The 144,179-nt window shown below is 45.0% G+C and overlaps 1 protein-coding gene across 1 annotated transcript; it reads left to right on the top strand.

Moving 5' to 3' along the window:
- Nucleotides 1-31,745: 31,745 nt before the first annotated feature.
- On the top strand, nucleotides 31,746-116,614 carry LOC141154038 (SLAM family member 5-like). The gene is made up of 9 exons (XM_073639431.1): nucleotides 31,746-31,907; nucleotides 87,239-87,562; nucleotides 95,053-95,310; nucleotides 97,869-97,976; nucleotides 100,919-100,959; nucleotides 101,289-101,384; nucleotides 104,411-104,491; nucleotides 108,341-108,409; nucleotides 111,957-116,614. Exons 1-9 carry the CDS (start codon nucleotides 31,868-31,870, stop codon nucleotides 111,960-111,962), a joined length of 1,023 nt encoding a protein of 340 aa, XP_073495532.1. The 5' UTR covers nucleotides 31,746-31,867; the 3' UTR covers nucleotides 111,963-116,614.
- Nucleotides 116,615-144,179: the final 27,565 nt, after the last annotated feature.

Genomic DNA, 144,179 nt, shown 5'->3' with positions numbered 1-144,179 from the left:
TGCTTTTTTTTAGATACCAAAGGCCCAAAACTGGATAGTACAGCGATTTGACCCATGGAACTGCGAAACCACACTGGGATGTTGGGCCTACACAAGACTATTTTCAACAGATAGATTTTTGTGTCACAACAGTCAGGAGACACTACTGTTTTTCTTTACGGAAAAAACTACCAAAAGCTGAATAATAGAGATTTTTTACCGTGGGATGGCAAAACCACAGTTATTGTTTACTGGGGAATACCACACTTTTTTAAATAGAGATATTTGCGGCTGAACAGTGAGCGACACACTCAAACTGCTTTTTTTTTAGATACCAAAGGCCCAAAACTGGATAGTACAGCGATTTGACCCGTGGAACTGCGAAACCACACTGGGATGTCGGGCCTACACAAGACTATTTTCAACAGATATATTTTTGTGTCACAACAGTCAGGAGACACTACTGTTTTTCTTTACGGAAAAAACTACCAAAAGCTGAATAATAAAGATTTTTTACCGTGGGATGGCTAAACCACAGTTATTGTTTACTGGGGTATACCACACTTTTTTAAATAGAGATATTTGCGGCTGAACAGTGAGCGACACACTCAAACTGCTTTTTTTTTAGATACCAAAGGCCCAAAACTGGATAGTACAGCGATTTGACCCGTGGAACTGCGAAACCACACTGGGATGTCGGGCCTACACAAGACTATTTTCAACAGATAGATTTTTGTGTCACAACAGTCAGGAGACACTACTGTTTTTCTTAACCGGAAAAAACTACCAAAAGCTGAATAATAGAGATTTTTTACCGTGGGATGGCAAAACCACAGTTATTGTTTACAGGGGTATACCACACTTTTTTAAATAGAGATATTTGCGGCTGAACAGTGAGCGACACACTCAAACTGCTTTTTTTTAGATACCAAAGGCCCAAAACTGGATAGTACAGCGATTTGACCCGTGGAACTGTGAAACCACACTGGGATGTTGGGCCTACACAATACTATTTTCAACAGATATATTTTTGTGTCACAACAGTCAGGAGATACTACTGTTTTTCTTTACGGAAAAAACTACCAAAAGCTGAATAATAGAGATTTTTTACCGTGGGATGGCAAAACCACAGTTATTGTTTACTGGGGTATACCACACTTTTTTAAATAGAGATATTTGCGGCTGAACAGAGAGCGACACACTCAAACTGCTTTTTTTTTAGATACCAAAGGCCCAAAACTGGATAGTACAGCGATTTGACCCGTGAAACTGCGAAACCACACTGGGATGTCGGGCCTACACAAGACTATTTTCAACAGATATATTTTTGTGTCACAACAGTCAGGAGACACTACTCTTTTTCTTTACGGAAAAAACTACCAAAAGCTGAATAATAGAGATTTTTTAACGTGGGATGGCAAAACCACAGTTATTGTTTACTGGGGTATACCACACTTTTTTAAATAGAGATATTTGCGGCTGAACAGTGAGCGACACACTCAAACTGCTTTTTTTTAAGATACCAAAGGCCCAAAACTGGAGAGTACAGCGATTTAACCCGTGGAACTGCGAAACCACACTGGGATGTCGGGCCTATGCAAGACTATTTTCAACAGATATATTTTTGTGTCACAACAATCAGGAGACACTACTGTTTCTCTTTACGGAAAAAACTACCAAAAGCTGAATAATAGAGATTTTTTAACGTGGGATTGCAAAACCACAGTTATTGTTTACTGGGGTATACCACACTTTTTTAAACAGAGATATTTGCGGCTGAACAGTGAGCGACACACTCAAACTACTTTTTTTTTAGATACCAAAGGCCCAAAACTGGATAGTACAGCGATTTGACCCGTGGAACTGCGAAACCACACTGGGATGTCGGGACTACACAAGACTATTTTCAACAGATATATTTTTGTGTCACAACAGTCAGGAGACACTACTGTTTTTCTTTACGGAAAATATACCAAAACCTGAATAATAGAGATGTTTTACCATGGGATGGCAAAACCACAGTTATTGTTTACTGGGGTATACCACACTTTTTTAAATAGAGATATTTGCGGCTGAACAGTAAGCGACACACTCAAACTGCTTTTTTTTTAGATACCAAAGGCCCAAAACTGAATAGTACAGCGATTTGACCCGTGGAACTGCAAAACCACACTGGGATGTCGGGCCTCCACAAGACTATTTTCAACAGATATATTTTTGTGTCACAGCAGTCAGGAGACACTACTGTTTTCCTTTACGGAAAATATACCAAAACCTGAATAATAGAGATTTTTTACCGTGGGATGGCAAAACCACAGTTATTGTTTACTGGGGTATACCACACTTTTTTAAATAGAGATATTTGCGGCTGAACAGTGAGCGACACACTCAAACTGCTTTTTTTTTAAATACCAAAGGCCCAAAACTGGAGAGTACAGCGATTTGACCCGTGGAACTGCGAAACCACACTGGGATGTCGGGACTACACAAGACTATTTTCAACAGATAGATTTTTGTGTCACAACAGTCAGGAGACACTACTGTTTTTCTTAACCGGAAAAAACTAAGAAAAGCTGAATAATAGAGATTTTTTACCGTGGGATGGCAAAACCACAGTTATTGTTTACAGGGGTATACCACACTTTTTTAAATAGAGATATTTGCGGCTGAACAGTGAGCGACACACTCAAACTGCTTTTTTTTAAGATACCAAAGGCCCAAAACTGGAGAGTACAGCGATTTAACCCGTGGAACTGCGAAACCACACTGGGATGTCGGGCCTACACAAGACTATTTTCAACAGATACATTTTTGTGTCACAACAATCAGGAGACACTACTGTTTCTCTTTACGGAAAAAACTACCAAAAGATGAATAATAGAGATTTTTTAACGTGGGATTGCAAAACCACAGTTATTGTTTACTGGGGTATACCACACTTTTTTAAACAGAGATATTTGCGGCTGAACAGTGAGCGACACACTCAAACTACTTTTTTTTTAGATACCAAAGGCCCAAAACTGGATAGTACAGCGATTTGACCCGTGGAACTGCGAAACCACACTGGGATGTCGGGACTACACAAGACTATTTTCAACAGATATATTTTTGTGTCACAACAGTCAGGAGACACTACTGTTTTTCTTTACGGAAAATATACCAAAACCTGAATAATAGAGATGTTTTACCATGGGATGGCAAAACCACAGTTATTGTTTACTGGGGTATACCACACTTTTTTAAATAGAGATATTTGCGGCTGAACAGTGAGCGACACACTCAAACTGCTTTTTTTTTAGATACCAAAGGCCCAAAACTGGATAGTACAGCGATTTGACCCGTGGAACTGCGAAACCACACTGGGATGTCGGGCCTACACAAGACTATTTTCAACAGATATATTTTTGTGTCACAACAGTCAGGAGACACTACTGTTTTTCTTTACGGAAAAAACTACCAAAAGCTGAATAATAGAGATTTTTTACTGTGGGATGGCAAAACCACAGTTATTGTTTACTGGGGTATACCACACTTTTTTAAATAGAGATATTTGCGGCTGAACAGTAAGCGACACACTCAAACTGCTTTTTTTTTAGATACCAAAGGCCCAAAACTGAATAGTACAGCGATTTGACCCGTGGAACTGCAAAACCACACTGGGATGTCGGGCCTCCACAAGACTATTTTCAACAGATATATTTTTGTGTCACAGCAGTCAGGAGACACTACTGTTTTCCTTTACGGAAAATATACCAAAACCTGAATAATAGAGATTTTTTACCGTGGGATGGCAAAACCACAGTTATTGTTTACTGGGGTATACCACACTTTTTTAAATAGAGATATTTGCGGCTGAACAGTGAGCGACACACTCAAACTGCTTTTTTTTTAGATACCAAAGGCCCAAAACTGGATAGTACAGCGATTTGACCCGTGGAACTGCGAAACCACACTGGGATATCGGGCCTACAGAAGACTATTTTCAACAGATTTATTTTTGTGTCACAACGGTCAGGAGACACTACTGTTTTTCTTTACGGAAAAAACTACCAAAAGCTGAATAATAGAGATTTTTTAACGTGGGATGGCAAAACCACAGTTATTGTTTACTGGGGTATACCACACTTTTTTAAATAGAGATATTTGCGGCTGAACAGTGAGCGACACACTCAAACTGCTTTTTTTTTAAATACCAAAGGCCCAAAACTGGAAAGTACAGCGATTTGACCCGTGGAACTGCGAAACCACACTGGGATGTCGGGCCTACACAAGACTATTTTCAACAGATATATTTTTGTGTCACAACAGTCAGGAGACACTACTGTTTTTCTTTACGGAAAATATACCAAAACCTGAATAATAGAGATTTTTTACTGTGTGATGGCAAAACCACAGTTATTGTTTACTGGGGTATACCACACTTTTTTAAATAGAGATATTTGCGGCTGAACAGTAAGCGACACACTCAAACTGCTTTTTTTTTTAGATACCAAAGGCCCAAAACTGAATAGTACAGCGATTTGACCCGTGGAACTGCGAAACCACACTGGGATGTCGGGCCTACACAAGACTATTTTCAACAGATATATTTTTGTGTCACAACAGTCAGGAGACACTACTGTTTTTCTTTACGGAAAATATACCAAAACCTGAATAATAGTGATTTTTTACCGTGGGATGGGAAAATCACAGTTATTGTTTACTGGGGTATACCACACTATTTTAAATAGAGATATTTGCGGCTGAACAGTGAGCGACAAACTCAAACTACTTTTTTTTAGATACCAAAGGCCCAAAACTGGATAGTACAGCGATTTGACCCGTGGAACTGCGAAACCACACTGGGATGTCGGGCCTCCACAAGACTATTTTCAACAGATATATTTTTGTGTCACAACAGTCAGGAGACACTACTGTTTTTATTTACGGAAAAAACTACCAAAAGCTGAATAATAGAGATTTTTTAACGTGGGATGGCAAAACCACAGTTATTGTTTACTGGGGTATACCACACTTTTTTAAATAGAGATATTTGCGGCTGAACAGTGAGCGACACACTCAAACTGCTTTTTTTTTTAGATACCAAAGGCCCAAAACTGGATAGTACAGCGATTTGACCCGTGGAACTGCGAAACCACACTGGGATGTCGGGCCTACACAAGACTATTTTCAACAGATTTATTTTTGTGTCACAACGGTCAGGAGACACTACTGTTTTTCTTTACGGAAAAAATTACCAAAAGCTGAATAATAGAGATTTTTTAACGTGGGATGGCAAAACCACAGTTATTGTTTACTGGGGTATACCACACTTTTTTAAATAGAGATATTTGCGGCTGAACAGTGAGCGACACACTCAAACTGCTTTTTTTTTAAATACCAAAGGCCCAAAACTGGAGAGTACAGCGATTTGACCCTTGGAACTGCGAAACCACACTGGGATGTCGGGCCTACACAAGACTATTTTCAACAGATATATTTTTGTGTCACAACAGTCAGGAGACACTACTGTTTTTCTTTACGGAAAATATACCAAAACCTGAATAATAGAGATTTTTTACTGTGTGATGGGAAAACCACAGTTATTGTTTACTGGGGTATACCACACTTTTTTAAATAGAGATATTTGCGGCTGAACAGTAAGCGACACACTCAAACTGCTTTTTTTTTTAGATACCAAAGGCCCAAAACTGAATAGTACAGCGATTTGACCCGTGGAACTGCGAAACCACACTGGGATGTCGGGCCTACACAAGACTATTTTCAACAGATATATTTTTGTGTCACAACAGTCAGGAGACACTACTGTTTTTATTTACGGAAAAAACTACCAAAAGCTGAATAATAGAGATTTTTTAACGTGGGATGGCAAAACCACAGTTATTGTTTACTGGGGTATACCACACTTTTTTAAATAGAGATATTTGCGGCTGAACAGTGAGCGACACACTCAAACTGCTTTTTTTTTTAGATACCAAAGGCCCAAAACTGGATAGTACAGCGATTTGACCCGTGGAACTGCGAAACCACACTGGGATGTCGGGCCTACACAAGACTATTTTCAACAGATATATTTTTGTGTCACAACAGTCAGGAGACACTACTGTTTTCCTTTACGGAAAATATACCAAAACCTGAATAATAGAGATTTTTTACCGTGGGATGGCAAAACCACAGTTATTGTTTACTGGGGTATACCACACTTTTTGAAATAGAGATATTTACAGCTGAACAGTGAGCGACACACTCAAACTGCTTTTTTTTTTAGATACCAAAGGCCCAAAACTGGATAGTACAGCGATTTGACCCGTGGAACTGCGAAACCACACTGGGATGTCGGGCCTCCACAAGACTATTTTCAACAGATATATTTTTGTGTCACAACAGTCAGGAGACACTACTGTTTTTCTTTACGGAAAAAACTACCAAAAGCTGAATAATAGAGATTTTTTAACGTGGGATTGCAAAACCACAGTTATTGTTTACTGGGGTATACCACACTTTTTTAAACAGAGATATTTGCGGCTGAACAGTGAGCGACACACTCAAACTACTTTTTTTTTAGATACCAAAGGCCCAAAACTGGATAGTACAGCGATTTGACCCGTGGAACTGCGAAACCACACTGGGATGTCGGGACTACACAAGACTATTTTCAACAGATATATTTTTGTGTCACAACAGTCAGGAGACACTACTGTTTTTCTTTACGGAAAATATACCAAAACCTGAATAATAGAGATGTTTTACCATGGGATGGCAAAACCACAGTTATTGTTTACTGGGGTATACCACACTTTTTTAAATAGAGATATTTGCGGCTGAACAGTAAGCGACACACTCAAACTGCTTTTTTTTTAGATACCAAAGGCCCAAAACTGAATAGTACAGCGATTTGACAAGTGGAACTGCAAAACCACACTGGGATGTCGGGCCTCCACAAGACTATTTTCAACAGATATATTTTTGTGTCACAGCAGTCAGGAGACACTACTGTTTTCCTTTACGGAAAATATACCAAAACCTGAATAATAGAGATTTTTTACCGTGGGATGGCAAAACCACAGTTATTGTTTACTGGGGTATACCACACTTTTTTAAATAGAGATATTTGCGGCTGAACAGTGAGCGACACACTCAAACTGCTTTTTTTTTAAATACCAAAGGCCCAAAACTGGAGAGTACAGCGATTTGACCCGTGGAACTGCGAAACCACACTGGGATGTCGGGACTACACAAGACTATTTTCAACAGATAGATTTTTGTGTCACAACAGTCAGGAGACACTACTGTTTTTCTTAACCGGAAAAAACTAAGAAAAGCTGAATAATAGAGATTTTTTACCGTGGGATGGCAAAACCACAGTTATTGTTTACAGGGGTATACCACACTTTTTTAAATAGAGATATTTGCGGCTGAACAGTGAGCGACACACTCAAACTGCTTTTTTTTAAGATACCAAAGGCCCAAAACTGGAGAGTACAGCGATTTAACCCGTGGAACTGCGAAACCACACTGGGATGTCGGGCCTACACAAGACTATTTTCAACAGATATATTTTTGTGTCACAACAATCAGGAGACACTACTGTTTCTCTTTACGGAAAAAACTACCAAAAGATGAATAATAGAGATTTTTTAACGTGGGATTGCAAAACCACAGTTATTGTTTACTGGGGTATACCACACTTTTTTAAACAGAGATATTTGCGGCTGAACAGTGAGCGACACACTCAAACTACTTTTTTTTTAGATACCAAAGGCCCAAAACTGGATAGTACAGCGATTTGACCCGTGGAACTGCGAAACCACACTGGGATGTCGGGACTACACAAGACTATTTTCAACAGATATATTTTTGTGTCACAACAGTCAGGAGACACTACTGTTTTTCTTTACGGAAAATATACCAAAACCTGAATAATAGAGATGTTTTACCATGGGATGGCAAAACCACAGTTATTGTTTACTGGGGTATACCACACTTTTTTAAATAGAGATATTTGCGGCTGAACAGTGAGCGACACACTCAAACTGCTTTTTTTTTAGATACCAAAGGCCCAAAACTGGATAGTACAGCGATTTGACCCGTGGAACTGCGAAACCACACTGGGATGTCGGGCCTACACAAGACTATTTTCAACAGATATATTTTTGTGTCACAACAGTCAGGAGACACTACTGTTTTTCTTTACGGAAAAAACTACCAAAAGCTGAATAATAGACATTTTTTACTGTGGGATGGCAAAACCACAGTTATTGTTTACTGGGGTATACCACACTTTTTTAAATAGAGATATTTGCGGCTGAACAGTAAGCGACACACTCAAACTGCTTTTTTTTTAGATACCAAAGGCCCAAAACTGAATAGTACAGCGATTTGACCCGTGGAACTGCAAAACCACACTGGGATGTCGGGCCTCCACAAGACTATTTTCAACAGATATATTTTTGTGTCACAGCAGTCAGGAGACACTACTGTTTTCCTTTACGGAAAATATACCAAAACCTGAATAATAGAGATTTTTTACCGTGGGATGGCAAAACCACAGTTATTGTTTACTGGGGTATACCACACTTTTTTAAATAGAGATATTTGCGGCTGAACAGTGAGCGACACACTCAAACTGCTTTTTTTTTAGATACCAAAGGCCCAAAACTGGATAGTACAGCGATTTGACCCGTGGAACTGCGAAACCACACTGGGATATCGGGCCTACACAAGACTATTTTCAACAGATTTATTTTTGTGTCACAACGGTCAGGAGACACTACTGTTTTTCTTTACGGAAAAAACTACCAAAAGCTGAATAATAGAGATTTTTTAACGTGGGATGGCAAAACCACAGTTATTGTTTACTGGGGTATACCACACTTTTTTAAATAGAGATATTTGCGGCTGAACAGTGAGTGACACACTCAAACTGCTTTTTTTTTAGATACCAAAGGCCCAAAACTGGATAGTACAGCGATTTGACCCGTGGAACTGCGAAACCACACTGGGATGTCGGGCCTACACAAGACTATTTTCAACAGATATATTTTTGTGTCACAACAGTCAGGAGACACTACTGTTTTTCTTTACGGAAAAAACTACCAAAAGCTGAATAATAGACATTTTTTACTGTGGGATGGCAAAACCACAGTTATTGTTTACTGGGGTATACCACACTTTTTTAAATAGAGATATTTGCGGCTGAACAGTAAGCGACACACTCAAACTGCTTTTTTTTTAGATACCAAAGGCCCAAAACTGAATAGTACAGCGATTTGACCCGTGGAACTGCAAAACCACACTGGGATGTCGGGCCTCCACAAGACTATTTTCAACAGATATATTTTTGTGTCACAGCAGTCAGGAGACACTACTGTTTTCCTTTACGGAAAATATACCAAAACCTGAATAATAGAGATTTTTTACCGTGGGATGGCAAAACCACAGTTATTGTTTACTGGGGTATACCACACTTTTTTAAATAGAGATATTTGCGGCTGAACAGTGAGCGACACACTCAAACTGCTTTTTTTTTAGATACCAAAGGCCCAAAACTGGATAGTACAGCGATTTGACCCGTGGAACTGCGAAACCACACTGGGATATCGGGCCTACACAAGACTATTTTCAACAGATTTATTTTTGTGTCACAACGGTCAGGAGACACTACTGTTTTTCTTTACGGAAAAAACTACCAAAAGCTGAATAATAGAGATTTTTTAACGTGGGATGGCAAAACCACAGTTATTGTTTACTGGGGTATACCACACTTTTTTAAATAGAGATATTTGCGGCTGAACAGTGAGTGACACACTCAAACTGCTTTTTTTTTAAATACCAAAGGCCCAAAACTGGAAAGTACAGCGATTTGACCCGTGGAACTGCGAAACCACACTGGGATGTCGGGCCTACACAAGACTATTTTCAACAGATATATTTTTGTGTCACAACAGTCAGGAGACACTACTGTTTTTCTTTACGGAAAATATACCAAAACCTGAATAATAGAGATTTTTTACTGTGTGATGGCAAAACCACAGTTATTGTTTACTGGGGTATACCACACTTTTTTAAATAGAGATATTTGCGGCTGAACAGTAAGCGACACACTCAAACTGCTTTTTTTTTTAGATACCAAAGGCCCAAAACTGAATAGTACAGCGATTTGACCCGTGGAACTGCGAAACCACACTGGGATGTCGGGCCTACACAAGACTATTTTCAACAGATATATTTTTGTGTCACAACAGTCAGGAGACACTACTGTTTTTCTTTACGGAAAATATACCAAAACCTGAATAATAGTGATTTTTTACCGTGGGATGGGAAAACCACAGTTATTGTTTACTGGGGTATACCACACTATTTTAAATAGAGATATTTGCGGCTGAACAGTGAGCGACAAACTCAAACTACTTTTTTTTAGATACCAAAGGCCCAAAACTGGATAGTACAGCGATTTGACCCGTGGAACTGCGAAACCACACTGGGATGTCGGGCCTCCACAAGACTATTTTCAACAGATATATTTTTGTGTCACAACAGTCAGGAGACACTACTGTTTTTATTTACGGAAAAAACTACCAAAAGCTGAATAATAGAGATTTTTTAACGTGGGATGGCAAAACCACAGTTATTGTTTACTGGGGTATACCACACTTTTTTAAATAGAGATATTTGCGGCTGAACAGTGAGCGACACACTCAAACTGCTTTTTTTTTTAGATACCAAAGGCCCAAAACTGGATAGTACAGCGATTTGACCCGTGGAACTGCGAAACCACACTGGGATGTCGGGCCTACACAAGACTATTTTCAACAGATTTATTTTTGTGTCACAACGGTCAGGAGACACTACTGTTTTTCTTTACGGAAAAAACTACCAAAAGCTGAATAATAGAGATTTTTTAACGTGGGATGGCAAAACCACAGTTATTGTTTACTGGGGTATACCACACTTTTTTAAATAGAGATATTTGCGGCTGAACAGTGAGCGACACACTCAAACTGCTTTTTTTTTAAATACCAAAGGCCCAAAACTGGAGAGTACAGCGATTTGACCCTTGGAACTGCGAAACCACACTGGGATGTCGGGCCTACACAAGACTATTTTCAACAGATATATTTTTGTGTCACAACAGTCAGGAGACACTACTGTTTTTCTTTACGGAAAATATACCAAAACCTGAATAATAGAGATTTTTTACTGTGTGATGGCAAAACCACAGTTATTGTTTACTGGGGTATACCACACTTTTTTAAATAGAGATATTTGCGGCTGAACAGTAAGCGACACACTCAAACTGCTTTTTTTTTTAGATACCAAAGGCCCAAAACTGAATAGTACAGCGATTTGACCCGTGGAACTGCGAAACCACACTGGGATGTCGGGCCTACACAAGACTATTTTCAACAGATATATTTTTGTGTCACAACAGTCAGGAGACACTACTGTTTTTATTTACGGAAAAAACTACCAAAAGCTGAATAATAGAGATTTTTTAACGTGGGATGGCAAAACCACAGTTATTGTTTACTGGGGTATACCACACTTTTTTAAATAGAGATATTTGCGGCTGAACAGTGAGCGACACACTCAAACTGCTTTTTTTTTTAGATACCAAAGGCCCAAAACTGGATAGTACAGCGATTTGACCCGTGGAACTGCGAAACCACACTGGGATGTCGGGCCTACACAAGACTATTTTCAACAGATATATTTTTGTGTCACAACAGTCAGGAGACACTACTGTTTTCCTTTACGGAAAATATACCAAAACCTGAATAATAGAGATTTTTTACCGTGGGATGGCAAAACCACAGTTATTGTTTACTGGGGTATACCACACTTTTTGAAATAGAGATATTTACAGCTGAACAGTGAGCGACACACTCAAACTGCTTTTTTTTTTAGATACCAAAGGCCCAAAACTGGATAGTACAGCGATTTGACCCGTGGAACTGCGAAACCACACTGGGATGTCGGGCCTCCACAAGACTATTTTCAACAGATATATTTTTGTGTCACAACAGTCAGGAGACACTACTGTTTTTCTTTACGGAAAAAACTACCAAAAGCTGAATAATAGAGATTTTTTAACGTGGGATGGCAAAACCACAGTTATTGTTTACTGGGGTATACTACACTTTTTTAAATAGAGATATTTGCGGCTGAACAGTGAGCGACACACTCAAACTGCTTTTTTTTAAGATACCAAAGGCCCAAAACTGGATAGCACAGCGATTTGACCCGTGGAACTGCGAAACCACACTGGGATGTCGGGCCTACACAAGACTATTTTCAACAGATATATTTTTGTGTCACAACAGTCAGGAGACACTACTGTTTTTCTTTACGGAAAATATACCTAAACCTGAATAATAGAGATTTTTTACCATGGGATGGCAAAAACACAGTTATTGTTTACTGGGGTATACCACACTTTTTTAAATAGAGATATTTACAGCTGAACAGTGAGCGACACACTCAAACTGCTTTTATTTTAGATACCAAAGGCCCAAAACTGGATAGTACAGCGATTTGACCCGTGGAACTGCGAAACCACACTGGGATGTCGGGCCTCCACAATACTATTTTCAACAGATATATTTTTGTGTCACAACAGTCAGGAGACACTACTGTTTTTCTTTACGGAAAAAACTACAAAAAGCTGAATAATAGAGATTTTTTAACGTGGGATGGCAAAACCACAGTTATTGTTTACTGGGGTATACCACACTTTTTTAAATAGAGATATTTGCGGCTGAACAGTGAGCGACACACTCAAACTGCTTTTTTTTAAGATACCAAAGGCCCAAAACTGGATAGCACAGCGATTTGACCCGTGGAACTGCGAAACCACACTGGGATGTCGGGCCTACACAAGACTATTTTCAACAGATATATTTTTGTGTCACAACAGTCAGGAGACACTACTGTTTTTCTTTACGGAAAATATACCAAAACCTGAATAATAGAGATTTTTTACCGTGGGATGGCAAAACCACAGTTATTGTTTACTGGGGTATACCACACTTTTTTAAATAGAGATATTTGCGGCTGAACAGTGAGCGACACACTCAAACTGCTTTTTTTTTAGATACCAAAGGCCCAAAACTGGATAGTACAGCGATTTGACCCGTGGAACTGCGAAACCACACTGGGATGTCGGGCCTACACAAGACTATTTTCAACAGATTTATTTTTGTGTCACAACGGTCAGGAGACACTACTGTTTTTCTTTATGGAAAAAACTACCAAAAGCTGAATAATAGAGATTTTTTAACGTGGGATTGCAAAACCACAGTTATTGTTTACTGGGGTATACCACACTTTTTTAAACAGAGATATTTGCGGCTGAACAGTGAGCGACACACTCAAACTACTTTTTTTTTAGATACCAAAGGCCCAAAACTGGATAGTACAGCGATTTGACCCGTGGAACTGCGAAACCACACTGGGATGTCGGGACTACACAAGACTATTTTCAACAGATATATTTTTGTATCACAACAGTCAGGAGACACTACTGTTTTTCTTTACGGAAAATATACCAAAACCTGAATAATAGAGATGTTTTACCATGGGATGGCAAAACCACAGTTATTGTTTACTGGGGTATACCACACTTTTTTAAATAGAGATATTTGCGGCTGAACAGTGAGCGACACACTCAAACTGCTTTTTTTTTAGATACCAAAGGCCCAAAACTGGATAGTACAGCGATTTGACCCGTGGAACTGCGAAACCACACTGGGATGTCGGGCCTACACAAGACTATTTTCAACAGATATATTTTTGTGTCACAACAGTCAGGAGACACTACTGTTTTTCTTTACGGAAAAAACTACCAAAAGCTGAATAATAGAGATTTTTTACTGTGGGATGGCAAAACCACAGTTATTGTTTACTGGGGTATACCACACTTTTTTAAATAGAGATATTTGCGGCTGAACAGTAAGCGACACACTCAAACTGCTTTTTTTTTAGATACCAAAGGCCCAAAACTGAATAGTACAGCGATTTGACCCGTGGAACTGCAAAACCACACTGGGATGTCGGGCCTCCACAAGACTATTTTCAACAGATATATTTTTGTGTCACAGCAGTCAGGAGACACTACTGTTTTCCTTTACGGAAAATATACCAAAACCTGAATAATAGAGATTTTTTACCGTGGGATGGCAAAACCACAGTTATTGTTTACTGGGGTATACCACACTTTTTTAAATAGAGATATTTGCGGCTGAACAGTGAGCGACACACTCAAACTGCTTTTTTTTTAGATACCAAAGGCCCAAAACTGGATAGTACAGCGATTTGACCCGTGGAACTGCGAAACCACACTGGGATATCGGGCCTACACAAGACTATTTTCAACAGATTTATTTTTGTGTCACAACGGTCAGGAGACACTACTGTTTTTCTTTACGGAAAAAACTACCAAAAGCTGAATAATAGAGATTTTTTAACGTGGGATGGCAAAACCACAGTTATTGTTTACTGGGGTATACCACACTTTTTTAAATAGAGATATTTGCGGCTGAACAGTGAGCGACACACTCAAACTGCTTTTTTTTTAAATACCAAAGGCCCAAAACTGGAAAGTACAGCGATTTGACCCGTGGAACTGCGAAACCACACTGGGATGTCGGGCCTACACAAGACTATTTTCAACAGATATATTTTTGTGTCACAACAGTCAGGAGACACTACTGTTTTTCTTTACGGAAAATATACCAAAACCTGAATAATAGAGATTTTTTACTGTGTGATGGCAAAACCACAGTTATTGTTTACTGGGGTATACCACACTTTTTTAAATAGAGATATTTGCGGCTGAACAGTAAGCGACACACTCAAACTGCTTTTTTTTTTAGATACCAAAGGCCCAAAACTGAATAGTACAGCGATTTGACCCGTGGAACTGCGAAACCACACTGGGATGTCGGGCCTACACAAGACTATTTTCAACAGATATATTTTTGTGTCACAACAGTCAGGAGACACTACTGTTTTTCTTTACGGAAAATATACCAAAACCTGAATAATAGTGATTTTTTACCGTGGGATGGGAAAACCACAGTTATTGTTTACTGGGGTATACCACACTATTTTAAATAGAGATATTTGCGGCTGAACAGTGAGCGACAAACTCAAACTACTTTTTTTTAGATACCAAAGGCCCAAAACTGAATAGTACAGCGATTTGACCCGTGGAACTGCGAAACCACACTGGGATGTCGGGCCTCCACAAGACTATTTTCAACAGATATATTTTTGTGTCACAACAGTCAGGAGACACTACTGTTTTTATTTACGGAAAAAACTACCAAAAGCTGAATAATAGAGATTTTTTAACGTGGGATGGCAAAACCACAGTTATTGTTTACTGGGGTATACCACACTTTTTTAAATAGAGATATTTGCGGCTGAACAGTGAGCGACACACTCAAACTGCTTTTTTTTTTAGATACCAAAGGCCCAAAACTGGATAGTACAGCGATTTGACCCGTGGAACTGCGAAACCACACTGGGATGTCGGGCCTACACAAGACTATTTTCAACAGATTTATTTTTGTGTCACAACGGTCAGGAGACACTACTGTTTTTCTTTACGGAAAAAACTACCAAAAGCTGAATAATAGAGATTTTTTAACGTGGGATGGCAAAACCACAGTTATTGTTTACTGGGGTATACCACACTTTTTTAAATAGAGATATTTGCGGCTGAACAGTGAGCGACACACTCAAACTGCTTTTTTTTTAAATACCAAAGGCCCAAAACTGGAGAGTACAGCGATTTGACCCTTGGAACTGCGAAACCACACTGGGATGTCGGGCCTACACAAGACTATTTTCAACAGATATATTTTTGTGTCACAACAGTCAGGAGACACTACTGTTTTTCTTTACGGAAAATATACCAAAACCTGAATAATAGAGATTTTTTACTGTGTGATGGCAAAACCACAGTTATTGTTTACTGGGGTATACCACACTTTTTTAAATAGAGATATTTGCGGCTGAACAGTAAGCGACACACTCAAACTGCTTTTTTTTTTAGATACCAAAGGCCCAAAACTGAATAGTACAGCGATTTGACCCGTGGAACTGCGAAACCACACTGGGATGTCGGGCCTACACAAGACTATTTTCAACAGATATATTTTTGTGTCACAACAGTCAGGAGACACTACTGTTTTTATTTACGGAAAAAACTACCAAAAGCTGAATAATAGAGATTTTTTAACGTGGGATGGCAAAACCACAGTTATTGTTTACTGGTGTATACCACACTTTTTTAAATAGAGATATTTGCGGCTGAACAGTGAGCGACACACTCAAACTGCTTTTTTTTTTAGATACCAAAGGCCCAAAACTGGATAGTACAGCGATTTGACCCGTGGAACTGCGAAACCACACTGGGATGTCGGGCCTACACAAGACTATTTTCAACAGATATATTTTTGTGTCACAACAGTCAGGAGACACTACTGTTTTCCTTTACGGAAAATATACCAAAACCTGAATAATAGAGATTTTTTACCGTGGGATGGCAAAACCACAGTTATTGTTTACTGGGGTATACCACACTTTTTGAAATAGAGATATTTACAGCTGAACAGTGAGCGACACACTCAAACTGCTTTTTTTTTTAGATACCAAAGACCCAAAACTGGATAGTACAGCGATTTGACCCGTGGAACTGCGAAACCACACTGGGATGTCGGGCCTCCACAAGACTATTTTCAACAGATATATTTTTGTGTCACAACAGTCAGGAGACACTACTGTTTTTCTTTACGGAAAAAACTACCAAAAGCTGAATAATAGAGATTTTTTAACGTGGGATGGCAAAACCACAGTTATTGTTTACTGGGGTATACTACACTTTTTTAAATAGAGATATTTGCGGCTGAACAGTGAGCGACACACTCAAACTGCTTTTTTTTAAGATACCAAAGGCCCAAAACTGGATAGCACAGCGATTTGACCCGTGGAACTGCGAAACCACACTGGGATGTCGGGCCTACACAAGACTATTTTCAACAGATATATTTTTGTGTCACAACAGTCAGGAGACACTACTGTTTTTCTTTACGGAAAATATACCAAAACCTGAATAATAGAGATTTTTTACCATGGGATGGCAAAAACACAGTTATTGTTTACTGGGGTATACCACACTTTTTTAAATAGAGATATTTACAGCTGAACAGTGAGCGACACACTCAAACTGCTTTTATTTTAGATACCAAAGGCCCAAAACTGGATAGTACAGCGATTTGACCCGTGGAACTGCGAAACCACACTGGGATGTCGGGCCTCCACAATACTATTTTCAACAGATATATTTTTGTGTCACAACAGTCAGGAGACACTACTGTTTTTCTTTACGGAAAAAACTACAAAAAGCTGAATAATAGAGATTTTTTAACGTGGGATGGCAAAACCACAGTTATTGTTTACTGGGGTATACCACACTTTTTTAAATAGAGATATTTGCGGCTGAACAGTGAGCGACACACTCAAACTGCTTTTTTTTAAGATACCAAAGGCCCAAAACTGGATAGCACAGCGATTTGACCCGTGGAACTGCGAAACCACACTGGGATGTCGGGCCTACACAAGACTATTTTCAACAGATATATTTTTGTGTCACAACAGTCAGGAGACACTACTGTTTTTCTTTACGGAAAATATACCAAAACCTGAATAATAGAGATTTTTTACCGTGGGATGGCAAAACCACAGTTATTGTTTACTGGGGTATACCACACTTTTTTAAATAGAGATATTTGCGGCTGAACAGTGAGCGACACACTCAAACTGCTTTTTTTTTAGATACCAAAGGCCCAAAACTGGATAGTACAGCGATTTGACCCGTGGAACTGCGAAACCACACTGGGATGTCGGGCCTACACAAGACTATTTTCAACAGATTTATTTTTGTGTCACAGCGGTCAGGAGACACTACTGTTTTTCTTTACGGAAAAAACTACTAAAAGCTGAATAATAGAGATTTTTTAACGTGGGATGGCAAAACCACAGTTATTGTTTACTGGGGTATACCACACTTTTTTAAATAGAGATATTTGCGGCTGAACAGTGAGCGACACACTCAAACTGCTTTTTTTTTAAATACCAAAGGCCCAAAACTGGAGAGTACAGCGATTTGACCCGTGGAACTGCGAAACCACACTGGGATGTCGGGCCTACACAAGACTATTTTCAACAGATATATTTTTGTGTCACAACAGTCAGGAGACACTACTGTTTTTCTTTACGGAAAATATACCAAAACCTGAATAATAGTGATTTTTTACCGTGGGATGGGAAAACCACAGTTATTGTTTACTGGGGTATACCACACTATTTTAAATAGAGATATTTGCGGCTGAACAGTGAGCGACACACTCAAACTGCTTTTTTTTAGATACCAAAGGCCCAAAACTGGATAGTACAGCGATTTGACCCGTGGAACTGCGAAACCACACTGGGATGTCGGGCCTCCACAAGACTATTTTCAACAGATATATTTTTGTGTCACAACAGTCAGGAGACACTACTGTTTTTATTTACGGAAAAAACTACCAAAAGCTGAATAATAGAGATTTTTTAACGTGGGATGGCAAAACCACAGTTATTGTTTACTGGGGTATACCACACTTTTTTAAATAGAGATATTTGCGGCTGAACAGTGAGCGACACACTCAAACTGCTTTTTTTTTAGATACCAAAGGCCCAAAACTGGATAGTACAGCGATTTGACCCGTGGAACTGCGAAACCACACTGGGATATCGGGCCTACACAAGACTATTTTCAACAGATTTATTTTTGTGTCACAACGGTCAGGAGACACTACTGTTTTTCTTTACGGAAAAAACTACCAAAAGCTGAATAATAGAGATTTTTTAACGTGGGATGGCAAAACCACAGTTATTGTTTACTGGGGTATACCACACTTTTTTAAATAGAGATATTTGCGGCTGAACAGTGAGCGACACACTCAAACTGCTTTTTTTTTAAATACCAAAGGCCCAAAACTGGAAAGTACAGCGATTTGACCCGTGGAACTGCGAAACCACACTGGGATGTCGGGCCTACACAAGACTATTTTCAACAGATATATTTTTGTGTCACAACAGTCAGGAGACACTACTGTTTTTCTTTACGGAAAATATACCAAAACCTGAATAATAGAGATTTTTTACTGTGTGATGGCAAAACCACAGTTATTGTTTACTGGGGTATACCACACTTTTTTAAATAGAGATATTTGCGGCTGAACAGTAAGCGACACACTCAAACTGCTTTTTTTTTTAGATACCAAAGGCCCAAAACTGAATAGTACAGCGATTTGACCCGTGGAACTGCGAAACCACACTGGGATGTCGGGCCTACACAAGACTATTTTCAACAGATATATTTTTGTGTCACAACAGTCAGGAGACACTACTGTTTTTCTTTACGGAAAATATACCAAAACCTGAATAATAGTGATTTTTTACCGTGGGATGGGAAAACCACAGTTATTGTTTACTGGGGTATACCACACTATTTTAAATAGAGATATTTGCGGCTGAACAGTGAGCGACAAACTCAAACTACTTTTTTTTAGATACCAAAGGCCCAAAACTGGATAGTACAGCGATTTGACCCGTGGAACTGCGAAACCACACTGGGATGTCGGGCCTCCACAAGACTATTTTCAACAGATATATTTTTGTGTCACAACAGTCAGGAGACACTACTGTTTTTATTTACGGAAAAAACTACCAAAAGCTGAATAATAGAGATTTTTTAACGTGGGATGGCAAAACCACAGTTATTGTTTACTGGGGTATACCACACTTTTTTAAATAGAGATATTTGCGGCTGAACAGTGAGCGACACACTCAAACTGCTTTTTTTTTTAGATACCAAAGGCCCAAAACTGGATAGTACAGCGATTTGACCCGTGGAACTGCGAAACCACACTGGGATGTCGGGCCTACACAAGACTATTTTCAACAGATTTATTTTTGTGTCACAACGGTCAGGAGACACTACTGTTTTTCTTTACGGAAAAAACTACCAAAAGCTGAATAATAGAGATTTTTTAACGTGGGATGGCAAAACCACAGTTATTGTTTACTGGGGTATACCACACTTTTTTAAATAGAGATATTTGCGGCTGAACAGTGAGCGACACACTCAAACTGCTTTTTTTTTAAATACCAAAGGCCCAAAACTGGAGAGTACAGCGATTTGACCCTTGGAACTGCGAAACCACACTGGGATGTCGGGCCTACACAAGACTATTTTCAACAGATATATTTTTGTGTCACAACAGTCAGGAGACACTACTGTTTTTCTTTACGGAAAATATACCAAAACCTGAATAATAGAGATTTTTTACTGTGTGATGGCAAAACCACAGTTATTGTTTACTGGGGTATACCACACTTTTTTAAATAGAGATATTTGCGGCTGAACAGTAAGCGACACACTCAAACTGCTTTTTTTTTTAGATACCAAAGGCCCAAAACTGAATAGTACAGCGATTTGACCCGTGGAACTGCGAAACCACACTGGGATGTCGGGCCTACACAAGACTATTTTCAACAGATATATTTTTGTGTCACAACAGTCAGGAGACACTACTGTTTTTATTTACGGAAAAAACTACCAAAAGCTGAATAATAGAGATTTTTTAACGTGGGATGGCAAAACCACAGTTATTGTTTACTGGTGTATACCACACTTTTTTAAATAGAGATATTTGCGGCTGAACAGTGAGCGACACACTCAAACTGCTTTTTTTTTTAGATACCAAAGGCCCAAAACTGGATAGTACAGCGATTTGACCCGTGGAACTGCGAAACCACACTGGGATGTCGGGCCTACACAAGACTATTTTCAACAGATATATTTTTGTGTCACAACAGTCAGGAGACACTACTGTTTTCCTTTACGGAAAATATACCAAAAGCTGAATAATAGAGATTTTTTACCGTGGGATGGCAAAACCACAGTTATTGTTTACTGGGGTATACCACACTTTTTTAAATAGAGATATTTGCGGCTGAACAGTAAGCGACACACTCAAACTGCTTTTTTTTTAGATACCAAAGGCCCAAAACTGAATAGTACAGCGATTTGACCCGTGGAACTGCGAAACCACACTGGGATGTCGGGCCTACACAAGACTATTTTCAACAGATATATTTTTGTGTCACAACAGTCAGGAGACACTACTGTTTTTCTTTACGGAAAATATACCAAAACCTGAACAATAGTGATTTTTTACCGTGGGATGGCAAAACCACAGTTATTGTTTACTGGGGTATACCACACTTTTTTAAATAGAGATATTTGCGGCTGAACAGTGAGCGACACACTCAAACTGCTTTTTTTTTAGATACCAAAGGCCCAAAACTGGATAGTACAGCGATTTGACCCGTGGAACTGCGAAACCACACTGGGATGTCGGGCCTCCACAAGACTATTTTCAACAGATATATTTTTGTGTCACAACAGTCAGGAGACACTACTGTTTTTATTTACGTAAAAAACTACCAAAAGCTGAATAATAGAGATTTTTTAACGTGGGATGGCAAAACCACAGTTATTGTTTACTGGGGTATACCACACTTTTTTAAATAGAGATATTTGCAGCTGAACAGTGAGCGACACACTCAAACTGCTTTTTTTTTAGATACCAAAGGCCCAAAACTGGATAGTACAGCGATTTGACCCATGGAACTGCGAAACCACACTGGGATGTCGGGCCTACACAAGACTATTTTCAGCAGATATATTTTTGTGTCACAACAGTCAGGAGACACTACTGTTTTCCTTTACGGAAAATATACCAAAACCTGAATAATAGAGATTTTTTACCGTGGGATGGCAAAACCACAGTTATTGTTTACTGGGGTATACCACACTTTTTTAAATAGAGATATTTACAGCTGAACAGTGAGCAACACACTCAAACTGCTTTTTTTTTAGATACCAAAGGCCCAAAACTGGATAGTACAGCGATTTGACCCGTGGAACTGCGAAACCACACTGGGATGTCGGGCCTCCACAAGACTATTTTCAACAGATATATTTTTGTGTCACAACAGTCAGGAGACACTACTGTTTTTCTTTACGGAAAAAACTACCAAAAGCTGAATAATAGAGATTTTTTAACGTGAGATGGCAAAACCACAGTTATTGTTTACTGGGGTATCCCACACTTTTTTTAAATAGAGATATTTGCGGCTGAACAGAGAGCGACACACTCAAACTGCTTTTTTTTTAGATACCAAAGGCCCAAAACTTGATAGTACAGCGATTTGACCCGTGGAACTGCGAAACCACACTGGGATGTCGGGCCTCCACAAGACTATTTTCAACAGATATATTTTTGTGTCACAACAGTCAGGAGACACTACTGTTTTTCTTTACGGAAAAAACTACCAAAAGCTGAATAATAGAGATTTTTACCGTGGGATGGCAAAACCACAGTTATTGTTTACTGGGGTATACCACACTTTTTTAAATAGAGATATTTGCGGTTGAACAGTGAGCGACACACTCAAACTGCTTTTTTTTTTAGATACCAAAGGCCCAAAACTGGATAGTACAGCGATTTGACCCGTGGAACTGCGAAACCAGACTGGGATGTCGGGCCTTCACAAGACTATTTTCAACAGATATATTTTTGTGTCACAACAGTCAGGAGACACTACTGTTTTTCTTTACGGAAAAAACTACCAAAACCTGAATAATAGAGATATTTTACCGTGGGATGGCAAAACCACAGTTATTGTTTACTGGGGTATACCAGACTTTTTTAAATATATAGATTTGCGGCTGAACAGTGAGTGACACACTCAAACTGTTTTTTTTTTGGATACAAATGGCCCAAAACAACACTTCTGTTTCTCTAGCCTACACCAGACTATTTTCAACAGTTATATTTGTGTCTGAAAAATCAGAGACACGCTTTTTTTTGGGTGGGGGTGGGGGGACACACCAAAAGGTTAATAAGATGGGTATTTGTACAGTGTGAAGGAGGAAAAAAAAAGGAGGATTTAGATGAAAAAAAAAGGATTTTTCCTGGCCCCCGACACCTGGTGCTAAGTCCAGCAATTTCAGCAACAGGAGCACACAGGACTGTAATGCAGCGTTTGCTGGTATAACCACTGTGTCTCCTATACAGCCTGCCTGCCTGGTATCTGGGATGGATATTAGTCCTGAAAAGGACTGTTTGTTTGTTCTGGCAGCCTTTACAGACCCTACACTAACTATTTCGCAGTTTATATCTCTCCCTAAATCAGCAGCGCTGTCCCTACACTGTCTAATCCGGAGCGACTGTGTCCAAGATGGCGGCACCTGGTTTTAAATACTCGAGGTGACACTGTGCAGCCAGCCAATCACTGTAATGCCCACAACCAACATGGCTGCAGCATTACAGTGACTGGCTGGCAATCCCTGAATGTTCATTGGCTCTGTAAAAAGCGCCAAACATTCAGGGCGGAGACCCGAGATCCCGCCCGAGTAACCCGGAAATGCTCGGTGCTCGCCGAACATCCCGAGTAGCTTGATGCTCGGGCGAGTACCGAGCAGTGTCGAGCATGTTCGCTCAACACTAGTACTGACATATGCTTAGTGCGCTTTTTTGGGTACACGCATAACTCCCAAATGTCCCTGATTAAGAGAGACAGTTTCAAATATTGAGAGCCATCCTGGGAGGTCGGGGGCATGTCCTGACTTCAACCGTATCTGTGTGGGATGATGCGAGTGAATCTACAGTGGCGGAATCATACTGTGTCGGTGTGTCATCATATTACGTGTGGGGCAATGTACTGTAGGGACATCCTACTGTGTGTGGGGGCATCCTACTGTTTGTTGGGGCATCATACTGTGTGTTGGAGATTATTGAAAAGGTACAATGCCTTTTGGTTATGTGCACTCCTTCAGTATTTGAAGCAGAAAAATCTGTTGCAAATAACGATGTGTTAGCAGGAAAAACATAGCATAAACTACATGTGTTTTTGATGCGTTTTTCCCACTCATTAATATGGGTGAAATGTGCTGCAAAAAATGCTGAAAGAATTGAAATTTAAATCTGCAAGGAAAAACTAAGCAACATGTGCATGAGACCTCAGGAATCTCATTCATTTTGCTGGTACTAGGAAATCCTTCAGGTTTTGTGACAAAACTGCACCAAGAAAAAGTAACAAAACTGCAACGTGTGCACAGACCATAATAGGCCTCACTAGGAGTAATAGTTCTGGGTGGACACATATAGAGGACGGTGCGAGGTTATGGAAGTGGTTTACAGTAAACCTAAAATTACCGCGTCACAATATGTGTCCCTCGTTCTTTGCTTGTAAGGGCAAGAGGATGGGGGGTATGTGAGATGCAGGTGAACGGTGACACTGACATCAGAACTTCATTTGCTTTTAACACAGATTAAAGAAGTTGGCCACAACTTTTTATTATGCCCCCAATGTATCCCCCCGGGGCCCATAGGTGTCTTTGTAAATACCTTCTGTTGCAGGCTCAGCCTGTGAGTGGCGCTATCACTGGCCGCTCACAGGCATCATGTGACCCCGCGCTGACGTCACGACAAGTGAGGCGTGACCCAGCGCTGGGGTCTCCGCGGTGACTGCTGGGTTGTGGGCGGGGTTTCCCCGCGCGTCACACCCAGCATCCACTGCGCGCTTTGCCGAAGAATGAGGAGAGGCAGAGTGCGCGATGGATGTCGGGTGTGACGCACGGTGAAACCCCGCCCACAACCCAGCAGCCACCGTGAGACGCGGAAGAGGGATGCTCAGTTGAAGCCTGGACTTATCGTGACGTCAGTGGATGTCAGAGCTGGCTGCAGCTGGGGGTCACGTGCTGCCTGTGAGCGGCCAGTGATAGCGCCCCTCACAGGCATTATGTGCAACAGAAGGTATTTACAAAAACACTTATGGGCCTCGGGGGGATACATTGGGGAGAGGATAATAAGTAGTGGACAACCCCAGTGAAAACTGCAGTAATCATAGGCAATAAGGAAATAACAAGTGTAAGATCAATGTTGCTATAACTGGACGGGTTCTCATCAGGGGCAACGGGCCACAATGGCAGTCACATATGGTGGCCCCCGGGACTTGAAACTATGGTGTCTGATAGAGCCACCATCTTGTCCTGCACTGCAGTTTGCTCTCTTTATGGGGAAGGTCCTGGTGCCGGATTCACGTTGTCCTGTGCTGTCTCATTCTGCACCATTCACTATCATGCAGCCAGCGCCTCTCTCTGTCCACCTCCTGCCTCTACAGCTCTGTACTGCCATCCCCACCAGTCACTATCATGCAGCCAGTGCCTTTCTCTGTCCACCTCCTGCCTCTACAGCTCTGTACAGCCATCCCCACCAGTCACTATCATGCAGCCAGTGCCTCTCTCTGTCCATCTCCTGCCTCTACACCTCTGTACTGCTGTCCCCACCAGTCACTATAATGCAGCCAGCGCCTCTCTCTGTCCATCTCCTGCCTCTACAGCTCGGTACTGCCATCCCCACCAGTCACTATCATGCAGCCAGTGCCTCTCTCTGTCCATCTCCTGCCTCTACACCTCTGTACTGCTGTCCCCACCAGTCACTATCATGCAGCCAGCGCCTCTCTCTGTCCATCTCCTGCCTCTACACCTCTGTACTGCTGTCCCCACCAGTCACTATCATTCAGCCAGCACTGCTCTCTGTCCATCTCCTGCCTCTACAGCTCTGTACAGCCATCCCCACCAGTCACTATCATGCAGCCAGTGCCTTTCTCTGTCCACCTCCTGCCTCTACAGCTCTGTACTGCCATCCCCACCAGTCACTATCATGCAGCCAGCGCCTCTCTGTCCACCTCCTGCCTCTACAGCTCTGTACTGCCATCCCCACCAGTCACTATCATGCAGCCAGTGCCTTTCTCTGTCCACCTCCTGCCTCTACAGCTCTGTACAGCCATCCCCACCAGTCACTATCATGCAGCCAGTGCCTCTCTCTGTCCATCTCCTGCCTCTACACCTCTGTACTGCTGTCCCCACCAGTCACTATCATGCAGCCAGCGCCTCTCTCTGTCCATCTCCTGCCTCTACAGCTCTGTACTGCCATCCCCACCAGTCACTATAATGCAGCCAGCGCCTCTCTCTGTCCATCTCCTGCCTCTACAGCTCGGTACTGCCATCCCCACCAGTCACTATCATGCAGCCAGTGCCTCTCTCTGTCCATCTCCTGCCTCTACACCTCTGTACTGCTGTCCCCACCAGTCACTATCATGCAGCCAGCGCCTCTCTGTCCATCTCCTGCCTCTACACCTCTGTACTGCTGTCCCCACCAGTCACTATCATTCAGCCAGCACCGCTCTCTGTCCATCTCCTGCCTCTACAGCTCTGTACTGCCATCCCCACCAGCCACTATCATGCAGCCAGCACCATTCTCTGCCAATCTCCTGCCTGTACACCTCTGTACTGCTGTCCCCACCAGTCACTATCATGCAGCCAGCGCCTCTCTATGTCCGTCTCTTGCCTCTACAGCTCTGTACTGCCATCCCCACCAGTCACTATCATGCAGCCAGCACCATTCTCTGCCAATCTCCTGCCTCTACACCTCTGTACTGCTGTTCCCACCTGTCACTATCATGCAGCCAGCGCCTCTCTATGTCCGTCTCTTGCCTTTACAGCTCTGTACTGCTGTCCCCACTGTCACGAAAACACAGTTGGTCAGACCTTGCAGCCCTCTGGCGCCCCCTTATCCTGCTGGTCAAACACGGTATTGACCAACGATAAGCAACAGGGCGCAGCGGCTCTAATTTATGTCGACTATTGTGGCACGTGATGTGACAGGACGTATATATACCACCATTTCCTTCCAGGAACGTATATATACCACCGTCCAGCCACCCTCAAACCACAATATCACATAAATATTGGTATACTGCCACCACCGATCGCTTAACAGGTGGATCGGGTACCCGTTAGGTAACGTGAATTAGCGGGTGAGGAACGTGTTTGCTCGACATAGGACAAGAAGAACGAAGCTGGTAAATAATAATGATTTACTCCCGAGAGTGGGCAGTGTTTGCAAAAGATATACAAGATATTATAAAAGAGACAGTTTACATATATGCATAAAACAGTTATTAAAATAAAAGGGGTAAATAATAGCAAAACCTGCGCCACGAGGTGATGGTCTCAGATTCTGTGGGGGGGACGGCTCCCCGGAAATTAGATGTGATTCCTCCACGCAGCAAGCAGTGCATGCGTCTGACATCCCGGGGTAAGAATGAAGTAAAATGGCCGTTCTGGTTTTTAGTAAGGGGCCAAAACACTAAGAGACACCCATGTTGCTTACCTCACACGGGGGCTCAGTTTTGTGAACCCACCCAGCTGCACAAGACATAAAAATCCTTCAGATTTCATATCTTGGTATGGGGGGGGGGGGTCCCACATCCAAGATGGAGACATCATGTTTGCCGTCACCAATATTCCTGAAGATGGATATCAAATATGATATCTCTATGACGCTCAGAAGCTCAGAATCCATTTCCCGGGTTTCCGGTGGTTTCTCAGTTAGGCAAGATATACTATTATAATTGGAAAAAGGTGAGCATTCCAAAATTGTGGCCCCTGTGTTTGTGACAGTCATGTGCATTATTAAACTCGACATTAAAAGTTCGTACAGTTAAACAATAGGATTGGAGGGAAAATCCAGGGTATACCAGTATGCTTGCTGACGTTTTATGGCGGTAATAAAAATTCCTTGTTAGGGGGAAAGCAAGAGTGAGTTCTATATAGCCTCTTCCAAATGAGCAGGGGGGGTGGAGATTTAAGACATCTCTCATTTTTAAAACTAGGACAAAAATACATTTTGCCTGACACCCACCAGTCACTATTATGCAGCCAGTGCCTCTCTCTGTCCATCTCCTGCCTTTACAGCTATGTACTGCCATCCCCACCAGTCACTATCATGCAGCCAGCACAGCTCTCTGTCCATCTCCTGCCTCTACAGCTCTGTGCTGCCATCCCTACCAGTCACTATCATGCAGCCAGCGCCTCTCTCTGTACATTTCCTGTCTCTACAACTCTGTAATGCCATCCCCACCAGTTACTATCATGCAGCCAGTGCCTCTCTCTATCCATCTCCTGTCCCTGCAGCTCTGTACTGCCATCCCCAGCAGTCACTATCATGCAGCCAGTGCCTCTCTCTGTCCATCTCCTGCCTCTACAGCTCTGTACAGCCGTCCCCACCAGTTACTATCATGCAACCAGCGTCTCTCTCTGTCCGTCTCCTGCCCCTAAGCCCTGTGCTGCCGTCCCCACCAGTCACTATCATGCAGCCAGTGCCTCTCTTTGTCCATCTCCTGCCTCTACAGCTCTGTACTGCCGTCCCCACCAGTCACCATCATGCAGCCAGCGCCTCTCTCTGTCCGTCTCCTGCCCCTAAGCCCTGTGCTGCCGTCCCCGCCAGTCACTATCATGCAGCCAGTGCCTCTCTTTGTCCATCTCCTGCCTCTACAGCTCTGTACTGCCGTCCCCACCAGTCACTATCATGCAGCCAGCGCCTCTCTCTGTCAGTCTCCTGCCTCTACAGCTCTGTACTGCCGTCCCCACCAGTCACCATCATGCAGCCAGCACCGTTCTCTGTCCATCTCCTGCCTCTACACCTCTGTACTGCTGTCCCCACCAGTCACTATCATGCAGCCAGTGCCTCTCTCTGTCCATCTCCTGCCTCCAAAGCTCTGTACTGCCGTCCCCACCAGTCACTATCATGCAGCCAGCGCCTCTCTCTGTCCATCTCCTGCCTCCACAGCTCTGTACAGCCGTCCCCACCAGCCACTGTCATGCAGCCAGCGCCTCTCTCTGTCCATCTCCTGCCTCCACAGCTCTGTACAGCCGTCCCCACCAGTCACTATCATGCAGCCAGTGCCTCTCTCTGTCCATCTCCTGCCTCTACAGCTCTGTACTGCAGTCCTCACCAGTCACTATCATGCAGCCAGTCCCTCTCTCTGTCCATCTCCTGCCCCTACAGCTCTGTACTGCCGTCCCCACCAGTCACTATCATGCAGCCAGCGCCTCTCTGTCCATCTCCTGCCTCCACAGCTCTGTACAGCCGTCCCCACCAGTCACTATCATGCAGCCAGTGCCTCTCTCTGTCCATCTCCTGCCTCTACAGCTCTGTACTGCAGTCCTCACCAGTCACTATCATGCAGCCAGTCCCTCTCTCTGTCCATCTCCTGCCCCTACAGCTCTGTACTGCCGTCCCCACCAGTCACTATCATGCAGCCAGCGCCTCTCTCTGTCCATCTCCTGCCTCTACAACTCTGTACAGCCGTCCCCACCAGTCACTATCATGCAGCCAGCTATTCTCTCTGACTGTTCCCCAGGACACTCACTTTGACCTGCGCACCTTACAAAATCTTCCCTGGAGGAAAAGTTCCTAGGTTCCTGAGTACTACAGAGAGGTTGTGGCGCCATCAGCTGGTCACTGCAGGTACATATCTGAAATGTTCTGCAATAATCCCTAGATATTGCAGCTCCTTTGTCATGTTTCTTTTTTACAAATGTGAACACAGCTGTCTCATCTCAATTTACTTTTTAGCCACTACGAGGCACTAAAATACCACAAGTTCTCCTATCGCTTTAGACATTTTCTGTCAGGTCCGATAACTCTATTAACCAGCTTATAAAGGGTTACTCTGCAGGTTAACATGGTTAGGAGAGTACCCGGCCACAGTACTGAAAGAAGTAAAGTCCATATTCTCCATGCCGAACTTTCATCACTGCCTAATGCTGTTCACCTGGAGGTTAACCCTATAATTGCAGGTTAATAGTATTATTGGACATGACAGGATTCCTTTATGGGGCGACTCCAACCTAAATTTGATCTAATAATTGGGGCAATATCTATTGAGCTGCAGAGATCACGAGAGGCGCGACACATCGACTAACATCACTGACATGCCGGGCCTAGGCGAGAGCGGCGGCACTGGAGGCCTGGAAAGAGGCAGAAGTGGGAGGCAGGAGTCCGCTGATGACGGGGAAGGCCTCAGATAAAGCAAAGTTGCAGCCAACTGGTCGCCATTATGCTCGAAGTCATACGCATTGAATCGCGAAAAATTCAGTTTCTACATATTGTGGGAAAACTACTGAATTTGATTCGTTGTGGATCAATTTTCTCCTTTCTGAGTGAAAGGCTCATTCACCTGCGCTTTCCTATCCAGATCAGGTGTGATCATATGTGTATGTGATATATGTATGCTATGTAACAATGGAGGCTCAGCATTAAATTACCCAGCTTATCCTTCCAATATGGCGTATTGTGGGACTGGAGGCCGTTGTCCACAGGATCATTCACGGACACACGACTGTTCTGCTGCTCAATACCCGGACCTTCCCTCTCCAGCTTACAGCTTGGTTTGGCGCGGAAGTGGCCGATGCCTAAAAAATAGACAACCAGTTATTGTTCCAGATGTCCAGCAGAGAACTAAGAGAAGCCCCAGGAAATGGATTCATAAATGATTCCTGCAGACCGTTCCTCCATGTACTGAAGTCACCATTGATAAACAGAAGTGTGAATGGCTACTGGAAATGTAGACGGCCATTTGGACCCGTCACAATACATCAGGTCTTCATAGCTCCCGACCGTCCCGGAATCAGCGGGACTGTCCCGTATCTTGACACATCAGAGCTTTTGTCCCGGCTTCTATATACTCACCACTCTCGACGTCTTCATTGTTCCATCTGCTCGTGGGGGACGGGGCCACTTCTTACTGCTCAGTGCATAAATTAAATTATTCACTTTTCCTCCATCCTGTCTGCGCCCTGCAGTCCTGGGTTTCTCCTGAATTTCCCTCATTGCCACCGCCCCTCTGACAACTCCTCTTGTCAGGGGAGAAAGAAATGGCAAATGGGCGTGGATTGGGGTGTGGCCAAAATTTGCTTGCATGATCTACCCCTCTTTCTATTCTTCAAAAGTTGGGAGGTACAAGTCTGATTAATTATTATTAAGCGAGGCTCCATTTAACTGGATGTGGGAAATCATAGAATATTGGGTATTAATATAAGTTTTTTCAGGAAATCATTATCGATCAATTCGCTCATCTCTGATAGAAAAGGTCATACTCCTTCAATTTCCTAACCATGTACAGGTGCTTCTCACTAAATTAGAATATCATCAAAAAGTTAATTTATTTCAGTTCCATATAAAAAGTGACACTCATATATTATATAGAGTCATTACAGAGTGATCTATTTCACGTGTTTATTTCTGTTAATGTTGATGATTATGGCTTACAGCCAATGAAAACACAAAAGTCATTATCTCAGCAAATTAGAATAATTAGCAAAAATCACCTGCAAATGCTTCCTAAGCGTTTAAAAAGGTCCCTTAGTCTGTTTCAGTAGGCTCCACAATCATGGGGAAGACTGCTGACTTGACAGATGTCCAGAAGGCAGTCATTGACACACTCCACAAGGTCCCAGAGTCTGGAGGAAGAGTGGAGAGGCCACAATCCAAACTGCTGGAGGTCTAGTGTGAAGTCTCCACAATCAGTGATGGTTTGGGGAGTCATGTCATCTGCTGGTGTAGGTTAACTTTTTGATGATATTCTAATTTTGTGAGATGCACCTGTATAATAGACAGAGCGGAGCGCTTCTATCTCCATTAGAATGGAGCAGCGCTCCCCTGATTGGGGCTGCAGTGCTCTGCGCTCGACTTTTTCTGGCAGCCCCATAGAGAATGAATGAAGTGGCCGTTCAGCGTGTGCATCCAATCTATTCAAAAGTGCATCATTGTCACACGCATTGTGTGACATATCAGTGTGCTCGTTAACGGAAGCTCACACCACATCCTTCTCTATTTTATCAGGATGCGTAAGACTAAAGATGCTGCTTCTATTGCTACTAATGTGCCTTATTAATTCTTGTAAGTATTTCTTCAAATTAATATTTAGGCTTAGTTTTTATACATTTACTATCAGTTTGCTGTACTGCGAAATGTTCCTTTATGTTCTGTATAGAGATGAGCGATGGGAAATGACTCTAACTATCTTGTATGTGGAGTAAATCTTAGCACGTAGAAGCCGTAGGACAGACATTACCAGCCGGTGACACAGGTCTAGAAATACTATAACCTAGTAATACACCATAGTATTAGCCACTGCCATCTGCTTGGTAGCCACCTGTATGGACCAAAGAGCGTGGGAAATATTGCCTGGGGAGGACCAGCTGTAGCTGTTATAATGAAAAACTATATAAAACTCTTTGCTTTACACCAGCTATAAAGTTCTGCTACTTTTCTAAATAAAAGTGTAAACTTTTTTTCTCCTAATGTTTTTTTTACATTAATTTTTCATTATATTTTTTCTGTATTTCATGTTGCCTGCTTATGATTAACTAAAGTGTTTTAGTGCTTGTTTCTTTTTTTGTTGCATTTTTTTTTTCATCTCCTATCATGTGTTTGTCTTACGACTTCTTCATGGATCACAAGATTTCCCACAGAATCAAATCAGTTGTCAGGTGAAAAATGCAACAAAAAATCAAAATAAAAAAAAAATTAATCATTAATTAAGTGAAATAAATAATGGAAGTTTATAGAAGAATAGATAAAAATGCCTCAGCTAAAGCAGGCAGTGTTTTTGAAAAAATAAATTCCGCTTGAAAAATTTTGTGAGACTGTCATAAGTTGTAGCTTTTGGTAATAACGGTCATAATGTATTTCTTTTTTTTGTTCTCTCTGGCATGGGGGACAGTGGAGAGTGCGGGAGCAGGTGATTAGGAGGCTCCACTTTAAGGACTCACTTAAATTTCATAAATAGGAGTCTGTACATGTCCCTGTTATTCACATGCGTTCCCTTAAAGAAATCCGCTCTTGGATTAGCTTTTCAAAGTACTGTATATTTATTCTGGAATGTCGCAGCAGCACGACTGAAAAATATACACAGTTGCAATAATGCAGTCAGTCTCCAATATATGTTGCACATGGAACAGGCAGCACCAAGACTGGTCTTGTGGGGTGTTCTTGGTATACGGCAGGTCTTGTGGGGTGTTTCTGGTATACGGCAGGTCTTGTGGGGTGTTCCCGGTATACGCCAGGTCTTGTGGGGTGTTCCCGGTATACAATGGGTCTTGTGGGGTGTTCTTGGTATACGGCAGGTCTTGTGAGGTGGTGTTCCCGGTATACAATGGGTCTTGTGGGGTGTTCTTGGTATACGGCAGGTCTTGTGAGGTGGTGTTCCCGGTATACAATGGGTCTTGTGGGGTGTTCTTGGTATACGGCGGGTCTTGTGGGATGTTCTCGGTATACAATGGGTCTTGTGGGGTGTTCTTGGTATATGGCAGGTCTTGTGGGATGTTCCCGGTATACGCCAGGTCTTGTGGGGTGTTTCCGGTATACTGCCTGTTTTGTGGGGTGTTCCCAGTATACAGCGTGTCTTGTGGTGTGTTCCCAGTATACGTCAGGTCTTGTGGGGTGGTCTCGGTATACAGTGTGTCTTGTGGGGTGTTCCCGGTATACGCCAGGTCTTGTGGGGTGTTCCCTGTATATGGCGGGTCTTGTGGTGAATTCCCGGTATACGGCAGGTCTTGTGGAGTGTTCCTGGTATACAGTAGGTCTTGTGGAGTGTTCCCGATATACGGCGTGTCTTGCGGGGTGTTCCCGGTATACATCAGGTCTTGTGGGGTGTTCCTGGTATACGATGGGTTTTGTGAGGTGTTCTCGGTATACGGGTGGGGTTGTGGGGTGTTCCCCGTATATGGCGGGTCTTGTGGGGTATTCCCGGTATACGGTGGCTCTTGTGGGGTGTTTGACGTGCCCCCTGGGCCGTGGGGTACCCGGTGCCGGGCCGGTAGATGCTGGGGGAATGTCACAGTGGCGGTGACCCGGTCCATGACCCAGAGCGGTCAATAAAAGGGGTTATGTATAGGGGATTTATAGAGTTTTTATAGAGTTTGTGACGCCACCTGTGGAATGCGGCTAACGGGAGTCGCCGCTGCGGAGCAGTCCTCTGAAGCTGATGATACTGCAGCAGGGATGGTGTGGCTCTCCATAGGAAGAGCTAGCTCCAGGGCAGTGTAGATGATGTTGCAGGTTGTGCTGGGTGCTGTAGTGCAGGGGTTGATGGCGCAGCAAGAAACACAGAGACAAGGAAGTGCAGTCCCAGGGTCTTTACTGGTGCTGATTAGACAAGCCTGGACTAGAGTACTGGCTAGAAGTGGAAGTCCGGGCAGCCTGGAAGCAAGTAAAGAATCCTCCTTGCCAGGTGAAGTTGGAGGCCTTCCCTTTCCACTAAACTCTTTGGCCCTGCTGCTTGTAGCTGTGCGGTGGCCCTCGTCCCTGAGTGCGGCGTTTCTGTGCTCACCCGTATGGCAGGCTGCTCGGGCCTTGCTCGTGCGTCGCTCCTACGTGGCGGTGCTGGACCCTGCGGTGCTGCTGAGCCTCCGGGCATCTGATGGGGCAAGGAGACCTACAATCTCCTACCCTCTGGTTTCTGCGGCTGGGCCTTCAGTGCCCCACAGCCTCGGACTCCGGTGTCCAGTTCTTCTGTGCGGTACGTCTGGGGTGAGCTGCCGCGCAGCTCCAGTCCCCAGCTCCTCTCTCTTTGACGTCCTCTCTTCAACTCCTCACACTAAGACTCACTAACCCTGCCCTCAGATCCCAGTTGCTAAGGGGAGGAGCTCCCCTTGCTGGTCTGGAGCCAGGAAAGTGTTGCATGTTTAGTATACATGACTAGGGGATCCCTGCTTGCTTCCAGGCATGGCATTACCTCTTTTGAGGGAGGCAATGCCACTGTGGCAACCGGACCCCTGGGGTGCCACATTCCCCCCTAGTTAACTTCAGTACTCCCGGACTGAGGATACTTTTCAAAATTAACAAATAACAATAACAATTCACATTACAAGATTATAAATATAACATTCTGTAACAGGTTACAGCACGATCTGTAACCGGGTGCTATCCAGTGAACATGAGGGACCCGCCCGAAAACCCTCAACGTAGGCCCTGGGCGTGGCTGCAGGGCATAGATGATCCAGGTATTGGACCACGTCTTCAGCCACGCCAAACGGGTTTTTGTTCTGAGGTCATTTGTTGTAACCACAAAACCAATAAGGGGCACTCTAATAAGTGCAACTATTTACAATGGAAAGTTCTTTGGTTATTCACCGTCCATAACCTACAAGTTTTTATACTCTTACCGGGTAACTAAATGCACACATGACCAACTTTTGCAATTCACTTTGAAAACACAACTTTTCTGCTTTACCCTTACGGGTAACTATATACAGCATACATTTTAGTTCTCTTATACTTTAATTCTTTACATTTTAGTTTCTCCAACGGGCAGGGAGCTGACCTTTTGTACTCCTGGTCGATCTACGCAGTACATTGGTAGTCACTGCTCTACCCTGGTCCCTTGTGTCTACCCCTGGTGTGGTGGGTTCAGTGTGAACTACTCTACGGGTAGTCTGAGGTAACACTGGTAGGCTGGGTAACCTCCTACGAATTCTTTGGCTCACCATGGATACGACAGGTTCACTGCTAGGAGAGGGTCGATTCTCCTGGTCTGCTGATGATGAAACCTCTGTCTCTGGGGCCGACTGGTCTTCCAGCTGTTCTGGGACTTCTGCAGCTTCTGGTGAGGCCGCTTGGAGAAAGGTAAGGACCGCTACTACAATAGCATTGTTCACCTGCGTCCAAGACCGGGGAAATTTTCCGAGTACTGTTTAGACCACTTCCTCCACTCCTTCTGTGGGCTGAGGGTTGTCTTGATCCTCTTCTGTGTGTTTTAACTGTTCAGGACATATCTTCAAGTGGTCTCTTGAGACTGCCGCTGAAGTTTCCCCTCCATCTTTACTGATGAGGCACACTTTGGTGTTATCGTAATTCGAGGGTAAGACGGTGTATGGCTCTACCTCTCACTGGTCATCTAATTTATGGACTCGTCTCTTTCTCTTAAGTACCTGTTCTCCAGGTGATATGGGAACGGCAGGAGTGTGCTGATTATAAGTTTTCTTTTGCTTCTGTCTCGCCTGGGACAAACTTCTTTCAACACACTCTTGCACTTTGCGGTATTGTTGCTGCCGCTCGGTATCCCAATCCGCATCTGGTGAAGTCATCTCTGGTGTTAGGACTCCCATGTCCAAGTCAATGGGTAGTTTGCCAGGTCTTGCTCTCATCAAATAAGCGGGTGTACAGTTGGTGGAGTTCACCGGGATGTGGTTATACAGGTCCACCAAATCTGGTAACTTCTCTGGCCACAGGCTGCGCTCTTCAAGGGGCAATGTCTTCAACAGGTCTATCACCACCTGGTTCATCTTTTCACACAACCCGTTGGTCTGGGGATGATACGGCGTTGTCCTGATTTTCTTGCAGCCGTACAAGTTACAGAATTCCTGGAACACCTCTGCTTCAAAGGCTGGACCTTGGTCGGTAAGCACCTGTTCAGGGTAACCGTGCGGGCGACAAAAGTGCTGTTGGAACGCTTTGGCTGCCGTCTGAGCTGTCTGGTCTTTTACTGGCACTACTACCAGGAACCGGGAGTAGTGGTCTACTATGGTTAGAGCGTAGACAAAGCCTGACCTGCTTGGGGCTAGCTTCACGTGGTCCAAGGCTACCAGTTCTAGTGGCTGTTTGGTGATGATGGGCTGCAGGGGAGCCCTCTGGCTGTCACGGTCTTTTCGTCTCAGGTTGCATGGACCACATTCTCGACACCATCTCTCGATTGCTTTCCTCATGCCAACCCAGTAGAATCGCTCACGTAGCAGGACTTTCAACTTCTTCCACCCGAAGTGTCCTGCTCCATCGTGGTACGCTTCTAAGACCATTGACGCATCCCGCCTCGGGACTACCACCTGCCAGACCAGTTCATGTGTCCGGGAGTTGATGCTTCTTCGACACAGCTTCCCTTCGTAGATGAACAGTTTGCCCTTCTCTTTCCACAACTGTTGGGTCTCCTGTGGAGCATCTGGATCAGGGTACGAGTCAGCTTGCGTCAGCAACTCCTTGACTAGGCGGACATCCGGGTCGCTATCCTGCGTTTCTGCCCATCCAGAAATAGATGGTGGGGCAATGGGTTGAACGTGGCCTCTGTTGGCGGAGCGCTTGTCCCTCATGCAGTGGGAGCACTGGGTCACCCCATGACGATGGAAAGCGGGTATCTCTATCTCTTCCAGCTCTTCCGGGTCTTCTCCCCCATCTGGCAAGTTGGGCATTCTGGACAGTGCATCAGCATTTACATTTTTATGCCCCGCCCGATACTTGATGGTGAACTCGTAGTTAGACAGTCGGGCCATCCATCATTGCTCTAGGGCACCAAGCTTCGCAGTCTCCAGGTGCGTCAGAGGGTTATTATCTGTGAAGACTGTAAATTTGGAGGAGGCGAGATAGTGCTTGAAGCACTCCGTTACAGCCCAGACTATGCCGAGAAACTCCAACTTGAGGGAACTGTAGTTGTCGGGGTTCCTTTCCGTGGGCCGGAGCTTTCTGCTGGCGTATGCAATCACTCGCTCTCTGCCTTGCTGTACCTGGGACAGCACCGCTCCCAGTCCCACGTTGCTGGCATCTGTATGGAGTATGAAGGGTTGGCCATAGTCGGGGTAGGCCAGGACTTCGTCTCTGGTCAGAGCCATCTTCAGTCGGGTGAAGGATTCGTCTTCTGGTTTACCCCATTTGAACGGAGGTTTCGGGTTCTTGGCCTTCTTGGACTGGCCTACCAGGAGGTCCTGCATGGGTGCTGCTATCTTCGTGAAACCCTTGATAAATCTTCTGTAGTAGCCTACCAGCCCGAGGAACTGCCGCACTTCCTTGATAGTGGAGGGTCTTGGCCAGTCCTTGATCACGGTGACTTTTTCAGGGTCTGGCGCTACACCTTCGGCGCTTACCACATGACCTAGGTACTGCACCTTGGGCTTGAACAGGTGGCATTTGGACGGCTTTACCTTCAGGCCAAAACCAGATAGGGCTTCGAACACCTCGGCCAGGTGCTCCAAGTGTTCTTCATATGTTTTCGAGTACACAATTACGTCGTCCAGGTACAGCAGGACAGTTTCGAAGTTCTTGTGTCCTAGGCAGTGTGGCGCCCCTGAGGGTTCAGTCGCCACAGGGGTACTGCACCTCAGATGAGGTGTGGTATCTCCTCTCACAGGTAAGGATGGAGCACCATACAGGACCCTACTTTACACTCAACACTACACCACTCCTGTCCTGTAGGGGGCCTAAAGGTACCAGGGTGCAGCCCCGGCCCAGGATAGAGGAGATGGGGGGAACCAAAGTTAGGGGGAACCATGTAGTGGGTGAGGGTGGAGGAAGCACTTTACATTTGCACTTAACAGAAATATATATATACAGTGGCCATCTTTATAACCAGGTTTTTAGTCGTGGATTTCTGGGAAGGTCAGCCAGCACAAGGCTGCGGCCGGCTCAGGGATCACGGTTCCCGGTTTCAGGCCTCGAGACAGGGACTGGGGCAGAGTTGAGTTACAGCCAGCTCTGTTCTCGGTCAGAGTCCAGCCAAGAAGGCCCAGGAGGGGAGCAGAGGAGATAGGCTCCACAGGCGAAAGGATCCCAGGAGGGTACAGACGGAGGGGAGTCGCCACCTGTACACTTCATTCTGGCCCAGCCAGAGGGACTCCTGCCGCAAGAGGGGGTACTGGTCCCCGATTATCTGACTTTGCACTTCAGGTCCCTGTCAGAAAAGTCCGGAGGCTGAGTGGATTCCAGGGGGATACGGACGGAGCGGAGTCGCCACCTGTAACACTTAAACTGCGTTTATCCAATGGGACCCGGCCTTACACCACACACCACATATAGTCAGGAGAGGACTCAGTGGGAGAATTCTAGGAAGGAGAGGAACACCCCGGCGGGGTCTTGCAAGGTGCTCCTGATCTACCTGGGAGGTGCTGAACCCCCTTCCTTGTGGCCGCAGCGCGCCGTGAGAAGCAAAGAGAAGCTTTGCAGCTGTTACTACAATAAAGTGAGTAAAGCTTGGATGACTTCATCTACTGCCTCCGGTTGCTCATTTCAGCGCGGCACTGCACCCACTACTACTCCCCTGATCATCCTCACTGCCCTGAGGCCTACTCCGCCTGTGGGGAGTAGCACCAACCAAGCTGCCAAGACATCAGTCTCAGAGGACTGCTGCAGCGCTGGTGGCCATCACCAGAAACCACAGGTGGCGTAGTCGATCATACACACATCCAATAGCCCATTTACTTTTTAAGGCGACAACCCTGGGCACGGACCGGGTCGCGGCCACGATATCCCGACACCACCACCTTACATTGACCCGGCACCGAGTAACCCCATTGCTCAGGTTGGGCGAGTCAGCTGCACTCCATTAACCATTAACCGCTGGAAGGTTCCTGGGGCATTGCAGAGCCCGAATGGCATGCAGTTGAACTCGCTGAGGCCCATTGGTGTTGTAAACGCGGTCTTTTCTTTGTCCGCCTCTGCCACAGGAACCTGCCAATACCCACTGGTGAGATCCAAAGTGGAGAAATAATTAGCAGATCTTAATGCAGCTAGTGACTCCTCAATCCTGGGTAATGGGTAGGCGTCCTTATGTGTAATGCGGTTAATCTGCCTGTAGTCAACACACATCCTCATTGTACCATCCTTCTTTCTCAAGAGAACTAATGGAGCTGCCCAGGGGCTACAACTATCTCTGATCACCCCAGCCTCCTTCATCTCCCGTAACATTCCTTTGGCACATTGATAGTGAGCTGGAGGTACAGGCCGGTACCTCTCTTTAATGGGCGGATGAACTCCCGTGGGGATATGATGTTGAACCCCTTTTACCTGCCCAAAGTCTAATGGGTGTTTACTGAAGATCCGCTCATACTCTTGGACCACCCGGTATACTCCATGCTTTTGGTGCAAAGGGGTGGAGTCAGTGCCCACTTGCAGCTTCTGACACCAATCCTCCATCTGTCCCTTGGAGCCATTATCCTCCACCGGTTTGGATGGAGGCAAGGGTTCCACTGTCTTTATTGAGTTGCTACTGACAGTGAATAACTTAGCAAGGGTAGCATACCGAGGTAAATGGACCTCTTTCTCCCCACAATTCAGGATGCGGATCTCCCCTTGCGGACATCAACCACCCCCCTGGCTGTCAAGATGGTGGGCCTACTGTCAGAGTATACGGGTTCTACCAGGGCCTGATAATCTTGACCCCTGAGACCAATTGCTGCTCGACACCATATCAACATTTCGCTCCTAGGGGGCATTGCAATGGGGAACGGATCACTCATCCTTACACTGCCAATTTCTCCACCAGACAGTTCTACCTGTTGTCTTTTCATCAGGGCTCTGATTTCTTTCTGTAGAACCCGCTGCTGACTGGAACTGGCAGTCTCTGCGACCTGTTGTAACAAAACAATAATTTCTCCAAGACAATTTTCTATCACATTAGTGCCTAAGGTTATCATGGGATGACTTTCTCGGCGATCAATATCAACAATAATCTGTGTGGCGGAGCCTCCAGGCTTCTTAGGCCAAGGGTCCTGAAATCCTTCGCGGGTTGGTTCTCTGCTGCTGGGCTTGATAACCCGGGCAGCCTCGGACCCCAATGTCCGGTTAGATTCGTTCTCTCAGCCAGGACCGGCTCTCGTCGCCTCTGTCCCTGGCTTGCAGTTTCTCCTCTGCCTCACGGACTCCTCAGCTGCTGCTGACCTGTCCCTTCCTCTGAGAACCCTTCTGGACACTTCAGAAGTGGGTTCTGGTCTCTCTAACCCTGCCCCAGTTCTAGCTTTTATAGGGGAGCCTGCTCCCACTACTGGCCTGGGACAGGAGGTGCTGCATGCTAATTGTCCCTAACCAGGGAACATCCCTCCTGCTCTCAGACACAGCCTTCAATATTTGTGGCATCCAGACCTGGGGTGACACACTGGCATAGATGTTAAGATTTTCATCTGGACTGTGGGTAATGTCTGGGTCAGTCCAGTATTGTTTATAAAGGATATATGGCATCGTGGTCAACTGGGAACCAGTGTCCAGCAACGCGTTCATTGGGATGCCATCAAGCACGACAGGCAGGACCGGCCGTCCTCCCATGTACTTGTCTCGCCAACTTTGTGGGCCCGGTCGCCTTACTCCTGGGGGTTGGCCCTCTGGCCCAGGTGTTGCTCGTTTAAATTACAGTACCTTGCGTAGTGTCCCACCTTTTTAAGCGGCGGCAGATGGGTTGTCCGTCCTGGTCGTAGCGATCGCTGTTCCTCCCTCTGATCGGTGGAATTCTTCTCTGTCGTCGCCACGGGACGTCATCTGGACTGGAAGCCAGCTTGATCTTTTCCTTGGGGGACACTTGAATGGCCTGCATGGTTTTGGTTAATGCAGCCACACTTTTGGCCAGCTATTGGACCTGAAGGCGCAGGTCTGCAGACGGGTCATTGTCCAGAGTCTGCGCATCAGCCTCCACAGGTTCTGGGGAAAAGGATGCCACCTCCTGGTGGTAGGTGATAGCTGGGCGCCGGTGGGATGCAGCGCCCCCTGGTGTTGATTCCCGCAGCACCCGGATGGCTCTGTCTTTAAATTGCGCAAAGTCCAGATCAGGGTTTTGCAGAGCCATAATGCGCAGCTGTGTCCTGTGAGCGCTGGACAGGAGCCCCTCAATAAACTGCTCAGTTAGCAATCTGTCCTCATCATGCACACTGTCAGGGTCTACCTGTTTGATGGCCCGCAGCGCCTCCTGCAGGTTTAGAGCATAGTCCGTACACTGTCCTGCATCCTTTGTTTGCACCCGTAAAACTTCATTTTAATTTCTGCTGCAGTGCGGGTGTCAAAGGTATCCTTCAATCGGGCCAGTATTTCTTTTACAGTGCCTTTGTCTCTGCCCGGCCAGGACTTCAATTCTCTCTGGGCTGCACCGATTAGCTGGCCTATGAGGATGCTGACTTTCTGCTCTTCCGACAGGGGGTATACTTTAAACAAACTGCGCAGTCTCTCCTCAAAGTCGTTCAGGGTGTGCGACTCCCCTGAGTACTGGGGCAACCACGCCGCCCTCGGTATATATGGCATTGACAACGGCATCACAGTGGCAGCGGCCGCTCCTGTGGCTGAACCCTCCTCCATGTTGGGCATCTTCCTCCCCCCCTAGTGAACCTCAGCCAGGTCCTGGGCGTCTCCTGACGTACCAGTATGCTGCTCTGCAGGCGGAAGGATCTCTTACCCGGCGGTTCCGGATCGGGGCTTCTTTCTTCCCCATCGGCGGGCGGCAAACCACGTGATAACACAGTTCAATAAAGTCTATGGCACACAGGACCCGGTTATACTGGGCTTCGTGAATCCTGTTCGTGACGCCAAGTATGACGCGCCCCCTGGGCCGTGGGGTACCCGGTGCCGGGCCGGTAAATGCTAGGGGAATGTCACAGTGGCGGTGACCCGGTCCGTGACCCAGGGCGGTCAATAAAAGGGGTTATGTATAGGGGATTTATAGAGTTTTTATAGAGTTTGTGACGCCACCTGTGGAATGCGGCTAAAGGGAGCCGCCGCTGCGGAGCAGTCCTCTGAAGCTGATGTTACTGCAGCAGGGATGGTGTGGCTCTCCACAGGAAGAGCTAGCTCCAGGACAGTGTAGATGATGTTGCAGGTTGTGCTGGGCGTTGTAGTGCAGGGGTTGATGGCGCAGCAAGAAACACAGAGACAAGGAAGTGCAGTCCCAGGGTCTTTACTGGTGCTGAATAGACAAGCCTGGACTAGGGTACTGGCTAGAAGTGGAAGTCCGGGCAGCCTGGAAGCAAGTAAAGAATCCTCCTTGCCATGTGAAGTTGGAGGCCTTCCCTTTCTGCTAAACTCTTTGGCCCTGCTACTTGTAGCTGTGCGGTGGCCCTCATCCCTGAGTGCGGCGTTTCTATGCTCACCCGTATGGCAGGCAGCTCGGGCCTTGCTCGTGCGTCGCTCCTACGTGGCGGTGCTGGACCCTGCGGTGCTGCTGAGCCTCTGGGCGTCTGATGGGGCCAGGAGACCTGCAATCTCCTGTCCTCCGGTTTCTGCGGCTGGGCCTTCAGTGAACCACAGCCTCGGACTCCGGTGTCCGGTTCTTCTGTGCGGTACATCTGGGGTGAGCTGCCGCGCAGCTCCAGTCCCCAGCTCCTCTCTCTTCGACATCCTCTCTTCAACTCCTCACACTAAGACTCACTAACTCCGCCCCCAGATCCCAGTTGCTAAGGGGAGGAGCTCCCCTTGCTGGTCTGGAGCCAGGAAAGTGTTGAATGTTTAGTATACCTGACTAGGGAACCCCTGCTTGCTTACAGGCATGGCATCACCTCTTGTGAGGGAAGCAATGCCACTGTGGCAACCGGACCCCTGGGGTGCCACATGTTCCCGATATGCGGCAGGTCTTGTGGGGTGTTCCCAGTATATGGCAGGTCTTGTGGGGTGTTCCCAGTATACACGCCGGTCTTGTGGGGTGTTCCCAATATACAACAGGTTTTGTGGAGTGTTCCTGGTATACGGCAGGTCTTATGTGGTGTTCCCGGTATGCGACAGGTCTTGTGGGGTGTTCCCAGTATACGGCAGGTCTTGTGGAGTGTTCCCGGGATACGTCGGGTCTTGTGGGGTGTTTCCGCTATACGGCAAGTCATGTGGTGTGTTCCCGGTATACGGCGGGTCATGTGGTGTGTTCCTGGTGTACGGTGGATCTTGTGGGGTGTTCCTGGTATGTGGGAGGTCTTGTGGGGTGTTCCCAGTATACCGCAGGTCTTTTGGGGAGTTCCCACTATACGGCAGGTCTTGTGGGGTGTTCTCACTATGCTGCAGCTCTTGTGGGTTTTTTCCGGTATATGGCAGGTCTTGTGGGGTGTTCCCGGTATACGACAGGTCTTGTGGGGTGTTCCTGTAAACAGCAGGTCTTGTGGGGTGTTCCCGGTATATGGCAAGTCTTGTGGGGTGTTCCTGGTATACAGCAGTAGTTATAGCAATCAAAAGTGATCAAACAATGAACAACTAGTGAACCAACAAAATGGTCATGGGTACCCAAGACTTATTGGTGATTATGGAGGAAGATGACTAAACATTAGTCAACTTACTTAAAAGAAAAAAATGGGTATGGTACCGTGTTAGCCAGTTGAAAAAAAAATTGCTCTCAGTGGAAAAAACAAGATAATCTTGTAGTTCTGATACCTGTTAATGGCTAACAAAAATAAATGATGTCATAAGCCAAGCTTTCGGGATAACTTAGGTTCCTTCCTCAGGCATGGTATGACAAGATATATAGTGGGTACGGAAAGTATTCAGACACCTTTTAAATTTTTCACTCTTTATTTCATTGCAGCCATTTGGTAAATTTTAGTGTTGAGCGAGCATGCTCGACACTGCTCGGTACTCGCCCGAGCATCACGCTACTCGGGATGTTCGGCGAGCACCGAGCATTTCCGGGTTACTCGGGCGGGAGCTCGGGTCTCCGCCCTGCATGTTTGGCGCTCTTTACAGTGCCAATGAACCTGCAGGGATTTCCAGCCAGTCACTGTAATGCCGCAGCCATGTTGTTTGTGGGCATTACAGTGATTGGCTGGCTGCACAGTGTCACCTCGAGTATTTAAAACCGGGCGCCGCCATCTTGGACACAGATGCTCTGGATCAGACAGTGTAGGGACAGCGCTGCTGAGCTAAGGAGAGATTTTTGCTGCGAAATAGTTAGTGTAGGGTCTGTAAAGGCTGCCAGAACAAACAAACAGTCCTTCTCAGGACTAATATCCATCCCAGATATCAGGCAAGGAAGGCAGGCTGTATAAGAGACGCAGTGGCTATACCAGCAAACGCTGCATTAAAGTCCTGTGTGCTCCTGTTTCTGAAATTGCTGGACTGAGCTGCAGGTCTCGGGGGCCAGGAAAAATCCTTTTTTTTCATCTAAATCCACTTTTTCTTTTCCTCCTACACACTGTACAAATACCCGTCTTATTAACCTATTGGTGTCCTTCCCCCCCCCAAAAAAAAAGTGTGTCTCTGATTTTTCAGACACAAATATATCTGTTGAAAAGAGTCTGGTATAGGCCACAGAAACAGAAGTGTGGTTTTGCAGTTCAACGGGTAAAATCTGTGTAGTATCCATTTTTGGGCCTTTGGTATCTAAAAAAAAACAGTTTGAGTGTGTCGCTCACTGTTCAGCCGCAAATCTATATATTTTAAAAAGTCTGGTATACACCAGTAAATTAAAACTGTGGTTTTGCTGTTCCACGGTAAAAAATCTCTATTATCCTGCTTTTTGCTTTTTTGCAGTAAAAAAAACAGTAGTGACTCCTGAGTGTTCTGACACAAAAATATATCTGTTGAAATTAGTCTGTTGAACGCCTGACAAATCCCAGTGTGGTTTTGTAGTTCAATGGGTAAAATCTCTGTAGTATCCATTTTTGGGCCTTTGGTATCTAAAAAAAAACAATTTGAGTGTGTCGCTCACTGTTCAGCCGCAAATCTATATATTTTAAAAAGTCTGGTATACACCAGTAAATTAAAACTGTGGTTTTGCTGTTCCACGGTAAAAAATCTCTATTATCCTGCTTTTTGCATTTTTTGCAGTAAAAAAAACAGTAGTGACTCCTGAGTGTTCTGACACAAAAATATATCTGTTGAAAATAATCTGGTGTACGCCTGACAAATTCCAGTGTGGTTTTGCAGTTCAACGGGTAAAATCTGTGTAGTATCCATTTTTGGGCCTTTGGTATCTAAAAAAAAACAGTTTGAGTGTGTCGCTCACTGTTCAGCCGCAAATCTATATATTTTAAAAAGTGTGGTATACACCAGTAAATTAAAACTGTGGTTTTGCTGTTCCACGGTAAAAAATCTCTATTATCCTGTGTTTTGCTTTTTTTGCCTAAAAAAAACCCAGTAGTGTCTCCTGACTGTTCTGGCACAAAAATATATCTGTTGAAAATAGTCTGGTGTACGCCTGACAAATTCCAGTGTGGTTTTGCAGTTCTACGGGTAAAATCTCTGTAGTATCCAGTTTTGAGCCTTTGGCATCTAAAAAAAAACAGTTTGAGTGTGTTGCTCACTGTTCAGCCGCAAATCTATATATTTTAAAAAGTGTGGTATACACCAGTAAATTAAGACTGTGGTTTTGCTGTTCCACGGTAAAAAATCTCTCTTATCCTGTTTTTCGCTTTTTTTGCCTTAAAAAAAAAACAGTAGTGTCTCCTGACTGTTCTGACACAAAATATATCTGTTAAAAATAGTCTGGTGTACGCCTGACAAATCTCAGTGTGGTTTTGCAGTTCAACGGGTAAAATCTGTGTAGTATCCATTTTTGGGCCTTTGGTATCTAAAAAAAAAACAGTTTGAGTGTGTCGCTCACTGTTCAGCCGCAAATCTATATATTTTAAAAAGTGTGGTATACACCAGTAAATTAAAACTGTGGTTTTGCTGTTCCATGGTAAAAAATCTCTATTATCCTGTGTTTCGCTTTTTTTGTCTTAAAAAAACCCAGTAGTGTCGTCTGACTGTTCTGACACAAAAATATATCTGTTGAAAATAGTCTGGTGTACGCCTGACAAATCCCAGTGTGGTTTTGCAGTTCTACGGGTAAAATCTCTGTAGTATCCAGTTTTGGGCCTTTGGTATCTAAAAAAAAAAAAAACAGTTTTAGTGTGTCGCTCACTGTTCAGCCGCAAATCTATATATTTTGAAAAGTCTGGTATACCCCAGTAAACAATAACTGTGGTTTTGCCATTCCACGGGAAAAAATCTCTATTATTCAGGTTTTGGTATTTTTTCCGTAAGGAAAACAGTAATAGTTTCTCCCTGATTGTTCTGATTGTTTAAGAGTCGGGTGTAGGCCAGAGAAATAGAACTGTGGTTTTCCTCTTCCATGGTTCTAATCTACTTTTTATTACCCTTTTTCCATTGATAGTGCGAGTGTAAGCTATTTTACTTCCTTTACAATGGGCAAGGCACGTGGCAAGGGACGTGGAACTGGATGTTCTGGTGATGGTGCGTGGAGAGGATGGGGCCGTGGCCAAGGTGAAAATGTGCCACAACCAATAGCCACATCTTCTCGCTCCCACTTCTGGACCGAATTACTAGGGAAGCACAGAACAACACCAGTATTGCGAACTGATCAGTGTGAACAGGTTATTAATTGGATAGCAGATAATACTTCCAGTTACCTGGGCACCACCACCTCCGGTCTGTGTTCCACATGGTCAACTCTTAGTAGCCGTGAATCTCGACCGCATACTCCTCCTCACCCTGATGCTCCTTCCTCCAACCATGCCAAGTGTCGTCAGACAGCAATTGATCCCACACTTGGACACTCTGAAGAGCTGTTCACTGGTCCATTTCCATATTTGTGCCCCTCGCCTGCTACGCTTGAAGTGGTGGAGGAGGAGATCCCATGTAGCGATGCCCAAATATTTGAACAGCCACGGCCACAGGAAGTCGACGCTGGCAATTTGTCACAAGAGGTGGACGATGACGAGACACAATTGCCAGGAAGTGAGGAGGAGCATCGTGGTGCGCAAGTGGAAGTGGAGGAGGTGGTGGATGATCTAGTAACTGACCCAACGTGGCAGGAGGAGATGCAGAGTGAGGCCAGCAGCACACAGGGAGAGGGAATCAGAGCACCCCAACAGGCAGGAAGAAGGCAGTGTAGTGGCCGCAGACAGAAGGCGGGCAACCGTTCCCCGTAACACCAACACGAGGAACGTTGCCAGTACAAGCGGTAGGTCTTCCAGAGTCTGGAATTTTTTTAAAGACTCTGCTGATAACCCCAAAAAGGCCATTTGTACCAACTACCATGCCAGCATCAGCAGGGGTGACAAAACTACCAGCCTGACCACCACCAGCATGATCAGGCACATGGCAGCAAAGCACCCGACTTTGTGGGGCGAACCCCAGGGTCCACGACCAGTGTCAGCGGGTGTCACCACTGCTTCTTCTGCTGTTGTGCATGCAATAGAACCCCCTGTTGTGTGTGCAAGGCAATCCCCTGTCCATACTGCATGTAAAGATGCCCCCTCCTCTCAGTCTTCACTTGTTATGGCAGTTTCTCAAGAAACAGCATCAACGTCCAAGTCCACGTCCCACTGCAGCGTTCAATTGTCCATATCCCAGACCTTTGAACGAAAGCGGAAATTCGCAGCCAACGCCCCACGTGCCACAGTCCTAAATTCGCACATTTCACGACTACTTGCGTTGGAAATGCTGCCTTTTAGGCTGGTGGAGACGGAATTCTTCCGCAACCTTATGGCGGTGGCCGTCCCTCGGTACTCGGTCCCCAGCCGACACTATTTTGCCCGGTGTGCCATCCCCGCACTACACAAGCACGTGTCCCAAAACATCTGCCGTGCCCTCAACAACGCAGTTACCGGGAGAGTCCACCTGACAACGGACACGTGGACAAGTGCTTGTGGCCAGGGACGGTACATCTCCCTGACGGCACACTGGGTAAACATAGTGGAAGCCGGGACCCAGTCGGACCTTGGGACGGAACACATCCTCCCCACACCGAGGATTACGGGCCCTATGTCAGTCAGAGTTGCCCCCACAGTATACAGCTCCTGCGCATCATCCTCCTCCTCCTCATGTTCAGCCTCCATCTCAGATATCACCACATCAGTTACAAGCTGGAAGCACTGCAGTACTGCCTCCGCCAAGCGGCAACAGGCTGTGCTGAAACTCATAAGCTTAGGTGATAAACCTCACACTGCTTGTGAGTTGTGGACAGCTGTGAAAGAGCAGGCAGATCTGTGGCTGAGACCGCTGAACCTACATCCAGGCATGGTCGTGTGTGACAATGGCCGTAACCTGGTGGCGGCTCTGAGGCGAAGCGAGATCACACACGTACCATGCCTGGCTCATGTGCTTAACCTCGTGGTTCAGCGGTTTCTTAAATCGCAACCCGAGTTGCCAGATCTGCTCGTGAAAGTACGCCGCATGTCAGCTAATTTTCGCAAGTCGGCTACAGCTTCCGCCACCCTTGCTGTGTTGCAGCAGCGTTTGCAGCTTCCGGCACACCGACTGGTGTGTGATGTCCCCACATGTTGGAACTCTACCCTCCACATGTTGCAAAGGATTTGTGAGCAGAAGAGAGCAGTTGTGGAGTACCAGCTACAACAAGGCCGTCGATATTCAGGTCAGACTCCACACATAAGACCTCATGAGTGGACCTGGATGTCTGACATATGTACCATCCTGACAAACTTTGAGGAGGCCACCAAGATGGTGAGTGGCGATGACGCCATCATTAGTAGTGTTGAGCCACCCCCGTAGTGTTCGAGTTCGGTTCGGTTCGCCGAACTGTTCGTCGAACTGTTCGTCGAACACCTTCAAACACCGTTAAAACCAATGGCAGGCAAACAAAAACACATAGAAACACATAGAAAACACCTTCAAAGGTGTCCAAAAGCTGACAAACTGCTCAGAAGACACAACTAACACATGGAAAAGTGACAAGTACATATAGTCATGCGAAAAGAAAAGAGGTGGAGGAGTAAAAGGAGGGGGAGACACAGATATAGGCATGTCATGCCCTTCTAAAATCCAAAAAGTGAGAAGCCGACACGTTCAGTCCGCTCCTGCCCGGGCCACCTCCGTGTCGCCGGGTTTGTGCCAGAGCCGCGGTGAACCCTGATGGCCAGCCCCCCTCTCCCAATACTGGTGCCTGTCCGCTGGTGGGTCGAGCGAGCCCCCCTGTGGTGGAGGCAGCTCTAAGCTTTTTAATTTAAATTGTCTCTCTAATTTGAATAAATACACTTTAAATCCATTTACAAGGATCTATTGGAGGGCAAGTCTCATGCCAGCAGCCGCGTAATTCCAGCTCCAGTAGCGTCCACTAAAGCTGCTGCAGTTAAAAAGCTTTTATAAGGATCGAGCTCGGCTGTCCACCGCAAGGCATCCTACTGCCAGTCCGAGCCCCTATGCCTTGGGGTGCCTCCTGATGCTCTTCACTGAGTATCCCGTGGTCCCGAAGCATTTCCTTTGATAAAATGAAGTGTCCAAACTACAGGTGGTGTAGCTTGCTTAACAGCCGGGATAATCCGCTGACTAGCAGACCCTGCTACTAGGCACAAAGTATTTCCTGGGCTAGATGCAGTTAAAAATTTGTAATTAGATACTCTCGTTGGATGCTGAGAAAGCATTCCATAGAGTCTCCTGGCACGCCATATATGATTCTCTTAAAAAGCTTGGGGTAGGGGTCTAGGGGACCCTTTTATAGCCAAAATCACGGCCCTGTATCGCAATACTTCACCTAGGCTGAAGATAAATGGAACTGTAGCACCCTGAGGGCTCGGTTGCTACAGAGGTATTGCACCTCACCCAGAGGTGTGATATCTCACTCTCAGGTAAGGATGTAGTGTGGATCAGGACCCGACACCTGCATGCATTACACCACATTGCCGTGGGGCAGGGCGACCAATATGCCCCTGAGATGGGCACGACAGTCCCTGTCCCTGGCTGGAGTGGGGGGAGGGAACACTGAGGAAGGGGAACCCTGTAGTGCAGGAGCAGGGAGGAAGCAGTTCCTGGGTGCATTGAGAAGGGAGTATAAAAGGTGGGCACCATCTTAGTTCAGTGCAGAGAAGTCTGAGCAGAAGTGGCAGGGAGCAGGGGCTCTGCATGAGCTCTGCTCCGGAGGCGGGCCTAGTAACAGAGGCCCAGGCCTGGAAGAGGGAGAAGGAAGGAAGAGGAGCGGAGAAGGCTCCAGGAACGAGGAACGAAGGGATCTCAGGGGTGCGGACGGGCGAGTCGCCACCGCAAGCCCGAATCCACCTGCGTGGAGGGGTCAGGCCAAAGGGGGAGACCGGTCCCCGAAACTAGTGGAGGCAGGAAACGACCCTCAGCTAGAAACAGGAGGCTGTGACATTTTATGTGGCGCAGCCCCTCGCTACACCCGCTAGGAAGGCACCACATAGGGTCAGGGAAACTGGCGCCAAGTTTACCAAGAGGAGGCCCGAGGCAGCCGGACAGAAGGGTTGGTAAGAAAGGCCAGACAAAGGACACACAAAGGGGGTCCTGTGAAGCGCTCCAAAGTTATCTGGGAGTTGTCTGAGCCCCTCACCTGATGAGCACAGTACGACGTGGGCAGCAGTTACCTGCAGACGTGGTCTGGATAACAAGAACTGTGAGTAAAGGCCCTGGACTGCATCACTGACTCCGTGTCATTACTGCTGCTGCCCTGCACCATCACCCCCATCCTCCGCATACACTGCCCTGAGGCTATACTCCTCCCGTGGGGAGTTATGCTACGCTCTGCTGCACCCACAACACCAGCCTCAGCGGTCTGCCCTGGAGCGGCGGTTCACTCTGACCGCAATCCACGGGTGGCGTAGTCGGACATTTAAACATCAAAACCACATAAATAGTTCCGCCACTGGTTTGACCGCCCTGAGCCACGGAACCGGGTCGCCGCCACGGAGACTACAACCACCAGCATCCACCAAAAAGGGTCCGGCTCCGGGTGTCCCAAGGCCCAGGGGGCGCGTCAGAACATTTTCATCACCTTTCACAATCACCAATGGGACAAGGCAGGGATGTTCTCTGTCCCCTCTCTTATACATCCTAGTGACGGAGCACCTGCTCTCATCAATTCGCCATAACCCCAATATTAGGTGGATTGAGGTGGGAGGCACCGAGTACAAGTGCTCTCTATTTGCTGATGATGTCCTAGTATATATCACTCAATCACATATATCCATCCATGCTGTTATGGCTGAAATAGATCACTTTGTTACATGGTCAAATTTTAAAATCAATGCAGCGAAGTCTGAGGCCCTCGATGTCTCCCTCCCCAATTCCATATAGGATTCCATCCAGTCCAACTTTCCCTTTGCCTGGCCCTCACAGGGTATCAAATACTTAGGAATTCCTATTCATAGAGACCTCTCCCATCTATGTTATCTTAATTTTGGGCCCTTTTTTGAACAACTCCATACAGACCACGGTTGGCAAGTTAGAACTGTAAGATTCACTACGTGAACCACTGGTGTTTTGTGGAAAAGCACATGTACACTGTGTTCCAAATTATTATGCAAAAAGTGTTTAGGAGTGATAAGGGAAGAATTTGTTTGTTTGTCAGTTAAACTCATTGATGGTGATGTGTGTCAGGGCTCTTTATATCACTGTAAGCAATTGCAGACACCTGTGCTAATTAGTTTGGCAGGTGTGTCCAATGAAAGGCAAGACTACTTAAGAAGGCTCTCTCACATTATTAAGCAGCCTACATTTTCTGCCAAAATGGGAAAGAAAAAGGATGTGTCGGCTGCTGAGAAGCAACAAATTGTGGAGTGTTTAGGTCAAGGCATGACTACAATCAACATTGTGCGATGATCAGGATGAAGTGTCTTGGCAATCAAGAAGTATGTAGCTGATTCACAGTACACACGTGTGCGTGCTGATAAGGGCAAATTGAGGACTCTTTCCTACAGGCAATTACGTCAGGTTGAAAGAGCAGCGGCAAAAAAGCCTTGTCATAGCAGCAGACAAGTTTTTGAAGCTGCTTGTGCCTCCAACGTCCCCCGAACAACAAGATGCAGGGTCCTTCAGAGGTTTGCAGCTGTGCATACGCCATCCTGTCGACCTCCTCTATCCACTTCACACAAGCAGAAACGGCTCCAGTGGGCCAAACATTACATGAAGACTGATTTCAAAACTGTTTTGTTCACGGATGAGTGCCGTGCAGCGCTCGATGGTCCAGATGGATGGAGTGGAGGATGGCTGGTTGATGGACACCCCACGCAAACACGGCTACAGCACCAACAAGGAGGAGGTGGAGTAATGTTTTGGGCTGGAATCATGGGGAGAGAGATTGTCGGCCCCTTTAGGATCCCTGAAGGCGATAAAGATGAACTCCATAATGTATGTGGATTTTCTCAAACAGCACTTCCTGCCATGGTTCAAGAAGAAGAACCGTGTATTTCACAGCAAGATCATTTTTCTGCATGATAATGCACCATCTCATGCTGCACATAAAACATCTGCATCTCTGGCTGATATGGGCATAAAAGGGGACAAACTTATGGTGTGACCCCCATGCTCCCCTGACCTCTACCCCATTCAGAACCTCTGGAGCATCATCAAAAGGAGTGTCTATGATGGCGGGAGGCAGTTCACATCTAAGCAACAGCTCTGGGAGGGTATTCTGTCCTCATGCAAAACAATTGAAGCAGAAACCATCCAAAACCTGACAAATTCAATGGACGAGAGAGTTCAGAAGCTCCTTTCGAACAAGGGGTCCTATGTGAAAATGTAACATCACCTAGAATAAAGTTTTGAGTTGAAAACTGTTTGATTTCAGTTTCTAACAACCTGCTAATGCTTATAATTTCAAAAATGACCATTTTTTTGGTCTTTATTAAAATGAAAAGGTTGATCGAAAAGTTTGGGGGATCTAAGAGTGTGGCAACCCAGTAGTCATGATTACTTCGAATTCTGACAATATGAGGGTCATGCTGCAGGTAGTGCAGCAAGAAGGCACTTATGTGTCTTGCGCATCTCGGAGCCCCAAAATTATTTTCCGGGCTAGATGCAGCTAAAAATTATTATTAATTTTAAATCTGGTGAAGCTTTAGTATAGATGGCCTAATAGGATCAGTGCTGCACACTGCTACAAAGCCCAAATTATTTTCCAGTCAAGATACAGATAAACATGATTAGTAATTTTAAATCTGGTGGAGCTTATTATAGATGGCCTAATAGAATCAGTGCTGCACACTGCTACAAAGCCCAAATTATTTTCCAGCCAAGATACAGATAAACATGATTAGTAATTTGAAAGCTTAAAACGGTTGGTAGGGTGATTTTAACCAATCATCAAGCTTTTACTCTCCCCAGGATGACACAGGGGTAGAAAAGTCGTTTCGGATCCATGATTTGTTCTTCTTTATGAACGTGAGTCTGTCTACATTATCAGTGGAGAGCCGCGTGCGCTTATCTGTCAGCACACCACCAGCAGCGCTGAACACACGTTCAGACAACGCTGGCTGCGGGGCATGACAAGATCTCCAAGGCGTAAGTGCCTTGCTCCGGCCATTTATCCAGATTGGAAGCCCAAAAAGAGCAAGGGTCCAGTGACACAGTCGTGGCTTCAATGTTTACTTGGAGATACTCCTGTACCATCGTCTCTAGGCGTTGACTATGTGTCAGACTTCTTGTCTCCTGTGGCCTTGCAAAGGATGGGCTAAAAAAGTGGTGAAATGATTCCGCAAAATTGATGTTACCAGCAGATACTGTGGTTCTGTTACGGTTTGAGTGCTGAACACTTGACGGTCCCACGGTTGGCAAGTTGGAACTGTGAGATTCACTACGTGCACCACTGGTATTTTGTGGAAAAGCACATGTAAGATTCTGCAACAGTCTCTGCTGATACTCCTGCATGCGTGCATCCCTTTCTATGGCAGGAATAATTTCTGCAAATTTACTTTTGTACCGGGGATCTAACAGTGTGGCAACCCAGTAGTCAGGATTATTTCTAATTCTCACAATTCGAGGGTCATGTTGCAGGTAGTGCAGCAAGAAGGCACTCATGTGTGTTGCGCATCCAGGAGCACCAAGTCCCTGTTGTGTTGGTGGCGAGGTAACAATCATGCTTCCTTCCTCTGTCCTCTCCCCCCAACCTCGCACAACAGAAATGTGATCAAGGTCTCCCTCATCTGATGAGTCTTCCATCAGTTCGTCCTCCACTTCTTCCTGGGCTCCTGCACCTTCCTCACTAGTTTGGCTGCTACCATGCGCCCTGGTAAAACCATCTCCCCCACCCTCACATGCCTGCCGCCTTGGTGCTGCCGACCGTCTGGACCTTGCAGATGTTAGCCCTTCTGCATACAACTCCTCCTCCTCTACTTCCTCCACCTCCTCTTGTGCTACCACCTGACTCCGAATTCTGTTTAACATGTGCTCCAGCATGTAAATCACCGGAATAGTCATGCTGATAATGGCATCGTCAGCACTAAACATCTTCGTCGCCATTTCAAAACTGTGCAGTAGGGTGCATAGGTCCCTGATCTGAGACCACTCCTCCAGCGTGATTTGCCCCACCTCTGAATCTCGTTGGCCCAGGCTATACGTCAGAACGTATTGCACCAGGGCTTGTCGGTGCTGCCACAGTCGCTGCAACATGTGCAGAGTTGAATTCCACCGGGTAGGCACATCGCATTTTAGCCGGTGAAGTGGCAGGCCCAACGACTTCTGTAGAGATGTAAGTCGCTGAGCTGCGGGATGCGAACGGCGAAAGTGAGCACACAGCTACCGTGCCCTCTGCAGAAGGCCATCTAGTCTGGGATAGTGGGCTAAAAATTGCTGGACAACCAGGTTCAACACGTGAGCCATACAAGGCACGTGTGTGACATTGCCCCGGCGAAGGGCCGCACCCAGGTTTGCAGCATTGTCGCACACGGCCTTCCCTGGTTTCAGGTCCAGTGGAGACAACCATTCATGAAATTGGTTCTCCAGAGCTGACCACAACTCCTCAGCTGTGTGACTCACATTTCCCAGACATTTCAATGTAAAAACCGCCTGATGACGTTGAGCCCTACTGCCAGCATAGTAAGGAGGTGTGCAGGATCCCTTCTGCGCAGTTAGAAAGCTTGTGGCATGACCAGACAGGCTTTGGGTGCAGGTGGAAGACCGAGAGGAGGTTGAGGAGGCAGAAGCAGTGGAGGAACTTTGACATAAAGAGGATTGACGCACAACTCGTGGGGACGGCAAGACTTGGACAGCAGCCCCTTGTCCTGCTGTCACCATAGTTACCCAGTGCCCAGTCAGCGACATGTAATGCCCCTGTCCATGCCTACTCGTCCAAATGTCTGTGGTGAAATGCACCCTGTCACACACAGAGTTTCTCAAAGAAGCGGTGATGTTGTGTGCGACATGCTGGTGGAGCGCAGGCACACCTTTCTTTGAGAAGTAGTGCCGACTGGGCATCTGGTACTGGGGCACTGCGACGGACATAAGGTCTCGAAAATCCTCTGTGTCCACCAGGCGGAAAGGCAGCATTTCTGTAGCCAAGAACTTGCAGATGGTGAAATTCAACCTCTTAGCTTTCTCATGGCTAGGAGGAAATGGTCTTTTACTTGTCCACATCTGAGGGACCGAGGGCTGGCTATTGTGCTTAGACGGGGTTGATAAGGGTATCCCCGGCAAACTGCCGGTCTGTGAGGAAGATGCAGGCGGACATGTTAGGTTGCCTTGATCCAAAGGTGGTGCTATCGATGTCGGACAGCGCTCAACACCAGCTGGTGTTACCACCTCCAAAGAAAATGATGACCTGCCAATCACGCTGGCTGTTGCGGGTAAAGAGGTGGCAGGTCTGCGCCCCAAAACAGGTGTGACTGCTGTCCCCCCAGTCACAGAGGATGAAGAGGCCGCGGATGCACAAGATATGGCAGACGGCGGTTGGCCCGGCCGGCTAGGCCGCATTGTAGCACACTGAGCTTCCCACTGCAACTTATGCTTCATGTCCATGTGCCGGTTCATGCATGAAGTACTCAAACTATGTATTTTTTGGCCTCTACTTAGCTTTTGCTGACAAATGTTACAGATAACACGAGTTGGGTCATCTTTATCGATCTGAAAAAATGCCCAGGCTATGCAAGGCTTAGCACCCATGCGACCCGAAGAGCCACCACGACTTGTGGTGAGAGGCAGAGTTGTGTTTGAGGATGCAGTTGTTGACGTGCTTCCAGTACTACGTCTCTGTCCAGGAAGGCGCAACCTGACCTCGTCGTCACTAGCATCTTCCTCCACCTCCTCTGCTGACCTCATCTCTTGGCTGACTGTGGGTTGACAGTAAGTGGGATCTCCAACCTCATCATCATCACCCTGTGCGTTATCACACCCGTCGTCCTCAGAGCCAACCTGTTCCTGCCCTGACAAAAAACTAAAGTTGTCGCTCCAATCAGGTATTTGAGTCTTATCATCGTCTTCCTCATTGTCTCCACCAACAGGAGTTACAGTTTGGGAATGAGGGTCTACATTATGGTCAGAACCTTCTGCGTCTGGTCCTGGATCCGACTCATAAAGATTCTGGGCATCAGTGCAGATCATTTCCTCGTCTGGATTCACAGAAGCGCTGGAGTCGACCTCTGATTCCCAGGCTATAGTATGAGTAAACAGCTCTGCAGACTCAACCATCTGTTCTACCTCATACTCAGACGGGCAGCTGGAGATTTGGGAGCTGTGAGGAAGCAAGTGCGATTGGGGTGACACCTTTGAGGACTGGAGTATTTGTGATGTTGAAGTTGATGTGGAGGAGAGCCCACTTAAAGGAGCACTTGATATCCGTTGAAGCACCTGCTGTTTTTGTGCCTCATCTGGAATTTGTAGCGATTGACGTGGCCGTAAGAAAGGGATCTTATCACATTGTCCGCTAAAAGAAGTAGACATTTTAGTTTGGCTGGAAGATGGTCTTTCTTCTGCAGATGTTATTGTTGCTTTAACACCTACCCCACGGACACAACCTTTTTTCCCCTTCCCAACACGCCTATTCCCCTTTCCACCAGCAGCAGGCCTTTTTCCACTCATTTTGGTGGTTAACTAATTAACAACTCTGGAGTTGTTTGCACAAAAAAACAATGGATGGAAACCGAGCAGAGCTGAGTGGCCAAACTGTGGTATTAGGCCAAAACTATTGGCTGGGTTGAATGCAGAAAAAAATTATATTCAATTTGCAACCTGATGGATGTCAGTATAGATGGACTAATAGAGAAAGTCCCACACACTGCTAGAAGGCCAAATATTTTTTCAGAGCTAGATGCAGATAAAAATTATTTTTAATTTGCAACCTGATGGAGGTCAGTATAGATGGACTAATAGAGAAAGTCCCACACACTGCTAGAAGGCCAAATATTTTTTCAGAGCTAGATGCAGATAAAAATTATTTTTAATTTGCAACCTGATGGAGGTCAGTATAGATGGACTAATAAAGTCCCACACACTGCTAGAAGGCCAAATATTTTTTCAGAGGTAGATGCAGAAAAAAATATATTCAGTTTGCAACCTGATGGAGGTCTGTATAGATGGATTAATAGAACAAGTCCCACACACAGCTAGAAGCCCAATATTTTTTCAGAGGTAGATGCAGAAAAAAATATATTCAGTTTGCAACCTGATGGAGGTCAGTATAGATGGACTAATAGAGAAAGTCCCACACACAGCTAGAAGCCCAATATTTTTTCAGAGGTAGATGCAGAAAAAAATATATTCAGTTTGCAACCTGATGGAGGTCTGTATAGATGGATTAATAGAACAAGTCCCACACAGAGCTAGAAGCCCAATATTTTTTCAGAGGTAGATGCAGAAAAAAATATATTCAGTTTGCAACCTGATGGAGGTCAGTATAGATGGACTAATACAACAAGTCCCACACACAGCTAGAAGCCCAATATTTTTTCAGAGGTAGATGCAGAAAAAAATATATTCAGTTTGCAACCTGATGGAGGTCTGTATAGATGGACTAATACAACAAGTCCCACACACAGCTAGAAGCCCAATATTTTTTCAGAGCTAGATGCAGAAAAAAATTATATTCAATTTGCAACCTGATGGAGGTCAGTATAGATGGACTAATAGAATGATGCTATGCCCAAAAGATTTTACTTCACTAGGTGCAGTAAAAAAATTGGTATTCTATACACAGGTGGTATATCTTGCAACACAGATAGGCTACTCCACTGACTAACACACTCTGCAATAGGCCAAAAAGGATTAGCTTTGCTAGATTCAGCCAAATGCTGTGAAAAAAACTTGCACAGCACTGGCACAGACCTGCCTGGCAAAAACTGATAGGAACTGATGTAACCTAGTCCTGAAAAGGACTCCAATTACAATTAGTCTTTACTCCCACAATCTATCTATTTAAGAGCACAGACCTGCCTGATAAAAGTCGTAGGAAATGCTGTAACCTAGTCCTTAAAAGGACTGCAATCACAACTATTCCCTACTCCCAAGCTATCTGTAGATTTGTGCGAAAATTGGCTTGAAATTAACAAGGTATAGCACACACAGCAACAGCGGTGCCGTCTAACACGCAGCTGCAGCAGTGAGAAAATGGTGGCGACGGGGAAAATGGCTTGGTCTTATAGGGCAAGGACATGTGACATACACTGCCAATCACACATGCCCTTGCTTGTGTGAAAAAAAGCACTTCGCTCCGTGTGTGCGCTGCTGATAGGCTGACAGATTGCACCTCCCCACTGTAAATGCGGGAAAGAGAAAAAAAAAATGGAGATCTTCATTGTTCCTGCAGAGATCCATCCCCTGCCCCTCCCCCCACCCCGCTGTACACTCAAACTGCGTATTAACATTAATTTTCATCATTACTGAGAAAAAATCCAGTTATGATTTTGGTGCACGAACAGTTATCGAACATAACCTCGAACAGCCGAATTTTTCTCAAATTGTTCGTGTTTGCCGAACGGCTCGAACACCGCACAAAACAGCTCGAATTTGAGATTGGCGAACAGTTCGAGTAGAACAACACTCATCTCTAATCATTAGTGTCAGCATCCCACTTGTCTGTCTTTTGCAACGCTCTCTGCAGAGAATTAAAGAGGAGGCATTGCAGCCAGAGTATGATGAGATGGATCAAGAAGCCGTAGTGGGCGATTACACACAGCCCAGCCTCATCTCATCCCAACGTGCATTGGGGGACAATGAGGGAGAGGAGGAGGAAGAACAGGAGCTGTTATCATGCGCTGTAGACGGTAGTACCTGTACAAGTGTCATACCGTCGGTTTAGAGTGGGTGGCCTGAGGACAGGGGGGAGGAGGAGGAGAGCATGGTCAGTCGTCATCTTGGTGAGGACATGGAAATCTTGCCCGTTACCAGTCTAGCACGCATGGCTGACTTTATGTTACGCTGCCTTAACCGTGACCCTAGCGTTGTCAAAATGTTGGGTGACAGTCATTACTGGTTGGTGACATTTGTAGACCCCCGCTACAAGGAGAACTTTCACTCTCTTATTCCTGAGGTGGAGAGGTCTACAAAAATGGGCCAGTACCAGAAGGCCCTTGCTGCAGAACTGTTAAAAAAACTCCCATCTGAACACGCTAGTGGCAGAGGTCACAGTTCGTTGACCAACCAAAGCGTACAAGCGAGAGAGAGGCAACTCCAATCCAGCAGAGGCAGGGGAACACTGTCAACGTTCTGGGACAGTTTTCTCAGACCCTCCCTTTGGACAGACCCTGAGGTGCGGGGTACTCTCACAAGGAGTGGAAAGTTTCAAAAGATGGTGAGGGAGTACCTTGCAGACCGTACCAGCGTCCTCCGTGATTCCTCTGTGCCTTTTAATTATTGGGTATCCAAGCTGGACACTTGGAATGAACTCGCTCTGTACGCCTTGGAGGTCCTGGCCTGCCCTGCCGCTAGCGTGTTATCTGAGCGTGTTTTTAGTGCCGCTGGGGGAATTATAACTGATAAGCGCACTCGCCTGTCAACTGACAATGCTGACAAGCTGACCCTTATCAAAATGAACAAGGGCTGAATTGGGCCAGACTTCTCATCACCACCAAATGACAGCAGAGTAACATAAAGTCAAATCCACTGTGTTATTTCGGGAGGTGTATTCACATGCACCGCTTCACACCCACACATGGGTATACGCTTCCTCATTTCGGCTGTTTTATGTTCTTCTCCTTATCCTCAGCCTCCACCACCACTATACCACCAGGGTGACCGTGGTCTGTGTTGCCATTATTGAAAGTTCCTCCGTCCTTATTTTTGTCAGCTTTTGCTTGTAAGGCATAAGCAAAGACTGTGGGAGACCCACTCCCCAATAATGGGAATAATATTTTTAAGATGCTGTACTGTATGGATCTTGTAAGGGGCATTAAAAGCGTCTTGTTATACCACTCTGACCTCCACGTCTCTTCTGAGGGGCATTAAAAGCGTCTTGTTATACCACTCTGACCTCCACATCTCTTCTGAGGGGCATTAAAAGCATCTTGTTATACCACTCTGACCTCCACGTCTCTTCTAAGGGGCATTAAAAGCATCTTGTTATACCACTCTGACCTCCAAGTCTCTTCTAAGGGTCATTAAAAGCGTCTTGTTACACCACTCTGACCTCCACGTCTCTTCTAAGGGGCATTAAAAGCATCTTGTTATACCACTCTGACCTCCACGTCTCTTGTAAGGGGCATTAAAAGCGTCTTGTTATACCACTCTGACCTCCACGCCTCTTGTAAGGGGCATTAAAAGTGTCTTGTTATACCACTCTGACCTCCACGTCTCTTCTAAGGGGCATTAAAAGCGTCTTGTTATACCACTCTGACCTCCACGTCTCTTGTAAGGGGCATTAAAAGCGTCTTGTTATACCACTCTGACCTCCACGTCTCTTCTGAGGGGCATTAAAAGCATCTTGTTATACCACTCTGACCTCCACGTCTCTTGTAAGGGGCATTAAAAGCGTCTTGTTATACCACTCTGACCTCCACGTCTCTTCTAAGGGGCAATAAAAGCGTCTTGTTATACCACTCTGACCTCCACGTCTCTTGTAAGGGGCATTAAAAGCGTCTTGTTATACCACTCTGACCTCCACGTCTCTTCTAAGGGGCAATAAAAGCGTCTTGTTATACCACTCTGACCTCCACGTCTCTTGTAAGGGGCATTAAAAGCGTCTTGTTATACCACTCTGACCTCCACGTCTCTTCTGAGGGGCATTAAAAGCATCTTGTTATACCACTCTGACCTCCACGTCTCTTGTAAGGGGCATTAAAAGCGTCTTGTTATACCACTCTGACCTCCACGTCTCTTCTAAGGGGCAATAAAAGCGTCTTGTTATACCACTCTGACCTCCCCGTCTCTTGTAAGGGGCATTAAAAGCGTCTTGTTATACCACTCTGACCTCCACGGCTCTTCTAAGGGGCATTAAAAGCATCTTGTTATACCACTCTGACCTCCACGTCTCTTGTAAGGGGCATTAAAAGCATCTTGTTATACCACTCTGACCTCCACGTCTCTTCTAAAGGGCATTAAAAGCGTCTTGTTATACCACTCTGATCTCCACGTCTCTGCTGAGGGGCATTAAAACCGTCTTGTTATACCACTCTGACCTCCACGCCTCTTGTAAGGGGCATTAAAAGTGTCTTGTTATACCACTCTGACCTCCACGTCTCTTCTAAGGGGCATTAAAAGCGTCTTGTTATACCACTCTGACCTCCACGTCTCTTGTAAGGGGCATTAAAAGCGTCTTGTTATACCACTCTGACCTCCACGTCTCTTCTGAGGGGCATTAAAAGCATCTTGTTATACCACTCTGACCTCCACGTCTCTTGTAAGGGGCATTAAAAGCGTCTTGTTATACCACTCTGACCTCCACGTCTCTTCTAAGGGGCAATAAAAGCGTCTTGTTATACCACTCTGACCTCCACGTCTCTTCTAAGGGGCAATAAAAGCGTCTTGTTATACCACTCTGACCTCCACGTCTCTTGTAAGGGGCATTAAAAGCGTCTTGTTATACCACTCTGACCTCCACGTCTCTTCTGAGGGGCATTAAAAGCATCTTGTTATACCACTCTGACCTCCACGTCTCTTCTGAGGGGCATTAAAAGCATCTTGTTATACCACTCTGACCTCCACGTCTCTTGTAAGGGGCATTAAAAGCGTCTTGTTATACCACTCTGACCTCCACGTCTCTTCTAAGGGGCAATAAAAGCGTCTTGTTATACCACTCTGACCTCCCCGTCTCTTGTAAGGGGCATTAAAAGCGTCTTGTTATACCACTCTGACCTCCACGGCTCTTCTAAGGGGCATTAAAAGCATCTTGTTATACCACTCTGACCTCCACGTCTCTTGTAAGGGGCATTAAAAGCATCTTGTTATACCACTCTGACCTCCACGTCTCTTCTAAGGGGCATTAAAAGCGTCTTGTTATACCACTCTGATCTCCACGTCTCTGCTGAGGGGCATTAAAACCGTCTTGTTATACCACTCTGACCTCCACGTCTCTTGTAAGGGGCATTAAAAGCGTCTTGTTATACCACTGTGACCTCCACGTCTCTTGTAAGGGGCATTAAAAGCGTCTTGTTATACCACTCTGACCTCCACGTCTCTTCTAAGGGGCATTAAAACCGTCTTGTTAAGCTACTGGGACCTCCACGAGTCTTCGAACGGGCACTGCATTTCTTCCTAATTTTTTGAAGCTTTTGCTTGGAAGGCATAAGCAAATACTATGGGAGACCCACTCCCCAATAATGGGACTTATGTTTGTAATATGCTGTACTGCATGGCTCTTGTAAGGGGCATTGCAAGTTGCTCCGTCCTAATGTTAGGAAGCTTTCGCTTGGAAGGCATAAGCAATACTATGGGAGACCCACTCCCCAATAATGGGACTTATGTTCTTAATATGCTGTACTGCATGGCTCTTGTAAGGGGCATTGCAAGTTGCTCCGTCCTAATTTTTGGAAGCTTTTGCTCGGAAGGCATAAGCAAAGACTGTGGGAGAGCCACTCTCCAATAATGGGAATAATATTTTTAAGATGCTGTACTGTATGGCTCTTGTAAGGGGCATTAAAAGCATCTTGTTATACCACTCTGACCTCCACGTCTCTTCTGAGGGGCATTAAAAGTGTCTTGTTATACCACTCTGACCTCCACGTCTATTCTAAGGGGCATTAAAAGCGTCTTGTTATACCACTCTGACCTCCACATCTCTTGTAAGGGGCATTAAAAGCGTCTTGTTATACCACTCTGACCTCCACGTCTCTTCTAAGGGGCATTAAAAGCGTCTTGTTATACCACTCTGACCTCCACGTCTCTTCTAAGGGGCATTAAAAGCGTCTTGTTATACCACTCTGACCTCCACGTTTCTTGTAAGGGGCATTAAAAGTGTCTTGTTATACCACTCTGACATCCACGTCTCCTCTAAGGGGCATTAAAAGCATCTTGTTATACCACTCTGACTTCCACGTCTCTTCTGAGGGGCATTAAAAGCGTCTTGTTATACCACTCTGACCTCCACGTCTCTTGTAAGGGGCATTAAAACCATCTTGTTAAGCTACTGCTTTTTTGAAGCTTTTGCTTCGAAGGCATAAGCAAATACTATGGAAGACCCACTCCCCAGTAATGGGATTCATGTTTGTAATATGCTGTACTGCATGGCTCTTGTAAGGGGCATTGCAAGTTGCTCCCTCCTAATTTTTGGAAGCTTTTGCTTGGAAGGCATAAGCAAATACTATGGGAGACCCACTCCCCAATAATGGGACTTATGTTTGTAATATGCTGTACTGCATGGCTCTTGTAAGGGGCATTGCAAGTTGCTCCGTCCTAATTTTTGGAAGCTTTTGCTTGGAAGGCATAAGCAAATACTATGGGAGACCCACTCCCCAATAATGGGACTTATGTTTGTAATATGCTGTACTGCATGGCTCTTGTAAGGGGCATTGCAAGTTGCTCCGTCCTAATTTTTGGAAGCTTTTGCTTGGAAGGCATAAGCAAATACTATGGGAGACCCACTCCCCAATAATGGGACTTATGTTTGCAATATGCTGTACTGCATGGCTCTTGTAAGGGGCATTGCAAGTTTCTCCGTTCTAATTTTTGGAAGCTTTTGCTTGGAAGGTATAAGCAAATACTATGGGAGACCCACTCCCCAATAATGGGACTTATGTTTGTAATATGCTGTACTGCATGGCTCTTGTAAGGGGCATTGCAAGTTGCTCCGTCCTAATTTTTGGAAACCTTTTGCTTGGAAGGCATAAGCAAATACTATGGGAGACCCACTCCCCAATAATGGGAATAATATTTTTAAGATGCTGTACTGTATGGCTATTGTAAGGGGCATTAAAAGCGTCTTGTTAAGCTACTGTGACCTCCACGTCCCTTCCAAGGGGCATTCAAACCATCTTGTTAAGCTACTGGGACCTCCACGTCTTTTCCAAGGGGCATTAAAACCGTCTTGTTAAGCTACTGCGACCTCCACCACTGTTCCAAGGGGCATTAAAATCGTCTTGTTAAGCTACTGTGACCTCCACGTCTCTTCCAAGGGGCATTCAAACCGTCTTGTTAAGCTACTGGGACCTCCACGTCTTTTCCGAGGGGCATTAAAACCGTCTTGTTAAGCTGCTGTGACCTCCACGTCTCTTCAAAGGGGCATTAAAAGCATCTTCTTAAGCCACTCTGAACTCCACAGCTCTTCCAAGGGGCATTGAAATGTTGTTTTTAATTACCTCTAACCTCCACGACTCTTCCAACGGGCATTGCATTTCCTCCTAATTTTAGTCAGCTTTTGCTTTTCAATGCAAAGGCGAAAACTAAGGGAGACCCACTCCCCAATAATGGGTAGAAGGTTTTTAGTATGCTGTAATCCACGTCTGCTTCAATGGGCATTGCAGTTGCTCATAATTTTTGGAAAGCCTTCCGTTCACTGCTTAGGCCAACAGTGTACAGGAGACCCAGTTGCTATAAATGGAAAAAACGGTTTAGTTAAGGCCCTCTGACCTCCGTGTCATTTCCAAGGGGCATTGGAGTGCCTCAAAATTTTTGGAAGGCATTGCACTCACTGTATGCCCTATAACAGTGTAGCCGAACCCCTCCTTTTGTTACAGAAACATATCCTACAAGACATATGTGGTTGACTGGCCTGATATTGATGTGAATGGTCCCTGTTCCTCCTGCTCTTTCTCCTTTGCCACTACCTCATCCATCATTTATCACCTGAAGCTTTGTTTTAACGGGAGTCATAGAACTGGAATAGTAGCAGGAAAACATCCAGCAAGCCTCGGAGGAGGTAGGATATGCACTAAAACGTTGACCACCTCAGGCCTAGCCGCTACTACATACATGCGCTTGCAAGAAAACAAAGCAGATGCTAACTTGTATCATCATCATCATGGTCCTCACCTTGGCACTCTCAACTCCCCTGATGGAGAAGCCAGGGCCCACCGGAGGAGTCTGATTCTCTGGTGGGCTCGTCCAATGCTGCCCTAAAGCAGGCCGGGCTAAGAAAAGTGTGTGGGGGAATGTTCCAAGGAGAAATAGGGGTGGGCTGGGGACCGCTTATGGACACCCGGCTGCCCCCAGGCGGCTGGGGACCGTGTGTGGACACCCGGCCGCGGGGCGGCTGGGGACCGAATATGGACACCCGGCCGCCCACTGGCGGCTGGGGACCGAGTGTGGACATACGGCCGCCGGGCGGCTGGGGACTGAGTATGGATTCCAGGCCGCCAACACAGCCATGACGTGGTGGCCAGATTCCGCCTCCACATGCCTAAAAGGCCCAATTTCAAGTGCAAGCAAGCAAGCAGTATGGTATTGCTGCCTGGGCGTGGGTGGGTGGCAGGCTGCACACTTACGCTTGCATTCCAAGAAAACAAAGCAGATGGTAACTTGTATCATCATCATCATGGTCCTCACCTTGGCACTCTCAACTCCCCTGATGGAGAAGCCAGGGCCCACCGGAGCAGTCTGGTTCTCTGGTGGGCTCATCCAATGCTGCCCTAAGGCAGCCCGGGCTTCGAAAAGTGTGTGGGGGGATGTTCCAAGGAGAAATAGGTGCGGCTAGGGACCGTTTATGGACACCCGACTACCCCCAGGCGGCTGGAAACTGAGTGTGGACACCCGGCCGCCGGGCGGCTGGGGACTGAGTATGGATTCCAGGCCACCAACACAGCCATGACATGGTGGCCAGATTCCGCCTCCACATGCCTAAAAGGCCCAATTTCAAGTGCAAGCAAGCAGTATGGTATTGCAGCCTGGGGGTGGGTGGTTGCCTGCATATTTGCGCTTGCATTGCAAGGAATGGGGGAGGTACAATTGAACAGTGCCCTGGGACAAGAACTTGCACGGGGATAGTTGCAAGTCTGCATCTTCTGATGCAGCAAGGATGACTTCTGATAGGCACACTTTTAGGCAGTGACCTAGGAGTCAGAGATGCTTCCAGGGGTCTTCCCCATGCTGTTCCCATGTCTTTTCAGCACTGTATGTATGTGTCACACAGCACATGGCAAGATAAGGTTGTAAAATGTTAAAATGACATTTCCTGGTGAATGCATTTGTCGCGGTTGAAAGCAATACAAAAGTGCAAAAACGCATAAAAAATGCTACTTGTGAACATAGCCCAAGGTGTGGAGGAGTATTTTTTTTTGGTTATTTATTTTACCTTATACACAAGTCTTAACCCTGGAAAGGAAGTTCCTTAATATATTTCACAGGAAAGCAGTTTCAGTTTCGCTTTTGAACGTTTTATTGTGAGCCCTTAAAAGTGGCTTAATACCTCTGACCACGTTGTTGACAGCAGTGACCTGGGCATCAGAAATGCTTCCTGGGGCGATCCCCATGCTGTCCCCATGTCATTTGAGCACTGTTACTATCGTTTTGGGCACTTGTTAGGCTTTTAAAAGACTGCCGGGGGTGCCGCCGCAAAAATGCTCGGGTCTCCCATAGACTAACATTGGGCTCGTTGCTCGGGTCGAGCACCCGAGTATCACGGCGAGCACGGCCCGAGCTTTGAGCACCCGAGTATTTTAGTGCTTGATCAACACTAGTAAATTCTAAAAAGTTCATTTTTTTCTCATTAAAGTACACGCCACCCCATCTTGACTGAAAAAAACAGAAATGTAGAAATTTTTGTAAATGTAATAAAAAAGAAAAACTGAAAAATCACATGGTCATAAGTATTCAGACCCTTTGCTCATATTTAACTCACATGCTGTCCATTTCCTTGTGATCCTCCTTGAGATGGTTCTACTCCTTCATTGGAGTCCAGCTGTGTTTAATTAAACTGATAATACTTGATTTGGAAAGGCACACACCTGTCTATATAAGACCTCACAGCTCACAGTGCATGTCAGACCAAATGAGAATCATGAGCTCAAAGGAACTGCCCTAGGAGCTCAAAGACAGAATTGTGGCAAGGCACAGATCTGGCCAAGGTTACAAAATAATTTCTGCATTACTCAAGGTTCCTACGAGCACAGTGGCCTCCAAAATACTTAAATGGAAGAAGTTTGGGACCACCAGAAGTCTTCCTAGACCTGGCCATCCAGCCAAATTGAGCAATCGTGAGAGAAGAGACTTGGTGAGAGAGGTAAAGGAGAACCCCACGATCACTGTGGCTAAGCTCCAGAGATGCAGTAGGGAGATGGGAGAAAGTTCCACAAAAACTATCACTGCAGCCCTCCACCAGCCTTTATGGCAGAGTTGCCCGACGGAAGCCTCTCCTCAGTGCAAGACATGTGAAAGCCCGCATAGAGTTTTCTCAAAAACACATGAAGGAGTCCCAGACTATGAGAAATAAGATTCTCTGGTCTGATGAGACAAAGATAGAAGTTTTTGGTGATAATTCTAAGTGGTATGTGAGGAGAAAACCAGGCACTGCTCATCACCTGCCCAATACAGTCCCAACAGTGAAACATGGTGGTGGCAGCATCATGCTATGAGGGTATTTTTCAGCTGCAAGGACAGGACGACTGGTTGCAATTGAAGGAAACATGAATGCGGCCATGTACAGAGATATCCTGGATGAAAAGCTCTTTCAGAGTGCTCTGGACCTCAGACTTGGCCAAAGGTTCACCTTCCAACAAGACAATGACCCTTACACACATCTAAAATAACAAAGGAGTGGCTTCAGAACAACTCTGTGACCATTCTTGACTGGCCCAGCCAGAGCCCTGACCTAAACCCAATTGAGCATCTCTGGAGAGACCTGAAAATGGCTGTCCACCAATGTTCACCATCCAATCTGATGGAATTGGAGAGGATCTGCAAGGAAGAATGGCAAAGGATCCCCAAGTCCAGGTGTGAAAAACTTGTTGCATCATTCCCAAGAAGACTGTACTAGCTCAAAAGGGTGCTTCTACTCAATACTGAGCAAAGGGTCAGAATACTTATGACCATGTGATATTTCAGCTTTTATGTTTTAATAAATTTGCAAAAAAATCTACATTTCTGTGTATCTGAGGGCATAGAACTTCGGATCATGATGTTTCTTAAATTTGGAGGTTGCCTGTAGCACAGCAAGGGAGGGTCTTTGTATATTGTTTTTAGCTGGTCATCCTTGTGTAGGATGTGGTGAACTTTTTTAGCAGTTTTTCTCAGTACCTCAAGATGTGGGTTGGAGGTCACCACCAGAGGTACACGATTATTTTGCTCTTTTTCTCCGCACTGAAGTAATTGACTTCTAGGGATCCTTGTGGCTCTAATGATCTGGTCATCAAGGGAGGTGGGATGGTAGCCTTGGTTTAAAAATGACTTTTTAAGATGGGTTAAATTTTCATCCCTGTTCATTGGACTGGAACAGATATGATTATATCTAAGGGCCTGGCTGTAAATGATAGACTTTTTAATATATTTCAGGTGGAAGCTGTCCCATCTGAGGTATGTGGGACGGTGAATTGGTTTCCGATACACTGATGTCTGGATTGAACCATTTTGAATATTTATGGTGCTATCCAGATAGTTGATTTCCATTTTCGAGTGCTCCAATGTTAAGTTTATGGTGGGATGAAATCTATTGCATTTGTCATGGAATTTTAGACATTCTTGTTCAGACTCAGTCCAGATTATTAAGATTTCATCAATGTAATGAAAATAGGCCAGGGGTTTGATGGAGCATGATGCTAGAAAGTCATTTTCCAGTTTCGCCATGAAAAGGTTGGCATACTGGGGTGCCATTTTGGTGCCCATTAGTGATGAGTGAATGTGCTCGCCACTGCTCGGTACTCGCTGTAGCATCACTGTGCTCGACAAGCTCGGCGAGTATTTCCGGGTGGCTCGGGCGGGAACTCGGGTCCCCTTCCTGTATGTTGGCGCTCTTTAGAGAGCCAATGACCATGCAGGAATTGTCTGCTATGCACTGTAATGCCGTTGCCATGTTGGTTGTGGCATTACAGTGATTGGCTGGCCGCACAGCATCATCAGGTCTATATAAGACCTGGCACCGCTATGCTCGTCACAGTCTACCCCGGAAACAGGAAGAGTAGGGAGAGCTGCTGCTGAGTCAGGGAGAGATTTGCTTGTTTATAGTTAGTATAGGTATTCCACAACATATATACAGTATATATCCAACTGAACTAACAGTCCTTCTGAGGAATAATCCAGCTGCATATATTCAGTGGTGATAGCAGGAGTTAGGCAGGCAGGCAGTGTATGTGGCAGACTGCAGTGCATGATACAGTACAAGAAGGTCCATTGAACGTCCTGTTAGTATAGGTATTCCACAAAATATATATATATATATATCCATCTGAACTAACAGTCCTTCTGAGGACTAATCCAGCTGCATATAATCAATGCTAGGCAGGCAGTGTATGTGGAAGACTGCAGTGTATGATACAGCACAAAAGGGTCCATTGAACATTCTGTCTGCTGCTGCTGTAATTACTACAGATATTTGTAGACATAGCCCCAGATATCAGGGACCAGGGCAAATATTGTTTTTATCTTAATCCTGGTTATTTGCTTAAAAAGCAATCCAGAGTGCACCATTTTTCTGCTTCATTTGCTTGTTAGCACTGCGGAATAAAGCCAGATCTGTTCCATATTTCAGTGACAAAAATCCATAAATTTGAACTGAACGTGGAAAATATTGGCCTCCTTTTGCATTCTGTTGCAGTGTGTCGGTCAAGCTATTCACACTATGTGTCTGTGAAGAATAGTATTAGTAAATTACAGGCCTGTTAATGGAAACCGTGGTTTTCTGTCAGACATATCACCTATAAGACTGTTCCAAAGTCAGACATTTTTTCCATTTCCATTCTGTTGCAGTGTGTCGGTCAAGCTATTCACACTAGGTCTGTGTGTAGAATAATATTAGTAAATTACAGGCCTGCTATTTAAAATCGTGGTTCTCTGTCAGGCATATCACATTTAACTATGTTCCAAAATCAGCCATTTCTCGTGAACGTGGAAAATATTGTCCTCCATTTAAAATGGGCAAGGTGTGTGGCAAGGGATGGGGAAGTGGAGGTGATGGTGCATGCAGAGTCCGAGGCCGAGGATGTGGCCTTTGGCAAGCTGATATTGTGCCACAACAAACACCCACATCTTGTCGCTCGACCTTCCTGTCCCAATTATTAGGGGACCGCAGTACACCACTATTGAACCAGAACAGTGTCAAAAGGTAGTTTGTTGGATAGCAGATAATGCTTCCATTCACTTTGCCACCACCACCACCTTGTCTTCCACACGGTCAAGTCTCAGTAGCCGTGAGTCTGGACTGGATATTCCTCACCCTGATCCTCCTTCCTCCCACCATGCCGAGTGCCCGGAGACAACTGATCCCACACTTGAACACTCAGAAGAGCTGTTCACTTTTCTATTTGTAGATTCGGGACTCTCGCCCAGTCAGCTTCAAGCTAGTCAAGAGGAGAACACGTGTAGCGATGCCCTAAATATTGGAGCAGCCACGGTCACACAAAGGTGACGGTGGGAGAGTGCAATTACTGTTGCAAGAGGTGGATGATGATGATGAGACACAATTGCCAGAAAGTCAGGAGGAGGACCTGGGTGCGGAAGTGGAAGATGAGGTGGTGGATGATATAGTAACTGACCCAACCTGGCAGGGGGACATACAGAGCGAGGACAGCAGCACACAGGGGGAGGGAGGCTTAGCACCACAACAGGCAGGAAGAAGCAGCATGGTGGCCACAGATAAAAGGCAGGAAAGTATTCTTCGTAACGTCAATACGACGGAAGTTGCCAGTACAACTGTTAGATCTTCCCGAGTCTGGTTATTTTTTAAAGACTCTGCAGATAACCCCAAAAAGGTAATTTGCACCACCTGCCAAGCCAGCATCAGCAGGGGTAGCAAAACTAGCAGCCTGACCACCAACAGCATGATCAAGCACATGGCAGCAAAGCACCCGACTAAGTGGGTCGAACCCCGGGGTCCAGCAACAGTGTCTGCGGGTGACACCACTGCTTCTTCCACTGTTGTGCGCCAATCCCCTGTCCATGGTGCATGCCACGATGCCTACCGCCCTGCACCTGTCGTTGCACACTCTCAAGTAGCACCATCATCAAGCACGTTCACGTCCTTGTCATAACGCAGCATTCAGTTGTCCCTACCCCAGTCCATGGAACGCAAGCGCAAATACGCAGCCAACTCCCCACAGGCCAGACTACTAAATTCACACATTTCGCGAATGCTTGCGCTCAAAATGTTGCCTTTTAGGCTCGTAAATGTTGCCTTTTAGGCTCATGGAGGCAGAAGCTTTCCGCAACTGATCGCGGCGACCGTCCCTCGGTACTCGGTTCCCAGCCGCCACTATTTCTCCCGGTGTGCCGTCCCCACATTACATAAGCGTGTGTCTCACAACATTGGACGTGCCCTCAACAACGCAGTTACTGGGAAAGTCCACCCAACCATGGACACAAGGACAAGTGCTTGTGAGCAGGGACGGTACATCTTGCTGACAGCACACTGGGTTAATATAGTGGAAGCCGGGACCCAGTCGGACCTTGGGACGGAACATGTCCTCCCGACGCCGAGGATTACGGGCCCTGGGTCAATCAGGGTTGCCTCCACATTCTACAGCTCCTGCACCTCCTCCTCTTCAGCCTCCATCTCCAAAATGACCACATCAGTCGCAAGCTGGAAGTAGTGCAGCCAAGCCTCAGCCAAGCGGCATTAGGCTCTGCTGAAGCTAATATACTTAGGTGACAAACCGCACAACGCTGAAGAATTGTGGACAGCTCTGAAAGAGCAGGCAGATCTGTGGCTGACACCGCTGACCCTACAGCCAGGCATGGTCGTGTGTGACAATGACTGGAACCTGGTGGCGACTCTGAGGCGAGGCAAGCTCACACATGTACCATGCCTGGCCCATGTGCTTAACCTTGAGGTTCAGTGGTTTCTCAAAACCTACCCGGATCTGCTGGATCTGCTTGTCAAAGTACATCACCTGTGTGCCCATTTTAGAAATTCAGCTACAGCTTCCGCCACCCGTGCCGTGCTTCAGCAGCGTTTGCAGCTTCCAGCTCACCGACTGATCTGTGATGTCCCCACGCGTTGGAACTCTACATTGAAGACGTTGGGAAGGATTTGTGAGCAGAAGAGAGCAGTTTTTGACTACCAGCATCAACAAGGCCTTCGGTATTCAGTTCAGACTCCACACATAAGACCTCATCCTCATGGATGTCAGACATATGTACCATCCTCCAAATCTTTTAGGAGTCCACCAAGATGGTGATGATGCCATAATTAGCATCACCATCCCGCTTCTCTGTCTTCTGAAACACTCTCTGCTCGCAAACAAAGAGGATGCATTGCAGGCGGAGCACGATGAGATGGAGCAAGGAACCATACAGGGTGATTACACACAGCCCAGCCTCATCTCATCCCAACGTGGATTGGGTGATAATGAGGAAAAGGAGGAGGAGGAAGAACAGGAGCGAGTTTCCTGCGCTATAGATGGTACTACCTGCACAACTGTCATACCGTCTGTTCAGCATGGATGGCCAGAGGACAGGGAGGAGGAGGAAGAGGAGGAGGATGAGGAGGAGAGCATGGTCAGTCGTCCTCTTGGTGAGGACACGGAAGTCTTGCCTCTTTGCAGTCTGGCACACATGGCTGAGTTTATGTTACGCTGCCTTTCCTGTGACACTCGCGTTGTCCAAATTTTGGGTGATAGTCATTATTGGTTGATGACACTTCTAGACCCACGCTACAAGGAGAACTTTCTGTCTCTTATTCCTGCGCAGAACAGGCCTAATAAAATGGGGCATTTCGAGAAGGCCCTTGTTGCGGGATTATTAAAAAAATTCCCATCTGGCAACGCTGGCGGCAGAGGTGACAGTTCGTTAAACAACCAAGGAGTACAGGCGAGAGAGACACAAATGCAATCCAGCAGAGGCAGGGGAACACTGTCAAGGTTTTGGGACAGTTTTCCCAGACCCTCCCATCGCATAGGCCCTGATGCGCGGGGTACTCTCCCAAGTAGGGAAAAGTTTCGGAAGATGCTGAGGGAGTACCTTGCCGACTGTACCAACGTCCTCTGTGATTCCTCTGTGCCTTATAATTATTGGGTATCTAAGCCGGACACGTGGCATGAACTGGCTCTCTATGCCTTGGAGGTCCTGACCTGCCCTGCCGCTAGCTTTTGTCAGAGCGGGTTTTTAGTGCCGCAGGTGGAATTATAACCGATAGGCTTATCCGCCTGTCAACTAAACCTGCTGACAGGATGACTCTTATAAAAATGAACAAAGGCTGGATTGGGCCAGACTTCTCAACACCACCAAATGATAGCAGCGTAACATAAACTCAAATATAGTGTCTTTTTTTGGGGAGGTCTAACTATTCCCATGCACCTCTGCCTTCACACCCAGACATGGGTAAACGCTTCTTGATTTTTTCTATTTGCTCTTGTCCTCCTCCTTCTCCGCATTCTCATCCTCCACCACCATATCACCACCATATGTACCATATCAACATATCTATGTCTCTTGCAAGGGACATTGGAGTTCCTCCAAATTTTTGGCAGCCGTTGCATTCACTGCATAGGCAAACAGTATGGGAGACCCACTTCCTAATAATGGGAACATTTTTTTCAGGAGGCCCTCCAAACTCTACGTCTCTTGCAAGGGGCATTGGAGTTTCTCCAAATTTTTGGCAGCCGTTGCATTCACTGCATAGGCAAACAGTATGGGAGACATACTTCCTTCCCATTAGAAAGGAGAGGGTCTGCTATACAGTTATAGGGTATGCAGTGAGTGGACAACCGAATGTTGTGCTGGGACAAGGACATGGACGTGGTTGCTGATGGTGCTAGTTGAGAGTGTGCAACGACAGGTGCAGGGTGGGAGGCATCTTTGCATGCGCCATGGACACGGGATTGGCATGCACGCACAACAGCGGAAGAAGCAGTAGTGTCACCCGCAGACACTGTTTCTGGACCCTGGGGTTCGGCCTACTGAGTCAGTTGCTTTGCTTCCATGTGCCTGATCATGCTGGCGGTGGTCAGGCTGCTGGTTTTGCTACCCCTGATGCAGAGTCATCCACCACCTCGTCTTCCACTTCCGCACCCTGTTCCTCCTCCTGACTTTCTGGCAATTGTGTCTCATCATCATCATCCACCTCTTGCGACAGTAATTGCACTTTCCCACCATTGCCTTCTGTGACCGTGGCTGCTCCAATATTTGGGCATCGCTACACGCGTTCTCTTCTTGACTCGCTTGAAGCTGGCCAGGCGAGAGGCCCAAATCTACAAATGGAAAAGTGAACAGCTCTTCTGAGTGTCCAAGTGTGGAATCAGTTGTCTCTAGGCACTTGGCATGGTAGAAGGAAGGAGGATCAGGGTGAGGAATATGCAGTCCAGACTCACGGCTACTGAGACTTGACCGTGTGGAAGACAAGGTGGTGGTGGTGGCAAAGTGAATGGAAGCATTATCTGCTATCCAACAAACTACCTTTTGACACTGTTCTGGTTCAATAGTGGTGTACTGCGGTCCCCTAATAATTGGGACAGGAAGGTCGAGCGACAAGATGTGGGTGTTTGTTGTGGCACAATATCAGCTTGCCAAAGGCCTGAGACTTGACCGTGTGGAAGACAAGGTGGTGGTGGTGGTGGTGGTGGAAGACAAGGTGGTGGTGGTGGTGGTGGTGGAAAAGTGACTGGAAGCATTATCTGCTATCCAACCAACAACCTTTTCACACTGCTCTGTGTTAATTAGTGGTGTTGTGCAGTCCCCTAGTAATTGGGACAGGAAGGTCGAGTGACAAGATGTGGGTGTTTGTTGTGGCACAATTTCAGCTTGCCAACAGCCATGCACCATCACCATCACATCCACTTCTCCGTCCCTTGCCATGCACCTTGTCTATTTTAAATGGAGGACAATATTTTCCACGTTCACTAGAAATGGCTTATTTTGGAACGCAGTTTTATGTGATACGTCTGACAGAGAAACCACGGTTTTAAATAGCAGGCCTGTAGTTTACTAATACTATTCTTCACAGAGACCTAGTGTGAATAGTATGACCGACACACTGCAACAGAATGGAAAAGGAGGCCAATATTTTCCAAGTTCAGTTCAAATTTCTGGACTTTCATCGCTGTAATATGGAAAAGATCTGGCTGTATTCTGCAGTGCTAGCAAGCAAATGGAGCAGAAAAATGTGTACTCTGGATTGCTTTTTAAGCAAATAACCAGGATTGAGATAAAAAAAAATTGCCCTTGCCCCTTATACCTGGGGCTATGTCTACAAATGCTCCAGTTTATTTAGGTCTTTTTGAATCCTCTCTCTCTTCTCTAGTATTAGCTATCCCTCCTAGCTTTGTGTCATCAGCAAATTTAATCAGTTTACCCTCAATTCCTTCATCTAAATCATTGATAAAGATGTTGAACAATACAGGTCCCAGGACGGAGCCCTGTGGTACCCCACTTGAGACATTCATCCAGCTGGATGTGAAGCCATTTACAACCACCCTTTGAGTCCGATCACTAAGCCAGTTATGAATCCACCTAACAGTTGCCTGGTCCATTGCATACTTGGTCATTTTTTCAATAAGGATGGTGTGAGATACTTTGTCAAATGCTTTGCTGAAGTCAAGATATACTATATCTACAGCATTTCCCTGATCCACCCAGTCAGTGATTCTGTCATAGAAGGAAATTAAGTTAGTATGACATGACTTGTTAGTTACAAACCAATGCTGACTCTGGTTAATCACTTCATTCTTATCCATGTACTTACATACATGTTGTTTAATAATTTGTTCAAAGATCTTTCCTGGTATAGAAGTCAGACTCACCGGCCTATAGTTCCCTGGGTCCACCTTCTTCCCCTTTTTGAAGATAGGAACAACATTTGCTCTTCTCCAGTCTTCTGGGACTTCTCCTGTTCTCCAAGAATTTTCAAAGATTATGGAGAGTGGTTCTAAAATTTCTTCTATGATCTCCTTCAGTACTCTGGGGTGTAATTCATCTAGACCTGGAGACTTGAACTCATTTATGTTAGCTAAATATTCCCTCACAATCTTTCTGTTTACAGATAACTTGGATTCCTCTATTCCTCTAAAAGGACAGTGAAGATCAGTTGATGTTACATTTTCTTTCTGAGAGAAAACAGATGCAAAATAGGAATTAAAAAGTTCGGCCTTCTCAACATCCTCTCTTACCATTTCTCCATTTTCATCCTGTAAAAATCCTATAGCATCTTTGACTTTTCTTTTACTTTTGACATACCCCCAAAATCCTTTTTTATTGCTTTTGACATCTCTTGCAAGCCTTAATTCATTGTCAGCTTTAGCTAACCTGATACGTGCCCTGCAGGATCTGCAGACTGCATTATAATCTTCTTTAGATATGCCTCCCTCTTTCCATTTAATAAACATTTCTTTCTTTCTAGCATGTGTTTAAGTTCTGTGTTCATCCATCCTGGTTTCCTTAAATGCTTCCCATTCTTCCTACTTTTCGGGATTGTTAACGATTGTGCTTTGAGAATCTCATTTTTAAAAATTTCCCATCCTTCCTGGACATTTTTGTCCTTAAGGACATCCAGCCATTGGATCCCTCCTATTCTCTTTCTGAGTCTCTTAAAATCTGCCTTTCTAAAATCTAACCTTGAAGTTTGAGTCTTCACATGTCTTCCTCCTCTAGTTATCCAAAATTCTATAATAGCATGATCGCTGCCTCCTAGCGTCCCAGCCACCTTTACCTCCTCAACCATTTCCTCCCTGTTTATAAGGATTAGATCCAAAGTAGCAGATCCCCTTGTTTTCTCCCCTACCTTTTTGAAGATAAAGTTGTCAGCAAGAGAGGATAAGAATTTGCTTGACCTGTTAGTTTTACTTGAGAGAGATTCCCAACAAATGTCTGGATAGTTGAAATCTCCCATGACCACTACGTCATATTTTTTGGAGAACTTGGTCATTTGATACATAAAGAGTTCATCCATATCTTCAGCTTGCCCAGGTGGCCTGTAGTAAATGCCTACAATGGTGTCCTTTCCGTTGTTCTCTCCTTGTATTCTTACCCAAACAGTTTCCACAGAACTCCCAGTCTCTGAAGCTTCAATCTCTGTGCAGATATACGCTTTTCTAACATACAATGCGACACCTCCTCCTCGTTTATCAAGTCTGTTTCTTGCAAATAAGTTGTATCCTTTTAGCCTTTTATTCCAATCATGTGTATCGTCCCACCAAGTTTCAGTGATTCCAATAACATCATATTCCTTTTCCTGCGTTAGTAGTTCCAATTCTCCTTGTTTGTTGCCCATGCTTTGTGCATTTGTATAAAAACATTTTAGTTTGTGATTGGTTTCTCTTCCTCCCATATTTTTATTATTTAAATTGTTTTGTCTTTGTTCTTCCTTTCCACTTCCAGTAGCAGAGATCTCAATAGTATTTGTCAGTTGTATGGCTTTTTCTGGCCTTTTGCTTCCCTTCCCACATTGTTCTAGTTTAAAGCTCTCCTGATGAGTGTAGCAAGGCGACTTCCAAATACATGTTTTCCAGTCTTCGTAAGGTGCACCCCATCTCTAGCAAGTAGTCCATCGTATAGGTAATTCATTCCGTGATCCAGAAATCCAAATCCTTGTTGACGGCACCATCGACGTAGCCAGTTGTTCACCTGTAGAATCTTATTCCACCTCATTGTTCCATGGCCATCCACTGGGATGATGGATGAGAAGACCACCTGCGCTCCCAATTCTTTCACTTTCTTGCCTAAGTCTTCAAAGTCACTGCAGATGGTTTCCAGGTCCTTTCTTGCGGTGTCATTTGTCCCCACATGTATTAGCAGGAATGGGTAGTGATCTGTAGGTCTGAAGAGTCTTGATATCCTGTCAGACACATCTTTAATTTTTGCTCCTGGAAGACAGCACATTTCTCTTGAGGTTATGTCTGGTCTGCAGATAGCGGCCTCTGTTCCTCTTAACAGGGAATCCCCCATGACCACCACTCTCCGTTTTTTCTTCACAACATTCTTCTTTCTCCATCCAGGAGGATTCTGAGGACTTACAAGGTTATTCATTGCTGGCAAAGTCTTATTTTGCTGTATTTCTTCATGGTTCTCCTGCGTGAGAGCCTGGTACTGGTTCCTGAGCAGTATGGGTGCTGACTGCCTCTCGATCCTCCTGCTTCTGTGGGTCACATGCTTCCATTCCTCTGTTTCGTCAGGTGCAGTTCGAATTTCTTCTCTTTCTGAATCATGAAGAGATAATTCTGCTCTGTCTAAGAACTCTTCACCTTCCTTAATGATTTTCAAGGTAGTTAATCTCTCTTCTAGATTTCGCAACTTTTCCTCCAACAGGGACACAAGCTTGCATTTCTGGCATGTGAAGTTTGGCTTTTCCACTGGCAAGTCTGTGAACATGTAGCAGGATATGCAGCTCACCAAATGGCTCCTGGACTCTTCCATGTTCTTACTGTTAATGTTCTGAAAACAGTGAAAAAAGCTTAAAAAAAAAAAAAGCTTCAAAATGCGCGCGCCTACCGGCGCGCGGTTTACCGATGTCCTCTTTTCAGCTCCAACAGCCAAAATCCAGTGTTCTTTGAGCTCGCGGAGACTCTTCACTTACCCCAAAATGCAGTGGGAATATGCAAATTATCTCCTCAGGACTCCTCCCCTGGTTTACCGATGTCCTCTTTTCAGCTCCAACAGCCAAAATCCAGTGTTCTTTGAGCTCGCGGAGACTCTTCACTTACCCCAAAATGCAGTGGGAATATGCAAATTATCTCCTCAGGACTCCTCCCCTGGTTTACCGATGTCCTCTTTTCAGCTCCAACAGCCAAAATCCAGTGTTCTTTGAGCTCGCGGAGACTCTTCACTTACCCCAAAATGCAGTGGGAATATGCAAATTATCTCCTCAGGACTCCTCCCCTGGTTTACCGATGTCCTCTTTTCAGCTCCAACAGCCAAAATCCAGTGTTCTTTGAGCTCGCGGAGACTCTTCACTTACCCCAAAATGCAGTGGGAATATGCAAATTATCTCCTCAGGACTCCTCCCCTGGTTTACCGATGTCCTCTTTTCAGCTCCAACAGCCAAAATCCAGTGTTCTTTGAGCTCGCGGAGACTCTTCACTTACCCCAAAATGCAGTGGGAATATGCAAATTATCTCCTCAGGACTCCTCCCCTGGTTTACCGATGTCCTCTTTTCAGCTCCAACAGCCAAAATCCAGTGTTCTTTGAGCTCGCGGAGACTCTTCACTTACCCCAAAATGCAGTGGGAATATGCAAATTATCTCCTCAGGACTCCTCCCCTGGTTTACCGATGTCCTCTTTTCAGCTCCAACAGCCAAAATCCAGTGTTCTTTGAGCTCGCGGAGACTCTTCACTTACCCCAAAATGCAGTGGGAATATGCAAATTATCTCCTCAGGACTCCTCCCCTGGTTTACCGATGTCCTCTTTTCAGCTCCAACAGCCAAAATCCAGTGTTCTTTGAGCTCGCGGAGACTCTTCACTTACCCCAAAATGCAGTGGGAATATGCAAATTATCTCCTCAGGACTCCTCCCCTGGTTTACCGATGTCCTCTTTTCAGCTCCAACAGCCAAAATCCAGTGTTCTTTGAGCTCGCGGAGACTCTTCACTTACCCCAAAATGCAGTGGGAATATGCAAATTATCTCCTCAGGACTCCTCCCCTGGTTTACCGATGTCCTCTTTTCAGCTCCAACAGCCAAAATCCAGTGTTCTTTGAGCTCGCGGAGACTCTTCACTTACCCCAAAATGCAGTGGGAATATGCAAATTATCTCCTCAGGACTCCTCCCCTGGTTTACCGATGTCCTCTTTTCAGCTCCAACAGCCAAAATCCAGTGTTCTTTGAGCTCGCGGAGACTCTTCACTTACCCCAAAATGCAGTGGGAATATGCAAATTATCTCCTCAGGACTCCTCCCCTGGTTTACCGATGTCCTCTTTTCAGCTCCAACAGCCAAAATCCAGTGTTCTTTGAGCTCGCGGAGACTCTTCACTTACCCCAAAATGCAGTGGGAATATGCAAATTATCTCCTCAGGACTCCTCCCCTGGTTTACCGATGTCCTCTTTTCAGCTCCAACAGCCAAAATCCAGTGTTCTTTGAGCTCGCGGAGACTCTTCACTTACCCCAAAATGCAGTGGGAATATGCAAATTATCTCCTCAGGACTCCTCCCCTGGTTTACCGATGTCCTCTTTTCAGCTCCAACAGCCAAAATCCAGTGTTCTTTGAGCTCGCGGAGACTCTTCACTTACCCCAAAATGCAGTGGGAATATGCAAATTATCTCCTCAGGACTCCTCCCCTGGTTTACCGATGTCCTCTTTTCAGCTCCAACAGCCAAAATCCAGTGTTCTTTGAGCTCGCGGAGACTCTTCACTTACCCCAAAATGCAGTGGGAATATGCAAATTATCTCCTCAGGACTCCTCCCCTGGTTTACCGATGTCCTCTTTTCAGCTCCAACAGCCAAAATCCAGTGTTCTTTGAGCTCGCGGAGACTCTTCACTTACCCCAAAATGCAGTGGGAATATGCAAATTATCTCCTCAGGACTCCTCCCCTGGTTTACCGATGTCCTCTTTTCAGCTCCAACAGCCAAAATCCAGTGTTCTTTGAGCTCGCGGAGACTCTTCACTTACCCCAAAATGCAGTGGGAATATGCAAATTATCTCCTCAGGACTCCTCCCCTGGTTTTGAATACCTATACTAACTATAAACAAGCAAATCTCTCCCTGAAACAGCAGCACCTCTCCCTACACTGTCTGATTCCGGAGTAGACTGTGACGAGCATGGCGGCGCCAGGTCCGATATAGACCTGATGGCGCTGTGCGGCCAACCAATCACTGTAATGCCACAACCAACATGGCTACGGCATTACAGTGCATGGCAGTCAATCCCTGCATGTTCATTTTGTGGCGCCCCTGAGGGTTCAGTCGCCACAGAGGTACTGCACCTCACCCAGAGGTGTGGTGTCTCCCTTCACTCAAGTAAGATGGGAGTGCTGCCCGGAACCCCAACACCTACATCCAACACTACACTGCTCCAGGCCAGCAGGAGGGGCAAGACGCAATGTAGTTTTCTGCTGAGCCCTGCCCCTGGCTGGAGTGGGGGGAACCCAAAGGTAGGGGGAACCAGTAGTGGGTGTGGGTGGGGGAAGTAGTTTAGGGGAGCACTCATACAGTAAAGATATAAAAAGAAGCCATCTTAGAATAGTTGAGTTCAGTCGGTGAGAGGAGAGAGTGAAGTCAGTCAGGGAGCAGAGCCTCAGTCAGAGCTCTGCTCCCCAAGCAGGGCTTAGTCTCAGAGGCCCAGGAGGGGAGCAGGGAGGAAGCTCCGTTCTGAAGAAGGGATCCTAGGGGAGTACGGCGAGTGCAGGTGGCACCCGTACACCCCGAACCTGCCAAGTGTCAGGAGAATCTAGGCTGCAAGAAGGGGACCGGCCCCTGGCCCAGTCGTGCATCTTCAAGCCTCGGCTGGAAAAACCAGAGGCTTCTGGCTTCTATAGGCATTAGTCGAACTCCCACTCCAATCCAAGTAAGGTCAAGCAGGTCTGTGCAACTCCAACGGACAGGGGGGACCTCACAGCACCCGAACAGGATTCACAGTGGGAAGCGCAGGGCAGGAGGGAGTAAGACCCAGTGTGAAGTCAGTCTAGAGAGGCACACAAGAAAGTGGGGTTCTGCCAGGTACACCCGAGCTGCCTGAGGAAGGACTGAACCCCTGCCCGGTGAACGCAGTGTGACGCGGGAGGCTTGCACCTGTGGACTGTCTAAGAACTGTGAGTAAATCTTTGATGACTGCACTGTACTGCCTCCGTCCCTTTCTTTCACCGGCGCCATTTCCCTCCCTGCACTACAACGCCCAGCGCACCTCCATTTATCTACACTGCCCTGAGGCCTGCTCCACCTGTGGGGAGCCGTTCCATCTCAAGCTGCCCTAACATCTGCCTCAGAGGACTGTTGCAGCGCTGGTGATCCTCACCAGACACCACAGGTGGCATCACGACAAATCCCCTATAAATATATTTCCCCTTTTTGCACTGACCGCCCTGGGTCACGGACCGGGCCAGCCACCGTGATATCCCCTGCAAGCAGCCATAAGGTCCGGCTGCCGAGTACCCCACGGCCCTGGGGGGAAAGTCAATTGGCTCTGTAAAGAGCGCCAAACATGCAGGGAGGGGACCCGAGCTCCCGCCAGAGCAACCAGGAAATACTCGCCAAGCTTGTTGAGCACAGTGATGCTCGGACGAGTACCGAGCAGTGGCGAGCATGTTCGCTCATCACTATTTGCCTTGTAACATCATTTATTTTATTTTTGTTAGCCATTAAAAGGTATCATAACTACAAGATTATCTGGCTTTTCCCACTGTACTTACTGAAACTGCTAATAAAGTAACTGCTGGCGTTAATAGAAAGGTGTCAAAACATGCAAAGCATCACAGCGTCTGTGTATGGAACAGCAGAGGTGCTGAACTATCAGTGTCCATGCTGTCCCCCTCCACCACTTATAATACCAACAATGGGCACATGACCTACAGAACTGGACTGTGGTGCATGGAAGAAGGCAGCCTGCTCTGAAGAATGAAGTTTTCTTTTACATCATCATGTGGAGAGCTGGGTGCACGTGAATCACTCACCTGTGCAATGTTCTATTGAGAAAGCTTTCGTTATTATTGTGTTATTATATCATGACGTGTTTTACCTGTATACTGTGACATCACTGTTTTTACGAAATAGCTATGTTTATTATCTATGTGCTATGGCATCACTGTGTGTATTATCTCTGTACTGTGACATCATTGAGTGTATTATCTCTGTACTGTGACATCACTGAGTGTATTATCCCTGTACTGTGACATCACTGTGTGTATTATCTCTGTACTGTGACATCACTGTGTGCATTATCCCTGTACTGTGACATCACTGTGTGTATTATCTCTGTACTGTGACATCACTGAGTGTATTATCTCTGTACTGTGACATCACTGAGTGTATTGTCCCTGTACTGTGACATCACTGTGTGTATTATCTCTGTACTGTGACATCACTGTGTGTATTATCTCTGTACTGTGACATCACTGAGTGTATTATACCTGTACTGTGACATCACTGTGTGTATTATCTCTGTACTGTGACATAACTGAGTGTATTATCTCTCTACTGTGACATCACTGTGTGTATTATCTCTGTACTGTGGCATCACTGTGTGTATTATCTCTGTACTGTGACATCACTGAGTGTATTATCCCTGTACTGTGACATCACTGTGTGTATTATCCCTGTACTGTGACATCACTGTGTGTATTATCTCTGTACTGTAACATCACTGAGTGTATTATCCCTGTACTGTGACATCACTGTGCGTATTATCCATGTACTGTGACATCACTGTGTGTATTATCCCTGTACTGTGACATCACTGTGTGTATTATCCCTGTACTGTGACATCACTGTGTGCATTATCCCTGTACTGTGACATCACTGTGTGTATTATCTCTGTACTGTGACACCACTGTGTGTATTATCCCTGTACTGTGACATCACTGTGTATTATTCCTGTACTGTGACATCACTGTGTGCATTATCCCTGTACTGTGACATCACTGAGTGTATTATCCCTGTACTGTGACATCACTGTGTATTATCCCTGTACTGTGACATCACTGTGTGCATTATCCCTGTACTGTGACATCACTGTGAGCATTATCCCTGTACTGTGACATCACTGTGAGCATTATCCCTGTACTGTGACATCACTGTGTGTATTATCTCTGTGCTGTGACATCACTGTGTGTATTATCTCTGTACTGTGACACCACTGTGTGTATTATCCCTGTACTGTGACACCACTGTGTGTATTATCCCTGTACTGTGACATCACTGTGTGCATTATCCCTGTGCTGTGACATCACTGTGTGCATTATCCCTGTACTGTGACATCGCTGAGTGTATTATCCCTGTACTGTGACATCACTGTGTGCATTATCCCTGTACTGTGACATCACTGTGAGCATTATCCCTGTACTGTGACATCACTGTGAGCATTATCCCTGTACTGTGACATCACTGTGTGCATTATCCCTGTACTGTGACATCGCTGAGTGTATTATCCCTGTACTGTGACATCACTGTGAGCATTATCCCTGTACTGTGACATCACTGTGAGCATTATCCCTGTACTGTGACGTCACTGTGTGTATTATCCCTGTACTATGACATCACTGTGTGTATTATCCCTGTACTGTGATATCACTGTGTGTGATATCCCTGTGTGTATTATCTCTATACTGTGACATCATTGTGTTTATTATCTCTTTACTGTAAGGTCACTGTGTTTATTATTTTGAAAAATACCATTGTCCCCAAAAAAACATCCAACAAAGTAATAAAGCACCACAAACCAAAAAATGGCTTTCAAACACATTTGTCTGCAGTTTTCTCCAGGTTTTGCTTCTAGTCTCTTTACCTTTCAGGCTTAAATGGTCACATTAGTTTAAAGTAACTGGTGCTTCTATGAGAGACGCAAATCATTTTATAAATCGAAAATGACTTTTTTATGCCCAGTTGTACCAAAGTGCTAGTCACGTCTTGCAATTGGATGGGTTTTACATGAGCACAGACAGTGACCAGCATGTGTGGAGGGAGTGAGACTTCTAGCTGCCCCCTTGTTGGAGCTACAATTACCACTTTGGCTATCATATAAGCACAAGTTTTTTAAACAATGGTCATTTTAGCAACTAGAGAAATAAATATATCATGTTGCCCAAGAGCAGGTCCTAATAACAGATGAGCAAATTTGTTGTAAATAAACTCTAAGTCACAAATTTTACAGAAAAATTTGGATCGACCAGAATACAACTTTTTTCGGAACTCGATTCATACAGCAATCCAGCAAAATGGCCGTCAGCTGCTATCTATTTGGACTCTCTTGAGGACCAGAAAGTGGCTAAAAAATAGTAACACATTTTAGCTACCTGTCCTACCCATTACTTGTCATGCCATTTCAGCTCCCCGCCAGGTCACCCAGTCATTGTTTCAAATCTTCTTCCAGCCTCTGGGTCTTCTCCCAGTCTTTGGTCTTTTCTCTTGGCCTCACTTGACCATGTGGGACATGGTGCCCATCATTGCCTTGTGCCGTTGATATGTGTTTTGCCCCATATGACCACATGAGGTTGAGTACACGCTGTAAGACCCAAAGGCAAGACCATAGACCAGAAGCTGGGAGAAGAGCAGGAGACCGGAAGAAGATCCATGGCAGAGACCAGACGACTTGGCGACAGGTGAGCTGAGGGATGGATCTGGGTCAAGCGAGTATAATGTTTTATATTTCAACCCTTTTTCAGCTCTCTTTTTATTCTTATTCGTTGTCTGGACATCTTTTGGGGGGAATTTTGAGTCATGTCAAATTGATTCTGTACAAATTCTTCAGCCAGTTTGTACAAAATGAAGCCAAATTTAGTTTTATAAACTTTGCCCACCTTTGCTTTAGTCTTAAAGCTTTCAGCTAGATGGTGCCCTAGGTCACCCAGCCAGAAAATACCTGAGAATAAACAAGTGTGTGTTGTGTGGACGTTACCATTCCGCCATGGCAGTGACAAAAAAGAACGTTTCTGATGCCAGGGTGCACTTATTTAGCTTCCTGGAAAGATTTTATAAAGTGGTGCCCTCCAAATAGTCCAGAAAAAAGGGATGACATGGGGGCAGTCTTAATATTTACTTGTGTAGGAATACACAAGCACATCAAGCTTAATGGTTCAATTACTTTTTGGCAAACATAGTTACTATCCAGTGAGGTGAGGTGGTAGCTCTCAGATATACTCTGGGGAAGTTGCTTAGTAGCTGCAGTGAATCCTCAGATCCTCTTATTTGCATGCATGCTCAATCCTTGTCCACAACTGTCTGCGGCTCAGACCTTGGTTCCTCATATAGAAGAGCTATGGATTCTCTCCTTCCTACTTCTTCACCTTCTGCAGGCAGTGTGTGTAGAGGAGAAGGAAGTAAGGGTGCATATCTTATCTCCTCAACCCCATGTCATCACAACACCTCTGCAGGACATCTTCCATCTTACACTCTTATCTGCTCATCAGAGGAGGTCTTCACACCCTGATTCCTCCCATGTTAGGGGGCAGGTTTGTTTGTAAGGAGCTAATATGATTTTCATCTATAATGTCTTTCCAGAAGTTTCCTGTTAATCACTATCTCGCTTAAGCAGTTTGACATTTTGCTATCCTAGCATTGTCCTGAGCATGTCAGTGCAAATATATATAGATTGTGCTACAAAGCAGCATAAGATATCTGCAGCCTAGTATATCAATTGCAAAAACATTTACTAAGTGCAAATAACAATGCTATAAAGATAATTGTGTTAAAAAGATATCAGTGAACATTCTGTTGTATCCTACTTCGGGTGCTACACATGTAAATAGACACGAGCAACATATTTAGAGTTGTCCAGACTTGTATTAATCCCATATAATTACTTTATATCAGGTGTCGTCTGTGATAAACCCTGTACACAGGAGAACGTATCTGGTGCTGGGGGAGGAGAAGTCGTTCTACGCGTCCATCAGACGGGGATCAGAGCCATCTACTGGGTTTTATTACCAGAGGGAACTAATATTGTTACAATTAAATCAGGACAATCTTATGATGAACAAGAAGTGTTACCTCAGTATAGGGGAAGAGTGAGAAGTGTCGCTGATGGATCCTTACAGATCAAGAATTTATCACTGCAAGATCAGAGAATCTACAAAGCAGATATACGAACAAACGACGACGAGACCTTCTGTGAACTATTCAATCTCACTGTATACGGTAGGTCGTATTTTCTTCTGTTCTGCCTTAGGTGCACTGCCTGCTAAACAAATTAGAAATATTATATACAGGTGCATCTCACTAAATTAGAATATCATCAAAAAGTAAATGTATTTCAGTTCTTCAATACAAAAAGTGAAACTCATATTATATAGAGTCATTACACACAGAGTGATCTATTTCATGTGTTTATTTCTGTTAATGTTGATGATTGTGGCTTACAGCCAATGAAAACACAAAAGTCATTATCTCAGTAAATTAGAATAATCAACAAAAAACACCTGCAAAGGCTTCCTAAGCGTTTAAAAAGGTCCGTTAGTCTGTTTCAGTAGGCTCCACAATCATAAAGAAGACTGCTGACTTGACAGATGTCCAGAAGGCAGTCATTGACACACTCCATAAGGAGGGTAAGCCACAAAAGGTCATTGATAAAGAAGCTGGCTGTTCACAGAGTGCTGTATCCAAGCATATTAATGGAAAGTTGAGTGGAAGGAAAAAGTGTGGTAGAAAAAGGTGCACAAGCAACCGGGATAACCGCAGCCTTGAAAGAATTGTTAAGAAGAGGCCATTCAAAAATGTGGGGGAGACTCACAAGGAGAGGACTGCTGCTGGAGTCGTTGCTTCAAGAGCCAACACACACAGACGCATCCAGGACATGGGCTACAAGTGTCACATTCCTTGTGTTAAGCCACTGATGACCAATGGATAACGCCAGAAGCGTCTTACCTGAGCCAAGGAGAAAAAGACCTGGACTGTTCTCTGTGGTCCAAGGTGTTGTTTTCAGATGAAAAGTAAATTTTGCATTTCATCTGGAAATCAAGGTCCCAGAGTCTGGAGGAAGAGTGGAGAGGCCACAATCCAAGCTGCTGGAGGTCTATTGTGAAGTTTCCACAATCAGTGATGGTTTGGGGGCCATGTAATCTGCAGGTGGAGGTCCACTGTATTTTATCAAGACCAAAGTCAGCATAGCTGTCTACCAGGACATTTTAGAGCACTTCATGCTTCCCTCTGCCGACAAGCTTTTTGGAGATGGAAATGTCATTCTCCAGCAGGATTTGGCCCCTGTCCACATTGCCAAAAGTACCAATACCTGGTTTACACACAACAGTATCACTGTGCTTGATTGGCAGCAAACTCGCCTGCCCTTAACCCCATAGAGAATCTATTATAGAGAATCTATGGGGTATTGTCAAGAGGAAGATGAGAGACCCCAGACCCAACAATGCAGACGAGCTGAAGGCTGCTACCAAAGCAACCTGAGCTTCCATAACACCTCAGCAGTGCCACAGGCTGATCACCTCCATGCCACATTGCCGCATTGATGCAGTAATTGATGCACAAATCATTACAAAATACTTTCACAAATATTTGCAAAATTGCTTTAATTTTATATATTTTGGATTTTCAGCAATAAACATTTTGCTTGGTTACTTTGGAAAATTCCATTAATAATGTGAGAAGCTACATGAAGACCAAGACTTACTTAACTAAAGATAAAATATCAGATGGTATAAAGCTCTCCATACACTTTAGATAAAGATTTAGATTAATGGTTTGGCTCATTGTTTGGCCGGCAGATATCTTGGCCTTTTCTTCCCTATGCCAAGCTGGTGTTAGAACTCTCCTGTTAGGTTTTTTCTATCTTGCTGGTCACATGACCTTTTTTGCCTATTTTATCCTGCTCCGCACTCCTGGCCATGCTGGACTTCATTGTAATTTCTACTCTTAAGCTAGCCAGGGGCTTTGTAACCTTTCTCAGTCAGTTTTGCTAGGTCTTCGGACCTCTATGTTCTATGTTGTTTGTTTGTCTTTTTACTGCTACAATTTCTGCTAGGAGGTGTCCATCTTTCTCCCAGTCCCTAGTTGTTGTAGGGATCCCTTCCTCACATCTATAGGTCTTCGTTCAGACTAGCCGAGGACTTTAGCGGGTCTGATCGCAGGATCAGGTTCCCTGTTACATCGTAGGGATCCAGCTTAGTTCTATTGTAGGGACAGATCTCCTGTCTTTCCTTAGTGCTTGTAGCAGATCATAACAGTAAGTCCAGCCAAAAAATTTCTCTAAGGAAAGACTTCCAGTTTCCATCATGGTGTCGGTTCAGGATTTGGCTCAACGCCTGCAGGGACTCTCTCTGGAGGTGGCCGAGCTCCAACAACACGTGAGTAGCTGTTCTGGAGCGCATTTTGTGGAGCCAAAGGTACGATTGCCTGATTTATTTTTTGGTGAACAACAAGATTTTTTTTCCTTTAAAAATGCATGTTTGTTGTATTTTCGTTTGAGACCCAGATCCTCTGGTGATGAATCACATTGCATAGGGTTCATAATGTCACTTTTGCGCAAAGAACCTCAGGGATGGGCCTTTTCTCTCCAACCTAGTGATCCGTGCTTTAGATCAGTGGATAGTTTTTTTTCTGCTTTGGGGTTGTTGTATGATGATCCTGATCGTGTCTCATCAGCTGAGACTGAATTAAGACGTTTGAGGCAGGGATCAGGTAATGTGGAAAATTATTGTACTCACTTCCGTCGGTGGTCTGCTCAGGTGGGGTGGAACGATTCTGCTTTGAAAAGTTTGTTTCTTGCTGGGCTAGGTGAAAGGGTTAAGGATCTGCTGATTGCTTATCCTACACCTGGAAACTTGCAGGAGGCAATGCAATTAGCTATACGGGTGGACAGGAGACTGCGTGCAAGGGTTAATGAGAGTAAATCCTCTGCCATGTCAGCTCCGAGTCTTGAGAGGGTCTGTACTGACATTAGAGAGCCGATGGAGATTGGGGCGATGTCACCCCGCTCTCAGGAAAAAGACCGCAGGTTTTCTGAAGGTTTGTGCTTTTATTGCGGTGAATCTGACCATTTCATTAAGAACTGTGTGCTTCGTATGAACAAAGAAAAAAAAAAAAAGGTCAGTTACGCCCGTATAGCCTGTTTAAACTCTAAGGGTGTATTTCTTTCTGCTACTACTGCTGCTCAGGAAGAATTAATTGAATTTCGGGTATTTGTGGATTGTGGTTCTACTCTGAATGTGATTGATGGGGGATTCTTGGAAAAACTTAAATTAAAACCAAAACCTTTGTCATCCCCTATTGCCGTGGTTTCTGTCGATGGCTCTCCCTTGAAATGTGATACTTACAAGGTTTATGAATTTCCCCTCACTATTAATGGTATTCACCAAGAGAATTTTGATTAGGTGGTATTAAATAATTTGCCTTCTCCAGTAGTTTTGGGGTTACCCTGGTTAAAATTGCACAATCCTGTACTGGATTGGTCTACCAATGAAATTCAGTCCTGGAGCCCTAAGTGTTATGACAAGTGTTGTAACGGGCGCATTGCTGCTGTGGAGAAAGGGGAATTGCCTGTACCTATTCAGGATTTTTGGAAAGTTTTTTCTGAGGAAGAGTCGCAAATTTTGCCTCCCCATAGAGACTATGATTGTACCATTGAATTTGTCCCTGGAGCGACTCTTCCTAAAAGTCGTTTATTTAATCTTACTATTCCTGAGAGGAAGGCTTTGGAGGAATACATACAGACAAGCTTGGCCGCCGGTCATATCAGACCTTCTAAGTCACCTGTGGCTGTTGTTTTTTTTTTTGTTAAAAAAAAGGACGGCGGTTTACGTCCTTGTCAGGACTTTCACGAGATTAATAAAATTACTGCACGCAATCCTCTTACCCACTGCCATTGATTCCTGATTTGTTTAACCAGTTAGTGGGGGTCAAGTGGTTCTCTAAAATTGATCTCCGGGGGGCATACAATTTGTTGCGCATGAAGGAGGGTGATGAATGGAAGACTGCTTTTAACACTCCTGTGGGTCATTTTGAGAACCTGGTTATGCCTTTTGGTTTTACCAATGCTCCAGCATTTTTTCAGAATCTTATTAATGACATCCTTAGACCTTTGATCAGCAAAAATGTGGTTGTATATTTGGATGACATTTTGATTTATTCGCCTGATCTGGAGTCTCATTGGCGGAGCGTACGTGAGGTATTACAGTTATTAATGGACAATTCGCTTTTTGCTAAGCTAGAGAAATGTGAGTTCGCTGTACAGAGAATTAGTTTTTTGGGCTACATTATCTCCAGCGAGGGCTTTGAGATGGACCCGGTGAAAGTTCAAGCTGTGGAGGAATGGCCTAGGCCTATTGGTTTGAAATCGATACAGAGGTTTTTGGGTTTCGCCAATTATTATAGAAAATTCATTAAAGAATTTTCTATTATTGTTAAACCACTGACCGATCTCACCAGGAAAGGTGCTGATGCGGTTCAGTGGACTTCTGAGGCCATTGAAGCTTTTGTGTTTCTAAAGGAGAGGTTCACCTCTGCTCCCATCCTTATGCAGCCTGATGTGACTAAGCCGTTTTTGGTTGAAGTTGATGCTTCTTCTGTGGGGGTCGGTGCGGTGTTGTCTCAGGAAAACAAGTATGGAGTACATCCTTGTGCCTTTTTTTCAAAAAAATTTCTGAGACTGAACTTAATTACGATATTGGTAATCGGGAATTGCTGGCTATTAAACTCGCATTTGAACATTGGCGTCATCTCTTGGAAGGTGCTGAATTTCCCATTCAGGTTTTCACTGATCATAAAAATCTGATCTATCTTGATGCTGCCAAGCGCTTGAATGCCCGTCAGGCTAGGTGGGCACTTTTTTTTCTCGCGGTTTAATTTTTCCGTTACTTACATCCCGGGTACCAAGAATGTTAAAGCTGATGCTTTGTCTCACAGCTTTTCTCCCATGGTCGGTGCTGAGGAGGAGGAGACCATTTTACAAGAAGGTGTTGTGATTGCTGCTTTGGACTCCGTTTTGGAGGATGAGATTCTTAAAGCTCAGGAGAATGCCCCATCTAACACTCCCCATGGGAGGTTGTTTGTGCCTAGGACCTTTAGGAGAGATTTGTTTGTTGAGTGTCATGAGTCTCGGTTGGCAGGTCATCCAGGAATTTCTGAGACCAAGAGACTTGTGGGTCGCAGTTTTTCGTTGCCTGGATGGCAGAAGGAAGTCATTAAGTGGGTGCGTCAATGTACTGTGTGTGCTAGATCTAAGTCTTCACTTACTCCTGCTGCGGGGTTGCTTTGCCCTCTGGAGGTTCCTAGTGCACCTTGGACACATCTGGCTATTGACTTTATTACTGACCTTCCCCCCTCTGAGGGTTTCACGGTCATCTGGGTGGTCGTGGACCGTTTTAGCAAGATGTGTCACTTGGTTCCCTTCATCAAATTGCCCTGCGCTAAGACACTCGCTAAGGCCTTTGTCAAGGAAATTGTCAGACTCCATGGTGTTCCTACTGACATTGTTTCTGATAGGGGACCTCAGTTCGTGGCTCGTTTTTGGCGTGCCTTTTGTGACAGGTTGGGAGTTCACTTGTCATTTTCATCTGGATATCATCCTGAGTCTAATGGCCAGACAGAAAGGAAGAACCAGAATGTTGAGCAGTTCTTGCGTTGTTTTGTGGCAGACAATCAAGAGGGGTGGTCTGAGTTTCTGCCACTTGCTGAATTTGCTCTTAACCACCATACATCCTCTTCTGCTGGGTGTTCGCCTTTTTTTTGTTGTTCTGGGAGACATCCGTCTTTTGGGTCATTCTCCAAATTGGTATCGGCTGTGCCTGAGGAGGAGAGTTTTTCCGGTGATTTGGAGAGAGTTTGGACGGATGTGAGTGGTAATCTTCAGGAGGCTAACAAGAAATCTAAGAGGTACTTTGATAGGAAACGGCAAGAGGTTTTGTTTGCTATTGGTGACATGGTTTGGTTGTCCTCTAAGAATCTGCGGTTGAGGATTCCTTCTAAAAAATTGGGTCCCAAGTTTGTAGGGCCCTTTAAGGTGCTTCAGGTAGTTAACCAATCTGCTGTTAGGTTGGAGGTTCCTACCTCCTGGAAGATTAATCCGGTGTTTCATGTTTCTCTATTGAAAAAAGCTGATGTATCTAATAGAGACGCCACTGCCACTGTTCCTCCGGTGGTGGAGGACGGGGAATTTGAAGTTTCCCGCATCCTGGGTTCTAGACGGTATAGAGGGAGTTTACAGTATCTCGTCGCTTGGAAGGGTTTCGGTCCTGAGGATTACTCATGGGTGAGGGCGGATGATGTTTCTGCTTCCAGACTTGTCAGAGCGTTTCACAAGAGGTTTCCTGATAAGCCTGCGCCTAGGGGATCCGGAGGATCCTCATAGAAGAGGGGGTACTGTTAGAACTCTCCTGTTAGGTTTTTTTCTATCTTGCTGGTCACATGAACTTTTTTGCCTATTTTATCCTGCTCCGCCCTCCTGGCCATGCTGGACTTCATTGTAATTTCTACTCTTTAGCTAGTCAGGTGCTTTGTAACCTTTCTCAGTCAGTTTTGCTAGGTCTTCGGACCTCTATGTTCTATGTTGTTTGTTTGTCTTTTTACTGCTACAATTTCTGCTAGGAGGTGTCCATCTTTCTCCCAGTCCTTGGTTGTTGTAGGGATCCCTTCCTCACATCTATAGGTCTTCGTTCAGACTAGCCGAGGACTTTAGCGGGTCTGATTGCAGGATCAGGTTCCCCGTTACATCGTAGGGATCCAGCTTAGTTCTATTGTAGGGACAGATCTCCTGTCTTTCCTTAGTGCTTGTAGCAGATCATAACAGCTGGCATCTTATCTCTTACAGAACAAAAGGATTGGCAGTCCAAAACTGGACATACTGGATCCTAATCATCTGTCGGGGTAGGGTCGGGATGGCCCCCATACACTTAAGACTGTGGGCCAACCCCTTCGATATATGTGGGCTTGGCCAACATTAATCAAATTAGTATGGGGGCATAGGAACCCCGAATGTTATATTCTAATGCAGTATCTCTCCCAATTCTCCCTACTTTAAATTTTGATTTCCTAGCTTCAGTTATGGACTTGGAGGTCTTCTTGTGGTGGAGGCTGGTGGACATGGACATATCCATGTCTACACTCTAGCTCTTGTCTAATCTGCTTTCCTAGGGGTATAAGTGTCCCAAAGATGTCTTCCTGTTAATAGAACAAGACTCCTCCTGCTCCAGGTTGATTCTTCCTATCACTTTTTGTTGAACCCAAACCATCTTCACTTGACTGTTTACCTTGACTGGTTTCTGACTGTTATTCAGTTTCTGACTTCACCGCCTTTAAGTGTATTTGCCTGCCCATGAGCTCTCGCCACATGTCCCACCCCTGAGGACCACACTTAAGGATTAAGTTAAAAAATTAAGACAATAGGCTAGTCAGACTACGTCTTAGTCACACCCAGCACCCCTCTATGAGGACACTTTTTGGGGTAAAGTCTAAAGCTTTATTTATTTAGCCTTAAACTCAATAAGTCCATGACATTTAACCCTTGGTGCACAGTTACTAAATTTTTGGGTTTTTGTAAAAAAAAAAAAAACAAACATTCACTGTCTATCTGTATCTGATGTTTCCTCCCACTGGTTTTATTTTTACAACTATTTCCTTCTCTATTCTCGTAATTGGTCAACTCAACATATTCTTAAACCTTAGTTTCATTGTTTCTTGCACAGAGAGATTATCAGATACAGACATCAAGATCAACAGCAGCCTCACCAGGAATGGCTCTTGCTCACTGAGCTTGTTGTGCATCGTGGACAAACGAGATGTGACTGTAACATGGAGTCATTTACATGGCGGTCATATCAATGTGACCCGAGGTGTCCTGTATGTACCTCCCGGTGATGTGAACTTCACCTATATCTGCACGGCACGTAACCCTGTCAGTAACGTCTCCAAGACTGTGATCCCCAGGGACTACTGTAAGACAGGTAATGATTTATACAAACTGGTGACAAGTTTATACACTGATATGCGTAGATAAATATTACAAATAAATATAATTTTTTAATATCTCATGACAACCATACTCATATCTTGTGCATTCCGCCTGCACTATTGGTGCTGGACCTTCTTTTCTTCAAAGCCATTTTACAGATGAGGTAGGCAGAATCAGAGAGATGAAAACCTACCCTCCTTCCCATAAAGATATGTCGCAATTACAAGAAGAGAGACAAAACGACTCCCAAACCATCAGACTTGGCATCTTTGCTGCTAGAGATGGATCACACTTAATAGTAGACAGTGGACCGCGCATTACACAGAAGGGTAACACTTGGTAGCCAGCGTTCTGTAGTGAATATTTGGATGTAATTAATCACATTATCTTTCAAATATGATGAAGAGGTCAGAAAGTGCCGTTCTTGGTAAGTGCAGACTATCAGCAGGTCTGATTAGTGATACAACTGCAGATACAGTGGTTTACAAAGAGTTTTGGCCATTGTCTCCAATTAATAATAATAAAGAATTTTATTTATTTAGTGCCAACATATTCCGCAATACTTTACATTACAGAGGGGACTTGTACATACAATAAAGATATTACAGAGTAACAGACAGATCAGCAGTTACAGGAGGAGCGAGGACCCTGCAGCTCACAGGCTACAATCTATAAGGGAATAGGGGGACACAACAGGTAGAACGTGCCGTCATGTACGGTCCGGCCATCATCATAATAAATAAGGGTTTTCTTATAAAGCTGCAGGATCCGGTCATCAGCCGGGATCTGTAAGTGCAGTTACGGTGTGCTATTGGGTGCATGGAAGGTGTGGAGATAATGATTAACATTTAGGAGGGAACAGGGGAGAGTTAGCTTGGTGAGTTGAGGTGAGAGTCCTGTCTAAATAGATGTGTTTTTAAAGCATGTTTATAAACATGGGGGCTAGATATCAGTCGGATCGTCTGGGGTAGTGCATTCCAGAAAACTGGCGCAGCTCAAGAGGAGTCTTGGAGACGGAGGTGCGCGGTTCGGATTATGGAGGATGTTACTCTTAGATCAGTTGCAGAATGGAGAGCATGGGAAGGGGGACAGACAGAGATGAGGGAGGAGATATAGGGCGATGCAGAACTGTGGGTAAGATAGATAAGTGTATATTGGATTCTGTAGCACATGGGCAACAGGTGCAATGACTGGCACAGGGTTGAGGCATCGGTTTAGCAGCTGGACAGAAATACGACCCTGGCTGCTGCATTCAGAAAGGATTGGAGAGGAGAGAGTTTGTTTAGAGGTAGACCGATTAGAAGAGAGTTGCAGTAGTCCAGACGAGAGTGAATAAGAGTGACAGTAAGAGTTTTTGCAGTATCGGATTCTGGAGATGTTTTTAAGATGCATGTGACAAGAGCTTGCGAGTGATCGGATATAGGGAGTAAAGGAAAGTTTTGTGTCGAATATGACTCTAAGACAGCGGGCGTGCTGCTTGGGAGTTATGGTGGAACCACACAAGGAGATTGCAATATCGGCCATAGGTAGGTTAGTGGAGGAGGAAACACAAGAAGTTTAGTTTTGGAGAGATTCAGTTTCAGATAGAGGGAGGACATGATGTTAGAGACAGCGGACAAAAAATCCCTGGTATTTTGTAATAATGCAGGGGTGAAGTCAGGAGACGATGTGTATAATTGGGTGTCATCAGCATAGAGATGATGCTGAAATCCGAATCTGCTGATGGTTTGTCGAATAGGGGCAGTGTATAGAGAGAAGAGGAGGGGGCCTAGGACTGGGCCCTGCGGAACCCCAATAGTAAGGGGACGAGGAGAGGAAGAGGAGCCGGCAAAAGATACAGTGAAGGAGCGGTCAGAGAGATAGGAGGAGAACCAGGAGAGAACAGTGTCATTGAGACCAATAGAGTGGAGCTTAGGGTGGACATTTATGCATATACAGTATGTCTCGAGGAGGAAACATCGTAGTGTCTGTTATCAATAGAGTCTATTCTTACAGACTGTAGATGCTTCTGAACTAACCACTTAAAGTGACCATGCACTCTCTCCCTGTGCACATAAATAAGGAGAGACTTAGGAGTGTAGTTGAGCCGGGCAGGGAGTAGACGCCGGCAACTGGGCTTGGACTACTCAGCTAAGACATATAGTCCCGGGGCAGTTTTTTTGTTTTTTAAACAATTTGAGAGTCACTTTGAGTAAGGTCTTTCCCAAATAATGTTGCAAACAATACATGGCTTTTGGACAATTGCTTGACGTGTTTTGGAATGTATCAGCGAGAAGCAGGGAATAAATGGACGGTGGTATGATTGCAGACTTAGACTACAAACGGCTTATCTGAAGCCTGTGACCATGGAGATACACGAATCGACATCAATGCAAAACATTTTCAGGAAAATTTGCAAAATTCTTTCAATTTGATATTCATGATACATAATTTTGCTTAGTTATTTGGGAGATCTTCTATAACGATGCAAAAGTCTACATGAATAGCTGATTACTTCGGTTAAGATATTATTGGAAAGTAACATGTTCAATATTATATGCTTCTTGTTAGAAACCGGCAACTCAACGACAAAATCAGACTTACCATGGATCCTCGGAATCGTTTTCACCGCTTGTGTAATAATTGTTCTATTTGTAATTTACAACATAATGGGAAAAGGTAATAATAAAATACACAATGCAAGAGACAATAAAGTGACAGATAAAAATCATGTGTCAGTGTCATTATCCTCTACCCCGAGTGTCAGTGTCATTATCCTGTACCCCGAGTGTCAGTGTCATTATCCTGTACCCCGAGTGTCAGTGTCATCCTGTACCCCAAGTGTCAGTGCCATTATCCTGTACCCCTAGTGTCAGTGCCATTATCCTGTACCCCTAGTGTCAGTGTCATTATCCTGTACCCCGAGTGTCAGTGTCATTATCCTGCACCCCGAGTGTCAGTGCCATTATCCTGTACCCCAAGTGTCATTATCCTGTACCCCTAGTGTCAGTGTCATTATCCTGTACCCTAGTGTCAGTGTCATTATCCTGTACCCCGAGTGTCAGTGTCATCATCCTGCACCTCGAGTGTCAGCGTCATTATCCTGGACCCGAGAGTCAGTGTCATTATCCTGTACCCGAGTGTCAGTGTCATTATCTTGTACCCCAAGTGTCAGTGTCATTATCCTGTACCCCGAGTGTCAGTATCATTATCCTGTACCCCGAGTGTCAGTGTCATTATCCTGTACCCTGAGTGTCAGTGTCCTGTACCTCGAGTGTCAGCGTCATTATCCTGTACCCCGAGTGTCAGTGTCATTAACCTGTACCCCGAGTGTCAGTGTCATTATCCTGTACCCCAAGTGTCAGTGTCATTATCCTGTACCCCAAGTGTCAGTGTCATTATCCTGTACCCCGAGTGTCAGTATCATTATCCTGTACCCCGAGTGTCAGTGTCATTGTCTTGTCCCCCTAGTGTTAGTGTCATTGTCTTGTCCCCCTAGTGTCAGTGTCATTATCCTGTACCCCTAGTGTCAGTGTCATTATCCTGTACCCCGAGTGTCAGTGTCATTATCCTGCACCCCGAGTGTCAGTGCCATTATCCTGTACCCCAAGTGTCATTATCCTGTACCCCTAGTGTCAGTGTCATTATCCTGTACCCCGAGTGTCAGTGTCATTATCCTACACCCCGAGTGTCAGTGTCATTGTCTTGTACCCCCAGTGTCATTATCCTGTACCCTAGTGTCAGTGTCATTATCCTGTACCCCGAGTGTCAGTGTCATCATCCTGTACCTCGAGTGTCAGCGTCATTATCCTGGACCCGAGAGTCAGTGTCATTATCCTGTACCCCGACTGTCAGTGTCATTATCCTGTACCCTGAGTGTCAGTGTCATTATCCTGTACCCCGACTGTCAGTGTCATTATCCTGCACCCCGAGTGTCAGTGCTATTATCCTGTACCCCAAGTGTCATTATCCTGTACCCCGAGTGTCAGTGTAATTGTCTTGTATCCCCAGTGTCATTATCCTGTACCCCAAGTGTCAGTGTCATTATCCTGTACCCTGAGTGTCAGTGTCATTATCCTGTACCCTGAGTGTCAGTGTCATTATCCTGTACCCCGAGTGTCAGTATCATTATCCTGTACCCTGAGTGTCAGTGTCATGGTCTTGTCCCCCTAGTGTTAGTGTCATTGTCTTGTCCCCCTAGTGTCAGTGTCATTATCCTGTACCCTGAGTGTCAGTGTCATTATCCTGTACCCTGAGTGTCAGTGTCATTATCCTGTACCCCGACTGTCAGTGTCATTATCCTGCACCCCGAGTGTCAGTGCTATTATCCTGTACCCCAAGTGTCATTATCCTGTACCCCGAGTGTCAGTGTAATTGTCTTGTATCCCCAGTGTCATTATCCTGTACCCCAAGTGTCAGTGTCATTATCCTGTACCCTGAGTGTCAGTGTCATTATCCTGTACCCCGAGTGTCAGCGTCATTATCCTGTACCCTGAGTGTCAGTGTCATTATCCTGTACCCCGAGTGTCAGTATCATTATCCTGTACCCCGAGTGTCAGTGTCATTGTCTTGTACCCCTAGTGTCAGTGTCATTTTCTTGTCCCCCTAGTGTCAGTGTCATTGCCTTGTCCCTCTAGTGTCAGTGTCATTGTCTTGTACCCCTAGTGTCAGTGTCATTTTCTTGTCCCCCTAGTGTCAGTGTCATTGTCTTGTCCCCCTAGTTTCAGTGTCATTGTCTTGTCCCCCTAGTGTCAGTGGCATTGTCTTATCCCCCTAGTGTCAGTGTCATTTTCTTGTCCCTCTAGTGTCAGTGTCATTGTCTTGTTCCCCTAGTTTCAGTGTCATTGTCTTGTCCCCCTAGTGTCAGTGTCATTGTCTTGTCCCCCTAGTGTCAGTGTCATTTTCTTGCCCCCCTAGTGTCAGTGTCATTGTCTTGTCCCCCTAGTGTCAGTATCATTGTCTTGTACCCCTAGTGTCAGTGTCATTTTCTTGTCCCCCTAGTGTCAGTGTCATTGTCTTGTCCCCCTAGTGTCAGTGTCATTTTCTTGTCCCCCTAGTGTCAGTGTCATTGTCTTGTCCCCCTAGTGTCAGTATCATTGTCTTGTCCCCCTAGTGTCAGTGTCATTTTCTTGTCCCCCTAGTGTCAGTGTCATTGTCTTGTCCCCTTAGTGTCAGTGTCATTGTCTTGTCCCCTTAGTGTCAGTGTCATTGTCTTGTCCCCCTAGTGTCAGTGTCATTGTCTTGTCCCCCTAGTGTCAGTGTCATTGTCTTGTCCCCCTAGTATCAGTGTTATTGTCTTTTCCCCCTAGTGTCAGTGTCATTGTCTTGTCCCCCTAGTGTCAGTGTCATTGTCTTGTCCCCCTAGTATCAGTGTCATTGTCTTTTCCCCCTAGTGTCAGTGTCATTGTCTTGTCCCCCTAGTATCAGTGTCATTGTCTTGTCCCCCTAGTGTCAGTGTCATTTTCTTGTCCCCCTAGTGTCAGTGTCATTGTCTTGTCCCCCTAGTGTCAGTGTCATTGTCTTGTCCCCCTAGTTTCAGTGTCATTGTCTTGTCCCCCTAGTTTCAGTGTCCTACCCTCTTCTTCATTAACTATACATTGCTATTTTCATTTTTGTTTCAGAAAAAAGTAAAAACAATGACGTTTGGACGACGTACGCGCAGGTTATAAAACTTCACTTTTTCAATTATGAAAAGTATTCAGCAGCCGATTCCATCTGAGTATTTGTGATTTGCAGATATCGGATACGTGGATATGTTATTGTATATAACGTCTTGCAGTGTAAGCTGAGTGTAGATTTTCTGCGATGACTTTGTGCAGCTTTTAGCCCGGTGTTGTATTTATTCTGCTGTAGACTCTTCACGCTGCAAATGGTGCAGTTTTCAGTATAATGCCCTGATGAGACTGAAGACTTCTTACCTTTCTTGTGACTCTTCACTTTTCAAGACAGGAGACAATTTCACAATTTTCCACTTATTTCTGGATTTTATAGGTGGGACAGGCTCCCTTACCAGAGGAAAATCTTTATCATCAGCGTGAAAAAGAGCAACAATCTCTAACTGTATATAGTGAGGTCCAGCATGCCAAGGTATGTTATCCCCTGGGTTATTTTATGTAATGTTCCCCCAGTAGGCAAAATATCTTTTTACTCAAAGAGAGAAAATTCTGATCCATTAAATACTTTATACCTAAATAAAATACTTCATTTTAACTTTTAGATCAATACATTTTTGTTTTCTGCCAAAATTAAAACTCAAAAAATAAAAATAAGATCAAAACTGCAACATTTCACTGAAAAATGCCATACAAGATTGGGCTAAAACTGCATGTTCCCATCAGAACAACCAGTACTGTATCTGGCTGTTAGACAACTGGCTGCAGCAGGAGCCTCCCACCTAACACTCCACTATAATGTAATCCCTTAGTTCTATCATTTTGTTTCATCGTTTTTACTTTTCCATAATTATTAAAACTCAAAAATAGATCACTGAAAATTGGATAAAAATGACAACATTTCATGTAAAAATCCCATACTCCCCAGCAGAAGGTTAGGTGAAAACAACTGTTCATAGCAGAACAGCCTAGTAGTACTGTATCTGGTTGTAAGACAACTGGCTACAGCAGGAGCCTGCTTATTATTTTCCTACTTGTGCAATTTCTTAATTATATCAATTTTTTTTTCTTTTTTTTTGTTTTGTGCAGTAATTAAAACTGAAAAAGAAATCACTGAAAATAGGATCAAAATTGCAAAAATGCAAAAAATGCTATAATCACCCTACAAGATCAGATTAAAACAGTTGTTCTTATCAATGGAGCCTATAATTCCTGTATAGGGTCATAAGTCAACTGGCTGCAGCAGGAGCCTCCCCCCTTTATGTGATTCCATAATTTCATCCTTTTGTTTGTTTTTAGTTTTCTGTGGTAATTAAAGCTCAAAAATAAATCAGAAAAAATCTGATCAAAATTACTATGTTTCACTGAAAAATTCTAAATAAGACCAAGTTAAAATCCTTGTTCCCAACAGAACAACCTAGTAGTACTGAATCTGGCTGTACGACAACTGACTACAGCAGAAGTTTCCCCCTTATGCAATTACTTATTTTCTCTTTCTTTTGATTTTTTTTTTTGTGGTAATTAAAACTCAAAAATAGATCAGTGAAAATACGATCAAGATTACAATTTTTCACATAAAAATGTAATACTCCCGAAGACATGATTAGGTGAAAACACCTGTTCCCAACAGAACAGACAAGTAGTACTGTATCTGACTGTAAGACAACTGTCTGCAGCAGGAACCTCCTTATCTTCCTCCTTATACAGTTCCTTAATCTTATCATTTTGCTCAGGTTTTGTTTCTTTTTGTAGTGATTAAAACTGAAAATAAAACACTGAAAATATTATCAAAATTACAACATTTCATGAAAAAAATGCTATAATCACCCATACTTAATCAGGTTAAAATAGTTGCTTCCAATAGATCAACCCATTAGTACTATTTCTGGCTGTTTGACAACTAGATTCAGCAGGAGCCTCTCCCCCTTCTTTGCAATTCTTTGTTTTCATCCTAACGTTTGATCTTTTTAAGTTTTTACTGTATATGGTAACTAAACCTCAAACATAAATCACTTAAAATAAGATCAAAATTAAGTTTCATGGAAAAATGCCACACTCCCCAACACAAGATCAGGTATTCCCAACAGAACAGTCTAATAGTACTCTATCTGGCTGTAAGACAACTGGCTGCAGACTCCTTCTCATTTTGTTCCTTATTCAATTCCTTAATCACATAATATTGTTCAGTGTTTTTTTTGTTTCTTTTTAGTGGGGGTGTAATTAAAACTGAAAAAAAAATCACTGAAAATAGGATCAAAATTGCATTGTATGTAAAAAAGCCATTCTCACCCTTACAATATCAGGTTTAAACAGTTGTTTCTATCAGAGCCACTTGTTAGCCCTGTATCTGGCCATATGACAACTGGCTGGAGCAAAGGGCTCCCCCAATGTAATTCCTTATTTTCACATTTGTCTTTGATCTTCTTTAGTTTTCTGTAGTAATTAAAACTCAAAAATAAATCAGTGAAAATAGGATCAAAATGACGTTTCACTGGAAAATGCCATTTAAGATCAGGATAAAATACCTGTATTCAGCAGGACAATCTAATAGTACTGTACTGTATCTGGTTGTATGACAACTGTCTGCAGCAGGAGCTTCCCACCTTGTGCTTCACCCTTTTGCAATTCTTTATTTTCATCCTTTTGTTTGATCTTGTTTAGTTTTCAATGGTAATTACAATAAAAAATAATTCACTTAAAATAAGAACAAAATTACAATATTTCACAGAAAAATGCCTTATTCCCCAACATACGGTCAAGTGAAAACATCTGTTCCCAACAGTCTAGCAGTACTCTATGTGGCTGTAAGACAACTGGCTGCAGCAGGAACCTCCTTCTTATTTACCTCTTTATGCAATTTCTTAATCTCATTTTGTTCAGTCTTTTTTTTTGTATTAATTAAAACTGAAAAAGAAATAACTGAAAATAGGATCAAAATTACAACATTTCCTGAAAAAATGCCATTCTCACCCGTACAAGATTAGGTTAAAACAGTTGTTCCCAACAGAGCAACCTAGTAGTGCTGTATCTGTATCTTCAGCAGGAGCTTCCCCCCTTTACGCATTTCCCTAATCTCATCTTTTATTTAATCCTTTTGTGTTTTCTGTGATAATTAAAGCTATAAAATAAATCACTGAAAATACTATTGAAACTAAAATGTTCTTGAAAAAATGCCATAATCAGTCATGCAAGACTTAACTTAACACCCCTGCTCCCAACAGAACTACCCATCAGTACTGTATCTGGCTGTAAGACAACTGCCTGCAGCAGGAGCCTCCCCCCCTTATATTGTGTTTTTCATAGACCAAAATGATAAACCCCATACACTGAACAGCAGGAAATGCAAAAGATCAGAAAACGAACCTGTCATCTCTAGAATTCATTAAGACTGTTCACTTATGGGACATGCAGAACATCTGTCTATGAGAAATCAATAATTACAAGATTTAAGCAATAGACGGACATCACTATATTATGAGAAATGTTATATTTTTATTTCAGAAAACAAATTCTCAGAAGAAGACAGCAGAGAACAAGCCCAATTCATTAGAAACTGTGTACAGTACGGTTCAATTTGCAAAGGTATATTACACACAGTGTCATTATCCTGTACCCCGAGTGTCAGTGTCATTATGTTGTACCCCGAGTGTCAGTGTCATTATCCTGTACCCGAGTGTCAGTGTCATTATCCTGTACCCCGAGTGTCAGTGTCATTATGTTGTACCCCGAGTGTCAGTGTCATTATCCTGTACCCGAGTGTCAGTGTCATTATCCTGTACCCCGAGTGTCAGTGTCATTATGTTGTACCCCGAGTGTCAGTGTCATTATCCTGTACCCCGAGTGTCAGTGTCATTATCCTGTACCCAGGTGTCAGTGTCATTATCCTGTACCCCGAGTGTCAGTGTCATTATGTTGTACCCCGAGTGTCAGTGTCATTATCCTGTACCTCTAGTGTCAGTGTCATTATCCTGTACCCCGAGTGTCAGTGTCATTATGTTGTACCCCGAGTGTCAGTGTCATTATGTTGTACCCCGAGTGTCAGTGTCATTATCCTGTACCTCTAGTGTCAGTGTCATTATCCTGTACCCCGAGTGTCAGTGTCATTATCCTGTACCCCGAGTGTCAGTGTCGTTATCTTGTACCCCAAGTGTCAGTGTCATTATGTTGTACCCCGAGTGTCAGTGTCATTATCCTGTACCTCTAGTGTCAGTGTCATTATCCTGTACCCCGAGTGTCAGTGTCATTATGTTGTACCCCGAGTGTCAGTGTCATTATGTTGTACCCCGAGTGTCAGTGTCATTATCCTGTACCTCTAGTGTCAGTGTCATTGTCCTGTACCCCGAGTGTCAGTGTCATTATCCTGTACCCCGAGTGTCAGTGTCGTTATCTTGTACCCCAAGTGTCAGTGTCATTATGTTGTACCCCGAGTGTCAGTGTCATTATCCTGTACCTCTAGTGTCAGTGTCATTATCCTGTACCCCGAGTGTCAGTGTCATTATGTTGTACCCCGAGTGTCAGTGTCATTATGTTGTACCCCGAGTGTCAGTGTCATTATCCTGTACCCCGAGTGTCAGTGTCATTGTCCTGTACCCCGAGTGTCAGTGTCATTATCCTGTACCCCGAGTGTCAGTGTCATTATCCTGTACCCCGAGTGTCAGTGTCGTTATCTTGTACCCCGAGTGTCAGTGTCATTATGTTGTACCCCTAGTGTCAGTGTCATTGTCTTGTACCCCAAGTGTCAGGTGTCATTATGTTGTAACCTGAGTGTCAGTGTCATTATCTTGTACCCCGAGTGTCAGTGTCATTATCCTGTAACCCAAGTGTCAGTGTCATTATCTTGTACCCCGAGTGTCAGTGTCATTATCCTGTAACCCAAGTGTCATTGTCATTATCCTGTGACCCGAGTGTCAGTGCCATTATCCTGTACCCCGAGTGTCAGTGTCATTATCCTGTACCCCGAGTGTCAGTGTCATTATCCTGTACCCCGAGTGTCAGTGTCATTATCTTGTACCCCGAGTGTCAGTGTCATTATCCTGTACCCCAAGTGTCAGTGTCATTATCCTGTACCCCGAGTGTCAGTGTCATTATCCTGTACCCCGAGTGTCAGTGTTGTTATCTTGTACCCCCAGTGTCAGTGTCATTATCCTGTACCCTGAGTGTCAGTGTCATTATCTTGTACCCCGAGTGTCAGTGTGATTATCTTGTACCCCGAGTGTCAGTGTCATTATCCTGTACCCCGAGTTTCAGTGTGATTATCTTGTACCCCGAGTGTCAGTGTCATTATCCTGTACCCCGAGTGTCAGTGTCATCATCCTGTACCCCGAGTGTCAGTGTCATTATCCTGTACCCCGAGTGTCAGTGTCATTATCTTGTACCCCGAGTGTCAGTGTCATTATCCTGTACCCCGAGTGTCAGTGTCATTATCTTGTACCCCTTGTGTCAGTGTCATCATCCTGTACCCGGAGTGTCAGTGTCATCATCCTGTACCCCGAGTGTCTGTGTCATTATCCTGCACCCCAAGTGTCAGTATCATTATCCTGTACCCCGAGTGTCAGTGTCATTATCTTGTACCCCGAGTGTCAGTGTCATTATCCTGTACCCCGAGTGTCGGTGTCATTATCCTGTACCCCGAGTGTCAGTGTCATTATCTTGTACCCCGAGTGTCAGTGTCATTATCCTGTACCCCAAGTGTCAGTGTCATTATCCTGTACCCCGAGTGTCAGTATCATTATCTTGTACCCCGAGTGTCAGTGTCATTATCCTGTACCCCGAGTGTCATTATCCTGTACCTCGAGTGTCTGTGTCATTATCCTGCACCCCAAGTGTCAGCATCATTATCCTGTATCCCGAGTGTCATTATCCTGTACCCCAAGTGTCAGCGTCATTATCCTGTACCCCAATTGTCAGTGTCATTATCCTGTACCCCGAGTGTCTGTATCATTATCCTGCACCCCAAGTGTCAGTGTCATTATCCTGTATCCCGAGTGTCATTATCCTGTACCCCGAGTATCAGTGTCATTATCCTGTACCCCAAGTGTCATTATCCTGTACCCCAAGTGTCAGTGATATTATCCTGTACCCCGAGTGTCATTATCCTGTACCCCGAGTGTCAGTGTCATTATCCTGTACCCCGAGTGTCAGTGTTATTATCCTGTATTCCAAGTGTCAGTGTCATTATCCTGTACCCCGAGTGTCAGTGTTATTATCCTGTAACCCGAGTGTCAGTGTCATTATCCTGTACCCCGAGTGTCAGTGTTATTATCCTGTATTCCAAGTGTCAGTGTCATAATCCTGTACCCCGAGTGTCAGTGTCATTATCCTGTACCCCGAGTGTCAGTGTCATCATCCTGTACCCCAAGTGTCATTATCCTGTACCTCAAGTGTCAGTGTCATTATCCTGTACCCCAAGTGTAAGTGTCATTATCCTGTACCCCGAGTGTCAGTGTTATTATCCTGTAACCCGAGTGTCAGTGTCATTATCCTGTACCCCGAGTGTCAGTGTTATTATCCTGTATTCCAAGTGTCAGTGTCATAATCCTGTACCCCGAGTGTCAGTGTTATTATCCTGTACCCGAGTGTCAGTGTCATTATCCTGTACCCCGAGTGTCAGTGTCATTATCCTGTACCCCGAGTGTCAGTGTCATCATCCTGTACCCCAAGTGTCATTATCCTGTACCTCAAGTGTCAGTGTCATTATCCTGTACCCCAAGTGTAAGTGTCATTATCCTGTACCCCGAGTGTCATTATCCTGTACCCCAAGTGTCAGTGTTATTATCCTGTACCCCGAGTGTCATTATCCTGTACCCCGAGTGTCAGTGTCATTATCCTGCACCCCGAGTGTCAGTGTCATTATCCTGTACCCCGAGTGTTATTATCCTATACCCCGAGTGTCAGTGTTATTATCCTGTACCCCGAGTGTTATTATCCTGTACCCCGAGTGTTATTATCCTGTACCCCGAGTGTCAGTGTTATTATCCTGTACCCCGAGTGTTATTATCCTGTACCCCGAGTGTCATTATCCTGCACCCCGAGTGTCAGTGTTATTATCCTGTACCCCGAGTGTCATTATCCTGCACCCCGAGTGTCAGTGTTATTATCCTGTACCCCGAGTGTTATTATCCTGTACCCCGAGTGTCAGTGTTATTATCCTATACCCCGAGTGTCATTATCCTGTACCCCGAGTGTCAGTGTTATTATCCTGTACCCCGAGTGTCATTATCCTGTACCCCGAGTGTCATTATCCTGTACCCCAGGTGTGAATGTGACATTGTCTGCTGCCATTGTTATTTATTATTATGCTTCCAAGGCAATTAGATATTTTTGAAGGATTAATATAGATAAAAATACATTCGTTATGGTATATTTTATATGATACAACACTGAAAAACTCATTTCATATCGTACATCTCTTCTTTTTTTTTTTTTTTTAAGGAAAATCAGCAAAATGGGACGGGCGGCCAGTCTGCAGGACCAAATAATCGTAGTAACGTTGCAGATAAAGTGAGTTTAATAGAGAAAATGTAAAAAGCTTAAAAAAGTTATCCACTACTTAGACAACTCCTTGTCACCCCCCATGCTTGGCCCTGATAAAATAAATCAGACTATACTCTCCTCCGGTGCTGGCGCCGTTCCCGCAGTGTCGGCACTCGCTCTTCCCAGGGCTCCCGTGCTGCTGTTGTGTCACATGACACCGGCGCCCAATCAGTGCTGGCGTCACTGTCTCCGCCTCCTGTCGAATTGAACATGAAGAGGAGATGATAGAGCAGCCGCAGCCCGGACTTCCTCTTCATGTTCGATTTGTCCAATGGCGGGGACAGTGGCGCTGATTGGATGCCGTCATCATGTATCACAACAGCAGCACAGGAGCCCAGGGGTGAGCGAGTGCCAACACCACTGGGAACGGCGCCGGCATGGGAGGTGAATATAGGATTTTTTATTTTTTTGGAGCCAAACATTTAGCCTGGTAGTGGACAACCCCTTTAAGTCTTGGATATTTAGAAAAATAGCTTAAAGAAAATATGTCAACAGTTTTCACAATACAAACTGCGTATAGAAATCTCTTAGACCTGATGATGCTGATATGCTTATTCGGATAAACCATATCAGAATGGCTGTACGCATATTAATAGAAGCATTTGATGAGTCCAGCCAAAGGGCAAGAGAGCTCATGAATTCAAGTGTATCCAGTCTCCACCCAACAAGCCTGGCTGACAGCTGCAGCTTGTACTGAGCAGTGTTAGATCTCAGCAGGGAGGAGGAACATGTTGGAGCTGGCTCATCATGCTAGGTGAATGGAGATTTAGCTATAGGGATGTGGGACCCTGAGGAGCTTGTCAATCAGGCGAGGTGGGCATAGGATTTTAGTTTACATTGATGATTCCAGTGTACATTCAGCATCAGAGAGGGACAAGTAGGAGTTGTCAATCTGGAAACATTGGTGTGGATTAAACAGTAGCAGGGAGGAGGGGCACTGAGGAGCCGTCAGTCAGGCTATTTGGGTAGAGATTTCAGCATGAGGAGAGAGGAGGAACATTGAGAGCTTATAAATCATGCAAAGTTTAAACTTTGAAAAAACATTATACAGACATTTTGAAATTATATGGAATTACATAGATTCTGAGATCTATTTAATACCACATTTAGTATCTAATGTTAAATCTAGTGACTCATCTATTTTAACTGCACCCCTGCCCAAACGACTTAGAAGACATACATTTTTACACTTACCAACAGTCCTAATACAATCTCGGAATAAACTGCAAAAGAGGCAGGAATTCTGCAAATTCCTTCCAAAAATGGGAGAACCTGTTCTTTTTGGGACTATTCCTATCTCGTTCCAGGCATTCAAGTAAGAATAATCAATAGTCAGCGTGTAGTACAAGAAGACACAAATAATACATAGCCAGATTCTCTTGCTTTAGTTTAAATTCCCTTTAGGTATCAAATTTTTATTTTAAGGAATGTTCTTCTCTAAAAAATTTGGGGGCATCACATCTATCTAAATCTCAGAGGACAGTAAAACTTTCACACTTCTCATCTCTGAACTGCTACAACTGTTCACCCCCTGGTCATATTGAGGATCCTAGTTTACGTTACTTTTCTATTTATTGTATATAATTACTGTCGATTTTTCATTTCATTAAACCATGTCAATGAAGAAACCTAAAATGTTGTCACTATCCTTCCAGTTAGCCATCAACAGGTATCATCTACCGAAGATTCACAATTTTGATCTTTTGGTTACAAAGATTTTTCTTTAGAACATTTTTTAAAGTCTGTAAATGATGAAAGTTTTGTGGTCTTGACAATCAACAGGAAACACATTGGCGTTACATTACTAAAATAGATATTAGGTTGAGAAAATATGGTGAGAACGAGATACGCTCGAAACCACAAGAATATTCTAAATGCTTAAGAAAGTCAATGTGTTAGAGCATTTTACAAGAGGAGCAAAAAGTTTTGAATTGAGCCTAAGTTTTCATACATAGAGAAGACATTTTCATTGAGCCTATATGAAGACACATGGAGTCCCTATGTCACATAGATTATGGGCTCACACAGACATTGCACTGAACAATCCTTTTGTTATGATCTGCAACAAGTACTAAGGAAGGAAAGGGGAAAGCTATCCCTACAGTATGACTAAGCTGAATCCCTACAATGTAGCGGGCTGCCTGTTCCTTGCAAACGGACCCACCTTAGTCCTCGGCTAGTCTGAACGGAGACCTATAGCATAAAGGAAGGGGTCCCTAAAAGAATTAAGGACTGGAACAAAAATGGGACACCTCCTAAACAGAGAAGGTTGTTGCAGAACACAAAAAGATAAACTGACAAAAAGGTACTAGAAGTCCCAGAAGAACCAAGCGAACTGACAGAGATAGGCACAGAAACACCTGGCTAGCAAAACAGTCAAACAACACTGAAGTCCAGCACAGCCAAAAGGGCGGAGCTGGAATATAAAGGCAGATGGTCATGTGACCGCAAAAGACAAGATGGAAAAAACAAACAGGAGGGCTCTAACACCTTTGGCCAACAGCCATCTTTCCTAACTCCTTGGCTTGGCCAAGAGCTCCTGCGTTCTCTTTAAGAGAACCACTGCCTGATTCCACTTAACAAAAGGATCATCCATCAGAAATCCAACAGGTCAGATCCTTTTTTACCCTGACGTGGTGTCAGGGGAGTTGGGAAGCTCGTGTACATGTTAGACTGCTAGCAATCCAGCTCATGTTGGCGGCGTTGGCAAATTTTAACCTAATTTACCCTAATTTTTTTGGTTCCTTAAAGGGGTTATTGTGGACTATGTTATTTTTTACTCTGGGCCTAAAATCTTACAGGCAGGTAGTTGCTAACGATCACTGACTGCTTCAGCTGGCGACTCTACGGCTTCAGCTGATGTTACATCAAAGAAGCAGCTTCTTCTCTTCTGCTCTCCTCTGTTGATGGGGAATCACTACCAATGTTATGCTGATTGACAGTTGGCTCCCCGCTGCCTAACCACAGGGAGCCAGTTGTCAATCAGCATGATGTCGGCAGTCATGCCCCATCAACAGAGCAGCCCGGAAGAAGAAGAACTGCTCTGTTGACGTGAAGCAGCAGGTTCATGACAGCTTTGAGTAGGCGTCAGGTAGGGCAGGCAAGTAGTTAGAAATTAACTTCCTGATAGTTCTTAGGCTCATTAAAAAAAAATAAAATAGTCCAGGATAACCCCCTCTTATTGTTTTGTTGTAAGGTACTTTCGAGGTAAGAATAAGTCTATCATATGGCATCCAATGGAGCATGTCACACTTTTCATATGGCATTCAGATATACAAAATGGCCTCATAGACTTCTGTATTAAAACTCTGCACAACTTGTAAGGAACAAGAGCCATAAGAATGTCATGTACATAAGTCCTTATTCTGTATGTTCTGGAGTAATCTACAGTTATGTTAGATATATGGCTGAGCAATCATGCTCCCCTCTATAGATTGACCTTTTTCCTTAAAATATATTTCAATTATGATGCTTCTTTCGATAAACCTAACTAATTTACTTTTTTTTTATACAGGCATGAAGAGAACATCGAACAACTTCATAGCATTACCTGTGGGTATCTAATAGACTGTGCTAAGAAAATAGATGTATCTTGAAATATGACTTGTGTTGGCGGCCAAGCTGGGGAGCCTCATCCGTAAGCAGGAGCTGTCATTTTCACATGTATTAAGGATATGGAGAATGGAAATGAAACCTCATGGAGTTCTTTTAAAATTTCCCAAACCAAATTTTTCAACCTTCTGATCCTCTTAAAGCCTTCATCCAACAACTACGTAGACCCTAGCTCACTGGATTTCCAAAGTGTGAAGTCATCGATCCATGTCGGACTGTTAAAAAAAATAGGTCTGTCTGGTCATTCAGATTGCAAAGATTTACACAACTCAAGAAGATCAAAAATAGTCTATGGTACAAATTTGTTGGGCTTTGGTTTTGCCTTCTGATTCTTGAACAGTTGCCATGTACGAGTATCTCTGGGCATCTTGAGTTTAAATCCAGCCAAGGTCAATCAGAATCATGATGTTTTGGTATTTTTTTGGATGTGTTTTCTTCAGGGTCTTTCTACACTCCAAAAGAAAAACTGTACTGTGGTTTATTAAAATTGGTCCTCATGATTTATATGTGACCTAAAATTTACCTCTCGAAAAGGGCATCTTCTCTCCAAGTGGTTATATCTGGCAAGATCATCAGGGATCAATCTTGGTATTAAAAGGTTTTGGGCATGTCCATCATATTTAAGGCCAGACTTGAACAATGGACTTCACATGGACAACTCCTGGACCAAAGTAGGTGAATGGAGCAGTTCACATTACTGATGTTCTACAAAGACTAACTGAATTTTCTGAATCAGAGGGCTAGTTTCAATCGTGCCAAATGGGACATGGCCCGTGTGCTCTTCTGTAATACGGATAAGTGTACTGAGCTGCGCACAGCTGTAGTCATGTCCTTGATTTTCAGACATGACTGACCCTAGTAGTCATACGTACTTGGCCTTAACCCTTCATTGAATTAAGTTTGGCAGCTGTACTGTCAAATACACTTTGTACAGGACTGTAGGGTGTATCCTCCCTCTCTATATATGATGAACACTTCAGTTTTTTTCTAGTTTCACCAGGGTTAGGCAATTTTTACAGTGTACACCCCGGAAACCACAGTCAGAACTGAAAATGTGTAAGATATGAGGCTGCGATTACCACAGACTTGTCCTACTTCTTGTAACCGGTAGATTTACTGGAGTCTACTCATCTCGTACTGTACAAAGACATTGCAACACGGGCTGTGTATAGTCCAATCACTTGGTAGCACAGACCAGCTGTCGGTACGTGGTTCTACTATTTGTACGTAGTTACTGATGTTTTTGTGGTTCCAGCTAAGCTCAATATGTCATTATTTGTAAAGATGATCAAAAAGATTTACAGGACTCTGTTCCAACCACCACATTGGTAGCCCTCGGCCACCAGATCAGAGTCCTGCAAGCCGCCTCTTACCTGTCAGAGTCCCCCACTCCTTGTCTGATTCGTAGGCATGGCACAATGTCATTGTTGCCGCGCGACACACACTTGACTCCGCACTCTTCTGGCATCTTCTCTAGTGGCCAGACGCGACGGATGAGGCTGCTGGACTAAAGTCCTGCCAACATTTTTTATCATCTCTAATTAATTGTCAAGTTTCTCAATAGCTTAAAGGGATTATGATTCAAACTAAAAGTTAGTTCTGCAGAAGACCGATATTGTGGTGGATCCTCTTTTGTTTTATTAATGTTGTATTTTTAAATACTTTCATGGGAGCGACAATATTGGGCATTCTCCAATATGGCTGCCTCCTATATTGTCAGTTTACACCAATGTTGGGCAATTAATTTTTCCAAGGGACTACATGAGAGACCATGACTGTTGTGGAGGCCGAACCAACCGGCCAATAGTAAATCTCCTTATTATTATTACTGTTTTATATGATTTTGTATCACTTAATATCAATAAGAAGTAAGCCTGTTGAGCAGATGCTACTGTTACTACATGTTATGAGAGAGCTTATTGTAATATCTAGTCTTACCTGCAGCAGTGAATCAAAGCCATAAGATATACTGCTTTTTATAAAGTTTACATAAAGCAAGAAATCATACGGCTCCTGGTATTTGGCCCTTGTACCTTGATCAACAGCTAGCCACACAATATGACGCCCCATAGTGCTCACACAATGTCCCCACATAGTATGATGTCCCCACAAAGCCGCCCAACAGAGTATGATGTCACCACACAGCCCCCATGAAGAATTATGTCCCCACACACGCCCTTTAAGTTACATTATTATGTCCCCACACATACCCCTGAGGGCACAGTATAATGTCCACACACATGCCCCTGAGGACACAGTATTATGTCCCCACACATACCCCTGAGGACACAGTATAATGTCCACACACATACCCCTGAGGGCACAATATTATGTCACCACAGATGCCCCTGAGGGCACAGTATTATGTCCCCACACATACCCCTGAGGGCACAGTATAATGTCCACACACATACCCCTGAGGGCACAGTATAATGTCCACACACATGCCCCTGAGGACACAGTATTATGTCCCCACACACACCGCTGAGGGCACAGTATTATGTCACCACAGATGCCCCTGAGGGCACTGTATTATGTCACCACACACACCCCTGAGGGCACTGTATTATGTCTCCACACACACCCCTGAGGGCACAGTATTATGTCACCACACATACCCCTGAGGGCACAGTATTATGTCACCACACATACCCCTGAGGGCACTGTATTATGTCTCCACACACACCCCTGAGGGCACAGTATTATGTCCCCACACACACCGCTGAGGGCACAGTATTATGTCACCACACATACCCCTGAGGGCACAGTATTATGTCACCACACATACCCCTGAGGGCACTGTATTATGTCTCCACACACACCCCTGAGGGCACAGTATTATGTCCCCACACACACCGCTGAGGGCACAGTATTATGTCACCACACATACCCCTGAGGGCACAGTATTATGTCACCACACATACCCCTGAGGGCACTGTATTATGTCTCCACACACACCCCTGAGGGCACAGTATTATGTCCCCACACACACCCCTGAGGGCACAGTATTATGTCACCACACATACCCCTGAGGGCACTGTATTATGTCCCCACACACACCCCTGAGGGCACAGTATTATGTCTCCACACACACCGCTGAGGGCACAGTATTATGTCACCACACATACCCCTGAGGGCACTGTATTATGTCCCCACACACACCCCTGAGGGCACAGTATTATGTCACCACACACACCGCTGAGGGCACAGTATTATGTCACCACACACACCGCTGAGGGCACAGTATTATGTCACCACACACACCGCTGAGGGCACAGTATTATGTCACCACACATACCCCTGAGGGCACAGTATTATGTCTCCACACACACCGCTGAGGGCACTGTATTATGTCTCCACACACACCCCTGAGGGCACAGTATTATGTCACCACAGATGCCCCTGAGGGCACAGTATTATGTCCCTGGATAGCCCTAGCCAGCCCTGATATTAATCACCCTCACCCTAAACAAATGATAGATAACTGAAATTAGAACTAAAAGGAACTTATCTTAATTATACGCAGAAAGAGAAAGATCCTCCAGCGATATATGGAGGGAAAATGTATCCAAAACGTTATTAGTCCAGTAAAAACATGATTATAACAACCAGCTACCACCAAGCATCCAATTCTAATCGACGCGTTTCGACTGCACCAGTTAGTCATGATTCACCTGCATATATCGCCGGAGGGCCTTTCTGTTTCTGTTTTCAGTTCGGGTTTGATATGTTTCTTGCTTTTGATGAATATTCAGTGAAATTGTTATGTTTTAGGGTTTACGTGAAACGTGTGAGATTTCCTAAATTGATTATACTAATTGTGAACAATCATTACACCGATATCCTAAAGTTTAAAGCGCGCTTGTATATAATCAATTAATATTAATATCTTATTAAGATGACTCTGCTCATTCTGACCCAGTCTTTGCGGTAAAGCCAAAAGTGATCTGCAGGACACGGGAAGCATTAGACGGCTCTGTATCATCTGGTCGTCAGTGTTACAACTGCAATGTAGAAAGATTTTTTTTATGTAAGGTCATATAAAACATTTCAATTTCGTCTTGTATGTCATAATTCACATTTGTTTCATTTGTAATAATCTTTCTTTAAAAAAAAATAATGATACATAAAGCTGCAAAAAAAATTGTTAATTTTCTACCAAAGCAAAACTGAACAAATATTAGTGAAAAATGACAACTCAGGGTTCTTTATGGACTTATATGAATACAATGCAAAAAATAAAAGTGCAGTAAATTTGGGGGAAAAATCCACAATTATTACATCCATATTTGTTCCTTACATTTTCTATATAAGTGTGAATGATCCCCTAGATTGCTTTTACGTGATGGAAATATTTTATTCCATCCTTTATTTCTTCCTTTCTTCCTATGTGTTACAGGAAGCTAATGTTACGTTTAGTATTTTAAAAATGCCGCATGCACTTTTTTTTTAAAAGTTACGTTGATGCCAAATTATTTTTTAATGCTTTAATACTGAATGAAAGTTTTCTAGTAAATTGTGAGCCATCACTTTAATCTATATAAAAAAAGTATTTTTCAAGGAATATTTGAGTTGCTTTTTATGATTTACTACATCTTTATAAATTAAAATATGTTTTATGGGAAAAAAATGTGAGGCATTATTTTAGAGATACATATCATTTATAGAATTGATATTTATTGCATCAATTTAATGCAAATTGAAGTTGTGTTAAATTTGTAGGAATTCACAGACCCTGGAGATTTTGAACAATTTGAAGCTAATCGCCTAAAATGGTTGCCAACATTTTACACATTGTAGAAGATGATATCAGCCAGGGAAGGATCACAAGAGCTTGGATGAGGTTTTCCATAATGCCTTGCAACTATCAAATAAAATGGTACATAGCCTGTATAAAAGCAGAGGCAGGGAATGCAGCAGCCTTTTTGTGGTGAATCTGGATAGTGAGAGGACGTCATAGCTCACAGCTTAGCCATAAATATAGGGAGAGAAAGCCATAAAATATTGAATAAATTGTACATCTATTCTATGACAGCACAAGTAATCTAATAACCAAAGTTAATAATAAGGGGCGAATGGAGATCTCTATTGATTGCAGCATCATAAGGATTAAGCAGATCGGACCCTGGTCCCTCATCGTGCCCATGTCACGATGTGTCAGGTGTAATAGACAGTTGTACTGGATCTGGCTGTAGAAGGTCACTGCTCTTGGCATTGCAGACACCTTCTTAATCCTTCTTCGTTTAAGACCCAGCAGCGACCTCCCTCCTGCTGCTGATTGACAAACCCTTGCATGGGAGTTAAAAACTCTCAGTTTGCCGGTGATACTTCTATGTTCTTTTGTGCATGCTTGGAGCACTAGCTGTTGGCTGGCTTCTTCTCTGGTGACCTTGGAGAACAGTTGGCATTATTTCTCTGGTGTCTGCTCAAGTTAAGTTACTGTATTTTTCGGACTATAAGACGCACTGGACCAAAAGGCGCACCTAGGTTTTAGTGGAGGAAAATAGAAAAAAAAATTATGCAAAAAATGTGGTCACGATGCACAGTTAAGGTGGAGCGGGTCTGCTGCTGACACTGGAATAGGGGTAATGTCCTCCAATTCTGATAATATCCCCCATCCTGGTAGATATGCCCACCCTTCCTATTTTACGTGGCTCCCATCCCCATCCTGATATGCATGGCACCCCTCCATCCTGATATGCATGGCACCCCGCATCCTTATCCTGGTATGCATGGCACCCCTCATCCTTATCCTGGTATGCATGGCACCCCTCATCCCTATCCTGGTATGCATGGTACCCCTCATCCTTACCCTGGTATGTATGGCCCCCTCATCCTTAGGCTGTGTGCCCACTATGCGTTTTTTAAGCATTTCCGCAGCAGCAATTCCGCTGCAGAAACGCTTAAAAAATGCTTGGTAGAAGGTCTGCCATGTCCCCCAATGATAATCTGCATGTGCTGTGCACATGCTGCGGAAATTTCCGCTGCGGATTATCATTGCGGAAAAAAACGCAGCACTACCAATTATTTTGCATAAACGCGGCATTTTCGCTGCCATTGACTTGCATTGGAACGCTTAATATCCGCATCACTACATGTGCACATGCGGATTCCAAGCGTTTCAATGTGCGGATGGTACCCGGGTCTGGAGAAGAGGAGACTCTCCTCCGGACCCGGGTACCATAGTATCTGTAAAAAAAAAGAATAAAATAAAAAATAAATATTATACTTACCTTCTGATGGCCCCCGGTCTCCATAGCGATGCGTCCTGGCTTGCCGGCAACTCGCGATGGTCTGAAAAGGACCTGCCGTGATGTCATTTAGTCAAGTGACGGTCACGCGACCGCTGACGTCAGCAGGTCCTTTAGTGTACCGCGAGCTGCCGGCAAGTCGAGACGCATCAGATAAAGACTCCGGGGCCATCAGAAGGTACGTATAGATTTATTTTTTTACCATTCTTTAAGGTCAAAGTATATAAATCCATGCCGGTTGCATGGATTTATATAGTGTGACCAAGTTGTCAAGCACTTTCCAAGTGATGCTAAAATCGCCTGGAAAAGTGCTTGACAACCCGCATGCGGAAATGCAAGTGAAGAACGCTTCACACCCGCATGTTCCTGGCAGGAAAACGCATGTACAATCCGCATGTACAATCCGCATGTACAATCCGCATGTACAATCCGCATGTACAATCCGCATGCGTTTTTTCTGCCAGGGAGATGCAGAAATGCTCAGGAAAAATCCGGAGCATTTCTGGATCGTGGGCACATAGCCTTATCCTAGTATGCATGGTCCCCCTAATCCCCATCAGGCTGCACATAAGAAAATAAACACTCGAATTCACCTTTCTTCTCTCTCCTTCAGCGCTGCATCCTGTCTGCCCGCACTGATCTCTACATGTGAGCCGCACATGATGTCACTGCCGTGCGCGGCTTACAACGAGAGATCAGCTGCCGGAAGTCACTGCTCCACGCTGGGACTGTGTGCGCGAGGAGCAGTGACTTCATGCTCCTTAATAGAGGCACACAGCGTAGCTGCAGCGCGGCTCCTGCTGCTGCCGGGCTATCGAGTGTCCCTGCTGTTAAAGGGCATGAATATTCACCCCCTCCCCATGCCCATGGGCATGGAGAGGAGGTGAATATTCATGGCCTTTAATAGTGGGCACACGCGATCGCCCGGCAGCAGCAGGAGCCGCGCTGCTGATACACTGTGTGCCTCTATTAAGGAGCATTAATATTAAGTGCCCCCTACACCTATGGGCGTGGGGAGCAGTGAATTTTCATTTTCTTTAGCAGCGGGGACAGTGTAGGCTGCATCAGGCGGCTGCTATCTCCTCTGCCCCGCTCCTCCGCCGCAACCGCTCCCCCCAGCACAGTATATATATATATATATATATCCCCCAGCAACATTCGGACTATAAGACGCACCCCCCATTTTCCTCCAAAATTTTGGAGGAAAAAAGTGGTTCTTATTGTCCGAAAAATACGGTAATCCCCTTTGTTTGTCTACCTTGTTGTCTTTAGTTTGTAGTGGGGCCTGACCAGTGCTCACCCCTTCCCCTCCCTATCTAGGGCCAAGCTCTAGTAAATATACAGGGCTTAGGGTCCAGCCCGGCGATTGGTGTGGATCCAATATAAGGATGGTAGGATAGGCAGGATGTTATTAGATCTGCCTAGGGGTCTCCACTCCCCCGTTCCCTTCGTGTTGCACTTAGTCTTTCCCACACCTTTCGTGACAGCCCATGCAATTACAATGGGGTTTGAAGGCGTTAAAATTTAACTTAGAAATTCAATTGAGGCTGCTAAAACTTCATAATCTTTTTCCTCAGAGAGGAAACTGAGATAGAGGATCTGACTGTTGAAGTCTCCTGTCAGTGACGCGGTGAGTTTCATGCAAGGACCATGCCGACTGATCAAACATCTGAAGACACGAGCATAGAACAAAATGCGAAACAAATGTGATATGGCCTGTACTATGTGCTGCAGAGCTGTGATCAAACATCTGCTATAGACATTCTCACTTCTCTCCTCCGCGGCTCACTCACAGGAAATGTGGAGGCTGGTGTAACATGAGGGGAAATACATGACACACGATTTGTGACAGCGATGTGTTTCTAAGTCAAAACCATAAAACCAATGGAAATTTATAGACCACTGGGTAGGGTCAGTTAGTCAGAAATGAATACAAATGGAAAACTCCACTTTGAAGTGTTTCCATTTCAAGAGACATTTTGGTGGGTATGTATACTTTTGCAATTTTTTTTTATAAAAAGTATAAAATGAAAAAGAAGGCAACTGCACAAATAATCTTAAAGGGGTTTGCCCACGAACAAAAGTTCATTAAAAAAATTGTCTGTGTCTGACCGTGTATGGAACATACTGTACCACATCTCCTGGGCAGGGGAGGACGCAAAAGACAATACAGACATTACAGCAGGGGATCACAGAGGATTCGTTCCTCCAGGAGATGTGGTATGTTCCGTACACGGTCAGACACAGACAATTTTTGAAATGAACTTTTGTTTGTGGGAAAACCCCTTTAATTTAAATGTCTTGTGTTTACAGATCTTATGCTGATTTATGTGTTTCCATAGTAACAGACTACAAACTCTGTGTAGTCTGATCCTGCAGTTATATTTCAATCTATCCACCAAAAACTGTAGAATTAGAAGATTAGAAGACACAAGGGAGCTTTGTGTTTTGATATCATGGACATGCATAGGACTGAATAAAAGCTAAAGACACAAAATGGGAGGATATCTGTTATCCAGTCTACACAAATATTTAGGTATAAGACTATGTGAGCAAATATTGAGAGGCAGAAGACAACAAATAGTTTTTACGTAGAATTTTAAGGAAATAGGTAATTGCATGACCAAAATGGGCTATCTTGGCCATCATAATGGCTGATTATAGTTTTAATCTTCTGTTTTTGTTCACACTAAGGGAATGTCTATGGGGTTGCACTTTATAGGTGACACTTGAGAAGTAGAAAAGGTCCCCTCAGAAGTTACATTAGCTCATACTTGCCAAATTTGAGTTCTGGTCTTCTGGAGGGCTTCCAAGCGAGGATTTTTGAGAAGAAGCGGAAAAGGTCCCTTGAAGAGTTACATTAGATAATACTTTCCAATTTTGAATGATGGCATTCTGGGGTCTTCAGAGTGAGACCTCCTAAGAAAAAATAGAAAAGATTTCCCGAGGAGTTAAAGTAACTCATATGTGACAACTTTGATTTTTGGCCCTCTGGAGGAGTGGGGGTGACGGACTTCAGAGCGAAACTTCTTGAGAAGAAGTAGAAAAGGTCTCCTGAGGAGTTATGCGATGCCCTCCCTGAGCGGTGGGGGGTACTCGGAGCCGGGCCTCTCTGATGTTGAGGGGATGCAGTCGTGGCCTGGACCCGTTCCGTGCCCAGGGCTGTCACAGAAAAATAATGGGCTTCTTTTAGGATGAGTGGTATTTCGACTACGCCACCTGTGGTGTCTGGTGAGGGCCACCAGCGCTGGAACAGTCCACTGAGGCTGGTGTTATGAGCAGCTAAGATGGGACGGCTCCCCACAGGCGGAGCAGGCCTCAGGGCAGTGTGAGAAGGAATGGTGGGTGCAGTGCCGCGCAGGAAATAACAGGCTGAGGGGGTGTGTGAAGTCATCCAGTTCTTTACTCACGTTAGATGAACTTTAGCCGCAAAGCTTCCCTCTGCTGCACACTGCGTACTGCGGCCACCAGGAAGGGGGTTCAGCACTTCCCAGGTAGATCAGGAGCACCTGTCGAGACCCCTCTGGTTGTGTGTTCCTCTCCTTGGTAAGTTCTCCCACTAAGTCTTCTCCTAACTTTGTGTGGAATGAACGTGGTGTAAGGCCGGGTTCCACTGGATAAACGCAGTGTAAGAGATACAGGTGGCGTATGCCGCTCCGTCCGTATCCCCCTGGGATCCACTAAGCCTCCGGGCTTTTCTGACTGAGACGTGAAGTAACAAAGTCAGATATCGGGGGCCGGTCACCCCTCTTGCAGCAGGAATCCCTCTGACTAGGCCAGAGTAAAGAATACAGGTGGCGACTCCGCTCCGTCCGTATCCCCCTGGGATCCTTTTGCCTGTGGAGCCTATCTCCTCCGCTCCCCTCCGAGGCCTTCTTTGGTCAGGACATTGACCGGGTAGAGACAGTGGTTAACTCTGTCCCGCTCCTCGTCTCAAGGCCAGAGTACGAGGACCGTGTATCTTCAGTCAGCTGCAGACTCTATCTGGACTCTAGCAGAAGGCCACAATCAAAGACGAAGATCACAATCAAAGACCTTGAACTTAAGATGGCCGTTGGTTATATATGAATCAATGAGTGTTTTCTAAAAGTGTGTCCTCCACCCTCACCCACTACATGGTTCCTCCTATCTTTGGTTTCCCCCATCTCCTCTATCCCGGGCCGAGGCAGCACCCTGGTGCATTTAGGCCCCCTACAGGACAGGAGTGGTGTAGTGTTGAGTGTGAAGTGGGGTCCTGGGCGATGCTCCATCCTTACCTGGAAGAGGAGATACCACACCTCTATCTGAGGTGCAGTACCCCTGTGGCGACTGAACCCTCAGGGGCGCCACAGTTACATTAACTCATACTTGCCAGCTTTGATTGATGGCCATTTTGGAGGCTTCCGAGCATTGCCATACCCACTCATGCCTCTTCTACACCTCATTTTCTGCTCTTCTTCCCACCCAATATCAATAAGGACGTTATGGCGGTGGAATAATGATCATCCAAACCTTTTTGGAAGTCCTGCCTTTTTGGAAGTTTTGGAAGACTTTTGTGGTGTCTAAGACATTTCCCTGTTTCTACATTTTCTGGGAGACTCACAGACAACCTAGGAAAGTTGGCAAGTATGCATTTGCTTAGCCTAGTCATTCTCTCAGAGCAGAGCATGTAATGAGACTCACCAGATGGTAAGGCATTGGTAGCCGGAGTGTTTTTATTATATTTCTAACCCGTTTTTTACGTTTTTGAGGTTCTGCATAATACGGATAAAATACCAGACATATGCTGTATATACATAGGGCCAGATGTTTGTTGAAGAAAAGTCTTTTGTTTCTTAAGATGTAAAGAACTGTAAAAACATATTTACAGATTTGCGCAACATTACCGACTTCTCCAATTTGAAAAACAAAATATATTAGGCAATAAGTCATATGTGTGTCAGTCACTTGATCGTACATCAGACATTATTAATGGGGTTCTCCGGTATTGAAAAGGAATGAAAAATTCATCTTTTTTTTACTAATCTGTCTTCTGCTCTGGTTGTCTTGTTGTCTGGTTTGGACAACACCAAGGATGATTTGATCATGAAGATCTGCAACAAATGAAACTTTACATCACATCCATTAACAAATCAAAAGGCCAAGTATGTAATGGAGAAATGAGCCAGGTCCATCAGGAGAAAAGCTGCGGATTGTTATGGTTCCAGAAGGGAGACTCAAGAAATTTACCAGTAGAAACAATAGAAAATCCTGTGGCTCAACGATGACTTTCTAAGTTGGGACAACCCTTTTAACTGCAGTGAAATGTCTCATCACCTCAGAAAGTGAGGGACCCGTAGCGCCCACCTTAGCCCCTTTACCACCCAAGCCTGTTTGCGCCTTCATGACCAGGCCAAATTTTACAATTCTGACCAGTGTCACTTTATGAGGTAATAACTCTGGAATGCTTCAACTGATCCCACTGATTGAGATTGTTTTTTTGTGACGTATTGTACTTCATGTCAGTGATCAAATTTCTTCTATATTTCTTGTGTTTATTTGTGAAAAAACTATAATTTGGCAAAAATTTTGAAAAATTAGCAATTTTCAAACTTTTATTTTTTATGCCCTTAAAATCAGAGTTATGTCACACAAAATAGTTAATAAATAACATTTCCCACATGTCTACTTTACATCAGCACAATTTTGAAACACCATTTTTGTTGTTAGGACGTTATAAGGGTTAAAAGTTAACCAGCAATTTCTCATTTTTTGAACAAAATTTACAAAACCATTCTTTTTCGGGACCACATCCCATTTGAAGTGACATTGAGGGATCTATATGACAGAAAATACCCAAAAGGAACACCATTCTTAAAACTGCATCCCTCAAGGTGCTCAAAACCACATTCAAGAAGTTTATTAACCCTTCAGGTGTGTCACAGGAATTTTATTTTCGCAAGGGTAACAGGAAAAAAGGACCCCAAAATTTGTTGTGCAATTTCTCCTGAGCATGCTGATACCCCATATGTGGGGGAAAACTACTGTTTGGGCGCATGACAGAGCTTGGAAGTGAAGGAGCGCCATTTTACTTTTTGAATGCAAATTTGCTGGAATCATTAGCGTACGCCATGTAACGTTTGGAGAGCCCCTGGTGTGCCTAAACAGTGGAAACCCACCACAAGTGACCCCATTTTGGAAACTAGACCCCTCAGGGAACTTCTCTAGATGTGTGGTGAGCACTTTGAACCCCCAGGTGCTTCACAGAAATTTATAATGTTATGATGTGGAAATAAAAAAAACACATTTTCCCCCCTAAAAATCTTATTTTAGCTCCAATTTTTCTATTATTACAAGGGTAACAGGAGAAATTGCACCATAAAATTTGTTGTGCAATTTCTGCTGATAGCCCATATGTGGGGGAAACTGGGCACACAGAAGGGCTCAGAAAGGAAGAAATGACATTTTGGAATGCAGACTTTGATGTAATTGTCTGGGGTGTCATGTCATGTTTGGAGAGCCCCTGATGTGCCTAAACAGTGGAAACACCCAACAAATGACCCCATTTTGGAAACTAGACCCCTTATGGAATTTATCTAGACATGTGGCGAGAACCTTGAATTCCCAGGTGCTTCACAGAATTTTACAACTTACATCTGTGAAACTGAAAAAAAATATTGTTCATATTGAAACCACAGGTGTCACAGAATTTTATACTATTGGGCAGTAAAGAAAAAATAATTACATTTTTACCACCAATATTTGTTTTAGCCCCAGATTTTACATTTTCACAATGGAAAGTGGGTAAATATGGCACCAGAATTTGTCCCAAAATTTCTGCTTAACATGGCAATACCACAGATGTGGCTGTACAGTACTGCTTAGCCACACGGCGAGACTCGGAAGGGATGGAGCGCTATTTGCCACCTGGAGCGCAGATTTTTCTAGAATAGTTTGCGGACTCCATATACAGAGCCCCTACGTGCTAGAAGAGAAGAATCTCCGCTCAAGTGTTCCACTTTTGGAAATTATACCCCTTTGGGAATTATCTACAGGTATAGTGATGATTTTAACTCCATGGGTATTTTCCAGAAACAAGCAGCAGTGGATGATGCTGAGTGAAAATTGCAGACTGTTGTTGTAGTGACCAGTATGTTGTAGTGACCAGTACGTTATGCACAGCTCGTGCTTCTGGAGTCATGCACCCATAAATTAAGCGGACTCTCATCGCTACAGAAATGCCAAACTTGTGGGAGCTAAATGTGATTTAAGGGCACTGGGGCTCAGAAGGGAGGGGATAATTTGGATTTGGGAGTGCCGAATTTGTTGGATTTCTTTTGGGTGGTGAGGAGCCATAGCGCATTTCCAGAGCGTTTGTACTACCAGTAATGTGGAAGCCCCTATATTTCCATTAACAAATAACAGACCTGAGTGGGGGCTTTCTTTTTTTGTGGATTGAATTGAAGCTTTTGTTGGGAACATTTTACATAACGTTTGGGATTACATTTATCCTGCGCTCTACACTGAGCACTTGCTTTGGGGTTTCCATCTAAATCTTCAATTGATGTGATTCAGATGAAGAGAGAGATCCATTCACTATAATGAGGCAGCAGAGTTATTCTGGACTCCGTGTGGCCTGTGTTCAGCAGTGTTCTTCTTTTTAGAAGTGCACAAAACTGTGGCCAACGGCACCTTTATGCACGCCTAAAAAGATGGACACTGCTGGATCATAGGCCAGACGGCGTCCACAGTGCCTCCATCTGCCTCATTACAGGGAATCTTCCGCCGGGTGTTCTGTCTGAATCACATATTTCAGAGATTTACACGCAACCCCGGTGTAAGCGCTCAGCGCAGAGCGCAGGATAAATGTGAGCAGAGCTTACTGCGATCTTTGGGAGGCAGAATGAAAAAAAAATCAACATTATTTATTTAGGTGAACAATTGGCTTTATTTATTTCTTACGCCGTTCCTTGTGCGGTATAAGTGATAAGACGACTTTATTCTTGGGGTCGGTGCGATTACAGCGATATCCGATTTATTTCGGGTTTTAATGTTTGGCTGCTGTCACTCACTAAATGACGCTTTTTATTGCAAAGACTAGTTTTGGCATTGCCATATTTTGAGAGCTATAATTTTTCCATATTTTTGCCGATAGAGTCATGTGAGGGCTTGTTTTTTTGCGGGACGAGTTAATGTTTTTATTGGTAACATTTTCAGGAACATTTTTTTATCACTTTCTATTCCGATTTTTGGGAGGCAGAATGAACAAAAACCAGCAATTCAGGAATTGTTTTTTTTTTTATGCCGTTCTGCGTGTGGTAAAATTGATAAGGTATCTTTATTCTTTGGGTCAGTACGATTAAAGCAATAACACATTTATATATTTTCTTTTTGTTTTGGAGCTTTTACACAATAAAAACTATTTTATAGAAAAAATATTTTTTTTTGCATCACTTTATTCTGAGAGCTATAACTTTTTTATTTTTCGGCTGATGGAGCTGTATGGTGGCTTGTTTTTTTTTCAGGACAAGATGATGTTTTCAGCGGTACCATTTTATTTACCAAACGTGCATTTTTTTTACATAGAATTTTAAATTTATCAGTACAATATATATTTTTTTATTTTTTTACAATTTTTTTTTTTTTTTTATACTTTTTTTTACTTAGTCCCACTATGAGACTTTCACTTTTAGCAGTCTGATTGCAGTTATAAAGCATAGCAATGCAGGAGAATTGCGATGCTTTGTAATTGACAGTTCTGCACTGCCACAAGTTAGTTAGATCATGCACTGCACATTATCTAACTAACTTGCTTGTGCCTAGTGACCCAGTTGTCATCATGATGACATCAGATCACTATGGCAACGATCTGACACCTGCAAGCGGGGTGCCGATCCAAGAGTATAGGGGGCTACCTCCCTCTGCATGCCTGCTAAATGCTGCAATAACAGCATTTAGGGGGTTAAAGTACCGAGAGCAATGCGGGCACTGTTCCTGGCACTTAGTGCCGGGTGTCAGCTGTCATAATCAGCTGACACCTGGTGGCGATCATGCGCGTGTAAGAGGGTGACCTGAATGGTCATACGCCTGTCCCCCTGTGTGAAAATAACTGTTGTAACTTGTGTTTATAAAAGTATGTTTTATATAGTAGAATGTCTGATGTGTCAGATACAGGGTTAGTATAGGACAGGTATAGATAGAGTGTTAGATTAGAAATGGGAAAGTGCAGTGGTGGGCACTATAGGATAAGGAAGTATTTAGTTACAGGTTAAGAAATAGTTAACGGGTTTAGGAGCTACTCTAGTGTGGGAGGAGCTGGGCTAGTGAACAAGGAAGAGACTTCCTGTTGGCAGTTAATTAGAGTCAGAATAAGAGATGTGAGAGAGCAGTAGTTGGAGGTCCAGAGGGCACCAGGAGCATGGGCTCTCCAGCAGCTGGGGAACGTCAGCCAGAAACTCTTTATCGGACATTCCTTTAACGCTTGGGGCCTATGGTCCACAGGAGGCACAGAGAAGCGTGCCTCAAAATCTTCCCAAAAGGGGAAGCCGGATGGGGAATAGCATAACGGAGTTGGTATGGGACTCTTAAAGCTGCGGAGCATCTCAGAAACTAGAAGAACTGGAAGGGATAGCTCAGGACAAGTGAACCATGAACATCAATACGTGCTGTGCTATGGACTTTGAACATGGAAAAGTTTGTGCCCAATACTGCGTGTTTCATTTTGTTGAATTCGGACAGTTAAGTAAAGTTATTTTTTATAAAACGTAATGGAAGTCCCCTAATGTGTGTTCCTGAAGTGGAAGAACCGAAGAAAGCAGGGATGTGTGACCAAAACATGAGTGTTACGCATCACATGCACAGCACATGAGAAATGGGACATTGTTCTTTGTAGGGAGCCAGGGTGTAGGAACACAGCAGTCTCTCGCCACCACTACCACCCTGAGCCCCCCACACACCCACAGTCCAAGTTCGGGAAGGGGTTAAGTTAACTTCATTCCAGAATTGAAGAAGTTTATCCTACAGAATACCTGAGGGCTTCAACAAACAGCCTTTTGGACGGCCTCCACCTTATCCGGGTCCCATTTATGACTACACAGGTGCTGCGCCAATCTAGACTGCTTTTAATATTTGATATTTTCTTCCAGAATACTTGCCCTCTTTTGGAGGATCTTACTTTTTCTTTATTTTATCATTCATATTGGAATAATCTTAGCCTTTTCACCTATTTATCCCCTTTTCTTGGTACTCAATTGGCTCCAGGACTTTATTACTTCAAAGTTCCCTATGCTAGTGGAGCGTTAGTGAGCATGTGCAAACACTACTCTATTCACACTACAGCTCCTTTCAAAAAGCAGACTTTGGGCCCCTGTTCTCGTGAACGGTGGGGGTCTCAGCAGCTGGACCACCATCTATTATACATTTATCATCTATCCTGTGGATAGGCTAAAGTGTTATTTATAAGACAACCTTTTTAAGGCTACGTTCATGTATAAGTTGGGAAACACGATGCTAAACAGTATACACAAAATTTGTAGATTCCAATTGAAAAGTCAGGCATCTATCCAAAAGCTTCCAGAATATTGCAGGCGTCAGCAAATATTCAACTCTGGACTTTTTTGATCTTGCACAACAGGCATCTAATTTCTGGAAAGGACACCATTATATTTAGTAATGAGCAATTATGGCTGCCTTGCAATATAGGGGCTTAAAATAAATATTTCTTTGGCTGTAAAGGAATTTAGTAAGCGTGACTTCCTTTTTCATTTACTGGCTTTGCAAATATCATGAAATGTTTTCTCTTCTCCTAATTGCTATAAAAAGCTGGTTGTATAAGGTATATATAAATGGTTAATTTTTAGGCCTCTGGATCTTGTCATGGCACCCCACCTGAGGATGTCACATCACGAAAAGTGGACTTAGTTTTAGCTAAAAAAAATTGACCTTTACTCCACAAAACAATAGCACTTAGCGCAGCATGCTGATACAGTTAAACTCTGCACTACCGCTCCATGCTCTGTAGCCTGCAGGTAGATTTAAACTAGTGGTTTGCAAAAAAGCAGAGAGAGACATTGATTAGGCGGAGGGACAGGTGTCATGATGACGTCATCTTACCGGAGCTCATCATGCCCCAGAGCAATGAAATCACCGCATTGCTCTGCCCACTCCTTGGTCCTGTTTGCCGGCAGACTCCTCAGGATCCATACTTAGGTGAGTATAAGATTTTTTTTTATCTTATTTTAATAGTGCTCTTGGGGGGCACTATTGGGGCCATCCATATAATGTGGGAGAGCTACCATGGGCCGGACTTATCATGAAGGGGCATAACTAAATGACTACCTGATATTCGCTAGATCCTCTGATGGTGAGGATAAGCTTTGCCACAGATAGCCAAAAGGTACCACTCCAAGGCAGTCCCCAAAGCTGCAGCAGCTGACTGGAGGGTCAGAAGTGCGGGTAAGAGGTACTGAAGGGCAAGACAGAGGCATAGTCATAGAGTCCAAGGTCAAGGCAGGCAGCACAAGTTCAATACACATAGCCAAAGTCAGGAGCAGAGAGGTCAGACAGGACGGGTAAACAGGCCGGGTCGTTAACGAGATACAGACTATGGAGGAACACATGGCCAGGTGTTATCGGAATGGGAACCAAAGTTCGGGCGAGGAATGGTAGGAGGCGCTGTCAATTATAGGAATTATAGGCCCTGGTGGCACGGGATAGGCCGGGGAACCTAATCTCTACAGGACACAGCAGGGTTAAATTCCTGCAGAGACGGGCCATGCCCCCCTAAGACTAGATGGAAGCCACATGTAGGTGCAGCAGTGCTGCAAGAGGAAACCTCAGCAGGACGGCCAAACATGAGGAGAAACTGCATGGTGAGCAGAGCAGCACTAAGGAGACATACGAGTCACCACCATGACTTACTGGACTACTGGGGGCTATCCATAAAGTGTATGGTTCTACTGAGGGCCATCATACAGTGGGGTGACTACTAGGAGGTAATCCATACAGTGTGAAAAGACTACTGGGGACCATCCATTCAGTGTGGGGGACTACTGGGGGCCATATTACAGTGTGGGAGGAATGCTGGATCTATCTTACAGTGTGGGGGTATATTGGGGACTCATCATACAGTGTGGGGTGACTACTGGGGGGGGCCATCATACAGTGTTGGGTTCTGCTGGAGGCCATCATACAGTGTGGGAGGCTATCGAGGGTCAACATACAGTGAGGAAGGCTACCGAGAGCTGTCATACAGTGTTGGGGGAATACTTTGGGCCATTATACAGTGGGGGGAATACTGAGGGCCATCATATAGTGTGGGAGGACTACTATGGGGCCATCCATACAATGTGGAGGGACTACTGGGGGCCATCATACAGTGTGGAAGGACTACTGGGGGTCATCATACAGTGTGGATGGACTATTAGGAGGGCCATCATAATGTGTGGGGGGACTACTGTAGGCCATCATACACTGTGTATAACATCCCTGGCGGCGTGCTTGCATAGTGCACCACCTCCCACTATGCAAGACCTCAATCTTACCTGTCAGTCCAGCCTACAAACCTTGCTCCAGTTCATGCTGTGTGCATGTCTCTTGACTGACTGCTTAAGGCGGCGGCCCGATTACTTCCTGATTCTTATAGCTGCTGTGGGCGCACCCCTAATGCGTCTCCAGCCTATTACTGTGAGTCACTGGATATTTAAACCCCCTCCACCCAGAAAGAGGTGCCTGAGCAACACCTACACTCAGTTAGTCTTTGCTACTGAATTGCCAGGTCCTGTCCTGTTTCTAGTCTGTTTCTGCCACTCTGGGGGCTGCATACCCAGACCTGTTATCTCTGACTTCTAGTCTGTTTCCACCACTCTGGGGACTGCATACCCAGACCTGTTATCTCTGACTTCTAGTCTGTTTCCGCCACTCTGGGGGCTGTATACCCAGGCCTGTTACCTGTGACTTCTAGTTTGTTTCCGCCACTCTGGGGGCTGTATACCCAGGCTCGTTCTTGTATCTCATTGCAGTAGCAGTTCCTGTCTGAACTGTATCCAAGCCTATTACCTGTTTGTCTCTATGTCTGTACCTTCCATTTTCCTGCAGTATCTGAACCCTCACCTAACTCCAACTCGTTGTCTCTGTACTTCTGTTTGTGAGTTTTGTGTCCACTCGCTACTTCATAGGAAGTACCTTGTGTGTATCTGGTTCTGCTTGTCCCTTTTCCCTTCCTCCGTATCTTCCTCCTGTGTTCTAGCCATCTTCTTGTATTTTCCAGTCTGTTCCATGTGAACAGAGCCCTGTCCTCTCTGCCTTGTCCACCGCACCTGCGGTTTCGCTCCGCTCTGTCTTGCCCACCGCTTCAGCGGTTTCTCTCTGCTCTGACTTGCCCACCGCTCCGGCGGCTTCCCTCTGCTCTGCCTTACCCACCTCTCCGGCGGTTTCTCTCTGCTCTGACTTGCCCAACGCGCCGGCGACTTCCCTCTGCTCTGCTTACCCACCGCTCCGGCGGCTTCTCTCTGCTCTGACTTGCCCACCGCTCCGGCGGCTTCTCTCTGCTCTGCCATGCTCACCGCACCAGCGGTTTCTCTCTGCTCTGCCTTGCCCACCGCTCCAGCGGCTTCTCTCTGCTCTGCCTTGCCCACCGCTCCGGCGGTTCCGCTCTGCTCTGCCTTGTCCACCGCACCTGCGGTTTCTCTCTGCTCTGCCTTGTCCACCACTCCGGCGGTTCCACTCTGCTCTGCCTTGCCCACCGCACCTGCGGTTTTCGCTCCGCTCTGCTTGCTCACCGCACCAGCAGTTCCTCTCTGCTCTGCCTTGTCCTCCGCTCCGGTGGTTTCGCTTTACTCTGCTTGTCTACCGCATTTGCGGCTCTGTACCTGTCTCCCAGTCTGTACTGGACCCTATCCAGCCTGCGCTCCAACCTGCTAGTACCTCCCTGTCTCCACTCCAGCCGTGCTTGCCAGTATCTCCCTGTCTGCATACCAGCCGTGCTTGCCAGTATCTCCCTGTCTGCATACCAGCCGTGCTTGCCAGTGCCCACCTGTCTGTATACCAGCCGTGCTTGCCAGTGCCCACCTGTCTGCATACCAGCCGTACTTGCCAGTACCCACATTGTCTGCATACCAGCTGTACTTGCCAATACCCACCTGCCTGTATGTCAGTCTAACCTGCCTGTTCCTGCATTCCTCGGGGTGGGTCAACAACTGTGACCGGGGTCTGACCTGGAGTCGCACCTGGTCCCTCTGCTCGGTTCCTCCTTGGTCCACGGAGTCGACTAAGCTGCCGTGCGACCTTGGTCGGATCGGGTTGATACTTAGTTACGCCCCTCCAGGCACTCGTTGATTCATGGTACAGTGGGATCACTAATCACGCTCACGCCAGTCAGTCCGGGCGCGAGCGTAACAGTTTGCTCAGGCCATGGTTCCCGTTGAGCCCCACGGCCTTTCGCTCTCAGAGACATTTCGAATCCTTGTCTGGCGAATACGTGCTCCAAGAAAAAATAAATAAATTCTCAAGCTATGGCCCAGGCAATTTACGCACCAGCCCAAATGGATCTATCAGCACTCGTTCCTGCGGATCCACCACGGTACTATGGGGATCCTAAAGGAAGCCGTGCATTTGTGGAGCAATGCATGCTGCATTTCAAGTTCTATGCTCACTATTTTCCTACTGATCGGGTTAAGGTAGCATTCATGATGTCCTACCTAGCGGGTGATGCCTTGAAGTGGATCACCCCCCTATGGGAAGCTTGGGATCCTATTGTCTTTGACCTGCAGGCCTTCCTGTTGGCCTTTCTAATGGTCTTCGATGACCCTAGTCCTGAAGCCTCTGCTGAAGCTTCCCTTCCCAATATCCCGGAGCAGCCCCGATGGGTAATGTGTGTAGGTAGCCTACCAGCTCTCCAGCCCGAAGAGACTTCTGCCCACCCAGAATCCACACAGGATGACTATGCTCCACAGAATACTTCTCTTCCCAACCTCAAGAGGCAGTCCAGACGTGCAAGGCGTAGAGGTAAACCGTCACGCCAAGTTCTGTCCTCCCAAAGACCTCCTGTTCCCCAGCCTGTAGAGGCAGCTTTCCACACAGAATCCTTGAAGGATGACTATGTTCGTCAGGCAAAGCAGAAGCCAGAACTCAGTCACAAAATTGGATTGCAGTCCCACTGCAGTGGTTTGGGACCCCCTGACGGTCTTTGTCCAGCGAAGGTTGGAGAATCCCAAGACATTAGGCCTGTAGGAGAGGCTGCCCTTGGCGTTAGTGTTTCTTCTCCACAGATGACCATGACTGTCTCCGTGGCAAGTGAAGGCCTTGGATTAACCGGAAGTTTCGGGCTTAAAGCCTTGAAAAGTCGGTGTCTGATTCCCGTTCGACAACTCCAGAAGCCGGTTTGGGCATTGTCAGCAGAAGGACGAGCCCTACTCAGAAACAGTCAAAATATGTCTGTACAAATTAAGCTCCAGATTGGAGCATTACACATGAAGAAGTTCACATTCCAGGTGCTGACTGGCTTACCCACAGGTCGTCCAGAGGCGAGAGATCTAGTGCCCGCTCAGGTCTGGAGATCCTGCATGGTGTATCCTGGGGGACTGCTAAGGTACAAGGGGTGTCCAGTCCCCACATCTTCAGGAAAGTCAGCAGTTTCTTCTTCTTCTTCACCAGATCTGCTAGTCGCTGACTCGCTGTGCACTGAAGTCTCCAAAGGAGGAGAAGCGGAGGCGATGTCCCCACACAATCTCGACGATTGTACCAATGATCTGGCTTCAGGTACCACCCCGCCTTACAGACATGTCATCTCTGAAACCAGTCTGAAGATGGTCCTAAAGCAAGGACCCTCCGTCTCTAATAAATCTGGTCCTACGTCCATCAAGGCGGTGTTTACCCAAGAGTCTCTGCACCCCTCCAACCAGGCGGAGGACCTCTAGTTGTCTCCTGAATCCTCCGGGGTGCTACCTGATAACAAAGGGAGAGAGACTTTCCTACACCCTGTACCTGGTACTTCACCCACTTCATCCAGTAAGCTTGGCAAAGTGTACATCGAAGCAGTGATTACCCCCGAGTCTCTGCACCCCTCCAACCAGGCAGAGGACCTCCAGTTGTCTCCTGAATTTCCCGGGGTGCTACCTGATAAACGGAGAGAGACTTTCCTACACCCGGTACCTGGTACGCCGCCCACTTCATCCAGTAAACCTGGCAAAGTGTACGTCAAGGCGGTGGTTACCCCCGAGTCTCTGCACCCCTCCAACCAGGCGGAGGACCTCCAGTTGTCACATGAATCCACCAGGATGCTACCTGATAACAAATGGAGAGAGACTTTTCTACACCCTGTACCTGGCACGCTGCCCACTTCATCCAGTAAGCTTGGCAAAGTGTACGTCAAGGTGGTGGTTACCCTCGAGTCTCTGCCCCCCCTCAACCAGTCGGAGGACCTCCAGTTGTCTCCTGAATCCACCAGGGTGCTACCTGATAACAAATGGAGAGAGACTTTCCTGTGTGCTCTTCCTGGTACTTCACCCACTTCATCTGTTGCTGAGGATGGCTTGATAGGAGGAAGCATCCTAGTCACCAAGATGATGAGATCAGTTTCGTTTCCTCTAATGGACAGAAGAGGTAATCCTCTTGAAGAGAAGGATTGGCCTCCAAATTCTCTGCAGAAGACCCTTGTAGGCTTGAAGAAGAGGGGGTGTAAAGGGGGGGTACTGTAACATCCCTGGCGGCATGCTTGCATAGTGCACCACCTCCTACTATGCAAGACCTCAATCTTACCTGTCAGTCCAGCCAACAAACCTTGCTCCAGTTCATGCTGTGTGCATGTCTCTTAACTGACTGCTTAGGGCGGCGGCCCGGTTATTTCCTTATTCTTATAGCTGCTGTGGGCGCACCCCTAATGCTTCTCCAGCCTATTGCTGTGAGTCACTGGATATTTAAACCCCCTCCACCCAGAAGGAGGTGCCTGAGCAACACCTTCACTCAGTTAGTCTTTGCTACTGAATTGCCAGGTCCTGTCCTGTTTCTAGTCTGTTTCCGCCACTCTGGGGGCTGCATACCCAGACCTGTTATCTCTGACTTCTAGTCTGTTTCCGCCACTCTGGGGGCTGCATACCCAGACCTGTTATCTCTGACTTCTAGTCTGTTTCCGCCACTCTGGGGGCTGTATACGTAGGCATGTTACCTGTGACTTCTAGTCTGTTTTCGCCACTCTGGGGGCTGTATACCCAGGCTCGTTCTTGTATCTCATTGCAGTAGCAGTTCCTGTCTGAACTGTATCTTAGCCTGTTACCTGTTTGGCTCTATGTCTGTACCTTCTCTTTTGCTGCAGTATCTGAACCTGCACCTAACTCCAACTCGTTGTCTCTGTACTTCTGTTTGTGAGTTTTGTGTCCACTCGCTACTTCATAGGAAGTACCTTGTGTGTATCTGGTTTTGCTTGTCCCTTTTCCCTTCCTCCGTATCTTCCTCCTGTGTTCTAGCCATCTTCCTGTATTTTCCGGTCTGTTCCATGTGAACAGATCCCTGTCCTCTCTGCCTTGTCCACCGTACCTGCGGTTTCGCTCCGCTCTGTCTTGCCCACCGCTTCGGCGGTTTCTCTCTGCTCTGACTTGCCCACTGCTCCTGCGGCTTCCCTCTGCTCTGCCGTACCCACCGCTGCAGCGGTTTCTCTCTGCTCTGACTTGCCCACCGCTCAGGCGGCTTCCCTCTGCTCTGCCTTACCCACCACTCCAGCGGCTTCTCTCTGCCCTGACTTGCCCACCGCTCCGGCGGCTTCTCTCTGCTCTGCCTTGCTCACAGCACCAGCGGTTTCTCTCTGCTCTGCCTTGCCCACCGCTCCGGCGGCTTCTCTCTGCTCTGCCTTGCCCACTGCTCCTTCGGCTTCTCTCTGTTCTGCCTTGCCCACCACTCCGGGGGTTCCGCTCTGCTCTGCCTTGTCCACCGCACCTGCGGTTTCTCTCTGCTCTACTTTGTCCACCGCTCCGGCGGGTTCGCTCTGCTCTGCCTTGCCCACCGCACCTGCGGTTTTCGCTCCGCTCTGCTTGCTCACCGCACCAGCAGTTCCTCTCTGCGTTGCCTTGTCCCCCACTTTGGCGGTTTCGCTTTACTCTGCTTGTCTACTGCATCTGCGGCTCTATACCTGTCTCCCAGTCTGTACTGGACCCTATCCAGCCTGCGCTCCAACCTGCTAGTTGTCAGCATACCAGCCGTACTTGCCAATACCCACCTGCCTGTATGCCAGTCTAACCTGCCTGTTCCTGCATTCCCCGGTGTGGGTCAACAACTGTGACCGGGGTCTGACCTGGAGTCACACCTGGTCCCTCTGCTCGGTTCCTCCTTAGTCCACGGAGTCGACTAAGCCGCAGTGCGACCTTGGTCGGATCGGGTTGATACTTAGTTACGCCCCTCCAGGCACTCCTTGGTTCATGGTACAGTGGGATCACTAATCACGCTCACGCCAGTCAGTCCGGGCGCGAGCGAAACACTGTGGAGGGCTACTGAGGGTCATCATACAGTGTGTGGGGGGCTACTGAGGGCCATTGTACTGTAAGGTGGGCTACTGTGAGCTGTGGGGGGCATCCTGCTATGTAGAGAGGAACTATATATGTGGGGGACTTGGGACATTATTAAATGTTAAGTATGTGGACACTTAAGAAGCATTATTGTTATACGGGCACTCGGTATTCTGACTGTCAAATGGGTATACTGGGGGCATTATTACTTTCTATGGGCAAAATGTAGGCTGTCTTTTCTAGGGCATTTGCACAGGACATTAATATTTTCTATGGAGCAATTTTACCATCTGCAGGAGAAAAGGAGGCATTTTACTATGTAAGAGGCACAGTGGTGGGCAATACTATGTGGGGTACTAAGAGGTTCAGTAATAGAGACACATACGACAGCAGTAGCTCAGTATTGAGGTATCAGCAGGATGAGGAGTTTGTGCCAACACATTATACTCACCTACACTTTGTCCCCGATGTTCTCCGCCCCTGCAAAAAATAAAAAATAAAAAAAAACACCATATACTCATCTTACAGCTAATCCCCGAAGCCCATGATCACCTGTAATCAAGTTAAAATAATAAAGCAACCTCATCCTCACCTGTACACCGCAGTCCAAATAGCGAGGGTCCCACGAAGATCCTATGAACAGAGCGGCCACATTGTAAAATTGTAACTCATTGTAACTCAGTGTATTGCCGGCAAATGAGGTCAGCGCATGTGCAGTGAGTATTTTCCCATGCTTGCCACTGAGTCATTGGCAAGCGTGGGAAAATACTCACTGCGCATGTGCTGACCTCATTTGCCGGCGATACACTAAGCATCAGTGTATTGCTGGCAAATGAACAGAGTGGTCATATCTTACAATATGGCCCGCCGCTCTGTTCATGGGATCATCGTGGGACCCTCGATATTTGGACTGCGTCCAAAAGGTAAGGCTGAGGTTGGTTTATTATTTTATCTTTATTACAGGTGATCATGGGCTTCAGGTGGATGGGGGTGATGGTAAGTATGGTTTAATTTAGAACATTAAAGAATTGTGTGTTTATTTCAAATAAAATATTTTATTCTGGGTGTGAGTGTTTTTATTTCACATTTGACTTCCACTATGGGGTTAGTAATGGGGACGTTAGTAATAGACGCCTCTGTATTACTAACGTGGGCTTGATGTCAGCTGGCATTATAAGCTGACATCAACCCTAACACCTTGTCCCCTATGTTCTCCGACCCTGCAAAAAATAAAAAAACACCATATACTCACCTTACAGCTAATCCCCGAAGCCCATGATCACCTGTAATAAAGTTAAAATAATAAAGCAGCCTCATCCTCACCTGTCCGCCGCAGTCCAAATAGCGACGGTCCCATGAAGATCCCATGAGCAGAGCAGCCACATTGTAAAATGTGTAAGAAAGACTTGGCACTCACTTCTTCAAACAGACTGAATTATTTTATTGTTCATAGAAATTCCAGATTAAATAAAGACGTTTCGGTCAGTAAGACCTTCATCAGTCATCTGGGAGTTGATTACACTGCAGCAGGCAGCGCTGAAAAGGTGTCTGCGGTATCCACTGCTCAGACAAGTGGCCTTGTTCTGGGTGTGGGTGTTTTTATTTTACATTTCACCTTCACTATGGGGTTAGTAATGGGGGCATCTTATAGACGCCTCTCTATTACTAACCTGGGCTTGATGTCAGCTGGCATTATAAGCTGACATCAACCCCAACCCTATAACCTCCCTGCCACCGCTACAGGGCAGTGGGCAGAGGGAGGCTAAGTGCCAGAATTGGCGCATCCTGTGGATGCGCCATTTCTGGGGCGGCTGAGGGCTCCTGTTTCTGGCCTCGGAGGAGGCCAATATTCATGGCCCCTTCCTAGGCTATTAATATCAGCCCCCAGCTGTCTGTATAGCCTTTGCTATCTGTTAAAATAGGGGGACCCCTTGTCATTTTTTGGGCGGGTCCCCCATTTTATTAGCCAGTAAAGGCTATGTATATAGCTGGGGGTTGATATTAGTAGCCTGGGAAGCTCCATGGGTATTACCCCCTTCTCAAGCTAAAAGCATCCGCCCCAGCTGTCTGCTTTCCTCTGCTGGTTAATAAAATTGCGGGGGACCCCAAGCCATTTTTTTCCCAGAAATGTCCTTCTTTATTAATAAATGACATGAACAGTAAGGTACACATGCAAAGCAAAGATTATATATCTCACATATTTATATCTATTTGTATATCTATTATCTATCTATTATCTATATATCTAGCTATCCATATATCTATCTATAGTTACATAGTTACATAGTTACATAGTTTATAAGGCCGAAAAAAGACAAGCGTCCATCGAGTTCAGCCTATTTCTTGTGCACTGCAGCTATTCCGCAGCGTTGATCCAGGGGAAGGCAAAAAAAAAACCATGCGGTATAGGCCAATTTACATCATTGAGGAAAAATTCACTTCCCGACTCCAATCTGGCAGTCAGATTAAATCCCTGGATTAATTAACTATCACTAAGCATAAGATGTAATTTTATTGTTCTCAAGAAAGGCGTCCAGGCCTCTCTTGAACTCATTAAGTGAGTTGGACATCACCACTTCCTCTCCCAGAGAGTTCCAGAGTCTCACGGCTCTGACCGTAAAGAATCCCCTTCTATGCTGGTGCAGGAACCTCCTTTCCTCCAGACGCATAGTGTGCCCCCTCGTCTTTGTCACCATCCTTGGTATAAACAGGTCATGGGAGAGATCTCTGTACTGCCCCCTGATGTATTTATACATGTTTATGAGGTCTCCCCTAAGCCTTCTCTTTTCCAACGTAAATAGGCCTAATTTTGACAACCTCTCTGGGTATTCTAGTCCCTCCATTCCCTTTATTACCTTAGTCGCCCTCCTTTGTACCCTCTCTAGCTCCAATATGTCTTTCCTGAGCACCGGAGCCCAGAACTGTGCACAATATTCTAAGTGCGGCCTTACCAGCGCTTTATACAGAGGAAGAACAATGTTCTCATCATATGCCCCTATTCCTCTTCTGATGCATGCCATGACTCTATTTGTCTTCGCAGCTGCTGCCTGACTCTGGGCACTCCAATTTAATTTGCTGTTAACCAAGACGCCCAGGTCCTTCTCCATGTCAGATTTCCCCAACGGTTTCCCATTTAATATGCATGGGTGACTGCTGTTTTTCTTTCCCATGTGCATGACCTTACATTTATTGGCATTGAACCCCATTTGCCATTTTTTGGCCCAACTCCCCAATTTATCTAAATCCTCCTGTAGCTGTGCCCTATCCTCATCTGTATTAACTACTTTACAAAGTTTAGTATCATCTGCAAATATTGCTATTTTACTATGCAACCCTTCCACTAGATCATTAATAAATATATTAAATAATATAGGGCCCAAGACAGACCCTTGAGGCCCCCCGCTAGTAACCCTGACACCCCCTGAGCTTACTCCATTGATAACCACCCTCTGCTTTCTACCACTCAGCCAGCTATTTACCCACTTGCACACATTATCCCCCAGACCAAGCATTCTCATTTTATATACCAACCTTTTGTGTGGCACGGTATCAAACGCTTTGGAGAAGTCAAGGTATACAACATCCACTGACTCTCCCCGGTCCAGCTGTGAGCTCACCTCCTCGTAGAAGGCCATCAGGAGCGATCCCTCATGAATCCATGTTGATATGGAGTTAGACAGTTATTATCATTAAGATATTCTACAATAGCATCTCTAAGAAATCCTTCAAACAATTTACCCACAACAGACGTTAAGCTGACTGCTCTATAGTTCCCAGGGTCACTTTTAGACCCCTCTTTGAATATTGGTACCACATTTGCTTGGCGCCAGTCTAGTGGGACAGTCCATGTCCATAAAGAGTGCTTGAATATAAGATACAGCGGTCTGTCTATCACATTACTTAATTCTTTTAGTACCCGGGGGTGTATGCCATCTGGGCCTGGTGACTTGTCTATTTTGATATTATTTAGGCGTTTCTGAACTTCCTCCTGGGTTAGGTGGGTGATATTTAGCGGAGGGTTTACTTTGTCACTCTGCATTTCCTCCGATAAATTGTTTTCTTTTGTGAAAACAGTGGAGAAGAAGCTATTGAGTAGGTTTGCTTTACCCTCATCGCCCTCTAGGATTTTACCCAGGTTATTTTTCAATGGGCCAACGCAATCAGTTTTAATCCTTTTACTGTTTATATAGTTAAAGAACAGTTTGGGATTCGTTTTACTTTCCTTGGCAATTAGTCTCTCTGTCTCCTCTTTTGCTATTCTTATTTGTTTCTTACAGATTTTGTTTTTTTCCCTATAAGATATTAGGGCTTCCTCGCTGCCTTCTTGTTTAAGTTTACCGAAAGCCCTTTTTTTGTTTTTCATTGCCCTCTTGACTTCCTTATCTAGCCACATTGGCTTCCTCCTATTCCTGGCCCTTTTATTCCCATAAGGTATGTACCTTCTACAGTGACTATGTAGGACTGTTTTGAAAATTTCCCATTTTCTATCCGTGCTCCTATTACTGAAGATCCTATCCCAGTCTATAAGGTGAAGGGCATCTCTTAGCTGAAGTTCAGTGTTTTTGTGACTCCCTTGCTGGGCACCTACTGAAGCACATGTGGAATTGTATAATGTTGTGGTCACTATTTCCCAGGTGCCCCCCGACCTGCACCTCAGTTATTCTGTCTGGCCTGTTAGTTAATATTAAGTCTAAAAGGGCCGTCCCTCTAGTTGGTTCCTGCACAAGTTGTGACAAATAATTGTCTTTGATAATTGACAGAAACCGGTTTCCTTTCTGAGATCTACAGCTTTCTGTTTCCCAGTCTATATCGGGGTAGTTGAAGTCCCCCATAATAATCACCTCGTTATTTTTTGCTACTTCGTCTATTTGTCTCATTAATAGACTTTCCGTGGCTTCTGCTATATTTGGTGGTTTATAACAGACTCCTATGATAATTTTATTATTGTTTTTTGCCCCATGTATCTCCACCCATAAGGACTCGACCTCCTCATTTCCCTCCCATACATCCTCCCGTATTTTAGGCTTTAGACACGTCTTTACATATAGACAGACTCCAGCCCCTTTCCGATTTCTTCGATCCCTTCTAAACAGACTGTAACCCTGTAAGTTAACTGCCCAGTCATAGCTTTCATCTAACCATGTCTCGGTTATTCCCACTATGTCATAGTCACCTGTAGATATTTCTGCTTCCAGTTCATGCATCTTGTTTGTCAGGCTTCTGGCATTTGCTAGCACGCAGTTTACACGATTTTGTTTTGTTCCAATCTTCTCCCTGTGGATTGTATTAGAAATTTTCTAACCTCCCTTCCAAGTATCTTGTCTTGGACCTTCTTTGTCGCACTTCATATCTTTCATTAGTATGTTCTCTGGTTGCATGTTCGTGTCCGGTGTTTTTCTTCCCATCCCCTCTTCTTCTAGTTTAACGCCCTCCTGATGAGTGTTGCGAGTCTCCTGGCGAATGTGTGTTTACCGGGTTTGTTGAGGTGTAGTCCGTCTCTGGCAAGGAGTCCGTCATAGAGGTAATTCACACCGTGGTCCAGGAATCCAAATCCTTGTTGTCTGCACCATCGTCTCAGCCAGTTGTTCACATCAAGGATCCTGTTCCATCTCCTGACGCCATGCCCGTCTACTGGAAGGATAGAAGAAAAAACTACCTGCGCATCCAGTTCTTTTACTTTCTTCCCCAATGCTTCAAAGTCCTTGCAGATTGTCGGTAGGTCCTTCTTTGCCGTGTCATTGGTGCCAACATGTATCAGAAGAAATGGGTGGACATCCTTGGAACTGATGAGCTTCGGTATCCTATCGGTAACATCCTTGATCTTCGCCCCTGGGAGGCAGCATACTTCTCTTGCGGTTATGTCCGGTCTGCAGATAGCTGCTTCTGTTCCTCTCAGTAGTGAGTCTCCCACCACCACCACTCTTCTTCCCTTCTTGGCTGTCCTTTTTCTTGTCGCTTCTGGGTGTTTCTGGGTACTCTTTTCTTTTTTGCTTGCTGGTAGTTCCTCATCCTTAGGTGTGCCATCTTCGTCCTCCACAAGTCCTTGGAATCTGTTTCTCTGTCGATCGATTTATTATCTATTTATCTATCTATTCATACATCTATCTATCCATATATCTATCTATCTATCTATCTATCTCTATCTATATTTATATATATATCTATATAGCTACCAATATATATATATTATCTATCTACCCATATACAGTCGTGGCCAAAAGTGTTGGCACCCTTGAAATTGTTCCAGAAAATGAAGTATTTCTCCCAGAAAATGATTGCAATTACACATGTTTTGTTATACACAGGTTTATTTCCATTGTGAGCATTGGAACAACATAAACAAAATGAGAAAAAAAGGCAAATTGGACATAATTTCACACAAAACCTCAAAAATTGGCAGGACAAAATTGTTGGCACTTTTCCAAAATTGTGGGTAAACAACTTTGTTTCAAGCATGTGACGCTCGTTCAAACTCACCTGTGGCAAGTAACAGGTGTGGGAAATATGAAAATCACACCTGAAACCAGATTCAAAGGGGAGAAGTTGAATCAATATTTGCATTGTGCGTCTGATTGTGCCACACTAAGCATGGAGGACAGAAAGAGGAAAAGAAAATTGAGGACTTCAGAACCAACATGGTTAAACAATATCAACAATCCATCTCCAGAGATCTTGATGTTCCTTTGTCCATGGTGCGCAATATAATCAAGAAGTTTAAAGCCTATGGCACTGTAGCTAATCTCCCTGGACGTGGACGGCAGAGAAAACTTGATGAAATGTTGCAATGCGGGATAGGTAGTTGGTAGATAAGCAGCCCCAATCAAGTTCCAAAGAAATTCAAGCTGTCCTGCAGGCTCAGGGTGCATCAGTGTCAGCGTGAACTATCAGTTGACATTTGAATGAAATGAAACGCTATGGCAGGAGATCCAGGAGGACCCCACTGCTAATACAGAGACATAAAAAAGCTAGACTGCAGTTTTCATAAATGTACGTGAGTAAGCCAAAATCCTTCTGGGAAAGCATCTTGTGGACAGATGAGACCAAGATAGAGCTTTTTGGTAAAGCACATCATTCTACTGCTTGCTGAAAACTGAATGGGGCCTACAAAGAAAATAACACAGTACCTATAGTCATATATGGTGGAAGTTCAAAGATTTTTTGGGGTTGTTTTGCCACCTCTGGCACTGGGTGTCTTGACTGTGCGCAAGGCATCAAGAAATCTGAAGATTACCAAAGGATTTTGAGTCGCAATGTAGTGCCCAGTGTCAGACTGTTGGGTTTGTGTCCAAGGTCATGAGTCTTCCAGCAGAACAATGAACCCAAATACACTTCAAGAAGCCCCCAGAAATGGATGGAAACAAAGCGCTGGAGAGTTCTGAAGTGACCAGCAATGAGTCCGGATCTAAATCCCATTGATCACCTGTG

This window comes from Phyllobates terribilis, unplaced genomic scaffold (genome assembly GCF_046119375.1).
Source record: "Phyllobates terribilis strain yellow unplaced genomic scaffold, ASM4611937v1 Scaffold_7__3_contigs__length_470593459, whole genome shotgun sequence".
Lineage (NCBI taxonomy): Eukaryota > Metazoa > Chordata > Amphibia > Anura > Dendrobatidae > Phyllobates > Phyllobates terribilis.
Note: the sequence above shows the minus strand (reverse complement) of the source record. Positions and strands in the feature narration are given on the sequence as shown.

Bases quoted from the DNA above. Each gene is read 5' to 3' on its own strand.
- LOC141154038 (XM_073639431.1), top strand. From the start codon at position 31,868: ATGCTGCTTCTATTGCTACTAATGTGCCTTATTAATTCTT. The intron at 97,977-100,918 runs GTAATAATAAAA...TTTTTGTTTCAG, and splicing joins TTACAACATAATGGGAAAAG to AAAAAAGTAAAAACAATGAC. The intron at 101,385-104,410 runs GTATGTTATCCC...TTTTTATTTCAG, and splicing joins GTGAGGTCCAGCATGCCAAG to AAAACAAATTCTCAGAAGAA.